This window comes from Euprymna scolopes, chromosome 2 (genome assembly GCF_053919585.1).
Source record: "Euprymna scolopes isolate OS-2025 chromosome 2, ASM5391958v1, whole genome shotgun sequence".
In the NCBI taxonomy this organism is placed as follows: Eukaryota; Metazoa; Mollusca; class Cephalopoda; order Sepiida; family Sepiolidae; genus Euprymna; species Euprymna scolopes.
Genome location: NC_136483.1, coordinates 120352757 through 120496935, shown reverse-complemented (window position 1 = coordinate 120496935; position 144179 = coordinate 120352757). Strand labels below are relative to the sequence as shown.

The following is a 144179-nucleotide window of genomic DNA, read 5'->3' as shown; positions in this document are numbered from 1 at the left end:
GGATGTTTCGTTATTAGTTTTAGACTTTTAGGTAGATGTACAAACACAGACAACTGCCTTTTATATAATCAAGTATAATAATATATAAAGAGTTTGGTTATTTTGTTAATCATAGATTAACCTTTCAGGTCATTTAATACTGGAAACCTTTTTCTACTTTACAACAGTAAATAAATGAGCACTGATGGGCAGAATTCATATTTTTCCTAAGGTTTAATTCAATGTATTTAATACCTAGGAAACTTTTGGGAAATCTTCATGTGAAATATTAATATTACCATTCATGTTTAAACATTCATAAAACTGATGTTCACCTTTGAAATTTTCAGAATAAGCAAACCAATTTCTTGACATTATTTTTATTAATAGATTATCCAACATACACTACACATTTTGGGTAAGTCAATTTTATTATGGCATAATTCATGTTGACACACTGGTTCTTGCTAGATCACCAAAGTTAAGCAATGTTGTCAGTACTAAAATGGGTGACCATTTGGGAATTCCAGGTGCTGTATGTGCTCTCTGCTTATCTTGGCATTGTTTCCAGTTGTCTAGTACTTCTTGCCACTGGGCTCAAGAAGTGTCAATTCAGAATTACATGTGCAGCTACTCTTACAAGGGGTATCTATTGTCTCTGGAAATTGAATCATTGCAAATTTATTTGTATTTTTAGAACTATGAATGAAAAGGTCACCATGACTGAATGGATTGGTTCAATTCTAGAATAGAAACAGCTAGAATTTCTCCCCTATTTCAGTTTGTTATCACACAAATTCGGGATAAAATTGATTCACCTTAAATTGTATTTTTGTCTTGAAATAAAATTCTAATTTATTTTTTATATCTATAAATTTGAACTTTGATTAAAAAATTTTTTTTGCTGACTGTTTTGATTTATTTATTGGTTTTTGCTTTGCAACTTGTAGTTTTGTGTTCAATGTTATTTTATTAATGTCAAAAGGTTTGAGATTCTTTTGTGTATTTTCTGGTCTAAAGTAAAAAGGGGAGGGGATAATTTCCTAGCTTGAGGACATAAAAGCAAGTTTTATTATTCAATTGAAATAGAATTAAAATTATATTTTCAAGACTTTGGAAAGTAAATTAAAATTTTATTTCCGATCAAAAAATATAATTTCAATATGAAAATACAATCGAAGTAAGTCTATTTTGAATTAAGTTACAATTAAAGTTAAAGTCTTAAAAAGATATTTTTGTATCTCAATGAAATATTATCGTAATGATGCTTTTGAACAAAGAAGAAACAGAAAATTGTACAAAGTTTTCCAGAATACATAAATTAGAAATTAATATTGGTTCTTTAATTTATATTTTATTTCACAAACAAAAAGTTTCAGAAAACAAAATTAGGCACAAAGCCAATTGGTTTTCTGATACAATAAGGACGCGTAAGGAAATACACGTTTGCTTTCGGTTTCAGCGCACAGAATAAACCATAGTACTTTTGTTTCTAAGTTATAAGGACAGAAATTACTTTCAAAGGCTTCAAAATTCATTTTGATATACAAGCAAGTAAACAAATCGGAGTGATTTTCCAAAATAGCCAACAAAGCAAAAAGAGGTGAAAAAATAGCACAACAAATAAATGTTACCAAAGACAAGCTAAGTTATTCCTCTATCTACCTGGATAAATTTTTTTTTTTTTTCGTTTTTTTTTTTTTTTTAAACTTAAAAATGAAGGTAGTGTAAAGGCTGTCGAGTTAGGATGAAAAACAAAATGCTGGTCTCAGTCGAACTTCGATAATTGCTAAAAAATTCAAGCAAAATACTGATAGCAAATCAATCCAATGCCACCAATCATGCGGAAATCTAATATTCTGTCAGCATTTTGTTTTATTTTCGATTTTTGAGCGATTATTGAGACTCAACTATGATCTGAATGAGACTTCCATTTTGTTTTTCGTTCTAACAGTCTTTACCCTCACTTTTAAGGAAAAAAAAAATTTAAACACTCAAAAACTTATCCAGCAGACTAACTTAGCTTGGATTTAGGGCACTTTTGCAGTGTATGGACGGCAGCCATCTTTTGGGGGTGAAAACTCTAATTTCTTCTTGGTCAGGTAACACGGCAATTAAGTAACAAACAAGGTTTTTTTTCCGAACACATAAATATTTTAAAAGCAAAACATTTTATTGAATGTATCAATATATAATTGTAAAAACATTTATTGAAAAGTCTGTGTAAAGAAAATATAAATTTTAATAATTTTGTAATTAAAGCAACATTGGATTTTTATAAAATAATTTTTTTTTATTTGGTACTTTAGGTACCTCGAACGCGCGCGCCACAGTTTTAACCCCCATGTATGTAACACGATGTAACTGTAATTAATTTATTATTATCATCCTAAATTTTTTTACTATTTAAAAGAAGAAGCTTCAAATAAACTGCTAATATTTTTTTTTTTTTTTCGTGTTTACATTATCAATGCATTATAGCGACTTCTTAATAGGATGCTATAAAAAAGGTATAATCAAGGACCAAGGTCTGAGGCTAAGAAATTTATCCTGACACATCAATGACAACTGGCTGAGAGAGAAAGAGAAAAAAAACGTCTTACCTCTTGCAACAGATGCCATCGGTTGCGACCTCAGGTATTAGTCCTTGTGGTCCCGTAATAATTCTTATCAATACAATAATTGATTGAGAAAAGAAAAAACAAAGGAACTACCAAGACGGTGTCCCAATTGTAAATAAGAGAAGAAAAAAGAAAAGGAAAAAGAAGAAAAGGAACAACTACAGACATGGTGTGAACCGATTGTAAAGATGGGGGTAAAAAATAATATACAAGCTAGTCAACCCATACAATTTTATAGAAGGTCTAGGGTCACATGATTTATCCATTAGTATAAAAAACAATCACAAAGGGAAAGACGCTTTCGCACCCATCTCCCAAAACCCGAGGCCATTGAAGGTAGGAAAGATTTTCTTATACACTCCCGTCTCAAGAGAAAAAAAAAAATAAAATAAAATTAATAAATAAATAAGTAAACAGTGAAGTTGTCTGAGTACATTTCAATACAAAATAACTGTTAATTTTGGGTCCAACACTTAAAATTCTAAATTTAGATTCCCGGGACATGGATCCAACTTGATAAATTGAACAAATCCAAGAAAAATAAGTTTTAAGGGGTCGAAGCAAAAAAAAGACAAAAAAAAAACTGAACTTTCAGCCAATCCCCGGTCCAAACATTCCAAACCAACATAAAGTGTATTCAGACATAGGGCAAGCTTCGTGGTTTTGGTCAAAATTTGACTGCCCAGCAAAGCCGGCTGAACTGCTAGTAAATAAATAAAAATAAAGGACAAAGAGAAAAGGAAGAAAAAAATGGGAGAGGTAAATAAATAATTACCTATTTTCTGAGAGTGGACTGTTAGTGAATTGAATGTAGGCAATTCCAACAGTACCAATTCTCACCCTCTGGGGGAACTTGCTGAATACCTACGCAGTTGAAATGGTACCATTGATTGCATTCATCACAGCATATCATTGGACTACCATTATCCGGTAGAACACATCCTGGGCAAATACATGCATGTTCAGCATCATTTAATAAATTATTCACCATCATATCATGGGATAATGAAGGATCCTGGTTGAGGCAACTTTCACACCGCCAACTCTCCTCTTCTGGTGGAGGCCGATATAGACCAACACAGGAAAAATGGTACCAGTCATCACAGAAGTCACAACATATTATGGCACAGCCATTGTCTGGTTCACCACAATCAGGGCAAATCCAACAAAGCTATGTGCCCTCTTCAATAGGGTCTTCAAGTACAGATGTACAGCCATTCAGATTGTCATCAGCATTCCCCATCAAGGAATCAAGTCCATCAATGGGTTCTTGAATAGACGACTCCAAGGGATAGAGGTGTTCAGGGAATGAACTTGCAAGGAGCCATCTCCTCGTTTTATCTGAGCAGATCTCACCAATCCGTCATCTCCTGTAAATAGACGTGTGACCCTACCCAATGCCCAAAATGGTCGAGGTTTATTAGGGAGTTTGATTGTGACTGCATCTCCCACACAAACAACTGGTGAAGTCCCTCTTTGTTGTCTTTGGGCATGCTCTCTTATACTAAGCAGATAATCTTCGTACCAAATTTTCTTAAATCTTTTTAATGCATCATTCCTGCAATTTAAGGACTCTAAGAGTTGTTTCCGAGAGGGAGGTTCTAGTTGATAAATACCTTCCCCATCCATTCTCAAAATCAAACGAGGGTTTACTACAGGGTGTAAAAAGTGATTTGGACTTATTATTTCCAAACTTGAGTCAGATGAACTTCTGTAAGTCAAGGGACGTCATTTATAGCATTTTGTACATCAGAAATAATTGTCAGGAGATCGAAATAATCATGACTAGCTCGTCCAATTAATTTATACAAACGAGACTTGATGATTTTAATCAGTCATTCCCATACACTTCCATACCAAGGAGAGTGTACAGGGATCTTAACATGCTTGATTTGGCATGTCCCCAATTTCTCCCTGAATTCACTGGAAGCAATCACTTCATGAATCATGTCACATCCAGCCACAAATGACTTAGCATTGTCACTATAAATATGCGAAGGAATCCCATAAATATTTGAAAATCGAATCAAGGCCATTAGGAATGAGTGAACAGACATATCCTCAATCAGTTCTAGATGAACTGACCGTACCTCCAAACAAGTAAAGACCAGGATATACATCTTCACCCTTTCCCCACCTCTCAGAACCCACAGATGACCCATATAGTCTACCCCTGTGTGCAAAAATGGTCTTATCATATTCACCCGATGTTTAGGTAAATCAGTCATTTTGGGGTAGGTAAATGGGATAGAGTTAAATTTCTGGCACAAGGAGCATCCTGATAAAATTCTCTTTACTGCCTGCCTACCCTGGGGTATCCAGTACCCAGATAACCTGACCTTATTCAAGGTAGCAGGAACACCCAGATGCTTACACTGGTGGTGACAGTCCAATATTATGAGATTAGTAAGATGGTGATCCTTAGCAATAAGCAAGGGATTAACTATCTCGTATTCATATACAGAGACCTTCCCAATTCTTCCCTTGGATCGAATTAATCCTTCCTTATCCAAAAAAAGGTTTAGACTTCCCACTCTCGGTGGTATTGACCTACCTGAAGGATTTTGTAAGTATTCTAATTCCTCCCAGAAGGATTGTCTCTGCATCACCTTAATCAAGTGTGTCCGAGCCATCTTACCAAAGTCGGAGTCTCTTTGCCTCAACCTATTAATAAACTTGAACACACATGTGGTGACATTTAATAGTTTAGACAATGAAGAATATCTATCATATTGCACAACTGGCTCCTCCTGGCTGTGGGAAACAGCACAAACCATCGAGGATACAATCTTTTTGCTTTCTGGGCTCAAACAATTCAAACTATTTTCAGGCCAAGAAATCGGTTGGTCTTTTAGCCAAGATGGTCCAGAAACCCAATATTCCAAATTGGCCCTCAGTTTAGAGGTAGGAATACCCCTGGTGATAAGGTCAGCAGGATTCTGTGCAGTTGGCACATATTTAAACTGAATGGCCACACCAAATTTAGACATCAATTCAGCCTCCCATTGACTAATGTCCTTCAATCTATTCATGGCAAAAACACTTTTGCTATTAGTCCGCCTTGTGACCAACCAGGATAACACTATTTGTGAATCAACTGCAAGAAATACCTTTTTGAAACTTACATTTGAATAGGCTTTCAACAAAGTCGGGAGGCACTTGATGGCCAAGAAGGCCGATAAAAGCTCCAGAGTTGGTAAACTCTTCGATTTAAGAGGCGCCACCTTTGCCTTGGAAAAAACCAGAGATGAAACTTTCCCCTGGACTGCATATGCTGCAAATCCATATGCCCTTTTGGATGCATCACAAAATAGAAATAATTCAGCTTCCCTTCCTTCATCAAGGGTTTTTCTAGGGAAGGTAACAGAACTAAGTTCTGACAATTCATGGGCGATGACAGCCCATTTGGATTGAAGTTCACTTGGTACAATTTCATCCCACTCAAAACCTAATTTCCACAACTCACTAACAAGAATACGTGCCTGTATAGATACCGGCAAACATAATGAGAGTGGATCGAATATCCTTGATGCTTCAGATAGTATATGCCTTTTAGTTGCTGCCTCAGGGTTACAATTATAGGAAGCAATATTGATGGTATCAGTAAGAGGATCGCAACGATAACCTAATACCTTCTCCCAAGGACAGCTGTGACTCACAAGAGTACCATCTCTCCTCATTAAATCGTGTAATTCTGTATTATTAGTTGCAAAATTGGAGTATGAATCCTCCTTCTTGCAATCTTTCTACTGCTCGTGTATACAAGCCCGTTAACTCATCCAAGGAATTGCTTGTTCTAATCAGATTATCTACATAAAAATTAGATTGTAACATCCTAGTGCAATCATCCAAAGGATAACGCCCAGCACGAAATTTTAGTATGCAATTCAAGATGAATGGGCTTGAACTAAACCCAAATAAGATTGTTGTATAACGGTAACACATTAGTTTATTATTTTTTCGCAGAAAGAAACAAAATTTATTCTTATCAGATTCACTAGCTAATTGAATCATCAAGAATGCCTTCTTGATGTCTGCCAAAAATAAATACCTATTTGTTCGGAAAAGCAGAGTTAAATCAAGCATGTCCCCTGTTAAGTTGATCCCAGGATAAGCAACATCATTTAGAGAGACAGAGTTCTTAGTTTTAAAAGAACAGTTAAAAACTGGTCGAATTTTAGTTGTAGTTGTATGCTCGTCTTTGAACACGGGTCTATGTGGAACCCACACATAATGCTTGTATTCCTGAGGGAAGCATTCTAGGGGTTCAATTATCCCTTCTCTTTCTTGGTCTTCAAAAACCTTGATATACTCCTCATATAAGTCCTTCTTCCTTAAATTAAATACTACTCTGTCCAGCACCTTAAGTGCTATATGATGGTTAGATTGAACCTGAGATAACCTGTCCTTATGCCAAGGCAATTTAACCAAATAATGACCATCTTTATAAACTATGTTTTGCATGAATTCTTCCATCTTTTGACTGTCATAGTCAGAAACCGATTCTATGTCAGGCAGTCCCAAGGATTCTAGACTAAACATCCATTCCAAGCCTCGATCCACAGTGCTTCCCTCAAAAATGTCGGCAAATGGATCTACATAGGTCGGAACAGGATTCACAATACTATTAACAAAAGAATCGTTACAATAGTACTGCCTGTCAATTTCATAGCTCAAGGCACCCGGAGTTATAGCAATCTTACTGATTTGGTTCTCATGCAAAAAAATGTTTTGTATTTCCTATGGGGATAATGCCAGCGGATGTCTGCCAAGCATCACTATTCATGCATCGTGTTATCTTCATGGGACGCATATATTGAATCAAATCAATTCCCATGAGACCCCACAATTGTACACTGCCACTCTCTATCTCTGCAGCAAAGGTATAATTCAGTTTTCTTAGGTTTTCCCAAACCAGAGGAAGGTCTGGTACTTTGTGAGACAGATTCAATTCGCAATCAATTAATATAGATAGTTGGGGGGCTACTCCCGGCAAGACCTCTACAACTGCTGTTAACTGCTTGAAAACGCAGCGTTTTCTCCCCACAAAGGTCACAACGTCCATGGCCACTTCCTCCCATGAGTCTGGATCGCACTTCAGGTGCTGAAGGACCCTTTCAGAGAAATATGACCTCTGACTGCCCGAGTCAATAAGGCAATTCAGAGAAACTGAGGAGGCTCCCCTTTTAATTGTGATGTTGACCATTGGCAGTATGTTTTGAATGTCCCCAAGTTTTGTACTTATGCTAGTATTTATTTCAGTTTCCTCTAGTACAAATTGAGGACACATAGAAGCATGATGCCTCCGAGATTTACAATACCTGCAAGGGAATCTAAATCCCTTGACTCCTGGACAGGTTTTCTGACCATGGCTGGCAACTGTGCAGAATTCACACAATCCAAGTTGCCTACAGCGTTGCAGGCGCTCATTGTATGAGGGATAGGTAATACATTGAGAACTAGTGTGTCCATTTCTTGCACAAAAATTGCAATAAGGAATCTTGTCTTCCAAGTCTAGGTCTGCGTGAAAACTTTGTAATGTAGAATTTTTAGGTGGGCTTCTCGTCCAAACAGCATTTGACCTTGGCTTAAACCGTGGAATCAGTTCTGTCTTAGGAGTTAAAATAGGTTTAATCCAGAGTAATGCTTTAATAACTTTGTGACTATACTGCAGTATGCAGTTCAAGCCAGGATATGGTGTGCTAGAGCCTCTAATGAGCTCTGCCTTTATCTCATCAAATAGGATATGAGCCACCAGACATCCACTTCCGGAGTCCTCAACTAAAAAATCATAACCATAGTCTGAATCTAACTCACCAAGTTCATACTGAACCTGGGAAAGATATTCCTTTAGTTGTTCGTAAGACTTGTCCACCTTAGGTGTAGACTGCACTATTCTTTTAAAAATTTCTTCCCTAATGGCTTCTCTGTCCCAGTATTCCTCCTTTAAAATATTTATGGCCACATCATAATTATGGTCATTTTCTGACAGGTGATGGATCAGACGAAATGGCCGACCTATCACATATGCCTTAAAGCATATGAGTTTTTCCTTCTTTGAGCTCACTCTAGATGTGCAAAACTCAAAACGGGTTAGGAAATCCCGCAGGGCAAATTTATTGGTTTTATCAATGCCAGTAAATGTTGGACATGTTATTTTAGGCTTCGCTAATTCAATGCCAGATTGAGCTGGGGAAGGTAGAGTGGGAGGAGTTGAGGTTAGTAAAGGTGAATGGATCTCTGGAACCGGTGAGGAAGCATCTAACTGCGACAATAATTTATTCACCCTGGTTTTGTAAGTGAAACTGTCTGTCAAACAGCTCCTCATCTCAATCGATGGTGTCTCCTTCATTATTTCCTTGTCAATATGCAATAACTCTTGGAGCCACTGGAGAATGTCTCGTTTATGAAGTTCTAATACATCTCTCTCAAGAGGTTCAAGTCCACTAAGATTTTCTAGTGTTAAGTCTATCATCGTACGAGTGACTCTCTGATCTTCCAATAAGGATGACCGTGATGATTGTTCAACTTGTTGTAAAGAATTCATTCTAATACAAAAACCAGTATCTGTTGCAATGTATAGCGACTTCTTAATAGGATGCTATAAAAAAGGTATAATCAAGGACCAAGGTCTGAGGCTAAGAAATTTATCCTGACACATCAATGACAACTGGCTGAGAGAGAAAGAGAAAAAAAACGTCTTACCTCTTGCAACAGATGCCATCGGTTGCGACCTCAGGTATTAGTCCTTGTCGTCCCGTAATAATTCTTATCAATACAATAATTGATTGAGAAAAGAAAAAACGAAGGAACTACGAAGACGGTGTCCCAATTGTAAATAAGAGAAGAAAAAAGAAAAGGAAAAAGAAGAAAAGGAACAACTACAGACACGGTGTGAACCGATTGTAAAGATGGGGGTAAAAAATAATATACAAGCTAGTCAACCCATACAATTTTATAGAAGGTCTAGGGTCACATGATTTATCCATTAGTATAAAAAACAATCACAAAGGGAAAGACGCTTTCGCATCCATCTCCCAAAACCCGAGGCCATTGAAGGTAGGAAAGATTTTCTTATAAAAACCACGTATTTTAAGCCGTTGACACACACACCTATGCAAAAATCAAATAGTAGTCATATTTACCTGAAATTTTCGATATTTATTCATTATTAAATAAACTTACATACTAAAAGGAGGTTTCTCCTTATTTATATTAGGGGATTGTTTTTTTTTTTTTAGGTGTTCTACCCCCCCCCCCTTATTTCATGTTACGAAAACTGAAAAAAATAAATGTAGGTCGATAAAAATTTCAACATTTTTTAAAGCTGGAAAGATCAAATAAACAAAAAATAGTTATATTTATATATATATATATATAAATATATATATATATATATATATATATATATATATATATATATATAAAATCCCATAATTTTTTTCACTTACCTCAAAATTGTAAATAAAATTATACATAAAATCATTAATATATTAAAAAAATAAAATGAACAATTTTTCTTGATTTTTTTTTCTCAGTAACATAATTATTTGAATTACAAAAAAAAAAAAAAAAAACGAATTCTAAAAAATAATTATTTTTAAAGCTTTAAATAATATTAAATTCAAATATTACGCGATATGAAGTTTAAACCGATTTTTTATATAACAGGCTTCCCACATTAAAAAATATATTCATATAATATATGACTCTTGAGATAATAAAAATTGCAAAAGAAAAATCGACCAAAAAAAAAAAAATTCGTATCGATTTGACTATTTAAAATGACAGAGGTTGAAATCAAAATTTTGCGCGTTTTTTTTTTTTCAAAAATATACGGAAGCCTGTAAGGACAAGCATTTGTAGATACATGTATCAACAGAACAAGTTAAATTAAGTTTATCGTCTGTCTAGTTCGCTATTAAAAATCTATTTGCTTTACAAACGGTAAGTCTTATATTATTTTTCATACATTTTTATTGTTCATTTTTTAATTTTATATTTTATTTATTCAGAAATTTCTGATAAATTTATCGTTTAATGTATAAATTTTGAATTCTTTGCGGGCTTTTTTTCTTATATCTCCAAATCATTAACACGGACTAGTTGTTTTTCGTAATATATGAGAAATTACTTTTTTGTGAACTTATGCACTTATTTTACCGTTCTAAAATAGCGATAGTAAAATAACGTTATTTGCAAATAAATTTTATAGTGCTAATGCTCTTCCATAGAAATTACAATAAACACACGAACTGATGATGTCGTGTTTTTTGTTTAGAATGATGACGTAGTACACAACAGTTTGGAGGTACCTACGGTACTTTAGTTTAATCAAGACATTAAGAAATGAATATATTGAAAAAAAAAAAAAAAGTTATATTGTATGCACCCGTTATGGAATCAAATTTTCAACAAAAAAAAAATCATTTAATTTGATCAAATAGTTTTTTTTTTTTTTAAGCGGAAAAACAATTTGCTATAATAGCAAGCGAAAGGTAGCCATATTTGGATTTTTAGACCACGAGAAAGGGAGAGAGGCGCACTAGGGAGATAACTCCGTCTAAAGCGCTGGCATCCCCCTCCTCATGTTAAATAATAGCTTCTCTCCCTTCCTCGTAGTCTAAAAATCCAAATCTTTGCTCACTAAAATAATTTTTTATTTTCACTAAAAAAAAAAAAAAAAAAAAAAAAAAAAAAAAAAAAATCTACTCCATCAAATTAAGTAAAAATTTTTTCGGATAACTTAATTAAATAACGGGTACGTACAATATAACTTTTTTTTTTTTTTTCAAGATTTTCATTTTTGTATGTCTTGATCAAACTAAACAAGTAAGATCAAATTGATAATGACTATATTATACATCGACACCGCTCTGTGACCGACAACAAGCTTGAAAAAATTCAATTGTTTCCCGGGTGTCCGACATCAACAATGAAATATCGCGCATATTTAAGGAATTTACATTCATTTTTAGATAAAGTTTCTAGACAATTTCCCCAACTTGTTTTGTTATTTTTAATGGCCGGCAATCGGCATGTATTTACTTTGTGGTCTTCGACGTTCAAAAGTGTTCTGTTTTTGTTAAAACACAAAAAAAAATACCGGGTTTGTTTTACTATACAGATTCGAAAAAAATAGTGGTAGAAACCCACCCAATAAATGTCACGGTAACATTTATTGGGTGGGTTTCTATTATCATTTTGTTTTATTTCTTACTTTGAAGTGATTATCGAGTCTTCAAAGGCATTGTGGGCCATCTTTTCTTGTTCTCTGGCAGCGTTCAACATTACTCGTTTTTCGAATCGGATAAACATTTTACATTAAAAAAAAAACACTAAAAACTTATACAGTTAGGTAGAAAAGTAATTTGATAACATTTGTTATATATTTGTCTTTTGAGAACTTTTTTTCGTACCTTTGTGTATAGTAATACAAACCCAAATTTTGTTTTCGAGCTCTTGTTAAAATTGCCCAAGTAAATGCTTTTTTACTTCCGGTTTCTACTATCTACTTTGCTGGATAATTAAACATGGTCAAGAAGCGGACAAAAAAAGCCATTCTTAAACTGTTTTTTGCGTTATCTGAGAGGAACAGTCATTACTGAGAAAAGACCATATCTTGCTTGTCACCGTCCCATTTGTGAAGGAGAAACCGGAAGTCAAAATGAGCAGACAATCTTGGCTATCACACACGTGTGTGTATGAGAGAGAGAGAGAGAGAGAGAGAGATGTCCCCTTCAGTGTTTGTTGAAGGCATGCATCTAGAAGAAAAACCTGTCATAACACCTGCGGTGACTGTTGCATCCAATGATGTAGACTTGCTCTGCTTCTGGGGGCAGGATTGGTAGTCACCCAATGAGTGGGTTGGATCCATGGCGAAGCTTTTTTTTTTTTTTTTTTTTTTCACTTAAAAAAAAAAAAGCTTCACGCACAGACATTGAAGTGCGAAGCTTCGCAGTCAAAGCAATTGATAATACTCAAACACGAGTTTGCAGCCATCTTTATATAAAAGTTTCGTTCGACTCCATTGTGTTCTGTGCTTAATACAATTTTTTTTTTTTACTTTCCTCCCACCACCTTAATAGAGAATTATTACCCAGTCTCCTCACACCACTCCATTTTGTCTCTCCTCCCACCACAATCTAAACGCATACAGCGAACTTGTCAATACTCCTTCACTTTCATACCACCCCTCCCTAATCGGAGCTTCTTCTCTCACTTCTCCTCTTTATTAGTTTTTCTTACTATTGCTACTAAATAAGCCAAATATATATGTGGAACCTGGAAGACAGGGTTTCCCCCGTTTGTTAGTGATAATGAAAATATATACAATAAAATTATAAACAATGTATGAAGAACATCTAAAAATATTTGCGATGTTTCGAATTTTTGGTCAGGAATGTGAGATTGTTAAAAAATAAATAAATAAACAGTAAATACAAAAGGCGGAACGTGAATACTGTTAAATCATCGTAACTGACAACCAAATTAAATAATAGTAGTCACTTCGTTTTTATCCTTATAGATCAGATTCAAATATATTATAAATATTTAGGCAAAATAATTATCCATATGAGAGACTGAAAAATATGTTATGGTTTCTTTTTTTATCTAAAAAAAAAAAAAAATGTACATTACATAGTGTTTTGCTAGTTGGTGGTATTAAAAAAGCGGATTTCGGCTTTTGATACAATGAAACGAATCTAAATTATCTAGACCTAAAATAATCAAATAGGTAGATTAATAAATGTTAGGTAATATAATTATCAATAGAAGAGTCTGAAAATTTTGATATAATGAATCTATTACAAGACTTTTTTTCTTTTTTTTTTTTTTTTTGTTAATAAATTATGCATTAGTGTCACTGGTGGTGGTGTACAAAAACCGGATTTTGAATTCATATGACAAAATCAATCTTAGAAGATATGGCTCCCAAAAAGAAACAGTTAGAGGTCTATATATTTATAAATCAAAGTGTCTGTGAGGCCTACCTCGAGTCTTGCATCGCGATCATTGTCATAATCGTCGTCATCTTCGATTGTCGTAGTGTCCCCGAATTTGGTTATATCACCATTCTGGACTGTTGGTTCAGGTAGCGCCATGTTACCTACTTTAAAAGAGCGAGCAGCTAGTCACGTGACGACCAAACATCACTCTCTTTTTCTCTGTCTTTTTTCCCCCTATACGAATTGTTCTTTTTCTCTTTCTTCTTATTTCTTTTCATTCCCTTTTGCTTTTTGCCTTTCTCTCTTTCCTTATTTTAAATTGTTGACAATTATTATTTATCCTTCATTTTTCCTCAGATTCCTGAATGAATTAGTTGTTCAATGTGCATACCGTAACTCGCATGTAATGAAATAATAAAGTTCTAATTTACTTTTTAAAGTTTTCAAAATATAACTTTAATTCAATATTATAATCACTAGCAGCCATGTTTTTTTTTTCATTTCTTGCATAAATTTCTTTTTAATCAAAACGAAAAACTGAACAAAAACAAACTATCTGACACAAAACTAAACTTTGAATATGCTTTTCAAACGCACACACGCAAAAATGAAATGGTTAAAAATACTATTAAGTATTTTAATAATAATAATAAAATAACAAATGGTCGCAACGAACGCGTAAAAACTTTCTTTAAAATTTTAAATTTGTACACGTTTAAATATAAATTAGAATTTTATTTCAAAGCAAGAAATAGTTTAAACACAAAAATTGGACACAAACCAAGGGAAATAGATGAGGTATTACAACAGCCCTTACAATTAAACCACTATGATGACGATTAGATTTATGATAAGTAATATGGACTTTGTTAATGTTACGCAACGATGATTCGTTTTCTAATATTTTCGCATGTCTACTGCTACTAAAAGTAAACTATTATAACTACTACTACTCGTTCATCATTATTAATATGTTGTTTCAACATCAGCTGCCATCATAAACTATTACTACTACTACTCTTATTACTACTAACTATTATTGTTACTTCAATCACAATGTTCCCCGTTTTCTTTCTCCTTCTCCCAAATTTCCTACCCTTTTCTACTTGTTTTATGTTATTTATTTGAACTCCTCCATAACCCCTCTCTTTCTATCTCCCTTAGTGATACTTCGCTCCTTTCTTGCTCCGCTCATTAAACCCAATAAAGTTTTCTTTAACTCATCTTTTCTCGGCCCAAGATTACAGTGTAGTAACTGTTCATATGCTACAGTACACTTCATCTTTTCTGTCCTTGGTCAGGGGAGGAGAAATTCTTCATGACCGAGACGGTTTTTATTTTTGTTCTTATCCAGAGTGCCCCTTTGGGGGGAGCTGGACTTTCCTCACATTAAAAACCGACCTTGTGTCTAACTGCCCTCATGGGGAGGAAAGTAAATAGGAACTTATAATCTTTTTCCTAATTATGAAATCCTTCTTAAATTTATCTCTGGTTGGAAACAGTGACTTTGGCTTTCACACTATTTTGTTCTGCAAGCCATGCTGTTCATTACCGTGAAGGACGTGTGTGGCTCACAGTCACCACCACCATACTTTAAGTTCCTGATCTGTACAAGGTATTTATTTATTTCCCACGGTGAAAAATGTGACACAAGGTTCGGAAAGTATGGCTGAAAAGCTAGTGCCTCCTGAGAAGAGGCACTTTGACCCTCAAAAAATGAATGAGATAAAATATTTATTTTCCTTCATAATTACTTAAAGGGGTGGGTTCTAATGTACCAACGTTGACTCAACAGGGACACGGATCATATATAGTTATGAGAAAAACCAAGTAAAATGGTAAAAATGTTGCAACTGCTATCTCTTTTTCTCAGAAGGAACATCACAAGTCTATCTCTGCTCTATTTTCATGGCAGGTGTTCAACTGAGCTTTAATCTATGGTACCCCTGTAAAATATTCATGGCAAACACTCGTCTAGCTACAACCACTGGCAATAATTTCTCTTACTCTCAATCTATGCCTAAAACTAAATGAAAATTAGATGAGCAAAGCTTCATTTCAAGTGCTGCCCATCTGTGGAACACAATACCATCAGGCTGCTTCCCAGCTGACTATAATATGGTCGTTTTCAAGTCCATCATAAACAAGTTCTTGTTGAGCCATCCTCATAAATAATCAATTTCTCCCCAATTTCCACCATTACTGATTAACAGTGTTCACTTGTTAACCCTTATCCACGATTGGCTTTTAGGCCCTGATAAACAATGATTTGTTATTTAAAAAAAACTCTTTCTGGGTATTTTTAGCAACCTTCCCTTCCCCAATCAGAGAATTTAGAGAAAAGTCATGTTAGTTTGGCTAATGACACAAAACTTTGAAAAAAAAAAAAAAAAATAAATAAATATATAACTTGAAAAAAAACAAAAAAAAAAAAACTTACTACAAGAAAATAGTGAATATTTGCAATATGGTGTTTGACCCACAAACTTGGCCATTGGTAGTTTTTACTTTACTTTAAGCTGATCAGATGAAAGGAAAACATCTGTTACATAAGCGGAAACACAACAGATCTTAATTCTCAAAAATTTGGTAATTTATATTGTTTGGGTGCTAATAATATTGGTTGACTTAAGTTGAAACCTAATAAGGAGGTCAAGACATATGTAAAAAGCAATAAGTTATGTTGAGGAGATCAGACTAGATGACAAAATAATAGCATTTAAAATATGCTTCTATGAAATTCAGTAGGTAGTAACAATCTTAGTTCAAATTATAGTGTAGTATCTATGTTCAGATGTGGTACCATTTCGTCTGAACAGAGGGAATTTTAAAATGATAATTAAAAGCCTTGTGGTGTGGCCATTTTGGATGACGATAAGCATCTTTGGGTATGATCAATATTAACATTTAATATAAATTGGGGTATAAATGTTGTTTTAGCGAAGGAATAAAATGAAGGATATAAATGAGCATACACATTAAAAATGGAATTAAAGCAAACATTAAAAGAATAGAAGGGTCACCAGTTAGCAAATGCTAACTCAAACATAAACAGAGTTTTATGAATGAAAAATTGAGAAAAACTAAATTTTATAACAAAACATTTTCATACAAGAGATAAGAATATAAAAGTTATTTTTAATCATTTATGCAAACCCGTTTCGGTAAAGAAAGTTGAGTAAATAGTCATAAGTCAAAATGTTCATAGTGTGAATAATATGCATATGTAAGTAATATATGTATGTGAATATTTGGCAGTATGGCATTGTGTATGTGTGTTGGTTTACCTTGTTCTTCTTAGTGTATGTGTAGCTGTGAATAGCAATTTGTGTATGCAAGATGAAGAAAGCTGGTATGGGAGTCATTGAGTCCTTTCTTTTGCAACTTGCCTCCTCTGGCCAAAGACATCAAAGGTTGTTGAGCAGACATTCTGGGGGCCCTTTGAGGTGCAGTTAATAGGTGTCATCTGTATTTCTAGCTTTTGAGCGGTTTTATAAGAGTTTCCAACTTTGTGTCGGTTTACTATTTTGAGATACTTTTTGGGCTTGAAACGATTTTCATGTGTTATAAATACTTAATACGTTCATGTGAAAAATTACTAGTTTTAGGAAGTGATGAAGAGAGTGAGCTATTTGCTTTTCCGGCATCAATTGTTTTGTGATTCACTACAGTCTTGAAGTCCAATATTAAGGAGAAACAGATGAGTGATCACAATAATATTAGCAAGTGTCCAGAAGACGATATCACCAAACTAGAACAAGGCAAAACAATATTGTTGAGGTTTGGTGACAGATTGTTCAGTTTATAGCATTGCAAACCTTGTTAAGCAACTTTTGCCCAAACCATTCATATGTTTTGTATATAAATTGTTTTCTGTAGCAATTTCGCATGTTTTTTCCGTCTCGACACGTTAAGAATATTTTGCTCTGTGGAACTGTCTACTGCAAACCAGTCACCTCTCAAGGCTTGTTTAGAACAACGAACCATCAGAAACTGTTTTGAAACTAAATATAACTTAAACTTCTAGAGGTTACGGGCCCAGCGTGCATCTTTATTTCGATGGATCCGAATCAAAATTCGAATTGTGGCAAGTTAAATTTCTAGGATATCTACGAATCAAAAAGCTACACAAAGTACTTCAAACACAACCTGAAAACAGAAACGACCCTGACTTCATTGAAAAGAACGCAACTGTCTTTGCGGAATTAATACAGTGTTTAGATGACCGAAGTCTATCACTGGTAATGAGAGAGGCCCTGGACGATGGCTGCAAAGCATTGAACATATTGAGAGAGCATTATTTATCGAAAGGAAAACCCAAAATTATTTCTTTATACACTGAACTGACCTCTCTTAAACGAATGGAAGCCGAAACTATTACTGATTATAAGAGCCGAAACGACTGCAAATTCTTTAAAAATGTCTGGTGAAGTTATAAGTGACAGTCTATTAATTTCCATGGTCCTTAACGGATTAGCGAGTGATTTCAAGCCATTTACCACCGTGATAACCCAGAAAGAAAAACCCATGACTTTTAACCAATTCAAGGTAGCACTCAGAAGTTATGAAGAAACTGAAAAAATGATCACAGAAAAAAAACGAATCCACAAATATGAAATTTAAAAATACACACATAAAAACACCAAAATCGAATTATACCCATGCCAGGTATAAATAATAATAAATAATAATAAAAACCGCAACTTTGCCAAAAACAATTTTTCTCCTAAGAAAAGTACAAAAATTATTTGCTATAATTGTGGACGACCTAGTCACAAGAGTTTCCAATGTAGATACAGGACTCAAAATAGCGACTCCATTAAAAATGTTGAGAGCTCTGTTAGCGAACATAAATTTTTATTTTCATGTATGTTTAATGCTTCAACAAACAATAATAATTTTCTTGTCGATTGTGGGGCCACGGCACATGTGATTACAAAGGAATCTGATTTTATCAATTTTGATCCCAACTTTAAGCCACAAAATCATTTTGTAGAACTAGCTGATGGGAGTTGAGTAAATGATATCATTTTGAAAAGAGGCAATGCAAAAATCTCGCTAAAGAACAATGAAGGTGAACTATGTTTCTGTATTCTAGAAAACGCTCTTCTAATCCCAAAATGTAAACAAAATATATTTTCTGTACAAGCTGCCACAAAACAAGGTGCAAATATAAACTTGTGTAACATGATGATGATGATGATGATGATAAAGTCGAAAGATATCCCAAAAGAAATAGAAGGCGACCTGATTTTTTTGTGGTCGACAATATAAGAGATTATCAAATCGACTATTGCTATTCAAAAAAATATGCCAAAAAGCTTTAACGAAGCAATTAATTCAGAACATTGTGATGAATAGAAAATTGCCATGAAAAAAGAAATAGATGCCTTAACCGAAAATGATACCTATACGGTAGTGCCTCTCCCAAAACATAAACATGTTATTTCTACAAGATGGGTCTTTACAAAAAAGACTACAGCATCAGGCGTAGAACAGTACAAAGCAAGATTTGTTGCTAAAGGCTGCTCTCAGATTTATGGTAGAGAATATTTTTCTATGTTTTCACCAACCACAAACCTAACCAAAATCAGAATTTTACTGCAAATTGCATTGCAATATGACCTAAACATCCATCAAATTGACGTAAAAAATGCTTATTTGAATGCCCCAATAGACTGTGAAATTTATATTACCCCTACAGAGGGATTTATAATGAAAAATAAAAATAGTGTGTGGCGACTTAACCAGTCATTATATGGTCTAAAGCAGAGTGCTCAGTGTTGGAATACAGTATTTCATGGTTATATTATTAAACAACAATTTAGACAATGCGCTGTAGACCCCTGTTTATATACCCAACACAAAGACGATAAACTATTGATTTTGGTTTTGTGGGTCGATGATATTTTAATCGCATCAAATTGTGACAATGTTAACTGATGTTAAGAATAAATTAAGTAAAAGATTCAAAATGATCAATCTTGGCAAAATATCCTGGTTTCTGGGGACAGAATTTACTCAAAGCAAAGGACTTGTTACGATGAATCAATCGAGATACATTGACAAGATACTATTAAAATTTGGAATGGGAGAGTGCAAGAAACGCTCTACACCAGTCGAAAATGATATTAATAAAAATATACACACAGAATCTGAAATAATAAATGACACACAATATCGCGAAATTATAGGTAGTCTTATATATTTAATGACTGAAACCAGGCCCGACATACAGTAACAAAACTGTCACAAAAATTATCACGACCGACAATGAAGGATTTAAACAGAGCTAAACAAGTTCTACGTTATTTAAAAGGAACTAAAGAACAGAAGTTAGTATTTAGAAAATCAAGAAATCCCCTAAAATTAGAAGGGTTTTCGGATTCAGACTGGGGAAACGACGAAGATCGCAAGAGTATATCTGGATATTGTTTCAGACTCTCAGAAAATGGGCCTATTATTTCATGGAAATCTAAAAAGCAACAGATTGTATCTCTATGTGTGAAGCAGAATTTATCGATCACACACAGGACCCAGGAAGCACTCTACCTTAAAAATATCCTAAAGACTATTTTAGAGGCAGAATTAACTAAAAGCCCCGTAGTAATTAATTGTGATAATCAAGCCAGTATAGTCTTAGCACAGAACATGATAATCAACCAAAGATCTAAGCATATAGATATAAAATACCATTTCATAAAAAACGAGGTGAAAAAGAAATCCATTATTTTGAATTACATATCAGAACAAAATATCACTGATGTATTCACGAAACCTGCAACAAGAATAAAGTTAAAGCGTTTTTTCTCAAAACTTGTTGGGGGATTCGACTGAATAATTTTTTTTTTTTTCTTCACGGCCCTGTATGTATATAAATTTCTATATATAAAAAAAAAAAAAAATAGTCCTGGACAAGACGTTAAACTGTATCCATTTTATTTGTATTAACACTTTAACCTACTAATGCGTAACTAATACTTTTGCTGAAATAAAAATAAATAAATAAATAAAAAAGTCACTTTCTTTTAAAAACCTCTTTGTAATTTTCCTTTTCGGCAAAATATTTTTGCATGCTTATTTTAAGGCGCGCAGAAATTACAATTGACTTTTATTTATTTTTTTTTGTGCACATTAGTTTTCTTTCTTATTTTTCAAAAATGTCCTATCTTTTTTTTGCATTGTTTTAATTAAAAAAAAAAATCTCTTTAAACGGGTACATATTGCATGTATGTTTATTTTTATGTATATTTATTTATATGCATGCACTTTTTTTTCTTTTTTTTTTTACAAAACTGCATAATCAAATTTAAGAAATAGATTCTTTTTCACATACCCACCCCTTTTTAAGGTTAAAATACCTTCGATTTCTTATTTCTCTTCTCTGTACATATATATCTGTTTTGACATTTGAGCACAATTAAAAATGGTGTCTTTTTACATGCTAAAATTCTAAGATCCAAATGATTTCTAATTTTTGTTATGTATAATTGAATATAAAAATATATATTTATTTTTAAGCAGACCGAACACAAGGGACTTCCTCATTATAAAAAATAGGGAGGATGTTGCAATATTTTGGATGTGTAATGGGGTATGATCCCACACAGTCGGACGATTCTATTTATAAACGATGCTGCTAGGAACTGACGAATCGAATTAATTCACGTTCTGCTACCAACCAATCAGAAACAAGAATTGCTCCATAAATATTAAACCTTTTCTGTAGCAATTTCACATGTTTTTCCAGTCTCGACACGGTAAGAATATTTGGCTTGGTGGAAACTGTCTACTGCAAACCAGTCACCTTTCAGGACTTGTGTGTAACAACGAACCATCGGAAACTGTTCTGTCTACTGCAAACCAGTCACCTCTCAAGACTTGTTTAGAACAACGAACCATCGGAAACTGTTCTGAAACTAAACATGGCTTACACTTCTAGATTGTATATTATGTAAATACTCTCAATTAAATTCTAGATAATCTGTACATGAATTCTAACAGATGCTCCCACTCCAAGTCATAGTGGATGTAGAAGTAACGATAACTAAGAAGTGAATCGATAACCCAGGAAGTTTCCAAGTTTGGACCTCACCATCGGATGTAATTTCATACTAAGAGAACACAGTGTTATGGAAGGACACATAATAATATGTAATTCAGTAATTGACAAGATATCTTCACATGTGCATGAGATAATATCATGAGACAAGAGAAGTGGAATTATATGTGGTGTAAGTGTCATCTTGATTTTAATAAATTTAATTGCATGTCTGCGTGTGGTCAGATGTTAATTGCTATTAATCAAATATTTATTGAAATCGAAGATGCAATAATGTAAAATACAACTAAATTTTTAAATCCTATTTTTAAAAAGATTAATTACAAAATTAAATCCATCAGAATGCATTTCTTATGAAAAGAAACTGGAATCTTAGGGAGATATTAATCTTACTAGTTATTATAGGTGCCACTGGGCTTATGAAGAAGAACCTGAACTGCTACCTAACTAATATTCCTGGTGAACCAAGTGCAAAAGAGATCCAGACAATTGCACTTAAGGGAACAGCAAGGATACTAAAAAGGTCTCTCGGTTGGTTTCAATAAAAAGCTGGGCAATGTTGGCAGCTGGTTTATTTATTTCATCATTACAATCTTCAAAGAAAGAAAATGAAAAAAAAAAATTTTTTTTAAAGCAAACTTACATTATAGCAAATTATACTACCCATACTAATTATGGACAATAATACATCATTAGGTAGGGGGGGGTGATAAAATTAATAAATTATTAATTAAAAATAACATTATTTTCGTTCTAGAAACAAATTTGCGAAATATGTTCATCTCTGGTAGCTTTCCTAATTAATAGCATTTCGCCAAATGGGATTCCTTATTTTCAGCTTTTTATGTAGGCAAAATAACAAGCGTTTACAACTGATTTTTATTTAAAACTTCATTTCACTTTAAATGAGACCAATTTCCACCGAGACATAAGGGGCCACTGTGAATTAGGGATACCCTAAGCAAAAAGTATAGCAGCAAGATGTCTGTTCACATTACATTTAAATTTCTACATGTTAGTATTGTCAGAAGCTGGGAGCAGGAAGGGAATTCCAAATGTAAGTAGTAAGAGAGAAGAAAAAATCAGTATAAAGCTTTCAGGCATTTGAAGACTTCTACAGTGAAGAGGTGGGATTTTGCTGCTAATCGAGTTGGTCAGAAGTATTTACATCAAGGGTGCTCAAGTACTGAGAGTTCGTCGAAGCACATTTCACTAAAATACTTGTAAAACATGCACAGAGATGCAACATTGTGGTGATGCGGGTTGGAGTTTGATTGAGAGTGTGGATATATTAGTTTACAGACTCTTTTTTGATCCTGTCTAATAAGGAAAGACTAGTGGTTGATGCTCCAGCCCACATGTGGCACCAATACTCCATGCATAGGTAAATGAGTAGATTTTTAGGGATGAAGAATACTGGCAGATGAGAGAAATTTTCTGTAAGGAGTTTAAATAACAACTCACATATACGATGCTATTAGCTATGGTAATCAAGGATTGGAAAGTTTTCTTGTAATTGTTAAAGGAAAGGAGTTTTGCCTTATTAGCATTAAATGTTACCATCCATTTATGTTCCCATTTCACTACAGACTGAAGTTTCTTTTCTAAGAATTTCGACATTGTATTGGGTATGTGTGCATTCATTCTGCCAAGATATCTAGAATAGAGTGTGTTGTAACGTGGCTACCGAGAGTAAGAAGAAGGTCAATGCACAGAACAGCATAACGTCACTTCCTGATTAAGTTGTAGGTATAGACAGTTTCTGGTATTCAACCACGTGGTCACACTAACAGGCATAAAAAAATATGGCTACCAATATGTGTTACTGATTGTCCATGAATGTTCTAAAGAGAAAGAACAATTCTCCATTCGGATAATAATTATTATAATTGCACATTTGGGATAATTTTAATCAAAATATCATAAGTGAACTCATGTTTGAACTTTTATCTTCATTGGAGAAAGCTGAATATTTCATTTTATTCATTTTTTACTACTGCAAAACAAACAATTTTTATATAATATTTTTCAGTCTGTTCTTTTAATAATAAATAAAACTTTTCACTGAGTATTTCCAAATATTTTAAAGTTAGCATTTTTCACCGCAGTTTTTTTTTTTTATGATCGGTGAATTTTAATATTTTAGCCCCCGGCATAATTTATTTCTTGGAAATATATTTAAAACTTCAAGTTTTTGTTTTTTTTATAAAATTTTAACTGTAAATAATTTACATGATGGGATTGTTTTACTATACACATAGATTCGAAAAAGTTGTCAAAAAACAAATATATAACAAATAAATGTTATCAAAGGCAAGATAAGTTACTTTTCTACCAAACATGCCGACATTTTTCTTTTTAAAATATATTGATAAACATTGTATGATTTTTTGTAAGCAATTACACGTTTTAAAGGGAGTAAAATCACTAAAAACTTTTGCAGATAGGTAGAAGAGTAACTTATTGATAACATTTATTTGTTATATATTTGTTTTTTGACAACTTTTTCGAATCTATGTATGATAATACAAACCCAAAATTTAATTTAACTTGAAAATAATATTTAAAATACACGTGCGTACACTGTACAAGCACCCTTATTATTATCATAATAATAGTAATAATAATAAAAAACTGGTGTAGATGACATCGACTGGCGCCACACCACACCAACTAGTTGTGAAGGGTCAGGGAGGATGGAAAGACCGAGGTGGGAGAGTACTAACCAAATCTCCACTGGAAGTGTGCAGTTCAAATCTGGTACCTTGGGGAGGCATTTTGTCACCCAAACCCCAGGAAACACCAATGACCGATGCCAACGAGAAATCAGTGACAACGGCTGTTGCGATAACATGCAATCATCTGCACAATTGGTCAAGAGGTGGAGAACACTGGAAATCTGGGGAGATTTATCACTTGGTCTCCAGGGAACACCACAGGTTACTGCCAGGGAGCAATCACTGATGATGGCCTGTGAGACAACTAATACGCCACACATTTTGATGAAAAACATGGACATAGAAGAACAGAAAACCAAAACTTTAAATATAATTTCTGTATTTAAAGTAATAGTTATTTAAATATTTCAACATATAATCTTGTGGGCAAAATCCAACTTCCCAATAAGAGGCACTCTGGATAGGAACAAAAATAATCTCAGTCATGAAAGATTTCTCCTACACCGATCGAAGACAGAAATGGTAAAGTGTAGCATCAAAACAGATACTACACTGATCTTGTTCCGAAGGCCAAAAGATATTTGTGTTTAATGTTTACTTTAATTGTTTGCTCCCTAAATTCATAATTCAGGTTTATCAGTATTAAATTGTATATTGCTTTAAAATTACTTTTTTACATAGATAATATTTATATTTTATAAAAACTAGCAGCGAAAAATGGAGTAAATAACCCTGTTTAAAATTTAAAAAATCGAAAAAATCGAAAAAAAAAAAAAGAAAGACATCTTACACCACGATTCGAAACCAAAAAGAATAAGCGAAGTAAATAAAAAACTAAACTAAAAAAACAAGAAAAAAGAAAACAGAAAAACGAATGTTAAAACTTCTTTAAAAAAAAACAAAAAAAAAAACAAACAAAAAAACACGTGAAAAATGGCTTCCCGGGTGTTTGGAGGTGTGTGTGGTTTTGGATAAATCAAAACTCTGCTTGGGTAAAATTTAAAAAAAAAAGTTTTGGTATGAGGATCGAACCCAAACCCTTGAGGCAAAATTGGAAATTAAAGTGTGAAAAAGAATTGTGCGACGTTGACCACCGAGCCACCGCAACATACTAACGGAGACACGTTTGAATTTAAGTAATAAAAATAGAATTGACACATGGCCGCAATAAAAGTTAACTCTACTGCTTCTATTTGACGTCATTAATGAGGTCATAGAAGTAGCGGACTTAACTTTTGCTGTGGGGGTAGCTTTTGGGTTTGCTTACCCAACTTTGACTGTTTTTTTTCCCCAAGATGTTGGGGAGGGGGAAACCAGCGCCCCATTGTCCATATTGAATAGCAATTGTCTGATATATGGAGTTTGGCCCCACATCGATCAAAGGTGATTGCTTCTGGACGTTTCCCGGTGCGATTGCCGAGAACATACCTTAGCTTTGAATTAGTTTTGCTTTTTATACGAAAAAGCTGAACAAACACAAGACAGGCTGAAATAGCAATAATTTTGTAAAAATCAACGTAAATAAATCTAGATGCTACACGCATTTCCAAATGCTAGATATTATTATCTAGGGGCTATATATACAGTTGCAAACGATCGTAACCCCCCCCCCGGGAGCGTGTGCGAAAGAAGCCTTTGCGAGACATGCACGAAATGGTCACACACATTTTGCCTTATATATATATATATATATATATAGATAGATAGATAGATAAAGTTCAGTTTAAGTATTAATCGAACTGTGTTCCTTTTTCTTTTTAAAAATGTTTTATTTCTCTTTTTCAAATGGCCCTCATATAGTATTGACAGTGTGACAAAATTTACCTACATTGCAGATATTTTTCAGTTAACAGGCGTTCTTACTCTCGGTGGCCGTGGTTGTAATCAGTAAATATACCTATCTTGGGCACAGTTTCATCATGGAAGTTATTTATGAATATCAGGAATAATAAAGGTCTAGGATAGACTTGTGGGGCACACATGCATTAATGTCATGTTGTTTGGGTGTTTGGGTGTACAACCATCGAGGACAACCTGGATTTTTCTTTTAGCTAAGATGGATCATTAGGGTATTCACAATTGAATGGGCTTGCCTAAATCCATACTGCCAGTCAGAAAAAAGAATATTATTTTGGAATTTATTTAAATAATTTTCAATTTGATTAGGCAATTTGTTCCCCCCAAATATATTACACTATTAAAATTTTGTTTTAATTGTATGGTAGATTTAGATTTTTAAATATTTCTGACAATAAATGAAGAGATATTAAAAATGTTTCTTATACAGAAATCCTATTAATTATTTTGACTATTCTAACTTCCCATGCTCTACTATTGCTTAGGGTATAGAATACATTGACTGCACCTCTACGCATATAGAAAGACCTTCCCCCTCCTGACACACCTTCAATCAGACCATCTGTATAATGCTTTCTGATAGAATCTTTGTGGCTAAATTTAAAAATTGGACAAGATCTATTCTTTGGTTCCAACACATCCAAAATTTTGGTGTAGTTTTGTGATTTTTAAATTAGTATCATTTTTTTTTTCTTTTTTTTTTTACTTCAATTCATCCCAAGAAAAGCACATTGTTACTGAGAGAAAATTTAAATTAGGGGCATCCCAAGTGGGGGGTTGTGCAGTGAAATGCTTGTTCACATTACATTTAAATTTTTATATGTTGGTACAGTCAAGGAAACAGGGAGGGATTCCTAAAAGAAAAATGTTTTGTAGAAAAAGGACAAAGGCTAATCTAACAATTTTATTGGCCATCGTGGTTCAACATGTAATATCAATAATGAGAAGGTGTTGGTAATAGAGGATAAGTTTGGACTGAGAAAAAGGTTGGAGAGTCCATAATTGAAAGGATAAATGTCCTGGCAGTAGAGAACAGAGAAGAGTTCCTAATAGGACAATGTTCTTACGAGAAAGTACATACATATCTAGGTATAAGTTAAATACAGGCCGAGCTGTTGGTGTGTGTTGCAATGGATTTATAGCCCATGTGTGTGCGGCAGATCGCCAGGTTTGATGTTGAAGTCTTCTTGTCTTGTGACTCAATGGGTTTTGGTTTGCTGTGGAATTACTTGCAAAACAAGCATAAGAATGCATCTTGCAGTGATCTTGCCTGGTAGACAGTGTGGTATCTATTAGGTGAGAAACTCTTTTCTGAACTCTAAGAGGGAGAGATTAGTGTTTAGTGTATCAGTCTAGATGTGGCAACAATACTCCATGCATGACCGAATGGTGGCTTTGTATAGATATAATATATTGAAAGATTTGAGAAGTTTCTTGCCTGGTAGAGGGAGCTCACCTTCTTTGCAGCAGACTTGGCAGTATATGAGTAGATTTAATTTGCCCACATGTCAAAAATAAATTGTTGGATTATCAGTAAATATACCTATCTCAGATGTGATTGCATCAAATATTTATAAAAATTAGGAGTAATAAAGGTTCAAAGATCAACTGTTTGGCTCACCTGCAGGAACGTGATATTGTTTAAGACGACCTGGATATATTTTTTTTTTTTAGTTAAAACGGATCCGACTTACTAAATACTCGTCCAGTAATACCACACAGATTTCTTTTAGAAGATCGTGTTAGAACTTGTCAAAGGATATATCAATCACTATCACCCTAGTTTCATCTGTTTTATCCAGTGTATGGTATGCTCAGAAATGATTTAGGATATCTGCAGTAGAACATGATCGCCTAAATTCATACTGTGGTCAGAGGGAAGTTTAGCATTTTCAAAGTGGCCAACTATTGCTAGATTGATTAAAAGTGAGACGAGACTGATGAGGCAATAATTTTTCAGGTTAGTTTTTTTTCATCAGAGTTCTTGAAAACTGGTACCAGAGACAATTTTCCAGCTATCAGGGAAACAGGATTCAGCAAGGCATTTGTTGTAGAACATTTTTTTTTATATTACTATTATAGGGATAAGATCAGGTTCACATGCTTTGGAAGTGTCAAGGGTCAAGGTTTTTACGATATCCAAGACATGTAAAGGGGTGATAATCAGATCATGGTTTCTGTTCGTAGTGAGAAATTTGACCAACAGTATGAATTTAGGCAATCATGTTCTACTGCAGATATCCTAATGGTTATCTCTGAGCATGGTCATCTCTGAGCACTGGATAAAACAGATAAGGCTAGGGCAGTTGTGAAGTCCAAAGTAGAGTTTAAGATGAATTTCTGAGCAAAAAGTTCAACTTTATTAGTTGTGTAATTAACGTCATGCTGGTTGAATAGTGGGACAGTTGCTGATTTTTTTTTTTTTTTTTTTTTTAACAAAGGAGTCACCACTAATCAAGGTCCATAGGCCACTCAATGATAAGAGTTAATGAGTATACAGTAGTCACTGGGACAATATCGAAGAAATTGTTACTAGTGGAAATTTGGTAAATTGAATTGGAGAACAGCTCAAGAACTTGTTTTATTGGACTTGAAGACAGCCATATTGTAGTCAGCTGGAAAGCAGGGAAACGGAGAGTTCCAAGGCAGAGAATTGCATCAGCAGCGAGATATCTGCTGGAATGGTAGAATGATACCATTTTTCCAGTGACCTTGGTAATGGATTTGATGTAAGTGTTCCATCTCAGATTAGGAGTAAAGGTCACACCCAGAAACTTGTTAAAACATGAAGTCTCCAAGATGAGATCCATTCATTTTAGTTGATACCAGATAGAGATCAGAGCATTAATGATGTAAAGCTTGGTTTTAGATGCATTAACATTAACCAACCAGCTCTTTCCCCATTGTACCACATGCTCAAGATCAGAGGAAAGAGAATCAGAGAGAACTTGGTCATTTACAGCCTTTGAAGTCTTGCCATAGATGGTAATGTCATCAGCAGAAATGTCTACAAATCATTTTTTTTTTTTTTTTTTTTTTTTACAAAAGAGTTACAACATATAGGCCCGAAGGCCACTCAAGAATGAGGGTTAATGAGTGTACAGTGGTCAAAGGGAACATGTAGGAAAATGAAACAGAGTTCCATGAACGTGCAGTTCTAAGAAAGAAACTTTGTTCATGGAATCTACGTTTAGGTTTAGGCACAGATAAAGAGTGGGGGAAATTATTTATAGTGGTGTCAACTAGACGAGTGTTTATCATGAAAGCCAGGACATGGGAGACCATAGATTAAAGCTCAGATGAGCACTTGCCATGAAAATAGTAAACCAGAGACAAGCTCGCAACATCTTTTTTGTGGAAAAGAGGTTGCAGGGAAGAGAAGAAGGCATCCTCCACTAGGCTACAAAGTCTATTTTGAATTCTGTCATGGCAGTATAAGCTGCTTCTAGCAGTGGCAACAGTACTCCATCCTGGGACGTACTTGGCTCTTATACACGTAGAGAATTGTATCAGCAGTGAGATATCTACTGGAGCGATAGAATGATCTCACCATCTTTCCAGCAGCCTTAGCAACGGATTTGATGTACATGTTCCATCTCAGATCAGGAGTAAAGTTCAAACCTAGAAGCTTGTCAAAACATGGAGCCTCTCCAAGATGAGAGCCATTCATTTCAATTGATGCCAGATGGGGATCAGAGCATTGATGATTATTAATGTAGATCAGGAAGAGTTGGGTCCAGGATGGATGTCTGAGGGACTCCAGCATTAATACTGTGAGCTTCTGATTTATGCCCATCAACCACTATTCTTATGAACCTATCAGAGAGGAGGGATTTAATAATTGAGAATACATTTCCAGCTATACTATAGCTGGAGATCTTGTGGAATAGACTTTTATACCATACCCTATCAAGGGCCTTTGATTTGTCCAGAGCAATTGCCCGAGAAAGGAAGCCTCTGTCAAGAGAATCATTAATCCTATGAGATATAGCTGTTAGCATTTCTGAGTGTACTATGGAGATCTGTCACACCAGCCTCAAGCAGTGTTGTCAATAATAAGTCAGGAAGTGAGGTTTGTTGATCTTTATGATTTGGGAAGCGGGTAGGAAAATCACAATGAGCAATAGAGAAACTGCATCTATATAGTCTGATAAACCAAGTCAATCTTGGAACATTAAAATCCCTAATTACATGGATCTGAGCATTCAGACTAAGGAAAGTGCTACATCTACACTATCAGAGACATAATTAAGTAGGATACAGTCGAAGGAGAATGGTATAGGAAATATAGATTTTATATTATCTATAATATAAATCTCACCTGTCTGTTTAAATGTATGCCTAAAACCTGTGTTTAAATGTCTGCCTAAAACTTTCGACAGAGGTGACGGATTTTCACGAGATCAGTATCGTTTTGAAGCTCAACCCTTCAGATGACAAATATCGAAAAATTGGCTAAAAACATTAATTCTTTCACCCTCAACCAGGCACTTTTCTACAGGGAGGGGGTCAGGTTTTTTTTGCCAATATTTTCAAAAGTCATCCCCTCTTTTCAATTGTCTAGCCTTAATTTAAACTTACATCACTTCCAGTTTGGTGATAGGCACAACAGCAAAGATGTCATTTTTTTTCACATTCTTTTCCTCCTTTGCAATACAGGTTCGAGCCTGCCTGCTACAACTTTTTTTTTTTTTTTTTGCTCAACAAACACCCCCAAACACTAGGACAATGCCAGGCACCCAGGCTAGTCTCCAATATAAATCTCACCTGTCTGTTTAAATGTATCTATGTATGTACATCTGCCTAAAACTTTTGACAGAGGCGACAGATTTTCAAGGGATCAGTATCATTTTGAAGCTCGACCCTTCGGACAACAAATATTGAAATATTGGCTAAAAACATTAATTCCTTCACCCTCAACTGGGCACTTTTCTACAGGGAGGGGGTCGCTTTTTTAGCCGATATTTTCAAAAGTCATCCCCTCTTTTTGATTGACTAGCCTTAATTTAAACATTCGTCACTTCCGGTTTGGTGATCAGTGCAACAGCTAAGATGTCACATTTTTTCTTTCACATACTTTCCTCCTTCGTGGTACAGATTCGAGTCTGCCTGCCTACTACATCTTTTTTTTTTGCTCAACACGCCGGGCACCCAGGCTAGTATTAATCTAAAATACATGCACACCTGATCATCTGATTCTAGGCTAAGTTCTCTAATCAAGAGAAAGGTGTTACAGATCTAGACTTTAAACTCATGCTATGCTTGTCAAAGTTTTTATGGGAGAGTGGCAGGAATCCTGGCATGTCAAAATGATTAAAGATTGAAGGAGTGTAGATTAGTTTCACTAGTACTAGGATACACCTCTAAGGTTAGTCCTAAATCCTTTCTGTGAAATAGAATCTCAAGGGAAAAAGCAATACAATTGTTTTTTTTATTTGGGGGAGTTTGCTGTGTTCATTTTTTGGGTGGGGGCATAGTCATTTATATTATTAATAGACAGAGTTGGTTGGAAAAAGTGGATGTTTGTTGAATATCAGAAAACAAACTTCATACAAGAAGATTATAGGCAAGTCTTTATCTGGTTGTGGCCTCAGAAAAGCTCACTAGAGATAAGTGCAAGGTTTCATTTCATGCACAGCATGGCACTACAATTGTCCTGATATTATACAACTGTTGATAGAGCAGTTGCTCCTAGCACTACCAGTCAAAAAGTGCAGCCAGACAGATTGCACTCTCAACCTGTCAGAACAAGAGTGACCCAACATAGCTGTGTGAAACTAAGTGACAAGCAACTAGTAAGAAAGAGAGATGATGGCTTATATTTCATTGTCCTAGTTAGGAAACAAACCAAGCACTTTTTATATTTGAGGAGTCCCTATGATGGCACCTTCACACCTAATAGACAAAAGAGGAGTTAACAAGCTGAGCCATAGACAGAGCCAATCTAATACTTAAGCAATTGCAGTTTTGAAAACCGAATATTTTTGTTTGAGTCTCCAGCTCTAGGAAGATTGTCAACCAAAACTAATGAAATTTCCCTACCCAATTAGTTCAGTGCCAAGACTTTAAAAGTCAGTACACAGGTCTTACATTAGAGTTTTTCTTTTCCTATATGCATGATTTAACAAGATCCATGAATCAATCTCACCAAAAGTGGAAATCACATAACTGGGTTCTATGCCCTCACTTGGAAAGATATATACATTAAGTAACTACTTCAATATCGTTTTTATAAATTATCCTAAAAATTAAAAATAAGTTGCCCTACTAATATGTCGGTAAGTACAAACTATATATAAAATCCTCGTAAAAAAGGACAATTAGCAATGACACTGTAAGAGAAATTAATGTATGTATCTAAGACCCCCCCCTTCACTATTTCTCATATATAAACGTGCATTTAAATGCTTGTTCGATAGGAATGGGTTTGAGGAAATTTGCGAAAAGATATTCAAGATTCTAATCTGTAAGGCAGCTAGAGTTATGCTTTAACTTGGGTTAAACAGATATTTTGCAGGTGCTCAAAGCTTCTTTCAGTCTAAGTATACAGTTCATGAATAGGGTTTCTCTCCTTGAGATGTCCTAATGTTGAATAAGAAATATGAAGAATGAAAAAAAAAAAAAAAAAAAAATGAAAATACTAAGCAAATAAATGATGAAGACCATGCAAGGAAATTATATACAAAATTTATAGTTCTAGACCTATTCAGTGTCTTACTTTCTCAATGAGAAATTGACAAAGTAATTTCTAGAAGAATATAATGAAAAGCAGTAATAAAGAAAAAGTAAATAAACCAAGCAAAAACTAAAAATACATTTCATAACATGAAGATAAAAGTGTAACCACATTAGAAATTGAATATTGAAAGGAATGATTAGAAGAGTAAAAAAGTGAAGATATTCAGAGTAATCATCAAAACTAAGATAAAAAAAACCCCCAAAAAACCCAAACATTATATACAAATTTTAAAAAAGATTGAGTCTACCAAGGAAAAACCTGCTTTTCAGCTTAAAAAAAAATGTATATTTATACTAGACATATAAAAATAATTTATCATTCAAACACAGTAGTGTTTGAATATATGGCTAAGTGGCAGTTTTAGTCATTTAGAACTGCTTTAAAGCTTCACCGCTCACTCATTTTTTGACCAAATTTCAAACTATTATTACAGTTTATACAACACGTTCTCAGTTATATGGTGAAAAAAAATTTTCAATTTTCATTCAATAAAACAAAGGTTATAATGAATTTACTGTTGTTAAAAAACATAAGGAGGTGAGCGCCGTTTTTTATGACTGGTTTCAATAGCAACCACGTCGCTTCAGCGACTACTGTTGCTACCAATTCACTGCTCTTGTAAAAAGAGAAGTAACAAGTGAAACAGAGAGAATGAAAGAATGAAAGGGAGGTAATTGGGGGGGGGATTTTATTGAAAGCAGACGAGTGCCGTACATTGTTATTGCATATGTATGTTATGTTTATGGGGGCAAAAAATAAGACTGAAATTAAACAAAGAACAAGTGAATTTGCTGGAAGCCTGGAAAAATCATTGATTACAATAGAAAAATGAGAGCATGAAAAGTAATATGGTTAAGCTTAAACATGGAAAAGTAAAGGACTAGTTGTTAAAACTGGAAAAGAAAAGGACAAGATATTCTAGTAAAAAAATATAATAAATTTATAACTTAAAATATTGCAGCATTCAGAATTGAGTATATAATATTATAAATTGAATCCAAAAAAATTCTTAATGCTGCAATATTTTAAGTTATAAATTTATTATATTTTTTACTAGAATATCTTGTCCTTTTCTTTTTCAGTTTTAACTAGTCCTTTACTTTTCCATATTTAAGCTTAACCATTATTACTTTTCATGCTCACATTTTTCTATTGTAATATAAATATTTGTTTGCAAATCATTCTACTTTATACTACCAACTTTTTCATATGGCAGAAAGTGCACAGAAACATTATTCAAATTGTACAAATCTCTAGTCCAGTCAAAATTGGACTATGGTAGTAGTATATAAGAGTTCAAGAAGAAAATCATACCAAAATATACTTGCCTGTACAATTTCTGGAAGTTTAAGATTGGGATTTAGAGCTGTGAAAGTATCACCAGTAAAAAGTGGTAGAAGTTGGAGAAACGTTATTTAAGATAAGAAAAATTAGTGTTCCCATAGAAAACTCAAATCCTGTCTAATCCCACTGTTATATCGCATATCCCTCCATATTTACATGAATAAACCAGAAACCACCAGCAGCTGCGACAGTGATAATAATGGCGACGCTAAGACAAATCCGTTCATCGATACAATGCAAATGAACTCACTAAATACACACATCAATAGAATAGCTTGCACATCACTTCAACCAAATAAGCCGCCAGAGAAGGCTGCACAACAAAAGAAGAACCAAAATACAAAACACAAACATCGCAGTAAATGCAACTCCTGCAGCATATAAACACGAATATCTATTTCATGAAACACTGCAACAATACAACACTGACTAGATTACATTCACAACTTTCTTAACTTTAAATCGATATAATACATGCATACATACACCAAACAGATGATTCTCCACAACACATTAAAGCACAAAAAACAAACAATTAAAAATCAAAATACAAGCCAGTGATCAAAAATTCTCTTTGCCTTCACCTACATCCACGTCAGTCTTCTCGACAAACTGGCAGTTAGGCCAATGTGAGCCGCGCTGTGAACTTCGCTCCGTTCAGCAGCTAGTAGCAGCTAACCCCTTGCCGCCGCCATCTCACCTGTGATTCTAATTCAAGCCCCGAAGATCACCCTTCTTCCCACCGGCGGATTATCACCGCTTATCAACCTCTCGCTAATGACCCCAGCTATTAAGGATCGCTGCATTTCTGCCATCACTGCCCCTCACCCAGCTGGACCAACTTAGATCGCCGCCAAGTCATATCAGCACCGATCAGCATTCCTACCGACGCGCCATGAAGACTATCCTGACACGCCAACAGTTTCGTTTCACGATTGTTTTAAACTTTAAATAAACGTTTGAACTTAATCCCATTCGTTTGTCAATTTCTTGCTTTCCATACGCTCAGTTTTGTTTATAACACCACCCACAAAATGACATTCTATTGACAACAAAAAGTCCTCTACTGGTAAAACTTTCGACTTGAAGTGTAATCCTAAAGCAACAAAAACAAATATACAACTGAACACAATACATGATTCAATCACATTAAGCACTCTTTCCTGAACCAGATGAACACCAACTACAAAAGACTGTGACAAATAACCAAATAGAACTATTATTAAGAGGATTTGGATAAAATTAAACATGTACAGTAGAACCCCAGGATATGGTGGCCCATGGATAGTTTTTCAGATTACGATGTGGAATACAATGTTTTCCCAGACCCTGGTTACGGTATTTGCCTTGTCTTACGGTGTTATTTATGTTATTTGATTATATACATATGTATTATATACTGTACTGTATTTTGTTACTAATTTTTAATGCTGTTTCCTGGGGTTCTATTCTACATAAAATGACATTCCAATCTTCACAGATTGATCTAAACAAGAAAAGATAAGAGGAAGTGCAGCAACATATAAAAATAAAGGTAAGCAAGAAACACCTCCCAGATGAAACCTACATATCCAGTGGCAAAACTTGTGCCATAGACTTGAGGTTCTTATTGAGCCATCCTTGTAAATAATCTTATGCCAAATTACTTCTACAAATGATTATTACACAACTGTCCCAATGACTACACTACACACATTAACCCTTATATTTGAGTGGCCTCTGAACCTTGATATGTGGTGACCCCTTTGTCAAAAAAAAAAAAAAAAAAAAATTATGCTAACTTGTTCACCAAATTTCAGTCATGCATGTCAAAAGGTCTTTGCCTTATCACAATTCAGTTATGTGGGGGACACTCAGATGATTGTCTCATCAGTAGGAGGTGTGATCTTGAATAGGTTTCACATTCATCAAACCTTAAACTCATAATTTTATTGCTGAACTCATCTTAAAGATAATTTCTATCATAATCTCCAGATCGCTCTTGAACAGAAGAAGGCCCCAAATCAAAGTTATTGACAATTTTGCACATCATAAGTAAATGTGCTTATCATTAAACAATTCAATAAAACAAAGATTGTTGGACATTAATAACTGAAACTTAGAGAACAAGTTGAACATAGACTTAAGTTTATTTATATGAATTATTTGATTGTAGGAAGGATTGTGAATTTTATTAACGATTCCATGACTGGCATGTTAGAGTGCGGGATCAAGTAATTTGTACGTGTTGTTCAATGCTCAGCAGCTAACAGCACCACAATTGGATCCACTATCACGATCATCAAGAGGAACCAGTTCACTGTTTCAGCCCTTATTTCTCTACTGCATCTCTGAATGGCAATTCTCCTTCAGCTAAAAGTTGTATTGATATAAGCTACTTTTTTCTCCAACACTCGTTTCTTTTTAATCAAATCCTGTATGACGCCTTCTTTGCTGCTTTCTGCATGTCTGTCACAAAGCTTTTTTTATTTCTGTTTGTACAACAAACACGATGTCTCAGTATGTTGATTGGCTTTCATTCAACATATTCTCAAGCTCCCACAGTCAAATGATAATATCCATATTTCATCCCTTTTCCTGGCACTTAGTAGATCACTATATCACTCATATTTTCTGTCTTCTGCAGTTGTAAAATTATCCTCCCGGGGTTCAGTTAACGCCAACATTACTCCAACTTTCTTTTCCTTACTCCACATAAGGTTTGGTCTTTGCTGTGTAAGAACCAGTTTTTTTTTTTTTTACATGGTAGTCACCACTTACAAAGACCCGGAAGCCACTCGGGGATAAGGGTTATTGCATGTACAGTAATCAATGAGACAATATCATAGCAATCGTTACTTAAGGGTGCGGTTTATCAGGAATTTGTTTATGTTGGACTTGAAGACATCCAAATTGTAGTTAGGTGGGAAACAGGCAAACGGAACAGAGTTCCACAGGCGTACACTTCTAAGAAAGAAGCTTTCTTCATGGAATCTACATTTTGATTTAGGCACAGATAAAGAGTTGGGAAAATTATTGACACTGGTTTCAGCTAGATGGGTGTTTTTCGTAAAAGACTGACGAGGAGAGACCATAGATTGGAGCTCAGATGATCACTTTCCATGGAAATAACGATAAAACAAAGACAGGCTTCTGTGAGAGAGAGGTTGCAGGGAAGAGAAAAGGGCATCCCCCACTAAGCCATGAAGTCTATTTTGTACTCTGTGAAGGCAGGATAGACTGTTTTTAGCAACTCCTACTCAGATGTGGCAGCAGTACTCCATCCTTGGACGTACTTGGCTTTTATATAGATAGAGAATTGCATCAGCAGTGAGATATCTTCTGGTGTGGTAGAAGGATCCTACCATTTTTCCAGCGACCTTGGCAACAGACTTGATGTACGTGTCTCATTTCAGATCAGGAGTAAAGGTCAATTCCAGAAGCTTGTCAAAACATGGTACCTCCCCAAGACGAGAGCCATCCATTTCAATTGATGCCAGATAGGGATCAGAGCATTGATGATGTAAAGATAGGAGCTTGGTTTTAGATGCATTAAAAGTAACCAGCCACCTCTTCCCCCACTGTACGTGCTCAAGATCAGAGGAGAGAGAATCAGAGAGAACTTTGTCATTTACGGCCTTTGATGTGTTGCCATAGATGGTCGTGCCATCAGCATAGATGTCAACGAATGATTTAAGTATGTGTTTTGGGAGATCATTGATGTAGATCAGGAAGAGAGTTGGGCCCAGGATAGACCACTGAGGGACTCCAGCATTTATACTGTGGGCTTCTGATTTCTGCCCATCAACTACTACTCTTATGAGCCTATCAGAGAGAAACAATTTAATAATTGAGAAAACATTTCCAGTAATACCGTAGTTAGAAATCTTGTGAAGCAGGCCTTTATGCCATACCTTATCGAAGACCTTTGATATGTGAAGAGCAATTGCCCTAGAAAGGAAGCCTTTGTCAAGAGATTCACTAATTTTATGAGATATAACCGTGAGCACATCTGATGTAGATCTAGCAGAATGGAAACCATATTGCATGTCACTAAGAAGGTTATTTCTGCTGAGGTGGTTTCTTTATTTAATATGGATTCCAGCAACTTACTCATGACACAGGAAACTTATTGGTCTGTACTGAGAGTGAGATGACTTATCACCTGAATTCTTAAATACAGGGCATACTGATAAGGTTTTCCAGGGTGTTGGGAAACACTTCTCCTTAAGGCAATGCTTAAACAGTTTTGTAAGTATGGAGGCAAGTTCTGGTTGAAGTTTTTCAACACTATAAGGGTTGCAATACCAATGCATTCTGGAGGTTTGTTGCCAAATTCCATTTTCCTTGCTATCTTCTATTGGTTAACTGTATCCTTGAGTGACTTTTCACCACACATGTTCTAGCTCTATGATAGTTCATCTTCTTGATTGGCTCTATCAAGACTTGGTCATGCCTTCATGTGTATTGATTTGATATCAAGTTACAATTGGACAAAATATGTTTGAGAGTTCCTCTTTTCCCACATCTACATTTATCATCATTATCTACTTTCCATCATACACGATTCACCAGGAAAGGCATTGCATCATAAGTCGATTTCATTAGGAACAAAATTCTTGCTTGTTCCCAAGCCTAGATCTTTTTCCATCCAATCTTCTGATTCACCACACACTCTTCCCAGCGAATACACTGATCTTGTTGACGACTCTGCACTAAGTGTAGATATCTTTTTCCTTGTTCTTCGTTCCTTATGATACTTACAACAAAATCTCTTCTTTGTCTAAGGAAAAAGGTCTAAAATTCTGCATACCTAGTCATTCACTTGTATCTAGTACAGCACTAACAGTATCCGCATGCTCTAAGATGTTAGCTGTCTCAGTCACTTCTGCTGCCTTCCAATTCTTCTCGCTTCTTACTTTATACAAATAAAATACTTTCAATGATACTTGCTCATTTTGAGCTCAATCAGACATCATTGACTAGAATCTTCCAGATTTCATGGTTTTCCATCAAGTTCTTCAGTTGAATCATACAATGCACCAATTTGAGTTCATCTTTTCTTTTTGTTAGTAAAGAGTTTCCTGTTTCGAAAAATACAATTAATGCATTTTTAGAAGAAAAAAAAAGAATCCTTACAATTTCTATAGTTTTAATTAAAAATGTAATAATTTTTCTTTATTTTACAAAAATTAAAAATTTTGTTAAAATATTGAAAATTAAATTCAAGATCAAAAATAAAACAAATCAACTCATGAATGCACAGTATTTTTTCCATTCAGCCATCTTCATCACTTTCGACATTAATATGTTGATAACTGAAAGAAAAAAAAAATTTGGTTCTTGACATAACAATCCTAGCTAAAAAAAAAAAAAAAATTAAAAAAATGTAAAATTTCAGTTTTATGCCATGCAGTAGACTTTTTGATTAGGTAGAAAAGTTGGCGCTTCTACACTATCAGAACAAAATTACAGAAATCATAATACAGAAGTTCACATGAAGAGAATGGTATTTACATATTCCCTGTATTTTTAAGATGATTATATCCAAAAATTACGAAGAATCGATCAGGTAGAAAATTATTTATTAAAAAAAAATAGAAAATAGAATTTGAAGAAAGCACTCATATTTGCTTATGCAAGACACATGAAAGTTCAAAAAGAAGGTAATTTTCTGTTTCGATTTATTTTATACAAACAAGATGGCTACAATTTTTCACCTGCTAACACAAAGTTGTTTTTTTTAATAATTCAGTAATATGCAGGTAATTTTGACTGCATAATTTGGAAGTTAACATTGTAATTTATTAGAATTGAGAAAAAGAATCAGTAGAAACCATTGTTTTTTTTTATCTGAAAAATCCATCAATCGACTACAAAATTTCGTTCTAATAGTGTAGAAGCGCTGAAAAGTCTTAATCTAATATGTACATTGATTCACAAATGCCTCAAACCACAAACAAATTGTATGGCAAACATTCATTTCACAACTTTCACAAACATACAGAGCATCAGTTGTAACTAAATTTGTATACTTTGAACATTTGTGTTGTTCTTGAGATGGTGATAAACATGAGAATAGTATTTCTAATCCTGCTAAGCAGTGACTATTAATGAAGCAATGGTTTTAAGTTTACATTTAGTTTAAAAAGAAAAAATTATTGATAATATAGATTAATTAAAAACAGTTTCTAGAGCAAATGATTACATTCATTGGATTTCAATGGGGAAAATTGTTTTAGTTCATGAACGTTGTCAAAGAACAATTAAAGTTGTGAGCCGTGATATCACTACAGTTAAAATCAAAATAATTTTTAAGTTTTTCAAATTTTATTATGAATTGAAGTAACCAAATAACGACTTTAAAGACTAAAATGCAAGAAAAGATAACTCGTGATTTGATGAAATGATTAATCCTGTACAGAGTTATATTCCAAGGACAACATTTTTACATGGTATTAATTCGACGTATGATCCAATGTATAAATAAACAAGAAAAGAAAATTTTCATTTATCCATCATACTTGCCCACCCAATCAAAAAATGTACAAGATATAGATTAGATTAGTATTTATACTTTTCAGCAAGAATAATGTCTAACAACACTGAAAACTTTCTGACATTTCTTATTTTTATTATTATCAATGTATTTTTAAACTAAAATTTGACTACTGTGCTCGCTAACCTTCTTCAGGCAAATTGTTGAGATTTCTCCATTAAATATTTGTGTATGTTGATATTTGTTATACACTAAAGCATATCAGATTTAAATATGTTAGAAATATCAATGTGCACAATTAACACATATTTAACTGTGGGGGAAAGATGTCATTGCTCTGCATAAATGTATCAAATCCAAACAAGATTAGCATCTACAGACGAAATATAGAAATATAAATGCCAAGCTTGATGAGGACAAATGTAGAAATAAAATAAAAACCCAACAAAAATTAAATAAAAACAGTTTAAACAAATAATGTTGACTTTATAGCCAATCTAACTGCTTTCAATAATAAATGACCCAAGATGGTTTAATATGTTGATAAAAACTATATAAATATGCGAAACATAGAAAATATAAAAGTAGGATCAACTTTCATATTTTGAAGGTTAAATCAAAAATGAGATAGGGAAAAAATACAAACCAAAATGTAGCAAAGAATTTTTAGCTTTTTTCTCACTGTCAAAATCTTCAACATATAAAGGCAAAATGTTGATGCCACTTTTTTTTTTTAGGCTCTGTATTTTTCACATTGTGATGGATTTATTTCCAAATATTTGCTCATTAGATATTATATATATATATATATATATATATAACTGTATACATTCCCACTTATGTCGTTTTTCATACAGTGTTCAATACACAAGGTAGAGTTATCACAGTGTACTAAGTTTGGTTTTGAAATGATTTTAAAAAAGGTAAAATATCTAAAGGGCAGTATTTAAGATTAATTTCCGCACATTTAAAAGTCAATTTTAGTGTATTCTAAACAATGTACATAGATCATATATACACTGCAGTACAATTCAATAACTAAAAAAATTAAGATAACTTATTAATCTTATATAGTTAAGTTTAGAAACAGTTCATGGTGATTGTCAGTTTTTTGCCTTGTGTTCTTCAGAACATAATTATCTATGTATATATAATTTGCAAAAAAACTAAAAAACAAAACAAAAACAGAGTCAAACAGGATTCAAATATGCCTAGCAAGAGGAGGCCATCTTTAGCTAATGAGCCTTATAAGAGAGTGAAAGGTGATCAGATCACTCATTTTGTTTTATTTAATAGCTTTTCACTTTCATTGTTAACATCGGATTATGTGTTAAACAGTTAAATATGGAAAACTTATTAAGTTATATTATTTGCTACATTCATTTAGAAGGAAAGTGCTTAATATTAGAGAAAGAGGGCGCATGTAGTTTTAATTTTAGAGACAGTCAACAATGCAAGTCTTTGCGTTCCTCAGAGATGAAAACTGGCAGTAGTCATGCACTGTTGACTATATTGCTAAAATATATAAGGTTATGAGTTCATTTTGTTAAATTCATAAATATTAGTTCTCTACAGTATGATATATGATTAAATTAACTAAGCTACAGCTTCATGCTCAAAGTGATCAATTTTTGCTCTGCTGGCAATTGCTGATAATCATGAACCTAAACACAAAATTTATCACAAAGATATTTCTTAGTACTTCTAGACATAACACTTCCTGGTTAATATGCTAAATAGAATTATATTTTAAACAAACTTTTATGGTAATTAAAAATGGTAATCGAATTTTCCATAAAACAATGCAGTATTTTTTTTATTTTTTTAATGCAAATTTCTTATCACTAATTCACTACCACAATCAATGGGCGATCAGGGATAGTAATTGCAAATATACTATTTTGTGTAACTAAGGGTTAATGATTAACTCTTTTGGTACTCAGTGAGATTCCAAATTTATCAATTTAATAAAAACTAAAAACTACTGGATTGTTTTCCCTAAGGTTTGGTTACTGATTCACCATAACAAGTATGTATTTCCTAAAATTAGAATTTGCTAAGCATATTTACCGGGAAGTAAAAGCACCAATTTTTTTGTCTTACCAGGACATTTTTTATATATATATATATATATATATATATATATATATATATATATATATATATATATAATAGTATGTAAATATATTTATGGCAAGTATGCTACACAAGAACATTCATATTTTGACATAAAAATATTTTCATATTACTATTAAGATCTACTCACGTATTGAGCACTGTTAAAGTAAATACTGAAAAAAAATATATATGCAATATATTATATTACTTTATAATGTACATGTGTATATACATGAAATAGTAATAAATTATATTTAAGTCTTGTAATCTAAATTTTTTCACTTGTGATGCGATTTTGCTCCAGGATATGTGTTGTGTGTGTGTGTGTGTTGTGTGTCATGCTGTAAAGATCAAGGATTTGTGTTGTGAGGAGTTCATGCAAATCGAACATGGTACGGATATGTAAGCATTGTCCGATGAAAGGCTGTTATAGAAATTAGAGTTATGATGCTGTGAATCACAGTAACAGCTACCATCGTCAACAGATTTTAGCATGACTGTCTTTCGAAGTTCTTCACGCGCTTTTCTTACAACAAACATCATGAGGCAGGCCATCAGGCAAAGCTGGGGAAAAAACAAAAAAAATAAAAACAATAGAATCATATATGCATATTTTTGCATCATTTGCTAACATGTTAAAATCATGAAGACACATGGAAGATGTTTTATATAATAATTACAAGACTTGTACAATTGCCATGATGAGTCATTTACATAAAAAATTTAAAAACTGTTATTCAGTTTTTATTTTCTTGTAACATTTTACTTTATATAAACAATAGTTTCATGAATATAAGAAAGTAATTGGAAACAAAAGAATAGCAAAAATCTCTTTAATATTTTTACTTTTGCATTTAAAGGTTTCAAATGACAACTTATACATCAACATACACACCTAAAATGGTTTCATTCTAGCATTCTTGTTAATTGAATAAAAGATGATTTCAAGTGTTTTCTTCATTTATACAAATATGTATTTATTCAAACAAAATTTATTAAAAACTTTTAAAATGAAAATTAATAATATGAAAATATATTAATATCTGTGCATACAATATTAATGCTAACATCGAAACACCTTTTAAATCATTAAGAAACTGACGTAATGAAATACTTGAAAGACAATAAAATTCATGGTTTTTAACCTTTTCCATTTTTAAACTAGTGTGTTAGTGTTGTAAAAAATATGATGGCATACATTGTTAATTGCTTTCTAACAAGGAAAAACAACTGTTGTCTTATTTACAAACAATAATACTTCAAGCTAGATGCTGCTGCTGTTTGGTATGATAATGCTAAGTGATCAAATAGATACACATGAACATATTTTACCACTACAAATTGCATATATTTAAATAGAGAATACACTCTACATGCACAAAAAATATCTTTTTAAACATTAGGTGAAAATAAACAAAAAGAACAGTTTCCTAAAAATGTTTATTTCCAACTTATCCCAAAACTTTTATAATCAAAGTCACTTAGAAACAGTACAAACTTCGTTTAGCTACTACTTAGGTTTGCTTGAATATATACCGAATTACCTCCCTTAGTGTTACATGCATAAAAATAGCTATTTATACATACATATATATATATATTGAAATAGACATTATTAAAATCTGATTATTGCTTTTTATAATCATGCCATATTCACATCAGATGTTTCTATGTTTTAGTGAATTCAAAGTGTAATGCCATGAGATCTCATGTTATAGGTAAGTATCACATTGCAATAATTACATGAAAAGAATGCATTGGTGTGGATTGCAACTGTCACCATATGTATAAATGGTATAACAAGTAAATCTTGATACCCCCTCCCCCCATAAATATGTAAAACCAATATGTATCCGTTACATTGTTAAAAATGTCAAATTTCTGGGTGATTATATCTGGAGAAAGTTTTATAGGATGTTTTTCATGAAAAACATTTTTTCCAAGTTGTGATAAATTCTAGGCCTATGAATTTGAAATATTTAAAAGGAAATTGCAAATCAAGCTTTGGGTATTTTTTCCTCCAAATTACCAAAATAATAATTACTATTGTGTATCAGTTGTAATATTTGTAGAAATAGCTGTGTGTAACTCTGAAAACGTTTATTACCTTTTATCATAAAATAAAAAAGTCAATTAGAAAAAGGTAAATTTGACAAAACATTGGGCAGACAAAGTTTCATAATCTGAATTTCAATCCCTGTACTCAGCAGTTTATTTTCATTTTGTCACACCCAAAAATAAATTCCTTAAAATATTAGGAGAAATGTAAATAGTTAATTTTTTTAATGTAAATAAATTTTATTCTGATATCAAAAGTTTGCTTATTTCTTTAGAATATAGTTTCCTTATTGAGGTCACTCTGAGGAAATAAAGCAGCCTTATAAGATGACCTTCAGTGTAGCACTCCATTTCATCTAGGGACATAATCTACCTGCTATTTAAAAAATATACTCTCCTATGGTAAGTGACCTTGTTCAATCAATCATAGCCTCTACTATTTCTGTCACTCCCTCAATCCCATTTATTATGTAATAGAAACAAGAGCGAAAGCAAAACTTCCATTGTGGATGTATTCAAATACAAAACACGGGCAGCAAAGATCTGTCACTAAAATAACGATAACCCAACAAGTTTTAAAATAACAAAATGATAAAATAGTGATAACAATGATAAGTTCTTTTTTAAACAATGAACAGGAAAGGTTTAAAGGTCAATTGAAATAAAATGAAAATTAAGTCAGTAAGTAATAAAAAAAGTTGAAAATTACCTGTGCAATGAAAATAAAATAGCCTGTGACATGTGAGGAATTATCAGTCCACACCTCCTCCATAGAACGGAATGTTGAGCCAACATAGCAGTTGACAAGAGTGAGGGGTGTCATTCCTATCACTGATGAAATTGTATAGACTGGCACAGAGACATGTGTCAGCTGAAAAGAGAGAATGACAGACCATAGGTTAGATTAGCAATGATAAGTAGTTGAAGTCAGAGCCTACAATTTTCACAAGAGCGGAATTATTTTTTTTTTTTAATCATTCATGACAATCATTTCAATGAAAAATGCTTAACCATACAAGATTTTGTCATCTATAAATATAACTATAAAGATTTAAAAAAAAAAAAAAAAAGAAAAAAAAAAAAGCATTTTTTTTCTTTTATTCCAAATACATTTTCTCCTTATTCCAACAGATATTCCTTTTTATTTTCTGATTTCCACCAATTTTACCCGATTAATTTATAATATTGTCTAGGATGTCTTCTGCCTTTTACATTTGTGAAAGTCATGAATTGAAGAAAGCCTAGTTCATATGAAAAGATACAGTTGACAAGCTTACAAATTCCTTCAAAAATGATGCTCTATGGAAGATTCTGCATGCAGATATTGTTATCTGTGCAATCAGTGTGATACAAGTACATCATTTATCAGGTGAAAATCTAAACTTGGAAGAGGCAGGTTCAAGATTAATATGACAAAGACGAAGCATATGATATCTGATGCTAAAGAGATAATACCTGTTCCACAAGATGCATGCAACATCTGTAGGATTGAAACTGGCATGAAATCCATCAAATGCAGAACATGCAATAAGTGCTGTCACAAAAAGTTCACCAAACTGCAGCTAATTTCACTTGCAGCACATGTCGGAATCTATCTTCCCTAGAAATAGAAGTTGCTGCAGATGTTGAATGAGTCAATAAATTAATTTATTTCCAGAAAGAAAAATGATGCAACGATAAAAGAAAGTATATTTGCCACATGCAGAGTCTTAAGGTTTTAAAAAGAATGCAAGAATCCCATAACATGCAAGAGTGGCAGCATACAACACGTTTAATTTGTACTCAAATGGATGGTCAATGGTAAAATGTCAGAATAATACGATCCTGGTTGCAACACGTGGATGGAGAAAATTGCTAGTCTCACTCTACTGATCTCCATGAGAAAGCATGTTGCACGATGTCTCAACTACATGGCCATGTTGGCCATTGTCAGTTATTTGAAATGCTTTAAAGTGTGACTTAAAGCCATGTAGTAGGTCACTTGTAGGACACAAAGGGGATCAGATGATGACCTGATTCTGGTAGGCAGCACAAGTGAAATGTAAACAGAAAGGAAAATTTTGAAATCATTCACGAAATGTCTAACTTCAAGTATGAAATTAGATGAAAAATGAAGATAAATAATTATGTGTGTGTGTATATATATATATATATATATATATATATACATACATACATACATACATACACACACACACACACACTTCCTAATGCATATATTAGCGTTACAAATGTATGCTGTATTTTCGTGAACATTGGCAATATTACATACCTAATGTGCTTCAACAAATCATATCTTTTTATTTGTGGGTCAATTTTTAAAAGAATTACATTGCTGGATAGAGAATAGGATAGGCTTTTCAATGATGTTAATTTATATTTTATGCATGCAATGTTTTTATGCACGAAGTTAAAAATGAAAAAAATGGTAAAAAATGATGACAGCAAAAAGGGAAACTGTTTTTTCAATGTTTACATTTCATACGTTAAGTTTGGATACATATGCGCAGGTCAAATTTGATTGGATATGGCTAAGATTTTACAGGCTATATAAGATAAGCATAGAAGTCCATCTCTACTGGTCTTTGATTTTCTTTTTTTACAACCACAGGAAGCAAAGTTATGAACAAGCAAAGTTGACAAAGAATATTTCAAAATTGATGCGATAAATCGGTATATATCTTCCATTTTCATGTATAATATGTAAATATTTGATAATTATTAATTGTATGGAAATTTCTTTAAAATGTTATTTCTTATAGAAATTCAAATCCGCTTAACGAGGAATCGCTATCGAGGCCACTTCATTTTTATTCTCTTAAAAATAAAAAAAACTTTTTCTGCTTTCAAAACGAAAGCAGAAAAATCAATTTAATTTTTTATTCTGATTTTGTCAATTTAAAAAAAAATTATTTTTAAGTTTTTCAAATTTGATTTCCAAACAATACTATGTTTTTAACGGTTTTAGTACACATGTACTGAAAGCGTTAAAAAACAACAAAATGTACTAAGTACATGTGTTTCTCTTTTCATTGTGTTTACACTTCTTACTTGTACTCAAGGTAGAATTGTGTTTTTTAGTGGTAAAAAAAAAAAAAAAAAAAAAAAAAAAATATATATAACAAATAAAAGATACTTGTGCACATGCTACCATGCTGAAATAATAACATTATTTAGAAACCCATTCTTAACATGAGGAAGGTTGAGTGTTTTGTTAACTATTCTATACTTTCATCTAACAATTAAATAAACTATATTGTGAAACTTGAATTTATTTTTAACTCATTGTCAAGACCATTTTTTTGAATCTGTAAAACAACCGTTTTTTTTATTTTTTTTATACTGATATCTAAATAATAATAATTAGGCGGTTCGATATTTCATTGTGATGCATTTTGTAAATTTTTACCTCGTTTCCACCTTAACATTTTTCTTTAAAATGACTACCTTTTAAAGTTTTTGGGTATGCTGAAAACGAATATCGCATTTAAATTTTACGCAAATAAGTAGCTTTCCGGATATTAAGCAATGTTATTGCTGGTGGCCATCTTGGTACGTGCATTTGTGCATAGTTTCTCAGGGTTATGCTTGCGTGCTCACGCATACCAAAATGGCCACCAGCGATAACATAAGAAATGACATTGCTTAATATCCGGAAAACTACTTACTTGCAAAAGATTTAAAAGCGATATTTGCTTTCAGCATACCCTAAAACCTCACAAAAGTAATCATTTTAAATGTTAAGGTGGAAACAAGGTAAAAAAAATTACCGTTTCATTTCTTTGTTTACATAATTGAATTTTCAGTAAAACAGAATAGAAATGACAAAATTACCATCAACTGGTGCATATATAGTTGCTGCTTATCAGGATTTCTGGTATCCTGGTACTGTGAAAGCAGAGTAAGATTTATGGCTGCATCTCAGAAAAAAGGGGTATATTTTGGGCCAGATAGAGAGGATTTACAAAATTGAAAATTGGACTGGTCCTAAAATGCATAAGGTCTGGTCGACTATGGAAATTTCCATCTTTTACAGGAATCCAAAATCATATGAGAAATTTTCTTTGATTTATTTCTGAGATTAATTCATATCTACTCAATTTTTTTTCTTTGAAGGGAGTAGTAAATACTGACCATAAACGCTCTTTAGGCATTCAATGACTACACCCCAGATTAAGCTCTCCTTTGGTGAGGAGGCAGGAAAATGCCTGCTCTCAATAAAGCTATATTTAAATATCACTATAATATTTAGTTTTGTTCATGAATAGACACCCACTGTATGATACCATGCGCCAGTTAAAAAAAAAAAAAAAAAAAAAAAAAATGAAATTTGTACATCTGAATTTATAATTCATGGCTTATGGTAAAGAGATACATCAAATTTGATTGCATAATCAGAAACAGCAAACAATTTTACACAAGAGTGCCAAGTTTCATGAAAATAGCTCGAAAAATATATAAATGGTGGCGAAATTACTGAATTTCTTGAAATGTTGAGGTTCGTAATTTAGCCGACTTTTTCCAGAGAAAAATGTCCATGGAAAAGCCTAAATTTTGGCACTTAAAATTCTCATAACTTCTGAACTATTGATGGTATTTTCATAATTCAAACGGTTTCAAGCATCTTTTACATAACTCTTTTCATGCAAGTTTATCTAAAAAAAAAAAAAAAAAAAAAAAAAAAAAAAAAAAAAAAAAAAAAAAAAAAAAAAAAACAATATAAGGTATAGACGATATTTGTTTGAAAGAATTCTGACAAAAAGTACAACACGGTAGTTACATTTTATGAGATTTATTCATCAAACTTGGGTCAGACTTGTTTTATTGATTTCACTTGATTAATCCATTTTTAGCTTTGATGAAAATCTTGAGATGACACTGGAATCAGTCACAAGCCTCTGTTACAGTCTTCTGACTTTCCTACCTTTTTGCTAATTCTTCATGCTGTAGCTGAATCTGTTGATATGTCATGCCACTGCACACCACATAAAGATGTCAAGGAGGTTACAGTCAAGTGAGTTGGAAGGTAAAATGTCATCCAGACCTATTATGGCAGAGCACTTAGTCTTGCTGCCACACATATGGCCTTTCTGGTTTATCCAGAGTTTCACTAGATCCATCAAAGTACAGATGTAGTCATTGGTGTTCAACCTGAGGTTCTCAAAGAAGTGAGGTGATATGATGTTACCTTCGTTGCTGGCGGCATCATCCTGATTGTGTCAAATAATTGATCATGCATTTTTTTTTTCCTGATGTCGCCTTGTAGTTGAATCCTGAATCTTTCAATTTGTTTCCAACCTTTGCTACCATGCTACTGCTAAGGAAGTCTGAAATCTTTGGGTTTTTTTTTTGTATGAATTTCAAGAAAAGAGAGAATGTTGTATTTTTGGGCCAGCTGTGACTACAAACATCAGGAGACATTTTGATTTGGTTGGTCTCAGATTTCTAGTTGCAAGTTTGCAAATTGCAAGTCAAGTTTTTTCTATGTCTTCTCCAAATATGGACATTCAAAACTGTTGATAATCAATTATTCTAGAGAAAAAAATGAAAATATAGTTGTTAGAAATCACATGGAGCAAGATCAAGTGAATAGGAAGGTTGTACCAGTACAGCAATGTTTTCAGTCAGGAACTTCTAAATGATGATAGAGTGTAAACAAAAGCATGTGAAAAATAAATACAAAAACATTTAATGGCTTCAAAAAGTTAAGACTACAATTATATACTGTTCTCCAGATAAGACAATCCTTTTATTATTCTTTCATCTACAGGTCACATAGCACATCTAGTCTCATTTCTTTTCAGACAGACTTTGCATAAAACCAAGTACGAAAAAATTACTAGTTGACCTAATTCCACTGCATATCACACATGTTAAACATAAATTTATTTTCATATGATGGCAGTCAACACGTTAAGCAAACATGATCATCGATGACAAATCAAAATATTAAGATGTCAGAATGCTTACACTAAGTTTGTACAAAACTGCAGCAACAGTATTAAGAAATGAAGAGAATCGTAAATACTAGAGATGCATATTGGTATTAATGTTGCAAGGGCCTATTTATGGATATCGATTTCAAATTTTCTTAAATAAAAAAAAACACAGCAAAGAAAGATGACAAACACATGAAGTTTATAAAATTAGTTGGTTTATTTGACCATTAAAAAGGTACAATTTTGAATGGTTGGATCCAGTTATTAATGTTGCAAATCTACCGTTTATAGCAAGCATCTATACATCCCAACATGTATTGTGCAAGTTTACAAAAATAAGTAAAACTACTTTAAATGATACAAGCCAAGTATGAAATTACCCAGTGTATTTTCCTTTATGGCCACATGAAGAAAAATTTATTTTATATATGAAATTTAAAATTGAGGTGGAGCAACCTAGAGGCTCGACGTTTTGCCTGTCTTATGTGGGCTTTCTGAAGAGGGATGGTTGATGACGAGAGGATTGAATGTTTAGGGCTATATGTACTAATAGGGAGGGAGCCTTTATGTAAATTAAACATTTATACACGTATATACAGTTTATGGTTGTTGTAAAAAAAAAAAAAAAATATATATATATATATAAAAGAAATTAAGACAGGAGTATTTAGGTTTATCCTGTATCTAATTGTTTTCATTGATAATGATTTTTGACAGATAAAGTGAAATATTGAAAAACCCTTTTCTTTGATTATTTCTATTGAGTATTAGTAGATTGGCAAATGAGAGCAGATTCAATTACATGAAAGTTATATCTCCCTTCTTTGGTTTTCATATATATAAAGTAAATTCCAGTGTATAAGAATTATTTGATACTGGAGATATTCATAATTGTACCCTATTTCCAAAAGAGGCAAGATATAACATATGAGAAATATTTGGAATCAGGTCTCCCCTTGATGTTATTTCAGATCATTTGAAACCATAGCAGCAAGTTTTAGTCTCCCCTCCATCAAGGCCAGAGGTTTTGAGAAAAATATAAAAATATTCAGGATGAATGTAAGCAATATAGGTATAATATTAGTTTTTTTTTCTGGGCATAAGGGAAGAAGAGCAATAGGGTACATTCTCTAAATCCTACAGTTTATATAGAAAGAAAAATAATGTGCCCACATTGCTCATAATGTTGGCTAAAATACATATCCTATGATTAGTTTAGGAGCTTACTCTACACATACGTATTGACGTCCATCTGTCCAATTAAAATTTTATTATATGACTGTGTAATGATGAAAGTGAAACCAGCCCAATGAGGTTGAGGACATTCGTTGCATGGAAAGAAATGGTATAAAAATGATATGATAGATGTGTAAGGTGAGTCTTTAAGACTGGTTTAGATCTGGAGAGTTCAGAGGAAGATTAAATATCAACAGAATAGGGAGATGCATGGAAAAGAGTAAACTTCAATGATATGGCTACATTGAAAGAATGAATGGGAGTTCTTGGGCCAGTAAATGTATAACAGTTGAAATAGCAGGTTCAGTTTTCAACTTGAAAATGAGATTATAAAAATTTGTCAGTGAATCTGATGCAGGTGTTGAAAATCCCAAATAAATGAAGTGTATATCAGCAATAGGGCTGATGTGTATTCTTTGTTTACTTAACATTTTAAAATTTCAGATAAGATAAAGATTGTTTCAAAAATTATTTTTATAATATATATATATATATATATATATATATATATATATATATATACACACACACACACATTTGAAAAAACTAACTATTAAATTAAGCCATAAAGTAAATTTAGTAATTTTAATAATAAATCAAGATTTTATTTAAAAACAGAACTTATTTTTCCTGTAAAAATGAATTATCTCCCTTACTTGATTGGTTATAAAGCTAAAGACTGCTGTTTAGATTGAAAATCGACTAATAACCCAGGAGAAACAAGTGAATCCTGCTTTTTGATGTTGTAAATAATCTTCAGAGTATGATGCTTTATAAGTGATATGGGTTTTAAGTCTGCATTGAATGGAGAAAGAGGATAAAATAGATGGACCAGGCTGATCTGCATACATGCCTGTGTTTCTCAATTTAACAATGTTTATCAATTGCAATCAAACAAAATAGGATAGTGACATCTGATTCAGAGATGGTGGTAGATACACATAATGTATCCCTGACACATGAACATTTAAAGCAAACAGTAAACTATCATTGAGTTTATTCCAAGGACACATCACAATTTTCCTAATTAAAAACAATACATTATACAGACACAATCATTAATTAAGAAATATCAACAAACAACAAATTCTTTTGACTAAGTAAACAAGGATATCAATCAAATAATGGTTCCTGGTCTCATTTAAAAAATGAAACTACTTTTTAATGTCTCTTCCAATTGTCATAATGATAGTCAAATAAGTAGAAACATGTTAAACTAACAACATTTCCTGGTTTTAAAACCAGCTACCAGCCAAGTGTGCAAATACAAGGTCTGTCTCAAAAGTAACAGAACTGATTGTGCTATGTAAGCTATAGGAGAAATAAGTTGTGTTATTATCTTACATAAAATCTTGGCAATAGTAGTCACCCATACTAGTAAGCCACCGAGCATTGTCTGGTCATAAAATATGCATAAATATTATATTTTAATTCATGCAGATAAAGCTAATTCTCTATTGATTATTATCCAATGTATAATAATGATTTAAAATGTTATATAATCTACATATATATATAAAAATGTAATTCTTGGTTCGTTCAACATTGATAAAACCATATTTCTACATTACCAATTTAATTGAAATTTTCAGAAAACCTATCTGTAAAGTCAATGCATGTTATTAAAATAATTTAACATTGCGAATTATAAAAATATTAATTAAAATATAAATATTTTTTGTAAGTCGTTTCTGCGAGATTGCCCGGTTTTATTTCCGGTAACTTCTGTTTCAACTACTCTCGAATTACAAGCAAAAAAAAAAGAAAAAAAAAGATACTCATGTAGAGAGTGATCAGTGCTGAAATAATAACATTTAAAAAGCCATTCTTAACATGAGGAAGGGAGGGTGTTTTGTACCTATTCTGTACTTTAACCTTACAATTGAATAAAAAAACATTATCATAAAACTTTAATTAAACGTGGAAATACGATTTAAAAAATAGTGCGGATCACTCTCTGCATTAGCACAAAAAACTCCCATATTTTTTTTAATTTAAATTCATTTATGTATCTTACCAATTTTTTAATTTTAAATATCTTAAGGCTTTTCACTCATGAAACATTACGTTTTAATTGTTTAGTTTCTTTCACAGCATTGTTTACATAAAAAGTTTGTTTTAACCTTTTCTAAATCGTTTCACTTTTACGACATTCCTCAGCGTATTATAAACACTAACCTCCCCCATGTTAAAACGGCTTTCAAATTAAACACGCCCTTCCACAAACCTCGAAAGTCGTTCTTAACATGGGGAGGTTGGGAGGTGTTCATTCCGAAAGACGTTTTAACATGGGGAGGTTAGGGTGTTTATAATATGTTGGGGCGAGTCGTAAAATTAACGAAGTTGCTATTATTTATTGCAAAAATTGCTCGAAATTTATTTATTTGACAAAAAAATCTTGACAATTCAAAAGGATGCTTAAAATTATTTATTTGTTCGAAAAAAAAAAAAAAAAAAAAAAAAAAAAAACTATTTTATAAAGTCCAATGTTGCTTTCATTTCAAAATTGTTTTCTTAAAATTATATTTTTTTTTACAAACTTTTCAATCAATGTTTTTACAATTATATTTCTATTCCCAGTAAAAAAAAAATAAAATAAAAATAAAAAACAACCCACTTCTGTTAAAAAAACAAAACAATCATTTAAATTAATTTGTTGTTGGCCTTTCAAAGTTGCTTTAATTAAAAAAAAAATGCTAGTTTAAACTATTATGAATATGTCATTTCAATTTTCTGTTTTTAATAAAAAAAAAAAAAAGAAAAGTTCCATGAAAAACTTTCCCATTCTCATTAATTAAATCGAAACATTTCCAATTAAACAATTATGGATATATGTTCTTTTTCACTTTCTTTATTTACTTTTTTCCGGAAGTTTAATTTTTTTGTTATTTTTCGAACAAATAAATAATTTTAAACATCCTTTTGAATTGTCAAAATTCATTTTCTCCAGTAATATCTGTTTACCAAGTTTCTGGAAGTAATAAATGATAATTTTGATAAATTTATTCTTTCCCTTTCCGGAAGCAATCGTTCGGCCATATAATGATGTCTCCCCTAGATTTGGATAGCAAGTGCATGAAAAAAAAAATGGCGTCTCCAATTTCGGTCAAGGCTAATGCATGTGCACATAACATTTATCATTTATTTACTTACGTTGCCTTTCGCACTTTCAAACATTATTTATTTACGTTGGCTTAACTCTTCATGAATAAAAAAAGTAACTAAACCTGAATTTGTCACTTTTACAAACATTTATTTATTTATGTTGGTTTAACTCTTTATGAATATTGGAAAAAAAGTTTTACTCTTTATGAATATTAAAAGAAAAAAGTTACTAAACATTTATTAATAATTTCTCACTTTTACAAACATTTGTAATTCATGTATTTACTTACGTTGGCTTAACTTTTTTCATGAATATTAAAAAAAAATTTTTTTAAAATAACTAAACCATGTAATGATAATTTCTCACTTTTACAGACATTTTTAATTTACATGAGTGGATAATTTTTTGGGTAAATATTTACATTTAGGTCCACCTCCACAATTTTCTTTTTTAAATGACTACTTTTATTGATAAATAAATCTACTTCTCTGCAACTTTTATTGATAAATAAATCTACTTCTCTGCAACGGGCACTGAACCCCTCTTTTTTTTTTTTTCTTTTTAAATAGTATTTTTGTTTCACCCCCCCCCCTCCAAAAATAGTGTTTATTCCGGAAGTTGTTCTTAAGATAAGGAGATTGGGGGTGATTATAAGGTGGACCTAATTAAAAAAAAAGAAAAAAAAAATATCAAGTTTTTTAAATGATTAAAATAATTTCTCACTTTTACAAACATTTTTACATGCGCACATAAGCAACTATTTTTTTATTAACTTTTTTTTACTTTTTTATTTAAAAATTAGTAAATTTCAATGAATAGAATAATAAATCATTTATCATTAATGTGTGTTTTTGGTTTTGTGTTGAATGAAACTTTTTTCATTACAACAATAATGAACCAATTCAAATCTTCCGGCATGTGTTTAAGGGTTACAAAATTATCAATAAATCGTTTAGTTACTAAGCCAACGTCAGTAAATAAAAAAATGTTACGTGCGCATGCATTAGCTTTGACTAGGGGGAGGGATAAGGGATCGACCATTAAATAATTATGCGTGTCACCATGGAACTCAACGCCATGGAATACCTAAAGTGGCACTTATGCACTTACGTTGTGCTATTTTTTAAAATAGTATTTTCACACTAAATTCAAATTTCACAATATATTTTTCTTTTATTAATTTGTTAGGTGAAAGTACAGATAACCCGGTCGGTTTCTAATGTGTGGAAAATCTAGCTCCCGGAAAAAAAAAAAAAAAAAAGGGTACTCTGGATAGCAATAAAAAATTAAAATTGCCTCAGTCTCTAAAGATTTCTTTTCTACTGAACGAGGAAAAAAAAAACGGTGAAGTGTAGTTCACCTTCTGTTTCTCTCCCCCCTCTCTTAATATCTCTCTCTATCCATCTCTCAATCTATCTTTCTCTTTATATCACCCTCTCCATCTCTTTGAGCCCCTTTCTCTCTCTAACTCCCTCTATCTCTCTCTCTCCTCTGTCTCGCCCTGTTTCTAACTCTCCCCCTCTCTGTCTATCTATCAATCCCTTTATCTCTATCTCCTTTCTCTATTTTCCTCTCACTTTCTCTTTTCTATCTATCTTCCTCTCTATCTGTCAATCTCTAATCCCTCATCCTATTTTAGTCTCCTAAATTAATTACAGTGAATAAGGCATTGTCAAAACATGGATAAATCCTATTTTAGTCACATAATTTACTGACTGTGAGAATAGAAGTTATTTGGAAATTACTGCTACCTTGAACAGCACCAGAAGTAACTGGTAAAACCTTTCTAATTAAATTGATTTTGGCAGCCATTCGGTAACAAAATGACGTAGCCTTAGCCCTTGCTGCATGAGGAATACCTGCGACCTTGCTGCCAAGTAGAAGAATTATTTATTCTACTTTGAAACAAACAATTTTTTAAAAATCTCATGTTTGACATCTCCAAAACATCCAATATGGGGGAAAATATTGCAGAAATGCAAACTTATTGTTTAGGATGAATGCACAATGGTATGCAAAAAATCACTTGAGGCTCTTGGTCAATCCTTGCAAGATTTCCGTGGCAATGTCAGACCATTTGGGAATGCAGTAATATTGCTTGCAGGAGATTTCAGACAAATGTTACCTGTTATTCTTCAATCAACACCAGCAGATGAAATAAGTGCTTGCCTCAAATACTCTACTTTTTGTGCCATGTGAAGACATTAAACTTAACTCAAAATATGCATGTTCAGTTACAGAGCACAGGGAACAATCTTTACAATTGTGTGGCTTACAGTTACACACTGACCGTTTTTCACATGGACAATTTTTGTCACGTATTCAAGAGTCACCAAACCAGAAAATCTCTACATCAGCTAAGAAAATGGAACAACAAAAACTGTGTACCCATGCAAAATGAAAAATTAAACCTATAAGAAACATGCTTTTTCTCATTTTGGAACTTTTTCCATTGCGCCAATTTGAGCCACAGCAACACGTGGCAGGGTACAGCTAGTATATATATATATATAAAATAAAATTTTTTATTTAAAAAAAAAAAAGTCCAAGCGTCTTTAATACTTATCAGTTGGATTTATTTGTAAAATAATATGTGAATTTGTCAGCATCATTATCTACTGCAGAAGTGTGTCTCAAACTTTATTTTAAAAAAATAGTCCAAGCATCTTTAATACATATCAGTTGCATTGTTGTTTTCGTTCGTTTCGTACGTTGATTCATTTGTAAAATAATGTGTGAATTTGTCAGCATCATCATCATCTACTGCAGAAGTGTGAGACTTATATACAAACTTTTTATTTAAAAAAAAAAAAAGAACAAGAAGGAAAAAGGACAAAAAAAGTCGCTTTAATCGCTGATTGTTTGGATTTTATTTTTGTCTAATTGTGATGTCTATTCATTTGTAAAGTTGCACAAGCACTTCAACGAGTGACTATCTCTTCTACAAATTGTTTGTATTGGATTTTTTTTTTTTAATCATGTCAAACTCATTTAATCATACCCATCACCATCACCGTCATCCTGATCATTGAGTATGACTTTTGGAATGTTCCTTCATGTGTATTTTACATGTGTACGTATGTATATGCGTATATGTGTGCCTCTACGTGTGTATGTTTGCATGTGTGTGCACATGCATATGTACCTTGGCGTATATCTGTATGTATGCATGTGTTTATTTCCATGTGTATATGGGCGGGGGGGAGAGGGCTCCTGTAAGCCGTGGTGAAGGCAACCCCTCTAGGAAAAGCAAATCTCTGATTTAAAGAATCATAAAGCGGGAGACCAGTACCCGCATTAAGCTGGTTTGCAGTTTGACTTATTGCTGGCTATTTTGCTCTTGCTTGTCGCTGGATGTCAACATTTTGAACTGAGAGAGAGATTTAGTTGTCGTACAAAGCTAAAACTGTAACATCGTCTTTGTATAGATACTCCCTCAGGCATTTGTCTATAAAAAAATAGTCCTGTAGCGATTAAAAAGTTGTGACGCATGTAGGCCTGAAATGCTGGAAGCATGTAATAATTAATCTGCCATCATTATATGTATCTATGTATATATGTTTATATATGTACATGTGTATGTATGTATATATATGTTTGTGTGTGCATGTATATATGTATATATATATGTTTGTATGTATGTATGTGTATATATGTGTGTATGTATGCATATATATATGTCTGTGTATGTGTATGAATGCATATATATGTATGTAGGTAAGTGTATGTATGTATATATATATGTGTGTGTGTGTATATGTATGTATGTATTTGTATGTGTGTGTGTGCATATGTAAATGTATGTATGTGTATTATGCATTGTGTATGTATATATGTGCGTATGTTTATAGATATATATGCGTGTATATATGTATATGTATGTATGCCAATGACCGTCTTGTGTATGTTTGCACGTGTGTATGTATAATGTATGTATATATGTGTGATATACATGTATGTATGTATACCAATGACCATCTTCAGTGTCATGTCTGCTTGAGTGTGTGAATTCGCCGGCAGGACTAAAGTCATTTTTGGGCTCATGGACTACAGTCTCTGAGGGAGTGGTACTCGTCTGACAAGACATTGCAATCATCATATGTATGTCTTGGGTACTATCCACTAGAATCGAAATCACTCTCCAACATCGTTACTGTCTGAGCTACCGACAGATGGATACAAAAAAGTGAAAAATTAAGCAATTTTGAACTGTGAATGTTTCATTTTGTGCATGCTCAAAAGTGACAGCAAGAGCAATGTTTTATTCGGCTTAACCTGCCAAGGTCAACTATTTTGCTTTCAATTTTGACCTCTTAGCAGTAATATTTCTTGGCTAAAAACCAAATCAAAAGTGTACTACAGATTCAAATACTCTATATATCAAAGTTCAACTCTGTAGACCAAATATTCTGAGAAGAGTTTAGTAGAAGCATTTTGCATACACACAAGGCCACTTTCTATATATATATATTTTTTTTTTTCACCACTATTCTGCTACCATACTTATAACTATATTTTATTTTCATTATTTTTGTATTTTACATATATTGTTTATTATTACTTTTCAATTTTTATTAATTTTCACTATTATTTTATTATTCACCATTCTTAATTTTTTTTTTTACACTGATTATCATGGAGGGAGGGGCAAAAAGTGGTAGTAGCAGAAGGAGGGGGAATCAAAACAACAGTAAACAGTTTGGGTGAAGAGGTGTTTAAAAAAAAAAAAATTGGTATTAGGCAGGCAGGCAGGCTCGAATCCATAATGCAAAGAAGGGAAAAAAAAAAAAAAAAAAAAAAAAAAAAAATTGCAACATCTTAGCCAATGTCTCCATCGTGCAACTGCGTTAAAATTAAGCGTGGTCAATCCAATGGTGATGATGACTTGCTAAAATGTTGGCAAAAAATGCGATCCCTCCTTATACAAAACTGGCCAGTTAAGAGTGAAGGAGTGAATGTTTTTGGCCAATTTTTGGATATTTGTCGTCCGAAGGATCAAGCTTGAAAATGATACCAATCTTGTGAGGATTTGTCGTGCGTGTCGAAAGTTTTTGCTAACATACAAACACACACGTTTTGCTCTTTATATATATCGACTAACGGGGGTAACTAATGTTGCCCGGGTTTGGAGACGTTTTATGGTAAGGGTATTGAGCAACAGAGCCATTAAAAAAAAATTAAAAAAATATCAGTGTGTACCCATGCGAGCACAAAAAAATAGCAACAGAAGGCAGGCTTAAACCTGTAATGCTAAGAGGAAAAGGTGAAAAAAAGGAAACGCTTTAGTTGTTGCACCCACTGTGACTTATGAGGTTGTGGACGTTCAAAATAAGCTTAGACATTGCAAGACATGAATGACTGCAAAAATGTCAATGCAAAAACTGACCCCATCTTGCAAAAAACGGCTCAGTTGACTAGCACAGAATTAATGTTTTGGGCCACTTTAAGGATATTTGTCGTCCGAGAGTCCAAGCTTTTAAATGAAAGTTTTTGGCAGACATACACACACACATTTTGCCTTTTATATCATAGAAGACTAGCGAGAGTACCCAGCGTTGCCCAGGTGTGAAGAGGTTTTATGATAAGGATATTGAGCAACAGAGCCCTAAAAAAATGTTTAAGAAAATGTTTAAAAAAAAAAAAAAAAAAAAAAAAAAAAAAAAAAAAAAAAAAAATTAGTAAATAACCAACCCCCTAAAATAAATGAAAATAGCAACAAGTACCTGTGCGAGCGCAAAAAAAAAAAAAAAAAAAGTAGTAGGTAAGCAGGCCTGAACCTGTAACGTTAAGAGGAAAAGGAAATGAAAAAAAAATGCAAACAGTTTAGTTGCCACACTCATCGCGACAAACAACGTTAGCGATGTTCGAAATAAAGCTAGTCATTGCAAGGCGTATGATGTCTTTGCAAAAATGTCGATGAAAAACGTGACCCCCCCCCCTTGTAAAAAAATGGCCCAGTCAAAAGTGAAAGAATGAATGTCTTTAGCTAATTTTTGGATATTTGTCGTCTGATCTTTCTAATGATACGGATTTTGGCAGTGTTAGTCGCAGGTGTCGAAAGTTTTAGCAAGCCATATAAGTATACACACACACACACACACACACACTAACAGACATTTGAAATTAATATTATAGACTAGCTGGGGTACTCGGCGTTGTGAAAGTGGTGTAGTAAGGAACCCCAGTAGGCAGCCCGAGAGCTGTTAAAAATGAAAATGGAGAAATCAAAACAGTAGGCAGCCCGGGCGGAGAGAGGTGTTAAAAAAAAGTAGTAGCAAGCAGGCTCGATACTGTAATGCGAAGGAGAAAAAGGTTAAAAAAAACCTAACATCTTAGCCGATGCCTTCATGACGAAACCGGAAGTTGTGAACATTGGAATTAAGATTAGTCGATCCAAAGGAGATGATGACTTACAAAAATGTTGACGAAAAAAGCGACTATTTGTACAAAACCATCCAGTTGATGGCGAAGGAATTAATGTTTATTGTCAATTTTTCCACATTTGTCGTCAGAGATGTCGGGCTTCAAAACGATACCAATCTCATCAGGATCTGTCGCGTGTGTCAAAAGTTTTTCGCACACATACACACATTTGTGCCTTTTGTATTATAGATGTCATTAATATTATACCCATATTTATTATTATGTCACTATTACTATTATTATAATTAATATTATTCTTAGTACTATTATTTCTATTATTTTTTATCATTAATATTATTTTTACCTTATTTTTATTACAATTTCTGTTATTTTTATCTTTTCTATTACTATTACTATTATTATTATTTTATTGGATCAAGTAAAGATTAGATACCCCGTAGCAGAAGACAAAGATTGGCGAATATTTCAAGTGACACCGGTTGTTTGACCTTGACATTGCCGTTGGTTGCTTGTAAGCACGTCAAATAGCAGACATGGTCGATTATTCACGAGCAAGATTTTTAAAAATATATTAACAAAGCTTTTAAAGATTTAAAAGAAAGATATATATTTACAAAACATTTTCTTTAATATTAAATATTTACAAAACTTTTAAGGATTAAAAAAAAAAACAACTTTTTACTATTTACGCAAAACTTATTAAGTAATAAAACGAATGCATTTAAACAAAATATATTTAAATAAATGGGTGTCTTTCTCAGTGCGTTCGTTTTATATATTTAAAGAACTTTTTAATAAAACTAATAATAATAATATAAATAAATAAATGGTAAATTTTATGACGTGCCCCAGCGTATTATAAACACTCCAACCTCCCTATGTTAAGAACAGCTTTCAGAATAAACACCCCCAACCTCAAAAACTTAACATGAAGAGGTTGGGAGGTGTTTATTCCGAAAGCCGTTCTTAACATGGGGTGATTGGGGGTGTTTATACTACGCTGGGGCAGGTTGTAAAATAATACCAAATAAATAAATAAACCGACGTTATATAACTGAGAATTTCGGATGATGTCAATTAAAAAATACATAATTTAAAAAATTTTTAATGAAATAACCAAACTTTTTAATGGGAGAAACAAAAAAAAAAAAGTGACTTGTTCGGATTTTTGCGACCAACATTAATTTTTATGTACTGTAAGAAATTCTTCAGAAATAAGCAAGCCTTTTATTGGACGGTTTCTCCGCCCACGGATTTGTTTTACCCAATCAGATTGCATGTTATAACTGGCTGCTGAGAATTCAGATCAGAATCGAGAAAGATGTCAAGTTGGTCACACGTGGAATTCTCACTTGATTCCAGGAAGACATTGAGTTGGCCACACGTGGATTTCGAATCCAAGAAGAACAGACTGGATTTCTCACTCGTATCGAGGCAATGAAAGTACTTGTTGCTTCGAGACGTTTTAAATGCCCAAATGTGGAGCGGAACTTTATTATTGCAATTACCAATGCTCTTAAGGAGAATGAATTTTTATTTGCACAGTTGTGCTTCAATTTAATGTCTGTCAAGACAAATTTAGGGTCTACTGTTTGACCCGCTATTGGAGAGTTTTCTACATGGACTCCTTGTGTATGCCCTGCTAGCAGCCCAACTTGGGAGGTCAACACATCTAATCCAATTTTCGCATTACTTCGTCAGCAGGAATTCTACCCAGCCTTTATCAAAGACAAACATTTTTACTTTAATAAAATTTACATTGAAGTTTCAAGGTGAGCTTGTAATTTCTGTATGGTTTTCTTCCATTCTGCCAGGGGCAAAAACCTTGTGAGAGAAATCTCACTGTACAGTGTGTGTGTGTGTGTGTGTTTAATACAAGGTAATATTTATTTAAAGTGCGATGTATGTAGGTGGTCAGTGAAAGAGAAATCCTTCTAGACCGAGGCAATTTTTATGCATGAGAAAATCACAAGTATAAGCAAAACAATTGAGATTTTAAAAAATATATTGTATTCGCATATCTTTTATAACTTTTATTTTTATAAAGATGAAGTATAGTATCACAAGATACAAATTGTTTTATAACTTTCATTTTTATTTAAAAAAAAAAAAAAAAAAAAAAAAAAATACTTGCTATTTGCTTACTTCTCCATAAAGGCAAATGAAATACAAGTAAGTTTAGCATCCGAAATTTTCAGTTCCTAATGTTTTGTAATTAATACAGTTCATTTGTTTTATTTTTTTTTTTAATTTTTATTATAATTATTATTATTAGTTTTATTAAGGTTCTGTAAATACATTAAAAAAAAAAAAAACGCACTGAGAATGACACCCATTTATTTAAATATATTTTGTTAAATTTACGTTCGTTTTGTTACTTACACTAAAAAGTTGTATGTAAATAGAAAAACATTTTTTTTTTTTTTTTAATCCTTAAGTTTTGTAAATATTTAATATTAGAGAAAATGTTTTGTAAATATAAAGTTTTTCTTTTAAATCTTAAAAAGTTTTGTAAATATATTTTTAAAAAAATCTTGCTCGCAAACATTCGACCATGTCTGCTATTTGATGTGTTTACAAACAACCACCGGCAATGTCAAGGTCGAACAACCGGTGTCACTTGAAATGTTCGCCAATCTTTGTCTTCTGCTACGGGATATCTAATCTTTACTTGGTTCATTTTATTTTACTATTCTTTTTTTTTTTATTCAATTTCCACCCAAAACAAGGCACAGTGCCACTTTGAAGCATGGGGCTACTATTAAGGACTTAATTAGCGGGGTCATTATGAAGGGAGATGAGTAGAAAGATGTTTGTTAACATTACACTTGAACTTCTGCATATCAGTGCAGTTGGGAAAGCAGAATCCTGGAAGGGAGTTCCAAAGACCCGCAGTTCTGAGGAAGAAACTATTGGAGTTAAAGGCTTTCTTGCACCTAGGGATCTCTACTGTAAAGGGATGAGACTTAGTAGCTTGTCGGGTTTGTCGGGGGGTAGTTACGTCGGGGAGGTACAAGTGTTTGCAGTTCGTCAGAGCATTCACCATTAAAGTATTTGTAGAACAGGCAGAGGGATGCAACATCTTGTCGATGGGACAGAGGCTGAAACCTAGATGACAGTTCAGGAACTATCAGGTTGGCGACTCTTTTGAACCCTGTCCATGAGCGAGAGACAAGCAGCAGATGCACCAGCCCAGATATGACAACAGTACTCCATACATGGGCGAATGGTGGCCTTATAGAAGTATAGGATACTGTCAGGCGTAAGTAGTTTTCTAGCACGGTAGAGGGAGCCAACCTTCCTTGTAGCAGCCTTGGCAATGCTCTCAATGTATCTATTCCAGTTCATATTCCCTGTAAACGTTAGGCCGAGGAGTTTAAAAGAAGTACTTTCAGGCAATGTGTTCTTGGCCATTGCTATTGGTGGTAGAGAAGGTTTCTTGTAGTTATTGAAGGAAACAAGCTTAGTCTTAGCAGCATTGAATGTGACCAACCATTTTTGTCCCCATTTAATATCAATGTCAAAGAGAAAAAAAAAAAACTCAACTTTATAGATAAGATAACTCTTCAACGATTGCAGTTTTGTTTTTCTACACACGTTTATTTACACATTTCTTCTTTAGCATGAAAATGCACCTGCTCACAACGGCCTGCTTATCAGGCATTTCCAGGTTGAAAAGATCATTATTGCATTGAAACGTCTTCATTTCTATAATCTTGTTTCATGTGATTTTCTTTTCTCCACGCTCACAGGTATCATCATCAAGGTTGCCAGCTTTGAAGGCATTTAAACTATTAAGAGGATAGCATAACTGAGGGGCATCTAAGTAGAACCATTTCAATAGCGAGTAAAAGCATGGCAGAAAAAAAGACGAGCAAAAGGGATTATTTTGTTGGTTATTTTGAATTTTCGCCAATTCTGTTACATTTCAGGCACACCTCATCAATACACATTTTAATGTAATTGTCTTTACTTGGAGAAACCAAGAAAATTTTCCTTGTGAATATATTAATATAAAAAATATTCTTGGTGGATGAAACAAAAGTCATGTGCAGAAATAAACATGGGCACACCTAAAAAGATTGTCAAGATAGTAAGAAAATTGTCAGATAAAAAAAAAAAAAAAATTAAGTTTCATAAAAAAAATTATTCCCTCTCCATCCTAAATTTGCTTATTCAGTGACCATCATAATTTGTAAATTTTCATCCAAGTTTTAATCAAAATAAATAATGAAAATAAAAACACTAAAACATGTGCACCGATAAGGGGTAATTTCTATTTTTAAAATCAAAAAATATTTTTTAAGTTAAATCTTTTTTAACAGAAAAAAAATGGGCTTTCTTACATTCTAAACTACACATTTTCAATGAAATTTCTTTGAATTACATTTGTGATGCTCATATTGAGTAAAACAAGTTAAAAAAAAAAACAAAAAAAAACTGACTACGAAATCATTTTTAAAGAGTTTATTCTCAAATGATTCCTCATCTCTGATGTTGGGAGTCAGATACTTTCTCGAAAGTCAGGTTTTTCAAAATCTGAAACGCCAAAGTATCAAGTTAAACTATTTTCCAGCTGAATCTCCACCTGATAATAAAAACCAAACAAAAGATCAGACCCCCACCCCCAACACCATTGAGGCTTCACAATACTAAGCAAACTGATTTGCCATCTCAATTTTTCTTGATTAAAACCCAATAATATTGATCCGTTATGATAATCGATTGTTTATCTTTAGACACATTTGATTTTCTTTCATTCAATCAATCAAAACACAAATCACTTAAGCATAACATATCAGAGCCATTTAATACACACAACTTTACAGTTGTTATTATTCAAATGACTTGATAACTTTCAAAGTTTGTTTGGCCAAGCTAAAATCAACAACTGACATCATTACCCATTGCCCAACTAATCACACAGTGGACCTGGCAAATGGCTCTCATCGATTGCTCTCTGTCCTTTGCCTTACCCCGAGTGTCATACAGCTAGAGGCATAATCATGCCACATACCTATACTACTTCAGTTTGAGTTTTATACTGTGGTCAAGAGATCTTCATAGGACCTAATTGTTTATTGCATTCGGTTCTGCACTTCCTTGTTATTGATCATGATCTCTGTAGTTGAGGAATATATCTGTACAGCCTGTGTCTGTCTTTTTAGGTCTGTCAGAGACACTTTATTTTATTTTTTTTTTTTGAACACAAAAATATGCAGGGAAAAATATTGAGATAAAAATCAAAATGTCCAATATTCAATGATTATAATGATAATTCTATTTTTCTTCCTAGTCAAAAATTCTTTTTTTATATGGAAGTGAAAGGAATTTATTTTTGTAATAAAAAGAACTGGAAAAAAAAAGAACTGAAAAAAAGAACTGAAAAACAACACTGAAAAAGTGAAAAAAAACTAAAGGAACTGAAAAAGACACAAAGAAAAAAAAGACACAAAGAAAAAAAGACACAAAGAAAAAAAGACACAAAGAAAAAAAGACACAAAGAAAAAAAGACACAAAGAAAAAAAGACACAAAGGAAAAAGACACAAAGGAAAAAGACACAAAGGAAAAAGACAAAGAAAAAAGACACAAAGAAAAAAGACACAGAAAAAAGACACAGAAAAAAGACACAGAAAAAAGACACGAAAAAGAAATGAAAGAAATGAAAAAGAAATGAAAGAAATGAAAAAGAAATGAAAAAAATGAAATAAAGTAATAACAGAAATGAAATAAAAAGAAATGAAAAAAGAAATGATAAAAGAAATGAAAGAAATGAAATAAAGTAATAACAGAAATGAAATAAAAAAGAAATGAAAAAAAGAAATGATAAAAGAAACGAAAGAAATGAAATAAAGTAATAACAGAAATGAAATAAAAAAGAAATGAAAAAAAGAAATGATAAAAGAAATGAAAGAAATGATAAAATGAAAAAAAAAAGAAATGATAAAAATGAAAAAAAAGAAATGATAAAAATGCAATAAAAAAGAAATGCAATAAAAAGAAATGAAATAAAAAAGAAATGAAATAAAAAAGAAATGAAATAAAAAAAAAATGAAATAAAAAAGAAATGAAAAAAAGAAATAAAAGAAATGAAAAAAAAGAAATAAAAGAAATGAAAAAAAGAAATGATAAAAGAAATGAAAAAAAAAAATGATAAAAGAAATGAAATAAAAAAGAAATGATAAAAGAAATGAAAAAAAAGAGAAAACAATTCCCAATTGAAAAATATCCACTAAAATCTGTAATGAAATTCATATTTAAATTAATTTATTAAATCAATATTGATAGTAGCAGGTATGAAAAAACAAAATCAGTGGTATTCTATCTTTTGTTTAAAAAAAAATCCATTTTCTATGCACACTAATACATTAATATGAATGAATTTTAATTAAATGAATATCGTGAGTCAGCATCAATCAAGACGTCATATAAAGCTGTTCTGTGATGAACAAACATCATCACTCTCCCCCTAAAGTCCAATTCTCACTATCCAGTAGTATGTCAGAGTTACTCAATTAACAGAGCTCAGGAGGAGTCTGTCATTGTTTGGTCATCTTGCCTTTGTATAAATCTATAAAGTGAACACCACATTTGTGTATTCTGAGCCAAACCTTCCGACTTTGTATGCAACCACTGAACCTTGATGTTCTGAATGTTAGGAGTAAAAAAATTGCAATATTGGTGGCATCCAACAAATATTTATGATAAATGAATGAAAAGGACTTCATGCAGACCAGACAAACCTGAAGAATGATCTTTGAGGGGTGGGGGTGCTCTGATTCAACAAGAGCAACATCATTTGCATTTTACAGTTTATAGCAAAAGTCACACATGATATTTTGACTCATTTTAATTCAGTTTGAGTGTGTATCCACTTCACAACAACAAAAATTTCACAGTTGGTGGCCATTGAAATATGTTTTTCCTGTATTTTAAAATAAATTATTATTGATTAATATTATATTAATGTATGCTAATGTGGACATATTTCTTTATTTGCTACAGGAAAGCAAACCCTTAAGTTAAAAATGTCAAATTTATTTTATAAGACTCTAAAATAAGAAAATGGTCAAGAAACTAAGCGATCAAATCTGCAACAAACTTATTTCTTCAAATTAGTTTTTGTTTTGTAAATAAATGCTTCCCATTTTGAATACTAAAATTACTTGTTTTTGCATTTGCTGTTGATTATTCTGAAATATATGGTGATGTTTCATACATATTTGAATCTGATGAATTGCATGTAGATATGGGAAACAGAAACTCATTGTAAATGAAGAAATTGTAAGCCCGTCTCTGCTCTATTGTTATTTTCATGGAAAATGCTCTTCTAATAATGGTCCTGCCTTGCAAAATTTTCACAAAAACACTTATGTAGCTGAAACCACTATCAATAATTTCCCCTACTATCTGTGCGTAAACCTAAAATGTAGATTCCATGAACAAAGCTTCTTTCCTGTGGAACTCTTCCATTTCTCTGCTTTCCAGCCGACAACAATAGGGTCGTTTTCAAGTCCAATGAAAACAAGTTCTTGATGAGCCGCCCCCTTAAGTAATCTAATTTACTAAATTTCCACTGCTAACGATTAATACGATATTGTCCCATTGACTATCATACACTCATTAACCTTTATTCTTGAGTCGCCATCAGGCCTTGATAAGTGGTGACTCCTTTGTAAAAAAAAAAAAAAAAAAAAAAAAAAAAAAAAAATACCTGAAAAGGAAACTCAATGGCAAATCAGTCAAAATGTAGTTAAAAAATAGTGATGTTAAAAGAATAAGAGAATTATCAAAGTAAATAATGATTCCCTGCCGCCTAATGGTTTTCATTTTCAAAAATGCATAAAATACTGAATGGCCTTGTGCCTCATCTGTTTATTATTCATTCAGTATTTCTTTATATTGATTTATATTTTGCTTGAATTTGTATGAATGCGATTGCATTGTATCATGTTATATTGACAATAAAATCTATAATAGAAATGTGTTGCCTAAGGATGAAATTGAAAACAAATCTCTAGACCAAAATGAAACAACTTAAAATGTTGCCATCAGTTCAAGGGTATCAGGATTTTCTCTAATAATATTGTAATAAATAGCAAAAACAACATTTTACTTGCTATAGTCTATCTTAAAAAAAACAAAAAAACAAAAAACAAAATGGTCATATACATGCAAAGCTGAGAGTGAAAAACACTGGGAACCCCATTCATTTCAGAGTTATATTGGGTGTACATGCTAGTCTATCATAAAAATGTAATGCCTCCATCTTTCTAGTAATGCATCTGAAAATAATACCCTATACCAAGATCAAAGAACTTTCAGAGTAAAATTTTGGAAGGATGGTATTAATTTTGAATGAATAGTTTATGAACAGATTCTTATATGAAATATTACCAGTTTTCTTCCTAAAAACTTTAGTAAAAAAAAAAAAAAAAAATTAATATGTATATATCTAGAAAAGATAATGTGTGTATGTGTGTGTGTACATTTCCCTATGCAATAACTGTCAATTTTTAGTCTACAGACTCGAAAGTTGATATACAGTGTACTGAGATTTGGGAAAATCGATCTGATCGGTTTTCGGTCAGAAATTGGCGATTAAGAGGTCAAAGTTCAACAATTTGACCGTTGAGAACTCTACCAAACTCCTCCAACAAATTTGGGTCTACACACTTGAAATTTTAGATATAGGGTCCTTGGATCTAACTTAATAACTTGATTTGAGCCCAAAACAATAAATGTTAACGGGCCATAATAGGGTCAAAGTTAAAAAAATTGACCTCTGCGGTCTCTTCCAAATTACTCAGACAATTTCTGGTCTAAATATTTGAAATTTTACATAAAGGGTATTCAGAGATAGGGCAAGCTTTTTCATCAGTTTGGGTTGAAAATTTTTAGTTACTAATATATAAATGTATGTGTATGCATGTCTGTTTGCATGTCTGCCTTAAACTTTCAATAGAGGCGACGGATTTTACCAAGATCAGTATCGTTTTAAAGTTCGACCTTACATACGACAAATATCGAAAAATTGGCTAAAAACATTAATATCTTCTCCTTCAACTAGGCACTTTTCTCACCGATATTTTTTAAAGTTATCCTCTCCTTTAGATTGTCTAGCCTTAATTTAAAAAAAATGTCGCTTCCGGTTTGACGGTGGTCGTAACAGCATAAATGTTACGTTTTACCCTGTTCTTTTCCTCCTTTGTGGTACGGGTTTGAGCCTGCCTTCCTACTACCACTTTTTTTTTTTTGCTCAACATACACATCCAAACACCCGGGCAACGCCGGGCTGAAATGCTAGTATATCTATAAAAGTGAACGTGTGTGTGTGTGTGTGTGTACATTTCCCTACGCAATAACTGTCAATTTTCAGTCTACAGACTCGAAATTTGATATACAGAGTACTGAGATTTGGGAAAATCTATGTGATCGGTTTTTGGCCAGAAGTTTGGCTGTTAAGGGGTCAAAGTTGAACGATTTGACCTTTGAGAACTCTACCAAACTCCTCCGACAATTTTGGGTCTAAACACTTGAAATTTTAGATATAGGTTCCTTAATAACTTGATTTGAGCCCAAAACAATAAATTTTAAGGGGTCATAATAAAGGTCAAAGTTAAAAAAACTGACCGTTTTTTTTTTTTTTTTTTTTTTGCTCAGCATTAGCAGTGTCAGAAATTTCGTGAAAATAGTGAATAATTCCACCCCATCTTTCCAAGCTTATAACTCCTCGAAAAATGAATTCAAGCCCTAATTTTTTTTTTCAATTAAAGGAGTAAGGACCAAGGTTTTATTTAAAAAAAAAAACAAAACAAAACAATGTGTTTTTTTTTTTAAAAAAAGGTTTTAAACTTCGGACTTTACAGGTAAATTTCTAAAAAACTGATTTTTTTTTTTTTGTTTTAAATTTGAATATATTATTTATTGACCTTTTCTCTTCAATTTGTGATATATAAAACTATTAAACATAAATTAATTATTTACTTTTTAATAGACATTTCAAAATGAGAGGCGTAAATTATTCGACCCCCTATCTTTCTAAGCTTATAACTCCTCGAAAAATGTAATTCAAGCCCTAATTTTTTTTTCAATTAAAGGAGCAAGGACCAAGGTTTCATTAAAAAAAAAAAAAAAAGACAAAAAGAAAAAATGTGTTCTTATAAAATAAGGTTTTAAACTTCGGACTTTACAGGTAAATTTCTAAAAAACTGTTTTTTTTTTTTGTTTTAAATTTGAATATATTATTTATTGACCTTTTCTCTTCAATTTGTGATATATAAAACTATTAAACATAAATTAATTATTTACTTTTTAAGAGAAAGTTGAAAATGGGGGGGCGTGAAAATGGGGGGCGTGAAAATGGGGGGGCGTGAATTTAAAAAAAACGTTTGTCTAAAATATTATATTCGGTTTATTGGAAAGAACATAAAATTTCACATTGACCCTGAAAATATCGTAAAAATAGAATCAATAGAAAAATTTTGATAGATTTTTAAAATTTAAAAATATTGAGTTTAAAAATTGAAAAATATTGAGTTCGGAAAATTCATTACTGTTTTAAAAAAAAAATAAAAATATTTTTATTACTTTTAAAACAACTGTAATAGTTTATTTTAGAAGTATAATCCATAAAGAAAATAAATAACCCACTTTTAACAGAGAAATTACGAGATTTTTATATTGTATTCGCAGTTTCGTGTTAGGGGTGTCAAAAATTCCTACAAAAATTCTGATACTGCTAGCTCAGCATATACCTCCGAACACCCGGCTAACGCCAGGCACCCATGCTAGTATATAAATAAAAATATAAAATAAATTTTTTAGGTGTGCATATCTTTTAGATACATGCATGCATGTGTGAGTATAAGATATATGGTAGGTGAAAATAAAAGGATAATAAGGAGTTGGGCAGCAAGATATCTGTTCACATTAATTTTTGCATGTCAGTACAGTCATGGAGGTAGGGGCCCGGGATTTTTTATACATTAAAAATATATTAACCCCGTTCAGTAAATCTAATCATGTGTGTATAGCAATAAAAGTAAAATTGAAACTGGATTAACAGGATGCTGAAAAATGGACTTACTTACAAAAGAGGTAATTTTACACAAGGGAGATAATATTGATTGTTCTTGGAGCTTAAATGTGAATAATATGTGGGACAAAAGATATTAAAACACAAGCGATAATATATGGCATATCTGACGTGACAAATTTTCTAGACAAGGTGATTGATTTGAAAAATTGCCTGGAGACAGTAATAGATTAATGCAGAAAAAAGGATAAAACCTGGATTTTTTTCAGATCCAAGTATGTATGGAAAGATTTTATATATCATATATATATAACAAACAAAAAAATATGAAAAAGTGAAATAAAAACTTGAAGCATAAGAATAAGAGTGTTAGAAAAAGCAGATATATAAATTCAAAGAAATAGACCATGGCAATAATTTGAGTGCATAAAAAAGAAAAAGAAAAAAAAGAAAAAAAAAAGAAAAAGGAAAAAAATGAAAAAGGAAAAAAAAACAGAAAAGAAAAAAAAACAAAAGAAATAAAAAAAGAAAAAAGGGAGACAATTTAACAGATTACCCACCCTCCCCATTGAAACAGCTGTTATTGACAAGTGTTTTCAATCTGTCCATACCTTTGAGGGATTAGACCCACTACCCGAGGACTGTTAAGTTAAAAATAGAATATTCTTGTTGGAGATTTTAGCAAAACTATCAGACATGATGAGATGCAAAACATTGACATTTTTGTCTGCCAAGTTGTAATTCCAATACAAGCCTCTGTACATTTTCCTGGTAACTATACATCAGTTTCTCTGACATGTATTTTAGAAAAGGTTTTTAAGAAATTAAGAAATCATAAAATGATATAAACCTTCAAGAACGTAAATTTATTCAACATTTTAGAAAATACTGATAAATGATTAGAGAAAATGCAAACATTTTTACTTTGCCAAAACTTTTGATAGCGTATAAAAATTATTCCGAATCTGAATTACCATACTGAAAATAGATTTGAAACATTTTAGAAAGGAAGGAAAAATGTCATATTGTTTTATTACTTAGGGTGTGGAAAGTGTCTTATGGCTAACAATACTAAACTACATCTCATGTCAGCTTTCAGTGCAGCCTAATCAAGAGGGTTGATGTCAGTCAGGTTGTATGCAGTTATATCACTTTTTATACGCTTGACCCAAGTCTACTTTGTTCTACCATGCTCTTTAGTACCCGGAATATGCAGACATGTTATAAAGCTGATGCAAGAGCTGGCACACTGTACATAATAAAACAACTTGAGTCTCAAAGCTCATAAGCAATCTATCATCCAACAATACCAAATTTTTAATACAGCATGATTAGTGGGATTCTTGTTTTCAGTTTGCAACCACACAATTAATTATGATGAAACCACTGCAAGTTCAAAGTGTTTGGGGTTCCATGCTAACTGCCATACAAGATGGCAGAGCAAACAAGCTGAAAACACTTTGCTGTAATCTTTAAAGAAATGTGTCTAGATGTAAGGATTAGCAGCAGTATCTTGAACTTTTCCTATGAAATCTATATATCTATAAAAGTGAACATGTCTGTGTGTGTGTGTGTGTACATTTCCCTACACAATAACTCTGTTAATTTTAAGTCTACAGACTCGAAATTTGATATACAGGGTACTGAGGTTTGGGAAAATCTTTATGATCGATTTTTGGATAGAAATTTGGCTGGTAAGGGGTCAAAGTTCAACGATTTGACCTTTGATAACTATCAACCTCCTCTGCCAATTTTGGGTCTAAACACTTGAACGTGGACCTAACTTAACTTGATTTAAGCCCAAAACAATAAATGTTAAGGGGTCATAATAGGGATCAAAGTTAAAAAAAAATTGACCTCTGCAGTCTCTACCAAATTACACAGACAATTTCTGGTCTAAACATTTGAAATTTTACATGAAGGGTATTCAGAGATAGGGCAAGCTTTTTAATCGGTTTGGGTTGAAAATTTTTAGTTACCAATATATAAATGTATGTATGTATGTTTGCATGTCTGCCTAAAACTTTCGACAGAGGCGACGGATTTTACCAAGATCAGTATCGTTTTGAAGTTCGACCTTTCAGACGACAAATATCGAAAAATTGGCTAAAAACATTGTCTTCACCTTCAACTGGGCATTTTTCTATGGGGAGAGGATCGCTTTTTCACCAATATTTTTAAAAGTCATCCTCTCCTTTCGATTGTCTAGCCTTAATTTAAACATAAGTCACTTCCGGTTTGGCGGTGGTCGTAACAGCAAAGACGTCAAGGTTTTTTTCCCCGTTCTTTTCCTCCTTCGTGGTACGGGTTCGAGCCTGCCTTCCACTTTTTTTTTTTTTCCAACAGTCACATCCAAACACCCGGGCAACGCCGGGCTGAAATGCAATACAACAAAGCGTTTTTAGGAAGCTAATGATAAAGTTAACCAAAAAAAATAATGTTCCCAGGCTGTTCACTGTGTTACCTAGTGTTGCTTAGGACTGAATGAGCAACCTCAGGTTCATTTGAGCCTAAGCCATAACACCATATAATTGTTTTTATTTTCTTAGATTTTATAACACTGAAATTTTAGAATGGAGTCAGAGGTTGTACTGATCCAGTGAAAATCGAGTGACATTGATTGAACTAATTTTTGATAAATTTATAGTCTATAATAATCCCTCTTTAGCACATAGTGGGTTTCCCAGGAATGAAGACCCCCATCTACCCTATGTATTCTGTTCCAAGCCATGAACCCCATATTAGCAAGTGAGATGGGGAGTAAGATAGAGATAGACAGAAAAGGAGAGAGAGAGAGAGAAACGAAAAAAGAAAAGAAATAAAAAGTAGACACTCATCAAGTTATGGTAAGTAGACAAATCATTGAGAATGTGCTATCGGCAGCTCCTGTAACTCTCGCTTCTCCTAATTTGTCCCTCAGTTCCCATTTAGAATGAATGATTTTTCTAACAAAAGGATAAGAAAAAATGTATTCTTAGTTGGCAGAATTTTTGAGGGAGTAGTTGCCTGAAATGTCGAAAAATTTCTGGTTCTTAGTGGTTAATCCAAGGTTCGGGTCCTTGACTATCAGGCAGATATAGTCAGCCCAGTTAAAATGTTTACCTCCAGCACCCTTATCGCCGTGTCACTAATAAGGGTGCTGGAGGTAAACATTTTAACTGGGCTGACTTCAATTTTCACAATGTGGAATGGTTAGCTCACTCAAACAAGACAGATGATGAAAGGAGGTTCTGTCATGATCTCTCCATTGCTTATGACCTAACTCAAATTGTTCACAAACCCACTCATGTGCCCGGGACTGATGGTCAGTATGCAAGTCTCCTAGACCTTTTTCTCACAACTTGCCCTGAGCCATGTTCATTCTCTGTTCTGTCTCCACTAGGATCTTCCAACCACTTGGTTGTATCAGTTAAGATAAAAATGAAATGTAATGTCCTCAGATGTACCTCTCCATCATACAGTATATAGATACTCTATGGTTGACTGGGATAGCTTCTGTACATTTTTATCAGATCTACCTCTGTGTTCCATGCTTGAAAAGAATGTGTCCTAGTATCAGACTTGACGAAATGATTAATTGTAAGTATAGACCACTTCCTACCCTTCAAAAAATTCCAGCAAAAACCTAACAGCCAGCCATGGTTCTCTTCAGAATGTGCTGCTGCCATTGTGCACAGAAATCACTTTTTCCATTGCTTCCAACTAGGGGTGTGATTAATCGGCAGCTGATTGGCCTAATCGGCCTATTTACTGATTAATCGGTTGATCAATTACTTTTGTCTTTCCTATTAAATTTAAATAATTTCATCACTGCCAAGTGACTCATCAGATAGCTTTGATACATTAACATAGTAACTGCTAATTTAACATTTAAGTGTCTGACCAGTATTATGGCTTTTTGCCCTTATTAAATATAATTACAAAATACAATTTCCAATTCTTAAATGAATATAATTGAACAATTAGATAAAAAAAAGAAATTACAAACCAATTACATAGTACAAATTGTAATTCTTCAAGTAAATAACTATAAGCTGAAGTTCTGCTGAAGTTATAGGAAAACAAAATCGGTAAAGAACACAAAACGAGGAATAATGGAATATTCTTAACGTACCTCATGGCTGTGAGCAGGGGCAGCCCAGTTCGATAGTCGAGAAAGGCCATGCATTTCATTTCAAATTCCGCGGTGGAAAAGACAGAATCGAAAACGAGACTGACAACATCACATGAGAACGTGAGTTCTCGAAAGATGGCATGTGGTACGAGGGCAGTAAGAACAATTTTTTTTTTTTTCATTTGATAATGCTTCAAAAATTGTCCATCAGTGCAATTTTGCTATTATGATGCAACATTCACTTTTCACATCTCAAAAATGAAGGCTGAAATGGAATTAGAAGTAATTGTACTTTTACTTTCTATTTTCTTTTTATACTAGGAGTGATGAAAGCATCTTTTGTGACATTTTTACTGGTTACTTTTTTGTCAGTTGGTTTTAAAGTTGCCATGTTGTAATTTACATGTTTGTGCTTCCTGACCCTTAGCAGGGTAGTGTGTCCTGCTGATTCTGCTTCATTATCATGAGTGGAAAATAGATGTGGAATCCAATTCTTAATGTTTTCTATGTCACCATTTTAAAATTAATATTTGAACCATGGGTCTAGGAAAATAGACACACACAAGTTTTTATCATTTAGATTGGATAAAAATCTTGTTTCAATTGATAACCTGAATTGTTCAATAATGGTAAAATGAATTCCACTAAAGTTGAAAATACTAGAATTACATTGGACAGCTTTTGGCAGAAATAACCTCACAGCAAAATTTGTAAGTATGGTTGATTTTCTGTGACTTATTTCTTTGGTGATTTCTTTAAATGGACTCAGAAACTGGATATTTTTTTGAACAAGTCCCCATTGGTAAGTTGTGATGGTAAAAATTTTAACAGCACACATTACAAGAGCTTTTCGTTGTTCTTAATCTATTTTCAGCATATAATATGTTGAATTCTGCCATGTGGTCACATCCTAAATGAGTTTGTTTTTCCAAATTAAGCTGATCCTGTATTTCAGTTAATTTGCAAATTGCTAACAGAAAGCGATGAAAGTGAAAAACTATTTCTGTTAGATGTAATGGTTGTTTTCACAACCCGAGTATGATAGCTATTTTTAATCACATTTCCTGACATCAGCAACCATATTTACCCTGAATCCTGAAAGACTAAGAAAACTTTATTGAAAATTTTATACTCATTCAGAACATTGTGCAATTCTTCACTTATTCTTGCACCTGTGTGTGCACCAAAGAATAGAACCACTCTAAGCACAGCTCTGCACTGTTCAAAGTCATTTGAGAGACAATGACCTTGAGGTTTTAAATTGGCGAATACCGATTTGTATGCAAAAAAAAAAAAAAAAAAAAATATCCGTCATTCTTTTTCTTCCCACTGATGCATACAAAAAATAACTGAGTGAGCAAAGCAATCTTCTTTTCCCTTTTCTTCTTCAGAAAATCACATTACATCTCGTCACCCTTGCAAAGAAAAAATCCTTATATGCAGACCTTTAATCTGACAGTACGACAATTTTCATATCTCTTCTTTGTACTGGACAGAATCCGGGTTTGAATGATGGTGGTTCTTGTACACATCCTATTTTGTAACCTCAGTAGAACCAACGGAGTATTGTTCAGTTCTGCTACATCCCCCGGTGATCTGATGATCACAGACTGTATCACGGCGGTGGTCGTCTTTGTCGGGGGCTTCTTTGCAATTGTAGGGCCTCTTCAGAATCGTGGGCTTCCTCAGAAGCATGCACGTCTTCTACTCCTATGACCATCTTCAGGGTCTGTTTCGTCATCGGATATCAGACTTTCCGACATGCTCTCCAAGGATATTGTGCTGTTGGAATTTTCTGATGAGAGTACATGGTATCAGGGGTGCAGGTCTTTAACGTGTCTGGGCATCCCATTCACCAAGACAGATTGTAGACTGATTATCTCAGTTACCTGCCCCTGGCCAAATCTCATGGTACAACAATTCTCTGGTGCTTTCACCCACAGTCTCCAATTAGCATTACAAGCATATGCTGCATTTGCGTAGACATCGGCAATTTTACATACCTAATGTGCTCCAATAAGTCATATCTTTATTTGTTGGTCGATTTCTAAAAGAATTATATTGATGAAAAGAGAAGAGAATAAGCATTCCAATGATGTTAATTTATTTTTCTTTTATGCGTTCAATATTTTTATGCTCCAAGTTAAAAATGAAAAAAAAAATGGTAAAAAATGACAACAAAAAGGAAAACTATTCTTTCAATGTTTACATTTTATATGTTACGTTTGGAGACATATGCGCAGGGTTAAATTTGATTGGATATGGCTGAAATTTTACAGGCTATATAAGCATAGAAGTCCATCTCTATTGTGTTTGATTTTTATTTTTACTACCACAGGAAGCAAAGTTACGACCGAGCAAAGTCGACAAAGAATATTTTAAAATTGATAAGATAAATCAGTATATATATCATCCATTTTCATATAGATAATAGTTTCAGAATTATTTTCATGTATAATGTGTAAATATTTGATAATTATTAATTATCGGAAATTTCTTTAAAATGTTATCTTTTATAGAAATTCAAATCCGTTTAAAGAGAAATGGCTTGCTTTTCGCTAACCATCGCTGTCAGCGTTATCAACGAGTTTGGATTCTCTTAAAAATAGAAAATTGTTCTTTCTGCTTTCAAAAGCAGAAAAAAGTTTTATTCTGAGTTTGTTAATTTAAAAAAAATTAATAAGTTTTTCAAATTTGATTTCCAAACAATACTATTTTGTTGTTTTTAACGCTTTTAGTACACATGCACTAAAAGTGTTAAAAAACAAAATGTACTAAGTACATGTGTTTGTTTTTTTAGTTGTTAAAAATAAATACCAAAAAACAAATGTATAACAAATAACAGGTACTTGTGCACTTATGCTACCATGCTGAAATAACATTATTTAGAAACCCATTCTTAACATGAGGAAGATTGGGTGTTTTGTTAACTATTCTATACTTTCACCTAACAATTAAATAAAATATATTCTGAAACTTTAATTCATTTTTAACTCATTGTCCATTTTTCCGAATCTGTAAAACTCGTTTTTCCTTTTTAACTGAAGATATCTAAATAATAATAATAATTAGGTGGTTCAATAAAGAATTTCATTGTGATGCACTTTGTAAATTTTTACCTTGTTTCCACCTTAACATTTTTCTTTAAAATGACTACCTTTAAAGGTTTTCAGGTATGTTGAAAACGAATGTCGCATTTGAATTTTCTGCAAATAAGTAGCTTTCTGGATATTAAACAATGCCATTTCTTATGTTATTGCTGGTGGCCATCTTGGTACATGCGTTTGCACATAGTTTCTTGGGGTTATGTTTGCGCGCTTGCGCATACCTAGATGACCACCAGCAATAACATAAAAAATGACATTGCTTAATATCTGGAAAACTACATATTTGCAGAAAATTTTATTGCGATATTCGTTTTCAGCATACCCTAAAACATAAAAGTAATCATTTTCAATGTTAAGTGGAAACAAGGTAAAAATATCACCGTTTTATTTCTTTGTTTACATAGTTGAATTTTCAGTAAAACAGCAGAATAGAAATGACAAAAATTACCATCAACTGATGAATATATAGTTGTTGCTTTTCAGGATTCCTGGTATCCTGGTACTGTGAAAGCTACATCAAGGATTTATGTAGAGTACAATTTATGGTTGCATCTCAGAAAATAGGGGTATATTTTGGGCCAGATAGAGAGTTAAGTTCTGGTCGACTATGGGAATTTCCATCTTTTACAGAAATCCAAAATCTATATGCAAAATTTTCTTCAATTTATTTCTGAGATTAATTCATAGTTACTCTTTTTTTTTCTTTTTTTTTTTTCTGTGAGGGGAGTAGTAAATACCGGCCAGTACCAGTAGACCACCTTTGGTATTGAGCAGTGCTCTTTAGGCATTCAATGGCTACACCCAACAATGAATGATGAGGAGGCAGGAAAATGCCTATTCTCAATAAGGCTATATTTAAATACCACTATAATACTTAGTTTTGTTCATGAATAGACACCCACTGTATGATACCATGCACTAGTTAAAAAAAAAAAAATTGAAATTTGTACATCTGAATTTATAATCCATGGCTTATGGTAAAGAGATATATCAAATTTGACTGCATAATCAGAAAGAGCACACAATTGGTACGCATGAACGCGCAAACCTAACCCCAAGAAACTAAGCACAAACACACGTACCAAGACGGCCACCAGCAATAACATAAGAAATGACATTGCTTAATATCCGGAAAGCTACTTATTTGCGGAAAATTTAAATGCAATATTCGTTTTTAGCATACCCTAAAACCTTAAGAGGTAGTCATTTTAAGGAAAAATGTTAAGGTGGAAACAAGGTAAAAATTTACATAATGCATCACAAAGAAATTCTTTATCGAACCGCCTATTATTTAGATATCAGTAAAAAACGGGTTTGTTTTACAGATTCGAAAAAATGGTCTTGAGAAGGAGTTAAAAATAAATTCAAGTTTCACAATATATTTTATTTAATTGTTAGGTGAAAGTACAGAATAGTTAACAAAACATCCTTCCTTGCCCATGTTTAGAATGGGTTTCTAAATAACGTTATTATTTCAGCATGGTAGCATAAATGCACAAGTACCTTTTATATTTGTTTTTTGTTTGTTTTTTTATCACTAAAAAACAAACGCATGTACTTAGTACATTTTGTTGTTTTTTTTTAAGCCTTTAGTACATGTGTACTACAAACGTTAAAAACAACAAAGTAGTATTGTTTGGAAATCAAATTTGAAAAACTTGATAATTTTTTTAAATTGACAAACCCAGAATAAAAAATGAAACTTTTTTTCTGCTTTCAATAATTTCCTCTACTCTTTATTTGTGTCTAAACCCAAATGTAAATTTGTGCCTAAACCTAAACGTAAATTCCATGAACAAAGCTTCTTTCTTAGAACTGCAGGCCTGTAGAACACTCTTCCGTTTGCCTGCTTTCCGACTGACTACAATACGGTCGTCTTCAAATCCAATGTAAATAAGTTTTTGAGTCATCCCCTTAAATAATCCAATTTACCAAATTTCCACTACTAACGATTACTACGCTATTGTCCTATTGACTATTGTACACCGATTAAAGTGGTGATTCCTTTGTAAAAAAAAAAAAAAAAACTCCAATCTTGACAAGCTGTTACAAAATCGACTTGAAATTGTTTTACGCAAAATTATTGCTAATTTAATCACGTGACCAATCACTTGAACTCTGGTAGTCTCATGTTAATGACCAAACTGATAAGATTTGTCCTGTCTGCAGCATATTAACCTGTTTCTGGTTATCTAATACCAAAAAATAATCTATATTATAAACGTTTAATTGAAGTCATTTTGAAAAAATTAATGTTAAAACTTTTAAATTGGGGATTAATCTTCACAAAATTCAACATTTGCAAAAACACAAAGCTCTGATTTACAGTTTTTACTGTAGCAACTGTTTTATTTTAAGACATTTAAATGTGAACCCATTGATGTTGGTTTTAACTCATCATTCACGATAGAAATGTATATGTACAGTAGTAGATAATGTTTCATGTTGGACTCAAGACTGATTACATTTAATCCATGGATGGAATCCTGATAACTTTGAATCAGAGTGGATCTAGGAGCAACACACTCACCATAAGTCCCAAAAAAGATTCAAGAATATGTGAACATGAGGAAGCCAATCATCGTCATAATATTCAGTTTAATTGACATGTGTTAAACAGCTTTTAGAAATTAACTTCCTATCAGGTTTTTATTTTTTCCGCTTTCTCCCAAATCCTTTCTTATCTCTCCCATTGACCTTCCACTGCCAACTTAGTTTGTCTTTAAGGCTTGCATTACACACTTCCTTCCATGTTTTCCTTGGCCTTCCTCCATTAACCAACTCAACTGTTCTACATCTACCAACCTAAGAACTCTCATCCATTCTTTCAATGTAACCATACTATCAAAGTCTCCTTTCTGCACATCCCTCTATACTGGCCAAATTTAATCTTCCTCCAAGATCATCAGACCCAAGCCTGTCTTTAAAACTCACATTACATATCATTCTTATCATTTCCCTCTTTGCAATGTATGTCCTCAACTAAGTGATGTATATTCTTTATAGCCAAAACCTTGGTTTATGACGTTTAACGAAAATGATTAAAAACAAAATGCAGATTGTTTTTAGGTCAGTTACTTTGATTCAACCTTCTTCCATGTCATTTATGAGTGTTCCACATCTGTAGGCGATATTCTTTTTTTTTTTTTTTATACATATAAAGACAACATTTAAAAGGTTTAAATAAAATTTTTTGAAAGTTATGCAGATAAATAACAATCAAAATTTGAAAATTACAAAAAAATATTCAAAGCTTTTTATGCTGTGGTTTTTATTCAAAACTATTTTTTTTTTAATTACCAGCAAATATATGCTCCCTTCAGTCCCTAGGCTGGGAGATTAATATAATTGTAAAAAAACAAAAACAAAAAAAAACTACATACAATATGTAGTTAAAGTGAATTGTTTTGGATTATTGAAATAATTTCCAATGCTATTTATGTTTATTCATTCTTTTTTTTTTTTTTTTAATGTTTGAATTCATATTTTGAATCATAAGCGATTAAGTCATGTCAAAGCTTTAATTATTTTGTTAAAGTAATGTTTTAAGTTCTGTTTAAAAGAAAGTTCAAATAGACTAGTTGATAGAACATTAGACTGAAGATCACAAGGTTTTGGTTTCATTTCTGGTCATGGTATCCACTTTATATGTTAGGAATTTATTATTTACTATTAATGCAAGTTTCCATTCTAAAAATAATTAAGATTTGATATTTCTAAATAAGACAAATTCTGCAATGTATTTTTTATGTTGAAAAAATCATGACTGAGACAAAATCTTTATTTATAAAATAAGTTGTATATCAAATATTTTTAGTCGCGTGCAAGCGACTAAGTCGGTCGGTCTGTCCGTAACACTTTTGCGCTTGGCCTTTTTGGTTAAGATCAAAGGTTTGTTATTAATAGATGCTGTTCTTAGGTTTTTAAGCTTTTCTTGGCCTTTTGGCTAGCAAATCGGTAGGACTACGGTTGGGTGCCTGGAGTGGCAACGCCAACCTCCCAGCGCCCTTCAGCTGGACGGATGGCCCGGTTCGGTTCTCGGCGTGTGGTTCGGACCAGGTCTCCAGCTTGACAAAAATTGGTTGGAGGTACGGTCAAAGGTTGAGGCTGCAGTCAATTCGTGGCTTCCTAGGAAACTTTCCTTAAAGGATAGAGCTGAGGCGTGCGCCACTTCTTTCCTCTCACCCTTTACCGACTGGTTGTACTTCCCCTGCCTGCACAACACCTAACAGCTCTCGTTGAACTCTTGTCCTCGCTTCTTTGGGACAGAGGAAGACACTGGGTGAGCAAACAGGTCTGTATTCAACGTCCGTGCGAGGGAGGCTTGGGAATGCCAGACTTAAATGTCTTCGAGATGCTGAGAGGTTGGCCTTCCTGGCCACTATATGCAAGATGACCAACCGTGGCACCCCGTGGTTACTGCCGCCTTCCCTGACCTCGTTCTCAACCCTTCTATCGAGAGCCGGAGCAGGCCGTGAGGAGAATCTGCCTATATGAAAGAGTGCCGAGCCACGCTAAAACGACTACCAAGGTTCAGCGACTGCTACCCGTAGGGAACTCCACGGGGATTTAGTGAAGGGGGCCACCAACGACCCGCTATGCGCGCGTTTGGGTTGACAGCAGAGCGCGATCTGCTCCACATGGAGCTAGGCGCCAGGTTCGAGTCATCTGAACAATTCGAAGTTCTGACCTGGTGATTGACCCGAAATGCACTTCCACTCAACAACGTACAATGCAGTTCCGGGTTTTTGGAGTCGCCTGATTGTCCCCGTTGTGGGACAATGGCCGTAGAAACGACTGATCACGCTTTTTTCGATTTCCGTGAACTCCGCCGGTACTGGTCGTATGTCAGCGAAGTGACGGCTCGCATCGATCCTGAGCACCCTCGCCCAATTATCGCACCCAATGTCGTGGACAATGTGAGGCTGCCGTACAACCGGGAAAGACAAATGGTCTATGTTACGATCCTGGCCGTGGCGAGAATGGTGATTTGGAAGTCCCGTCTGCAAGGTTGCTGGGCGGGGGGTGTCTTTTTCTGATCAGGATCTGATCGCTTTCTTTAAATACCAACTACGGGTGAAGATCAGATGTGATAGAAGAAGGCTGCATCACGCGGCATTTGACAGAAGATGGATACATGTAACAAGTCTGTGTGTACGAAGAGGAGCCAAATTTGAATATGTGTTCCCCACCTAGGTGTGGAACGTGCAGTTCCGTAAAATAAAATTAAACAAGTAGCCTCTCAGCTAGCTGAGTGTGTGTTCCATCCCTCCCCGATTAGGAAGCCTCCAAGATCCTCACCCCCTCCTACTTGCAATTTTTGTTTTCACTCCTTCCTCTAAATTTCACCCATCTTGGAGAGAAAGAAATACAAACTAACCCCCATTCCTTACCCACAAATTTTCTTTTCTCCATTCACCTGCATCTAGAGTGCATCCCCACTTAGAGACTAACCTGCAGAAGTGAGGTTCCTTTTACAAACCTAGTGGAACGGGCAGTCTATCAACTAGACGGGGTTGGGAGGGTCCTACTAATCACCTTTTGTTTTTTCTTCCCCCGCCCTCGACACAATTAATTATTGTACCATTTTTATTGTTATTGGGAGTTAAGTAGGACGTCCCCCAGTATGAAAGGATGAATGCGGTATTATGGTGAAAGATACTAGCTGGGAGAAACTTTATTTTGTTTAGTTCTGGAGTGACAAGGATGACCAACGACCCTCACAATCCCCCCTTTTGAGTTGGCTATGTGCCTAAGTTTTTTTGTTCAGTGTTGATTTCCACTGTATTTTTAACATGAATAAAGGATTTAATATCTCAAAGTGTAGTATCTGTTCTTACTACATGCTGTACTTATTGTGATATAAAGTGGAAGATCACTTTTCTGTATTAATTTAATGTAAAATGATCACCCACTTTACAACCAGTCAGTCTCAAAGTTATTCAAGCCATTCTCCAGATCATTCAAGTTGTTTTTGAAGCATTCTTAAGGTCATTCTTTTTTAAGCATTCTTAAGGTCAGTTATTTTTTAAGCATTCTTAAGGTCAGTTATTTTTTTAAGCATTCTTAAGGTCAGTTATTTTTTTAAGCATTCTTAAGGTCATTCAATTCATCCTTAAGTTCATTAAAGTCATTCTAATTCATTTACTTTTTATTTATTTAATCATTTCAGCCCATTTTTCGGTCATTTTAGTTTATCTTTAAGAATTTCATGTCAATCCTATATTCATGCATTCATTCATTACACAAGAGCACGCAACTAATGGCTATTGGCCTTGTTTCTACTTAAAATAACATGTCATAACTTAAAGCAAAACTTCCTTCATAACTGGTTTCTGCATTTAAAATAGCATAAGAAAAAGAATATTTTTACAAAACCAAAATATAACTTGAGATATGAGATATTCTAAGACTTATTTTTATTTTTAATTACATGAAACAATAAATGATATTTCAGAATTGTAATTCTCATGAAATAATATATTAAAATGTAACACTGCATTATTAATATTTTTAATTGACTTAATTGTACATCAACAACATTAGCTAACTTATTTTCCATTTTTATGCTAAAAAACCAACAATAAAAGTTAAAAATCTGCCAGAAAACTGAATGTGAATTCAGTAAATCAGTTTGTTTTTACAAAGGGGTCAAGGCCCGGAGGCCACTCAAAGATAAGAGTTATCAAGGCCCGGAGGCCACTCAAAGATAAGAGTTATTGAGTGTACAGTAGTCAATGGGATAATTTCTTAGTAATCGTTAGTAGAAAGTAAATTGGATTATTTAATGGGCGGTTTATCAAGAATTTGTTCACGTTGAACTTGAAGACAACCAAATTGTAGTCAGCTGGAAAACAGACTAATGGAAGAGAGTTCCACAGGTGTGCAGTTTTGAGAAAGAAGCTTTGTTCATGGAGTCTACGTTTCGGTTGAGGCACAGATAAAGAGTGGGGAAAATTATTGACAGTGGTTTCAGCTAGACAAGTGTTTTTCGTGAAAGATTGGCGAGGGGGGACCATAGATTGGAGCTCAGATGAGCATTTGCCATGGAAATAACGATAAAGCAGAGATAGGCTTGCAACATCTCTTCTGTGGGAAAGAGGTTGCAGGGAAGAGAAAAGGACATCTCCCACTAAGCTACAAAGTCTATTTTGAACTCTTGGCTCTTATATAGATAGAGAATTGCATCAGGAGTGAGATATTTACTAGAGTGGTAGAAGGATCCCACCATTTTTCCAGCAACCTTGGCAACAGATTTGATGTACATGTTCCATTTCAGATCAGAATTAAAGGTCAAGCCCAGAAGCTTGTCGAAACATGGAGCCTCCCCAAGACAAGAGTCATTCATTTCAATTGATGCCATATGAGGATCAGAGCGTTGATGATGTAAAGATAGAAGCTTGGTTTTAGATGCATTAAAAGTAACCAGCCACCTCTTTCCCCATTGTACTACATGCTCAAGATCAGAGGACAGAGAATCAGAGAGAACTTGGTCATTTATTGCCTTTAATGTGTTGCCATAGATGGTAGTGTCATCAGCATAAATGTCTACGAATAAACTAAGTATGTGTTTTGGGAGATCATTGATTTAGATCAAGAAGAGAGTTGGGCCAAGGATGGACCTCTGAGGAACTCCAGCATTAATACGGAGAGTTTTCGAGTTCTGCCCACCAACCACTACTCTTATGAGCCTATCAGAGAGAAATGATTTACTAATTAAGAGATTTCCAGCTATATCGTAGCTTGAAATCTTGTGAAGTAGGCCTTTATGCCATACCCTATCTAAGGTCTTTGATATGTCAAGAGCAATTGCCCTAGAAAGGAAGCCTTTGTCTAGAGATTCACTAATCCTATGAGATATAACCATTAGCACATCTACTGTAAATCTAGCAGAACGGAAACCATATTGCGTGTCACTAAGAAGGTTATTTCTGCTGAGGTGGTTGACTACTTTATTTAACATGGATTCAAGCAACTTACTCATGACGCACAGGAGACTTATTGGTCTATACTGAGAGGGAGATGACCGATCACCTGAAATCTTGAATACAGAGCATACTGATGAAGATTTCCAGGGTATTGGGAAGCAATTCTCCTTAAGACAACACTTAAACAGCTTTGTAAGTATGGGGGCTGGTTCTGGTTGAAGCTTTTTCAACACTATAACTGGAATGCTGTCAGGGCCAGTTGCTTTACTGGAAGCAAGGTTTTTGATTAGCTTGGCAACATCATGCACAGATATTTGTATGTTGCATAGCATGTTTTCGGTTACAGGAGGAAATATGGGGGGGGGTAATGACCTTGATCGCATGGGGTAAAATTACCTGCAAAGTTCTTGGCAAAGAGTTTGGTTTTGTTTAATACTGATGAGATTATCTCAGGTCCATTGATGATGGTTGGGATAGAGCACACACTTCTGTTCAGGACTGTTTGCTATTTGCCAAAACTGGTGAGAACCTAGCCACTGCTCAGCTACTTTAGATTTAACAGACTGAGTATACAACTCTTGCATTTTTTATTACTCTTTTATAGTGGTTCCTGGCAGTCCTGAAGAAGGCTTTAGTCTCAGTATTAACTTATCTATTACGTTGGAAGGAACGGAAAAAGTGATTTCTGCGCGCAATAGCAGCAGCACATTCTGGAGAGAACCATGGCTGGCTGTTAGGTTTTTGCTGGAATTTTTTTGAGGGTATGAAGCTGTCTATACCTACAAGTAACTGTTCCGTCAAGTCTGATACTATAGAGGACACATCCTTTTTAAACATGGAGTGCAGAGGTAGATCAGATGTACGGAAGCTATCCCAGTCAGTCATAGAGTATCGATATACTGTATGATGGAAAGGCACGTCTGAGGACTTGTTACATTTCATTTTTAACTTCACTGATACAACCGAGTGGTCGGAGTATCCCAGTGGAGACAGAACAGAAGATAATCACTAGCCCTAAGTGTAAGAGGACATATTACCATAAGAAACTTAATGTTTGTCTGCATCTGGTTTCATGGTGGCTTTAATAAACTACTACAGGTGTAATCGATTAAAGTGGTTTGGCCTATCTGTGCATCCATAGTCAAAACGACTGTACTGTTTAATTTGATAAGTAACATGTTAACGTCACATGAACTATTGTTTGGAATTTTTTTAAATACTTGACATTGGCTGAATATAATTTTACTAAGCGGCTTGTTAATGTGTTTAATTGCTAATCTCAGTTTTTGTTTTTAAGTTGAAAACTTTTCGGAAAATGTATTAAAAATTAATTAGAAATGTAATTCTAGTTGCCCTTTTATTTATTGATGATAAATAAGTTATTCTTCAAATAGAATTAAAACTGAACCTTAATGCATTTAATTAGCTTTTTTTTTTATGTTAATGGAAAAGTGCAATTTCGGCTATAGCTACTTTAATGAGTTTCAAACAGTTTTTTTTTTCAAAATACAAATTTGATGCATATCTATAAAACTGGGTTTGCCCATTGAATCATTCAGATCAAAGTTTTACAAACTTTTTCATGCTGGCTTTTTCATTTGGACTTCCAATTCTTAATATCTCCCCCTCTCTTCATACATACACTAAAGTCTTTTTTTAATGGAAACAAAAATATTAAACTCAAAATATGTATTTCCAAAAATAATTCAATAAACCATTTTCTTTGGTTTTCGCAATTACCTCCAATATGTGCATGCAAGTAGTTTTTGGTTTGTTACAAATTGAAAACAATATTCAATACAAAATATATGTTCAAAACATACTAATTAATTTAATAAATTTTTTTTTAGTTTTCACAATTACTTTTAATTATAATGTGCTTTATGATATTTCAAGATTTTAACTAAAATAGTCATATTTTAAAAACCAAAGCATGTTAAGCCTTCAAAATACTACCAGTTTGTTTGGAAATGAATATTCTTTCACATGCTTTAATAAATATGAATGTACATGATATATCCGAAGAGTTTTTAGGAAAGTAATGATAAAAATGTTATGAAACGGCCATTGTGTGTCAGATTTTTTTTTTTACCCTTGCAGTGCTTAATTGCTTATTACCACTACCCTGAGGAAGTTTGCTATGAAATTTGGAAAACAATCAGAAAAAACATCAATCTCACTTATTGTCAGGGTACTAAATAAACAAGTTCATTCCTTTTGCTTGTTTTCTTAAAAACAAAACTTCAACATGATGTACGTCTAATATTTTTCTTAACATTTTTAAAACCCCAACTAATAGGTAAAATAATGTTTTTATCATTTTTATGCATTAAAATGAATAATTCTATATTGATTTCTCTTTTGGTACCGGCAATTTTTAATTAGGCTCCCTCCAACATGTTAACCCATTTTCAACAAAGTAAACAATTTGAATAGTAATGCTCATAATTATAAACTAGTCAGCAGTTGACAGCAGCAGCTGCTGTCTGCTGTTTAATTTGAAAACCAGTTTTGTAAACATAGTTTACAAGTTTTTTTTCTTTTCCAAATATATAAAAAAAAACTTTTTTGCTTAAAATTAATGCGGTTTGTGATTCTTTTATAAAATTTTAAGAAATATTATTTTTTTTTAAATATATTTAACTCTTGAACTTTAAATGACTTTATAGCTGCTAATTAAAAAACACAAATAAAATTCTACTCGCTTAGGAGATTGTGTGAATACCCTTAAAAAAAAATTGAAATTTAGAGTAAGGGGGGGGATCATTTTTGCATATAAATTTAATGCATAATGATCCATTTCCTTGCCATTCTTGCCTTTTAGCAGTTATACACCACATTCTTTTAATATTTTTTTCAATTTGAGAAATTAGTATATATATATAAAAAAAAAAAAAAAATCATGCTACCATTAAATCTAGGCCCAAGTGACAAGCCCACCTTCTAAAAGTGCCTCCTTCAAACTTGTTAATCTTAAATCTGAGTGATAAGTCACCTTGAAAAAAATTCTCCTTCAACCCTACCACTAACCCTAAGTCTGAATGTCATCCACTTCAAAATAAAAACCCTTCTATAACTATCATTAAACCGTATCAAAATCATATATGATTGTCTAAAAAACAAAAAGGAGACCCCCTCCCAGTGCACAGGATTTGTCTCAGAAAAATAAATTATGATTTCATTTTATCCTGATGCATTTGGATAATCAGGTGCCATCATTCTTTTCTCAGGTAGTTGAAACATTTTATGTACCTGGCCTTAAACTCATGTACTTTCCTCGCATAAGTTCAAATTTTGTCATAATGCTTCTTAAACAGCCGACAAAATCAACAGAGCATAGGGAGTCGAGTCCACAAGTGATGGAAGGTGGTTTCAGAAACTCCAGTTGTTATGAAGACAAAGGCAAAGGAACACCATGCACTCTTGGCAATGGCAATTGATAGTAATTGTTGAACAAAATTCATGTTACAGTGCCAGAGAAATGTCACTTGATTTCAATAGCATCCGAGTACGTGAAGCAAATTGATAAATGTTGGCTTCTGAAATCGTTATTTTAGAAACAATCTAAAGAAATAGAATTGTGGCATGCTAATACACACAAAAATGTTTTTGACAATGATGAAAAAAAAAAAAAAAAAAAAAAAAAAATAGAACAATATTTTTGCATGATTGATTAATCTATTTCTTGCTCTCTCTCATATATATATATATATATATATATATATATATATATATATATATACATTGCATTTTGTTCGTTTATTTACTTTTATTATTTTTTGCAATTTTTTTTAATCAATAAAAGTTGTTATTTTTTTCCCCAAAAAAAGATTAATTTTTTACCATAAATTGTTAGGTGAAAGTTTTTTTTCAGGAAAACTTGCACTTTTTTTAAAGAAATTTGGCAGTAAACGTTTCTCTTTGAAAACGGAATTTTTATTATAAAAAGAACAGATGAATGCTTTACATGAACACTGTAAATAGTTATGTGAATGTAGAGAAACGTTTTTTTTTCAAGAGAATGAACAAATTATTTTTTTTTTAACACATGTTCAGAAATAAACAGAAAAATACTTCTATCATTAATTATGCAGAAAAAATAAATAAAATGTTGATTTAGTGTTTCAACATTATGCTGATAAATTACAATAAAACTTGCTGAATATGCACTGTTTTACGGTTGTTGTAAAAATGGAATGGAAACTTAAATTTCGCTCCGTTTTAATCTTTCTTAATTTTTTAATTGTGCCCCCCCCCCCCCCAATGAATATAATCAAAACAGTAACATTCAACAATTGTACTTTATGTATATAAAACACAAAATATTTAAAAAAAAAAAAAAAAGTTAATAACAAAAGGGAAATAATTCCATTTTTAAACGAAAAAGTCAGTTTGGTATATCTTTTTGTTATTTTTACGTAAATTCAGCTTACCATTCACATTGGAAATGTTGACATTTATAGGTTGTCGCGTACGTTTACAACGAATAAACACTCCAACCTAGTAGATGTATCAGAATTTTTGTAGAAATTTTTGACACCCCTACCACGAAACTGCGAATAAAATATAAAAAACTCGTAATTGCTCTTTTAAAAGTGGGTTGTTTATTTTCTTATGGATTATACTTCCAAAATAAACTATTAAAGTTGTTTTAAAAGTAATAGAAATATTTTTTTTATTTTTTAAAAAACAGTAATGAATTTTACAAGTTAACTATTTTTCAATTTTTAAACTTTAAAAATCTATCAAAATTTTTCTACTGATTCTATTTTTACGATATTTTCAGGATCAATGTGAAATTTTATGCTCTTTCCAATAAACCGAATATAATATTTTAGACAAACGTTTTTTTTTTAAATTCACGCCCCCCCATTTTCAAGTGTCTATTAAAAAGTAAATAATTAATTTACTCACCAAAGTTTTATATATCACAAATTGAAGAGAAAAGGTCAATAAATAATATATTCAAATTTAAAACAAAAAAAAAGTAGTGTTTTTAGAAATTTACCTGTAAAGTTCGAAGTTTTTTTTTTTTTTTAAACCACGTTGTTTGTTTTTTCTTTTGTGTTTTTTTTTAATGAAACCTTGGTCCTTGCTCCTTTAATTGAAAAAAATTAGGGCTTGAATTACATTTTCGAGTAGTTATAAGCTTGGAAAGACAGGGGGTCGAATAATTCACGCCTCCCATTTTGAAATGTCTATTAAAACGTAAATAATTAATTTACTCACCAAAGTGTTATATATCACAAATTGAAGAGAAAAGGTCAATAAATAATATATTCAAATTTAAAACAAAAAAAAAAGTAGTGTTTTTAGAAATTTACCTGTAAAGTCCGAAGTTTAAAACTTAAAAAAGTTTTTTGGATTTTTTTTTTTTTTAATGAAACCTTGGTCCTTGCTCCTTTAATTTAAAAAAAAAAAAAATTAGGGCTTGAGTTACATTTTTCGAGGAGTTATAAGCTTGGAAAGACGGGGTGGAAGTATTCACTATTTTTCACAAAATTTCTGACACACCTACCAATCTACCCATGTTAGAATGGCTTTCGGAATAGACACCCCTAACCTTGCCAGCATACCCGAAAAGCTATAAAAGTTGACGTGTTGAATGTGAACGATGAGCTGGATGTAATGTAAAAATGTACCGAATCTAAAAGGGAACGAAATTCAAATTTCCGTTCCATTTTTACAACAACCGTAAAGCAGAGCATTCTATGCAAATTTTACCTAACTTACTGTATTAATGCTATTTTTTAAGCAAAAAAAAAAAAAAAAATTTAGGTTTCGTTATAAATTCCTAAACTCATTTCACCCTAAATAATTTAGGTGACTGAAATAGGAATCTAATTGATTTAATTTCCTGAATAGTACGCGAGAAATTCATTTTTCTTCGAGTTATATCGATTTCATTAATACGGACTTTAGGGGCTTTTTTTCGGAATGTTCCTGTAAAAATTATTTTTTATTGTTACAAATTACGATGCTTTATTTATATAAAAAAAAGCAAAAATAAATTCTTGCGTTTTTTATTTACTACTGAAAACCATAACTTTAGTAAAGGTATTTTTTGTTTAAACAAAATAAAACATTTTCACTAAGAGTTAAGTAAAAATAATTAGTTTATTATATTCTGCGATCATCATTGGTTAATTTCCTGATTTTTGGTGAATTTTTAAGTAAAGGGAGGGGTCAAAATGTTTATACACTTTGAGCGTCGGCATTCATTTTGTCTGTAGCTACCATTTTTCGATGAATATTTGATAGGAAAGCGACCACGTGTGGTTAATTTAAATCAAATTTCAATCACATGGTTACATTATCAATAATCATGTGATTAAACCCATTCAAAATTTACCGATATTGTAAACACATTCTGTTTACATTAAGCCTGTAGTGGTGAGACCAAAATATCCTTTTAGTGATGCAGTGTTGGCAACTGAGATGTAAAAAAACCAGCGAGATCAGGAGAAAGAAATGTCCAGAAAATTGCTAGATTTTTAACTTTTATCATCTGAAATTTTCAAAAATCGCTAATTCACCCCCCCCTAAAAAACTCCATATTTTAACTTCCTACAATAAAAAAATTATAAATAGAGTATATTCAATATATAAAATGTTCCATGTTTCTCACTATATGTTTCTGGAATTATATTTAAGCGGTTAGCTCCCCAGAAGGCTTACATATTTTATCAGCTAGTTTTACTTGTTTTTTCAGAGAGGGTATTTTTTTTTTTTTTTTTGCAAGAAACAAATCATAAACTCAAACTTTTTATAATAAAAGTTAAATTGAAACATACTGCAAATTAAACATCACAATAATGGTGCAACATATTTTGAAATTAGAAAAATAAAAAAACAAAAAAAACTTTGTTTTAGCATGTAAAAAATATTTAGGTTGGTAGATAATTAAATTCTACTGTATTGGTATAAGTTTTTTTTTGTTTTTTTTGCTGTCGTTTCTTGCTTTTTACAATTTTCGACTAAATACTTCTAAATTAAGCGGGGTTGCTTAGATCGTATTGTAAAATAAACTTCGGAGGTTGGAATGCCCCCCCCCTCACCTAAAGTGTACTTGGAAAAATCGATTGTATAGCGAGATTTAAGAATGGTTAACCAAAAAAAAAAGGTGAAAAACAAAACAAATAATCAATAAATAATTGTTACCAAAGGCAATAAATGCTACTTCTTTTACTTACATGAATGAGTTTATTTTATGTTTTAAAGTATTTTCAAGCACTTTTCTTTATTTTTTTAATCTAAAATTGCGGGTGTGTGGGTGCCAAATATTTCCAGATTTTCTAGAATTCTCTGCTAGATTGCAAACGAAATCTCCAGATCTAGCAGGAAAACCGCTAAATTGTAACACTGGTCACGTGACAGGAAGCGGTAATAAATAATTGTCCCTAAATAAAAAAAATGTATCGATACAAAGAAAAACACCTATTTATCATAGAAAAATTAAGTATGTTATAATTAAAAAGAAATATATAAAAACACACATGGATATAGTAAACATATTATACCAAAACGTGGAAGCCATCCGTCCAGTGGTTTTTTAGACTATTAATTGCGAACGAACAAAGAGTTACATTTATATGTGTGTATATATATATATATATATATATATATATATATATATAAAAAGTAGTAACGTTTGTCTGTGTGTACAACTCTCCTCCAGCCCACACCACTGGACCAATCATGACCAAAATTGACATGATAGTCAATGACTTAGGGATGGTGCATCCCATTTTTTAAGGTCAAATTGTTAGTGCAGCTTTTCATAAATTCCCCACCTAAGGATGGTGTACACCAAATTAGGGTTCGTCACCATCCCAAGGGCCACCACCATGGTGCCGACCAACTTCTTTGTGAATTTGAATCAGATCATGCTCCTCCACTCTCATCTTCTCAACCAATTAAACAAATGTTAACCATTGTAATTCTTTGTAATTGTTTCCATTTTTATGTGTAAAAATATAAGTGTCAACTTTGATATAATCTATGTGTGTTAATGTTCATTGTTGGATTTCAGTCACTTCAGGAGGAAGTTAAATTTTAAATACCTTAAGAAATAGTTGCTATTACAACGCACATTTACTGCAAGTGCCCACGAAGTGGGTACTCAAGTGTACAACAAAGTCCCGCATGAAGCGTGGGCAGCTTTGCTAATTATATACATATATATTTGTTAGAAATTTTTTTGAATTAGTCATATCTAACTATTTTTTGGTTTGTTTATAGAAAAGAACAACCTTTTGTTCTGTTTTTTTGGATGAAGGCAATTAAAAACCAAAAAGCTATTGCATTCAAAAACATTTTCACAATTAATATTACAAATACAATAAAGAGTAATACTTATGTCATTTTGAAGTTTGGTTGTTTCCAAAAAGGTTGTTCTGGAGAATGTTCTTTTTCTTTGTAGAAAATTAGGTAGCAGAGGTGAGGAGAAGCGTTTTCGTTCCTTTGAGTAAATATTTTTTTTCTTTTTTTTAGTTCTTCTCATCTAAGGTGTTTGTTTTAGTATTTATATATAGCCTCTCCTCAAGTGATAGTGGGTAATTTGAATAAAGTCACTTATGCAAATTGCCCTAAAAGTTTTGATAAGAATATTTCTAACAATATAGTAACCATGTTTGTCTGAGGAACGGTCTCTGCCAAACTCCTCTAGCAATTTTTGGTCTACAGATATCTACTTTATATATAGGAGATTTTTTTTTTTTTAATTAACCGTTAAAAGAAAAGCGTGATTTTATTCTGAACTTTAGCTAGTCACGTTTTAAGAAACTTACGTTTTAAAAGAAAAGCGGATGGGGGGGGGGGTTCCTTCGAAGCTAGTTGGTGACGTTATAAGTAATTGCGAGATAAGATGGAAGCCGGAATTAAGGGGTGGAGACTGAAAAGGAATATAATGGATTGAGTATACAATATTTAAGATCAACTCGGTAGATAAATAAACATTTATGGACGAGAAAAAAAGCTAGCATTTAATAAAACAGAAATACATAAATTAAATACTGTGAAATAAATTGAATTTGGTCTTTAGCCAGTAAAGATAGCTGCTAAGAGATCAAAATTGAAAAAAAATTGGAACTTGATAGGTCAACTTCTATGCATGCACAAATATTCATTTGTTTTTAACAACATTTTTTTTTCAGTGTTTTTATGTATATGGATTTAGGTCAGATAATTAATAAGGCTGAAGAGCTATATGTTTTGGTTTTAATTCTAGCTGATGGCACCCAAGTCACACACACTATATGTATATATATTAACTTTTCAAGTCACTACTTTATATTGAGTATGATATAATAATCAATAAAGTATTGGCTTTATAATAAATACGAAATCTGCATAAATTAAAATTTCACAATAAGTGTATTTTATGACTGCTAGTATATATAAGTGACCTTGTCAATGTGTACGGAATGGTATCAACCAAACTACTGTCAATTTTTGGTCTACAGACTTGAAACTTGATATATAAGGGATTTGGATCAATGGAACAAGTTCAATTTGGTTTTTAGCCAGTAAAAATAGCTTCTAAGGATTTAAAATTAGAAAATGGGAAAATTCATGAACTGGGAGGAGGAGAGACTCTTGTGACATGAGAGTTAGAGATGTAATGCAAATGAATCGAAAGTTATTAGCTTGTACAAGTTTTTTTTTCTCCATTTGTTTAGCTTACTCTTTCCGTCTTGCTATCCACAAAAAGTAAGATTTCAAATAAAGGTGCCAAACTCAAGGTTTTCGATAAATGAAAATGATTTCCGCTCGTTAGTAACAATAGTTAATGAGCCTGTGTAAAATCCTAAATCAAAACATAGCACCAAAAATCTAAACGGCAAATAGGGTCCAATAAAGCCTGAATGAAAACCAGTTAGCTAGGGGCAATAATGACGGAAAAAAAAGATAGGGGGACATAATTATTATAAATCGGCTTTCAAAACTATTTTGTAAGTTTTCAACTACTTTTTGATTGTATTTGAAAGATTAAAGCCTAAAATTAATTTCCAAAAGGAAAAAAAGAAATTTGTGCACGTAAAAAAACAAAAACAAACAAAAAAAAAACGTTATAATGAAAAATGCTTTCACGGCGACGTTCGGAAGCTGACAAATTCAGCTAAATTTTGAAGATTTTTACAATGAATTTATTCATTGTAAAAATCCTTTGAAAGATAAATATTAGTTTTCTGGGTCTATTTCAAAGATAATTAGTCAAATCCTAAGATAATGAATTAAATAAATAAATTAAAAAAAACAAAATAAACAAACAAACACCTTATTTGTAAAAACAAATGAAAACAAAGTCGTCTAAGTGTGGTTTCTACGAAATGTCAAAGTCAAAGAAAATGACGTCAGCTGGAGAGAGGCAGGGAGTACGGGTTTTCTTCTCCTCCACCATCCGTTCATTCTTATCGTGAACGTTTGTATAATTTTTACCATTTTTTAATTAAATTATTTTTTGTGCTCCTGCTTTTAAATTAAATTTTTATTTTTTTTATTTTTCAAGATTATATAAAAATGTTACATCGAAAGTTTCACGCAAGAAACATACATATAAAAATTATGCGAAACAGGTCATCTAAAAAATAGAAGTATTTTTTTCCATTATCATTTTTTCATGTGAAAATATGAAACAATGCTTAATTCAATGATAATATTGGGAGTTTGAGAAATTAATTGGTCCCCCGACAAAAGGAGGGTGGACCTGTAAATTCACCCTTGTCCGTTCGTCTGTCTGCACTTTTCTCAATAACGACGTCTTGGAATTTTTTGAAATTTTACACAAACATTAAACATGATAGGAGTAAAAAAGTAACAAAACGGATTTTCCAGGAAAACTCTTAGTTTTGGCCTTTTTTTTTTTTTTTTTTGCCTCAAATAGTACCTTCAAAAAAGTTTCTGCATGTGCTTTCCAGGGAGCAGCCATTAAAAAAAAACGTTTACGCAGAGTCTACGTTCTCCGGAAAGTACCAAAATGTTTATACATTTTGAGAATCGGCTATACATTTTGCATGTACCTACATGGTAATCGGCTTCCCCTCCTCCTATGATTTCAACCAGGATAAGTGAAGTAAATACTCAATTACTGCATCATGAATTCTGAATTTACACATGCATATATATGCTAAAAACAGCCACATAGGCAAATGATTAATCACTCAAGTCCTCAAATATACATGCGCTAGCAAAACAAAGGCCAACCAAAATGACGCTCAACTATGCATAGATGCTTATGCATTTGTGTACTGAGCTATTTTTAAATAGTATTTTGAAGTTAAATTAAAGTTTTACGATATTTTTTAAATTAAAAAGATTTATTATTATTATTTTATTAAATTGTTAGTTGAAAGTACAGAATAGTTACAAAATACCCTCCTGGTAAATTTTTACATTAGGTCCACCTCCAAAATTTTCTTTAAAATGACGACTTTAAAAAGTTTTTGACTATGCTGAATACGAAAATCACATTTAAATTTTGCAGAGACAAGTAGTTATCGAGATATAAAGACCTGTATTATGCACTGTAATTCTCAGCTATGATTTTATGCGATGAACAAATCTACGGCTGACGTACACAAGTGCTACCCTACTAGCAAAATGCGTATCGGTTCCGATGTTGAACGTTGTTCGATTGAGGGAGACATCATTATTTTTACAAGGAAAGAATTTTTGTGTGCGTGTGTTTTTTTTTGCCGGAGTTTATGTAATTATTAACAGGAAAATTGGTGAATATTATTTTCAAGTTTAATTAAAGTTTTATGATACCTGCGGTATTTTTTTTTTTTTTGTTTAACTTTACTGAGATTTTTTGGCCAGATTTAACAAATAAACAAAATGAAAGCAAAGCAAAGCAAAACAAAAATTTGGTGCTTATGCACTTATGTTACCGTTATTTTATTTTTTATTTTTTTAATGGTTTAAGTGCTTCCCCCAATGTTTGAATTGTTTTTTTAAAGGAAAATTGGTGAAAGTCAAAATTAGCACTTGTGGCAATAAACAAAAAGCTTTAGCGTGTACGTGTCGTAGATCGAAAGACAGTGAAATGTTATTTGGTGCAGTGCCCTTATTGATCCAAGCTATTTTTAAATAGTACTTTCAAGTTTAATTAAAGTTTTACGATACCTGTTCTTATTAAATTGTTAGGTGAAAGTACAGAATAGGTACACAACAACCTCTCGTCCTCATGTTAAGAATGGCTTTCTAAATAACGTCATTATTTCAGCACGGCTCACTTGAATAAAATAAAACTGCTCGACGAGAACATTACTGTTTTTGTTTTAATAATCATTTTTTACTCAAAAATAAAAATTTCAATTGTTCAAAACATTTTTTTCCCAAAGCTTATTGAAATTTTTTTTTTAATTAGCATATTTTTCATGAACATGTGCTAAAAATGTTTCAAAATTACATAAACTCCGCCCCCCCCCAACAGAAAACTGCAAATAAAATATAAAAAACACGTAATTTCTCTTTTTAAAGTGGGTTATTTTCTGTATGGAATATACTTCCAAAATAAACTATTAAAGTTGTTTAAAAAATAATAGAAATATTATTTTTTATTATTTAAAAAACAGTGTTTACAAAGTGCCGGTGCGCGTTCAACCAGCCATTTTTTTTTTTACATATGAAATCAATTGAATTTTACGAGTGAAATTTTTTTCAATTTTTGAACTTTAAAAATCTATCGAAATTTTGTATTGGTTCAATTTTTACGATATTTTCAGGGTCAATGTGAAATTTTATGCTCTTTCCAATAAATCGAATATAATATTTTAGACAAACGTTTTTTTTTTTTAAATCCCCCCCCCCATTATGAAATGTCTATTAAAATTTGAATAATTTATGTACCAAAGTTTTATATATCACAAATTGAAGATAAAAGATCAATAAATAAAATAATTTAAAACAAAAAATGTTTTTTGGAAATTTACCTGTAAAGTCCAAAGTGTAAAACCTATTTTTTTTTTTAAACCAGGTTTTTACTTGACTATATAAGCATAATATGAGCTTTCATTGAAAGCTCATGTTATGCTTATATCGTCAAGTAAATACCGGACGCTGATGGCAATTTTTTCTATTTCATTCAATGTTTTCTTTTTTTAGATATTTAAAAAAACAAAAATCCAGTCGATAAAGTAGAAATAAGATATAATAATCAAAAACTTGTGTATTTCATTAAGAGATCTAAAAAATCGATCGACTGGATTTTTTGTTTAACGGGAAAAACTTATAAGTGAATGTGTGCTTTTTTTTTTTTTTTTTAACTACAGAGGACCAAAAATACTAATTTTGGTTAACAGCACCCAATAAAAAAGACATTAATTATGTGCCTTTCACGAATCTGTATTTAATAAATTGCAAATTAGCAGCAGCAGCAGCACTTTAAGCTTATGGCGCAAAACGCCTTATGAAAATGCGATTTTCTATGACCCTCACTTTAAAAAATCCTTTTACTTAAAAAACATGGAATATAAAATATAAATATGGACAATTCTTATAAATTAAGAATGTATCCAGCCATTGCTTAGTTATTTTTTACAGGTAAGTGATTTTTTGGCATTTATATATACTTATGGTTTTTCCTCATTTTATTGAAAAAAAAATTACGTTTTTTTTTTTTTTTTTTTTTTACACAGTGATCACCACTTATCAAGGCCCGGAAGCCACTCAGGGATAAGGGTTATTGCAAGTACATCACGTTAGTGAGGAGATTTTATGAAGTGTTTAATTAGGGGGGCGGTTCATTAGGAATTTGTTAACATTAGACTTGAAGACATCCAAGTTGTAGTCCGGAGGGAAGCAGGCAGACGGAACAGAGTTCCACAGGCGTGCAGTTCTAAGAAAGAAGCTTTGCTCATGAAATCCGCGTTTTGATTTAGGCACAGATATAGAGTGGGGGAAATTTTTCACAGTGGATTCAGCTAGACGGGTGTTTCTCGTGAAAGTTTGGCGAGGGGAGGACCAGGGATTGGAGCTCAGACGAGCACCTGCCATGAAAATAACGATAAAACAAGGACAGGCTCGCAACGTCTCTTCTGTGGGAGAGGGGTTGCAGGGTAGAGAAAAGGGCATCCCCCACTAAACCACGAAGTCTATTTTGTACTCTGTCAAGGCATGATAGGCTGTTTTTGGCAGCTCCTGCCCAGATATGGCAACAGTATTCCATCCTTGGCCGTACTTGGCTTTTATATAGATAGAGAATTGCATCAGTAGTGAGATATCTTCTGGAGCGGTAGAAGGATCCCACCATCTTTCCTGCGACCTTGGCAACAGACTTGATGTACGTGTTCCATTTCAGATCAGGAGTAAAGGTCAAACCCAGAAGCTTGTCAAAACATGGGGCCTCACCCAGACGAGAGCCATCCATCACAATTGATGCCAGCTGGGGATCAGAGCGTTGATGATGTAAGGATAGGAGTTTGGTTTTAGATGCATTAAAGGTAACTAGCCACATCTTCCCCCACTGAACCACGCGCTCGAGATCAGAGGAGAGAGAATCCGAGAGAACTTCGTCATTTACAGCCTTTGATGTGTTGCCGTAGATGGTAGTGTCATCAGCATAGATGTCAACGAATGATTTAAGTATGTGTTTAGGGAGGTCATTGAGGTAGATCAGGAAGAGAGTTGGGCCGAGGATTGACCCCTGAGGGACTCCAGCATTTATATTGCAGGCCTCCGACTTTTGTCCATCTACCACTACTCTTATGAGCCTATCGGAGAGAAATGATTTAATGATTGAGAAAACATTTCCAGTTATACCGTAGCTGGAAATCTTGTGAAGTAGACCCTTATGCCATACTTTGTCAAAGGCCTTTGATATGTCAAGAGCAATTGCCCTAGAAAGGAAGCCTTTGTCAAGAGATTCACTAATCCTGTGGGATATAACCGTCAGCACATCTGCGGTAGATCTTGCAGAGCGGAAACCATATTGTGTGTCACTAAGAAGGTTGTTTCTGCTGAGGTGGTTGACTATTTCTCTATTTAATATTGATTCCAGTAACTTACTCATAACACAGAGAAGACTTATTGGTCTGTATTGAGAGGGAGATGACTTATCACCTGAATTCTTAAATACAGGGCAAACTGATGAGGTCTTCCAGGGGGTCGGAAAGCACTTCTCCTTAAGGCAGCGCTTAAATAGTTTCGTAAGTATGGGAGCAAGTTCTGGTTGAAGCTTTTTTAACACTATAATTGGGATGCCATCAGGGCCAGTTGCTTTACTGGAATCTAGGTTTTTTATTAGCTTGGCGACCTCATGCACGGATATTTGTATATTACCTAGCTTGTTCTGTGTTATAGGAGGAAATATGGGGAGTTGATGGCCTTCGTCGCATAGGGTAGAATTAGCTGCAAAGTTCTTTGCAAATAGTTTGGCCTTGTCTGACGCTAACGAGATAACCTCTGGTCCATTGATAATGGTTGGGATAGAACGCACACTTCTGTTCAGGATCCTATTTGTTATTTGCCAAAACTGGTGGGAACCAAGCCGCTGATCAGCTACCTTGGATTTAACAGACTGGGCATATAGCTCTCTTGCATTTTTTATTACTCTTTTACAGTGGTTGCTGGCAGTCCTGAAAGCAGCTTTAGTCTCAGTGCATCTATTACGTTGGTAGTTATGGAAAAAGTGATTTCTGTGCGCGATAGCAGCAGCACATTCTGGGGAGAACCATGGCTGGCTGTTAGGTTTTTGTTGGAATTTTTTTGATGGTATGAATTGGTCTATGCCTTCCATTAACCATTCGGTCAGATCTGATACTATAGAGGACACTTCCTTTTTAAACATGGAGTGCAGAGGTAAATCAGATATGAATGTACGGAAGCTATCCCAGTCAGCCATAGAGTATCGGTATACAGTACGGTGGAGGGGTACGTCTGATGGCTTCTTACATTTTGTTTTTATCTTAACTGATACGACGGAGTGGTCGGAGGATCCTAAAGGAGAATGAACGGTACATGAACATAGCTCAGGGGAAGTTGAAAGAAAAAGGTCTAAGAGGCTTGCATATTGATTGGGTGTATCGGGCACACGGGTGGGTTCGCGAACAATTTGAGTGAGGTCATAAGCAATGGCAAAATCATGACAAAACCTCCCCTCATCATCTGTCTTATTTGAATGGGTCAGCCATTCCACGTTATGGACGTTGAAGTCACCACAGATGTGGATGTTAGCCGAAGGATGTGAAGACAGTATGTGGTCTATTTTCTCAGATATGCTCTTAAAGATAGTAACTCCGCTGTTGTGGGGCCTATAGAGGGCAAATATAAATGCAGTGGTGTTAGCAAGTGCAACCCTGAAGCACATATAGGGTAAATTAGGATCTTCTCTAGAGATATCCCTGCCACATGGGAAGCCATCCTTAATGTAGGCACATATTCCATGCCCATGGCGATCTTGGGAGTCAGATTTAGCTGTTAAATTGGAGTATCCATTAATTATGAACTCATCTAGGGAAGTGGTCGGCCCTATTCCAGTTTCACATAGAAATAATATGTCCGGTTTCGTCTCCTGTAATTGGGTTTCAACCTCTGGAAGGTTGGAACGTAGACCCCTGATATTGGAGAAGGAGACCTGGTAGTAGGGGTCTACGCTGGAAGATGGGGTTCTAGGTTTAATCGAGTTTTTATTCTGGAGATATTTCATGTTGAGGTTTGGGGATTTGTGGAATAGGTCGGCATACTTGGTTAGAGCAGTACAGAGAGGGAAAGTAAGAGATAAAAAGACAGGAAATTTTTTTTTTTATTTGTAGCACACGAAAAGGTAAAGCCGTAACAATTACCCACTAGTATGGCATCGAGAGGCCCCACCAGAGACTACTGCATGGTCCAGATCCACTCACCAAATGGCAATACAGCAGTCCCAGTACTTTGCGCCTGCTGATAGGACAGCCTCCTTAGTGGTTAATCCAAGGTTCGGGTCCCTGACTATCAGGCGGATAACGTCAGCCCAGACAAAACGTTTACCTCCAGCACCCTTACTAGTGACATGGCAACAAGGACAGACAAAGACAGAAAAAATATCCGACATCTCAGACTACTGGTCACCAAGTAGTACCGACCTTTAAGCAGCTTTTTCTTCACCCTTTGTCAGAAACATCACTCATTGAATGAGGACTGAATGACAAAATAGGAGAAGCGAGAGTTACTGGAGCTGCCGATAACACATCCACTGTATTATCTACTCTCCATTAAAAAAAAAAAAAAAAAAAAGGGGGGGAGAAAGGGGAATGGATACAAGTGACTTACATCTAAGTAGTAAGTCCGGTGCGAACTTAATAATTCATGGAATTTTGGTGATAATCTCCCCTCCCATATTAATGGGTGGAAGTTTGTCGTTATCTATCTAGTTTGAATCATAAAAGTTTCATCTTATAATTAATTAAAATCCAATAATTAACTATTATCAATTTGTAAAGACTGCTTAATATTAATTTACATTAGAGTTTAAATAATTTTTCAAGGTTTTAATTTAGGAGGTCCGTTTTCATGAGTGACTTTCTTTGCGCTGTATTATATTTCGAATGTACTTGAACATAAGGCTAACTATATAAGGTAGGATTCGAAAACTAAAAGAAAATATTTTCAATACAGGCAAGCTTGCAGTAATAGTACATATTAAGTATACTACTTAAATAAAGTCCTAAGTTTATCTACTCTAGAGAATAATTTCCGGCATTTTTTTTTTTTTTGGTTTGAAATTACATTTTCATATTGATTATAAGCTTCGAAACAGAGACAGTTTATATGATCAGATGTTTATTCAAGTTTTCAATAGCAGCTACTGATACCCCCCCCCCCAAAAAAAAACAACAAAATATGGGACGGGAGGGTGTACTTTCACCTAACAATTTAATAAAAACAGATATCGTAAAACTGTAATTAAACTTGAAAATACTATTTAAAAATATTGCGGGTACTTTCACCTAACAATTTAATAAGAACAGGTATTTTTTAACATTGGAGGAGGCACTTAAACCATTAAAAAAAAAAAATAACGGTAACATAAGTGCATAAGCACCAATTTTTGTTTTGTTTTCATTTTATTTGTTTATTAAATCCGGTCAAAAAAAAAAAAAAAAATAAAAAAAACTTTTTTTTCACCAATTTTCCTGTTAATAATTACATAAATTCAAAAAAAAAATAAATAAATAAAAAAATAAATCCATCCCAAAATACAAAAAAAAAAAACAAAAAAAAAAACAGTTAAAAATCATAAAAATCATGCGCGAATTTCAAGCCAAAATAAATAAATAAAAAAAGCTAGGTAACACATGCAAAAATTCTTTCCTTGTAAAAAGTAATCAATCGAACAATGTTCAACATCGGAGCCGATGTGTATTTCGCTAGTGGGGTAGCACTTGTGTACGTCAGCCAAATCTACTTCCCTGCGAATTTTATGTTTATTGTTTATTGTGCGTGCTAGCACGTACAAACATGGCCGCCAGAGAATTAAAAAGCATAATACTGGTCTTTATATCTCGATAACTACTTGTCTCTGCAAAATTTAAATGTGATTTTTGTAATCAGCATTGTTGAAAACCTAGAAACATCATTTTAGAGAAAATTGTGGAGGTAGACCTAATTAAAAGCGTAGTTGTCTAGAGGCACCTCCAAAAGTCACCACTGATTACCCCCCTCCTATATGTAACACGATGTAACTTTATTATAAATTAATATTATCAATATAACTTTTGTACCATTTAAAAGAAGGGCAAAATAAACTAGTAATTATTTTTGAAATTTTTTTTCATTATACGAAAATAATGAAATTGCGAGATGAAATCGTGTTTACATAATTGGCATTTTAAAATAATGTTCCCATGTAGTAGACATTTCGAACATGAAAACATACCAGTGTTAAATAAATCTAGCAAAAATCAATTAATAGTCAGATTTTCGTGGAATTTTTGATATTTATCCATTTTAGAATGAAATTACATATAAAATGCAGTTTCCCTAAAATATACGAGGGGAAGTATTTTTTTTTTTTTAGTGGGTGTTACCCCCCCTTCCCATATTTATTTTTTTCGAAATTTGAACAAAATATATTTAAATCTATCAAAATTTCGGTGCTAATGCACTTACTGATCCGCGCTATTTTTTAAATTGTATTTCCAAGTTTGGTACTCATGCACTTATTGATCCGTGCTAAAATAACGTTATTTAAAAAGCCATTCTTAACATGGGGAGGGTGTTTTGTACCTATTCTGTACTTTAACCTTACAATTGAATAAAAAAAAACATAAAACTTTAATTAAACGTGGAAATACGATTTTTAAAAAAAATAGCGCGGATCACTCTGCATTAGCACCATTTTTTAAAAATTTAAATACACATATTGAACAAAAACTTACCTTGAAGTTGCAATTAAAAAAATGATTTTTTTTTTTTTTAAATAGCGTTTGCTAAGAAAAAGAAACTTCCTAAAAATTAATTAATTTTAAAAAGATTAAAATTCCATTATTTCAAAATGTTCCGTTACAACATAGATTTTTAGATTTTTAATTGTTTAAACTTTTTTTTTTAAATATTAAGTTTTTTATATAAACATAGCTCTTGTCTAGGTGTATCAGAAAGTGGCCATTAAAAATAATGATCAGAACTTTAATAATTCAACTTACTATTTTTCGAAGCTTATAACTACTTGAAAAATGTAATTCAAACTCTAATTTTTTTTCAATTAAAGGAGCAAAGACTAAATTTTTAAACGAATAACAGGGTTAATAACAAATTATGCAATGTTTTTTTTAAGCGGTTTTCTTTAAAAAAAATAAAGAAAATCAGCATATTTTGACTTGCTTATAAATATATGTATATATATAAATGCCAAAAAATCACTTAAAAAAATATACTATTAAATGGGTAGTTCCATCCTTCATTGTTATGAATTTATCCATATTTATATTTTAAATTCCATGTATTTTTTAAATAAAAGGATTTTTTAAAGCGAGGGGCATAGAAAATCGCATTTTCGCAACATGTTTTGCGGGAAGCTAAAGAGCTGCTGCTGCTAAAATGAAATTTATGAAATACGGATTCGTCCAAGGGATATAAATAATGTCTCTTTTTTATTGCGCGTGTTAACCAAAATTAGTATTTTTCATCCTCCGTAGATAAAAAGGAAACATACATTCACTTATAAGTTTTTCCCCTAGAACAAAAAAAAACGCTTCATCGTTTTTTTTTTTTTTTTTTTTTTTTTTTTAATTCTTTTAATGAAATACACGAGTTTTTGATTGATATATTTTAATACTTCTTTATCGACTAAATTTTTTTTTTTTAAATATCTATAAAAAAAAAACAAAAAAAAAAAACATTCAATGAAATAAAAATATTTGCCGTCAGCATCTGGCGTCAGCATACTTGACGATGTAAGCATCACCTGAGCTTTCATTTAAAAAAAAAAAACAATCAACGTGGTTTTTTTAAAAAAAGGTTTTACACTTTGGACTTTACAGGTAAATTTCAAAAAAACTATTTTTTTGTTTTAAATTAGAATATTTTCTTTATTGATCTTTTATCTTCAATTCGTGATATAGAAAACTTTGGTACATAAATTAATTATTAAAATTTTAATAGACATTTAATAATGGGGGAGGGTGAATTTGAAAAAAAAAAACGTTCCTCTAAAATATTATATTTGGTTTATTGGAAAGAGCATAAAATTTCACATTGACCCTGAAAATATCATAAAAATTGAACCAATAGAAAAATTTTGATAGATTTTTAAAGTTTAAAACTTGAAAAATATTTAACTTGTAAAATTCTATTGATTTTATTATGTAAAAAAATGGCTGCATGAAGGCACGCCGGCATTTTGTAAACACTATTTTTTTTTAAATAAATAATATTTCTATTATTTTTTTAAACTACTTCATTAGTTTATTTTGGAATACAGAAAATAAACAACCACTTTAAAAAGGGAAATTATGAGTTTTTTATATTTTATTTGCAGTTTTCTGTTAGGGGTGTAAAAAATTCCTTCAAATTTCTGATACACCTAGCTCTTGCCTCTTGTCAACTATTTTATCGCCAGATTAAAATCGATTTGAAAATATCATTGCACAAATATTAAGTATTTTGTAGCCCCCCCCCCCTCATATTTTGTTTGTCTCTTTTTACTAAACAAAAGTATGGAAACCGAACATGAACATTCAGTAAAACCGTATTTAATATACAAATGTTTATAATATTATTACTCATTAAACTGTAAATCTTAAAACCTAACAAAATTATAACAAAGTGTAGCAGCAGAAACCAATGGAACTTTTTTCTTTCACGAATCAATGTCTCTCCCCTGTGCTATTTGGCCACATATTGACCAATCAAGGGTGCGGACTGCGGCGCATTATTGATCCTTTCTATCCCCTAAGGAAATCGGCCAGCATCCGCTTTGAAGAATAAGAGCTCTTCCTTACTGAGAGAGACACCAAACAGAACGGACTCCTTTTCTTCGCTCTCTCCACCTCGGTGTTATTTCTACCGGTATCGACGATTCCACTGGAATAACTACCGTGATAGCACAAGCATCGCACCACGCACCACTGCACCCGATAGCCGGAGTCCAGCTTTGGACCAGGAACATATTACCCGGTGAACATTCTCCTTAATAAACCTTTTCTGTTACCTTTTATGAAGTTGTAGCGTTCGTCATTTTAGAAGCTTTTATTGAATTATTTATTTTATTAGGTTGTGCCCTAAAAGCATTAAAATGGGATAGCTTCCGTACATTTATATCTGATCTACCTCTGCAATCCATGTTTAAAAAGGATGTGTCCTCTATAGTATTAGACCTGACGGAATGGTTAATTGTAGGTATTGACCATTTCATACCCTCAAAAAAGTTTCAGCAAAAACCTAACAGTCAGCCATGGTTCTCTCCAGAATGTGCCGCTGCCATTGCGCACAGAAATAACTTTTTTCCACTGCTTCAAACGTAATAGATGTATGGAAACTAAAACCGTTTTCAGGACTGCCAGCAACCATTGTAAGAAAGTAATAAGGAACGCAAGAGAGTTGTATGCTCAATCTGTTAAGTCCAAAGTAGCTGAGCAGCGGCTTGGTTCCCACCAGTTTTGGCAAATAGCAAACAGAATCCTGAATAGAAGCGTGTGCTCCATCCCAACTATTATCAATGGACCTGAGGTAATCTCGTCAGCATCAAACAAAGCTAAACTCTTTGTCAAGAACTTTGCAGCTAATTCTACCCTTTGCGACCAAGGCCGCCAACCCCCAATATTTCCTCCTGTATCAGAAAACACGCTATGTGATATACGTATATCTGTACGTGATGTTGCCAAGCTTATCAAAAACCTTGATTCCAGTAAAGCAACTGGCCCTGACGGTATTCCAATTATAGTACTCAAAAAACTTCAACCTGAACTAGCACCCATACTTACAAAACTGTTTAAACGTTGTCTTAAGGAGAATAGTTTCCCATCTACCTGGAAAATCTCATCAGTATGCCCTGTATTTAAGAATTCAGGTGATCGCTCATCCCCCTCTCAGTACAGGCCAATAAGTCTCCTGTGCGTCATGAGTAAGTTGCTAGAATCTGTGTTAAATACAGAAGTAATCAACCATCTCAACAAAAATAACCTTCTTAGTGACACTCAATATGGTTTCCGTTCTGCTAGATCTACAGCAGATGTGCTTACAGTTATATCACATAGGATTAGCAAATCTCTCGACGGTGGCAATCTTTCTAGGGCAATTGCTCTTGACATATCTAAAGCCTTTGATAGGGTATGGCATAAAGGTTTACTTCATAAGATCGCGAGCTATGGTATAGCTGGAAAAGTCTTCTCAATTATTAAATCATTTCTCTCTGATAGGTTCATAAGAGTAGTAGTTGAGGGGCAAAAATCAGAAGCTCACAGTATTAATGCCGGTGTCCCTCAGGGGTCCATCCTGGGCCCAACTCTTTTCCTGATCTACATTAATGATCTTCCAAATCACATCCTTACATCATTTGTAGACATTTATGCTGACGACACTACCATTTATGGTAGCACATCTAAGACAGTAAACGACCAAGTTCTCTCCAATTCTCTCTCCTCTGATCTTGAGCACGTAGTACAATGGGGAAAGGAGTGGCTGGTTACTTTTAATGCATCTAAAACCAAGCTTCTCTCCTTACATCATCAACATTCTAATCCGCATCAATTGAAATGAATGGCTCTCGTCTTCTGGAGGCCTCAAGTTTTGACAAGCTTCTTGGCTTGACCATTACTCCTGATCTTAAATGGAACACGTACATCAAATCTGTTGCCAAGGCCGCTGGGAAAATGGTGGGATCTTTCTATCGATCCGGTAAATATCTCACTGCTGATGCTATTCTCTATCTATATAAGAGCCAGGTACGTCCAAGGATGGAATACTGTTGCCACATCTTGGCAGGAGCTGCTAGAAAGGACTTGTCCTGCCTTGATAGAGTTCAAAATAGACTTCGTAGCCTCGTAGGAGATGTCCTTTTCTCCTTGCAACCTCTATCTCACAGAAGAGATGTTGCGAGTTTGTCTCTGATGTATCGTTATTTTCATGGAAAGTGTTCGACTGAGCTTAAATCTATGGTCCCCCCTCGCCAAACTTTCACAAGAAACACTCGTCTAGCTGTAAACACTATCAATAATTCCCCCCACTCTTTATCTGTGCCTAAACCTAAACGTAGATTCCATGAACAAAGCTTCTTTCTTAGAACTGCACGCCTGTGGAATTGTCTTCCGTTTTCCTGCTTTTCGGCTGACTACAATATGGTTGTGTTCAAGTCTAAAGTAAATAAGTTCTTGATGAGCCGTTCCATATAAGTTATCAAATTTACCAAATTTTCATTACTAATGATTACTATATTGTCCAATTTCTACTGTACACTCTTTAACCCTTATCCTTGAGTGGCCTCTGGGCCTTGATAATGTGGTGATGCCTTTGTAAAAAAAAAAAAAACTCCTAAAAGATTAATTGGTAAATGTTTACTTTAATTACAACAGAACACCGACCAATAAAATTTGTTTTTTTTATAGGTTTTCGGGGTCGCTGACAACGAATCTGATATTCAAACCCGTTGCAAATTTACCGGTTGCATGGTATTAACCCCTGAACCCTCGCAGTATTTTATGCCAAATCACCGCCATCGTTTATGCTATTCTTACATGATGCGTTCGCGTATGAACGCGCGTAGTAAGGTGACTTGTCACATCGCGGAAGAATTTTTTAGCAGACATTTAAAATAACAAGAAAGTTTTCAAAAACCACAAAATGTGGTTCATTTTTCTGTGTTACGTGGTTTTTGATGCTTTTTAATTGATCTAAAAAATTAAGTTTTCACGAGCGGTTGACAAAAGCATTTTCATTTTTCATTTTTTTTTTTGGAGGGGGGGGTATTCAATTATAACAACATTTAAGAGGTGCTTCTGCAGTTTAATTTACAGTTTTTCCTTAAGTAACGCGCCGACATACACCGAGCAGAAGAACGGTTTAATTTTTCACAAAAATTCTGTTTACATTGGGGAATTTTTTAGATCAATTAAAAAGCATCAAAAATTACGTAACACAGCAAAATGAACCACATTTTATGGTTTTTGAAAACTTTCTTGTTAATGTCTGCTAAAAAATTCTTCCGCAATGTGACAAGTCACCTTACTACGCGCGTCCATACGCGAACGCATCACGTAAGAATAGCATACACGATGGCGGTGAGTTGGCACAAAATAGTGCGAGGGTTCAGGGGTTAATACCATGCAAACAGTAAATTTGCGATGGGTTTGAATATCAGATTCGTTGTCAGTGGGGGGGGGGGGGTAAGGGCAAAGGGGGGGACGGATGTTTTCGCGCGACACCACCCGTCCCCTGCCCCTTCCCGCCCTACCCCCCAATGTAAACAGAATTTTTGTGAAAAATTAAACAGTTCTTCTGCTCGGTGTGTCGGCTCGTTACTTACGGTAAATTAAACTGCAGAAGCACCTCTTAAATGTTGTACAAGTTCTATTATTGAATACCCCCCCCCTCAAATAAAAAAAAAATAAATAAAAATGCTTTTGTAAACCGCTCGTGAAAACTTAATTTTTTGGTATTATTATACAAACACCGTGACAGCGTTAGGGTTAGGGTTAGGATTAGGGTTAGGGTTTAGGGTTAGGGTTAGGGTTAGTGTTAGGGTTAGGGTTAATTCGCTGTCACGGTGTTTGTATAATAATACCGAAAAATGAACCACGTTGTGGTTTTTGAAAACTTTCATTTACCAAAAAAGATAAATGTTTAAAAAAAAAAATCAAGTCGCTTCTGCTTTTCCATAGTTCGTATAGTTAACAGAAGTCCGCCGTCACGGAATTCATGCGTTCCTTTTTTCACAATTCTTGACATTCGGTTGGCAGTGCCTATGTGTCATGCAACGATTAGCCCCTTCCCCCTTGAAGACAAGTTTACCAATGTGTGGGCGGGGGGATATAAAAATGAAATACGTAATAAATACAATTTGTAAAAGGTAAATAATAAAATACTTACTCCAAACATTCCATTCTGTAGTCCAAAAGGAATCGGTGTTAGTCTGGCCAAGGCTATCACTTTATATCCTTGCGGTCCTTCCACAACCTTAATAACAGCTTCGAGTCGTTTACTGTAAAATCGCAGAGTTATGCATCTACAACAGTTTCGCAAGGCTAGGTAAGCTACCGTAACTCCAACGGCCGCACACGACAGGACGACAAGAACCCCCCGGAAGAATCCATACACATATCCAGTGGTCAAGAGTAGCAAGAAGTAACCCCAGGCCACCGGGAAAGACACAATGGTAAACATACAAAGAAAGGCTACATAGCTGACCGTGGCGTCCGTCGTCTCCAACCAAAGCAGGAAATCTTTCACATAATTTCTGAAGAAGATTAATAAGAGGCAAATTATGGAGATGGCGGTCAGGGAGACGATGGACATTTGACCGCAACCGGCTGCCGTGGAAGAGGAAGAAGGGTCACTGTAGAAACCAGCCTCCAGGGTTGAAGAGTGGCCACCGGCCATGTGGACTTCTTCGTTATCAGATACGATTGTCCCGGATGATGGCGATGAGGAGGACAAGATAGGAGAATTATTGATTTGAAATTGGTTCTTCTGCATTTGAAGTTTGGGGAGACAATTTTAATTTTGTACCGGTATTTCAATTACTTCTATAACTATGTGGATAGTGCTTGATATTTGGTTTATAACCGTGCACGTTGGTTGATGTCACAAAAGACGAATGAGCTATGATTTTTTTTTTTTTTCAAAAAGAAAAAGTTAATACTTAAAAGATATTAATGATTTGGTATGTACAGAGGAGCTGAAAATTTTAAAAGTATTATTTTTTTTTAATTTTACAGAATTAAATTTATCGCAATATAGAAAAAAATGTGTTGTATTTTTCCTTGATTGTTTGTTAATAGCAATTATTGAAATAAACGCAGGTAACTACAAAAATATTTATTTCTCGCTATATTAATAAAATTGTCACCTTGTTTTTCGATTATACGTAACTTTGATAAATATACATTGAATTATTTTTATTCGTATATTTAATGGAAAAAAATGAGAAAACTAAAACGATTTTTTTAAAATCCTATTTTTAAAAAGTGTCAACAGAACTAACTTTGGAATTATTTTTCGCTCCAGTCTCCACCACCTCCAGTCTCCACCCAGGCAATGCTCAGTAAATACAGATAGTTTTAAATAGTCTTTACTTAATTTCTTTTACTTTTCAAAACTTCATAATAATAATAATAATAAATGTTAATTTCTTCACGTAATAACGAATATTGTAGAATTTACAAGCACTTGTGAAATTTGGAGTTCATTGTTTGTTACTCCTTAAAATTCTTTAAAATAACGAAGAACTATGTTTGCTTAGTCACAAAGTGTATATTGCACAATGCACCATTAAAAAAATAAAATGTTTATGTCGCAAAATGCCAGGAATTTCAATTTATGTGGAAGTGAATGTATTGTTCCAACTATATTTTTGTTTTGTTGTTTTTTTTCTTTCTTTTAACTTTGACATTTCGAAGCAACATCGTAATTTCGTCAGTTCAATGAAAGTTTTTTTCTTTTTCTTTTCAATTTTTTGCTTTGTTGAAACTTATTTTCATGATTTTTTTCGGAAACATTTTTTCTACTTTTTTCTTCTTACCAACACACTAACTCCGAAGACTTCATATCAGGTTTCTAGTCAACCATTTCCAGAAGTAAAATTAGAAATATTATTCCCGAGGTTCCAGTTTGGTATAGCAAATTAATTAGTACAGACTGTTTCGCTCCCAAAATAAGGTCATCCTCACAGGCATTATCCCCTTCTTTAAAACAGGGAATGGGTTATTTATTGCCTGTCGCCCTCATACATGGGGAAGCGCGGAAGCGCTGACAGGCTAGTTACCAGCCTAGATTATCCCCTAGAGAGGGGAGGAGGGGCGATCTCGATTTTCTGCACATTAAAAAAAAACCGGCCTTGTGTCTCACTTTGCCCTCGTGGGGAGGCAACTAAGTAGAAACAGTATTTTGAACGAAATAATAGAAAGTAGTTTGAATTAGAGAAATTATATAAAGTTCTTATTTACAGAACCAACGTACCCCGTTTGTTGTTGAAAGTGATGGGTGGATATTTAAGGAAAAAACTCTGGTGGACCTCCGCAGAAAACAGCCCGTTGCGTTCTAAGTACACCATTTACTGTTAGCTTCAGTAGAGCAGCAACATGTTATGTCCTGAGAGTTCACAATTAGGTAAAATATATAAAAATAACAAATACTGTAATGTTTTGCTGGCTGTAGCTTTAAAGCGAGCACTGAAAAAAAAAAGAGGAAAAAAAAAAAAAAAAAGGAATAACACGAGTGGCTGATGTTGACTGTTGAGACTTTGCTTTCACTCGATTAGTTTTTACTTCCGTCGTTGACCTGACAGACGAAACCGACCGCGACCAGACTTAACTAATCGATAATTGCATTTCTATTTACCTTACTTGTGCAACTATATGCCTAAAACAAATATGTTTGAAACTAATTTATCAAATTTACTGATAACAAAAAAAAAAAAACAACAAAAAAACAAAAAACAAAACCGTAATTGCAATCAAATAAAAAGTTTCCATAAAAAGTGAATCTTGAGTTTGATTTATTTATTTTTAACTAGCGGGGCTACCTGGCGTTGCTCGGGACCGTATAAACAATGAGAAAATTGAAGTTGATTTTGAATATAATTGTTATTCTTTGAAAGAGGGATTTTTAATGCCTATGTATCATTTGCTATTTCGAGCAAAAGAATATTTTACTTACCCTAGGACGACTATTACATGTATAAAATAATTGTACTTTCCCTAGAACAGTTAATTTACAGAATGTATGTAAACTAATTTTACCTTTTTGGGACGGGTAATTTACAACACATATTTAGACTATGTACATATATGAAACAATTTAACATACTCTCGATAGGTATTGTACAGCATATATGAAACAATATCTCTTCCCACCAAGGTTACCATAATTTTAAGAAAAATGAAAAAAAATTTTAGAGGATGGATCATTAGGATTACAAATTAATACATAAATACATTGTGTTGGTTTATGAGTTTGCAACCCTTGCTTTACCATAAATTTCAACATTACTGCGTTTCTTTCCTTGTTCACTTATTGTAAGAAAATTATGTCATTTTTGGAAGATGTCTCAGCAGGATTTTAAAATTAATGCATAAATACACTGACACAGTTAAGTGATTAGACAACCCTTGCTTCATTATCAAATTCCACATTACTCTGTTTCATTTTTTCCCCAGTACCGACAACAAAATTTTTGGGAAAAAAGACGTCATTTTCGCAAGATTACTCAGCAGGCTTTACAAACAAATAAACAAATATGTTGAGACGCTTTGTCATTAGGCAACTCTTGCTTCACTACAAAATTCCACATTACTGTGTTCTTTCCCTCCCGATATCTATTATTATATATAATGATATCATTTCTTGACCATAACTCAACAGGTTTTCCAAATAATTACATAAGTGCATTGACGCAAATGATCATTAGGCAACTTTTACTTTACCACAATTTTCAATATTGATATAGTTCTCCCCTCTTACTAACACAACCACCAACAACACATTAGTAAGAAACGATGTCATTTCCGGAATATGATTCCATAGTTATTCCATATTTTGGAATATGACATTGTGGGAGATTGCAATGTGACCCCAAAAATGGACATTATGCTCTCCAGCCCCACCCCAAAAGTGAAGGTTTGTTAATTCATAGAGAACTCCAGAGCACGTTAAAAAGCAACATAATCATGTGTCTTTCTACCCACCACTACAACTGAGACGTCATTCCCTGAAGTTAACATTGAAAATTCAGAAAAATATTGTTAACCACCCACTGATAAATTGTCTGGGCTTATTATTTAATTCCAAACACACCAATCAATTAACTCACATTTCATTACTTTTGGATATGTTATTAATTTTGACAATCATTTTTCATAATCGTAACCCACATTATTGCCCGCTGCCCTTACAAAAATAATAACTTTGATATATTGTTTGGTTTGATGATTTCATTTAAAAAACAGCAATAAATTAACTCACATTTCATCATTTTTCATAATTCTTGGATATGTTACTAATTTCGACAATCATTTTGCATAATATTAACCATATTATCGCCGCCCCCGCTTACGAAAATAATAACTCCAATATATTGCATGGGTTTATTATTTCATTACAAACACACCTATCAATTAACTCACATTTCATCATTTTTCAAAATTCTTGGATATGTTACTGATTTCGACAATCATTTTTCATAATTGTAACCCACATTATCGCCCGCTGCCCTTACGAAAATAATAACTTTGATATATTGTTTGGTTTGATGATTTCATTGAAAAAACATTAATAAATTAACTCACATTTAATCATTTTTCATAATTCTTGGATATATGTATATGGAGAGTAGAAAACACTTTGTGGATGCGTTATCGGCAGCTTCCATTACTCTCGCTTCTCTTTATTTGTCCCTCAGTCCTCATTTTTTTAATGAGTGATTTTTCTGACAAAGAGAGAAGAAACAGCTGTATTCTAGGTTGGCAATATTTTGCGTGAACAGTCGGCAGAGATGGCAGAAATTTTCTGTTTCTATGTCTATCCTTGTAGCCATGTCACTTGTAACGGTGCTGGAAGTAAACGTTTTATCTGGGCTGATGTTATCCGCCTGATAGTCAGAGATCCGGACCTTGGATTAACCATTAAGGAGGCTGTCCTATCAGCAGGTGAAAAGTACTGAGGTTGCTGTATTGCCATTTGGTGAATGGATTCTGGACCATGGAGTAGCTTCTGGTGAGGCCTCTCGATACCATATTAGTGGGTAATTGTTACAGCTTTACCTTATCATGTTCTACAAAAAAAAAAATTCTCCGTCTCTTTTTCTCTTTTAGTTTCCCCTCTCTGTCCTGCTCTAAGCAAGTCTGACGACCTAGTCCACAAATTCCAAAATTTCATCATGACAAGTTTCAAGAAAAAATACACGATTAAACCCGGATCTCCAACTTCCAACGTAGACCCCCACTAACATGTCTCTTTCTCCAACATCAGGGGTCTACGTTCTAACCTTCCAGAGTTTGAAGCCCAATTACAGGAGAGTAAACCAGACCTTTTATTTTTAAGTGAAACTGGCATTGGACAGACTACTTCCCTAAATGAATTCATAATTAAAGGATACTCTAACTTAACTTCCAAATCTGACCCCAAGTTCGCCATGGGCATGGAATATGTGCCTATATTAAAGATGGCTTTCCATGTGGTAGGGACATCTCCAGAGAAGATTCTAACTTACCTATATGTGCTTCCGGGTTGCACTAGCTCAAACTACTGCATGTATATTTACTATCTATCGCCCCCACAACAGCGGAGTTACTATCTTTAAAAGCATATCTGAGAAAATTGACCAAGTCCTATCTGCTTATCCTTCAGCTAACATTCACATATGTGGAAACTTCAATATTTGCAATGTGGAATGGTTGACCCACTCAAATAAGACCGATGATGAGGGGAGGTTCTGTCATGATTTCTCGATTACTTATGACCTCGCTCAGATTGCTCACGAACCCACCCGTGTGCCCGACAATGACGGCCAGTATGCGAGTCTCCTAGATCTCTCTCTCACAACTTGCCCTGAACTATGTTCAGTTTCTGTTCTGTCTCCTCTTGCATCTTACGACCACTCAGTTGTATCAATTTAGATAAAAATGAAATGTAATAAGTCCTCAGACGTACCTCTTCATCTACAGTATATCAATACACTATAGCTGACTGGGATAGCTTCTGTACATTTATATCGGATCTACCTCTGCGTTCCATGTTTAAAAAGGATGTGTCCTCTATAGTATCAGAACTGACAGAATGGTTAATTGTAGATATAGACCGTTTTATACCCTCAAAAAAGTTCCAGTAAAAACCTAACAACCAGCCATGGTTCTCTCCAGAAAGTGCTGCTGCCATTGCGCACAGAAATAACTTTTTCCCACTGCTTCTAACGTAATAGATGTATGGAAACTAAATCCACTTTCACGACTGCCAGCAACCATTGTAATAAAGTAATAAAGAATGCAAGAGAGTTGTATTCTCAGTCCATCAAGTCCAACGTAGCTTAGCAGCAGCTTGGTTCCCACCAGTTTTGACAAATAGCAAACAGAATCCTAAACAGAAGCGTGTGCTCTATCCCAACTATCATCAATGGACCTGAGGTAATCTCGTCAGCATCAGACAAAGCCAAACTCTTTGCCAAGAATTTTGCAGCTAATTCTACCCTTTGCGACCAAGGCCGCCAACCCCCAATATTTCCTCCTGTATCAGAAAACACGCTATATGATATACAAATATCTGTATGTGATGTTGCCAAGCTTATCAAAAACCTTGATTCCAGTAAAGCAACCGGCCCTGACGGTATTCCAATTATAGTACTCAAAAAACTTCAACCAGAACTAGCGCCCATACTTACAAAACTGTTTAAATGTTGTCTTAAGGAGAATTGCTTCGCAACACCCTGGAAAATCTCATCAGTATGCCCTGTATTTAAGAATTCAAGTGATCGCTCACCCCCCTCTCAGTACAGGCCAATAAGTCTCCTGTGCGTCATGAGTAAGTTGCTGGAATCTGTGTTAAATAGAGAAGTAATCAACCATCTCAGCAAAAATAACCTTCTTAGTGACACACAATATGGTTTCCGTTCTGCTAGATCTACAGCAGATGTGCTTACAGTTATATCACATAGGATTAGCAAATCTCTCGACGGTGGCAATCTTTCTAGGACAATTGCTCTTGACATATCAAAGACCTTTGATAGGGTATGGCATAAAGGTTTACTTCACAAGATCTCCAGCTATGGTATAGCTGGAAATGTCTTCTCAATTATTAAATCATTTCTCTCTGATAGGTTCATAAGAGTAGTAGTTGAGGGGCAAAAATCAGAAGCTCACAGTATTAATGCTGGAGTCCCTCAGGGGTCCATACTGGGCCCAACTCTTTTCCTGATCTACATTAATGATCTTCCAAATCACATCCTTACATCATTCGTAGACATTTTTGCTGATGACACTACCATCTATGGTAGCACATCTAAGACAGTAAATGACCAAGTTCTCTCCAATTCTCTCTCCTCTGATCTTGATCACGTTGTACAATGGGGAAAGGAGTGGCTGGTTACTTTTAATGCATCTAAAGCCAAGGTTTTATCTTTACATCATCAACATTCTGATCCCCATCTGGCATCAATTAAAATGAATGGCTCTCGTCTTGGGGAGGCCTTAAGTTTTGACAAGCTTCTGGGCTTGACCTTTACTCCTGATCTTAAATGGAACACGTACATCAAATCTGTTGCCAAGGCCACTGTAAAAATGGTGGGATCCTTCTATCGATCCAGTAGGTATCTCACTGCTGATGCAATTCTCTATCTATATAAGAGCCAGGTACATCCAAAGATGGAATACTGTTTCTACATCTGGGCAGGAGTTGCTAGAAAGGACTTGTCCTGCTTTGATAGAGTTCAAAATAGACTTCGTAGCCTCATAGAAGATGTCCTTTTCTCTTCGCTGCAACCTCTATCTCACAGAAGAAATGTAAGTTTGTCTCTGATGTATCGTTATTTTCATGGAAAGTGTTTGACTGAGCTTCAATCTATGTTCCCCTCTCGCCAAACTTTCACAAGAAACACTCGTCTAGCTGAAAACACTATCAATAATTACCCCCACACTTTATCTGTGCCTAAACCTAAACGTAGATTCCATGAACAAAGCTTCTTTCTTAGAACTGCACGCCTGTGGAATTGTCTTCCATTTTCCTGCTTTCCAGCTGACTACAATATGGTTGTCTTCAAGTCCAACATAAACAAGTTCTTGATGAGCCATTCCACTTGTTAACAAATTTATCGAATTCCCATTACTAACGATTATTTATTGTACACTGACTACTGTATACTCTTTACCCTTATCCTCGAGTGGTCTCTCGGCCTTGATAAGTGGTTATGCCTATGTAAAAAAAAAATATGTTACTCATTTCGACAATCATTTTTCATAATTTTGATACATTTTCTAGGTTGTTTATTTCATCACAAACACACCAATCGATTCATTCACATTTCATCATTTTTCATAATTCTTGGATATGTTACTAATTTCGACAATCATTTTTCATAATTTTAACCCACATTATTGCTTACTCCTTTACTAAAATAATAACTTTGATATATTGTCTGGGCCGATTATTTCATTACAAACACACCAATCAATTAACTCACATTTCATCATTTTTTATAATTCTTAGATATGTTACTAATTTTGACAATAATTTTTCATAATTTTAACCCCTATTATCTTAAAATATATTTTGTTTTGTATTTTTTTTTTAGAAGATGGTAATGCTTGGTAGAAAACTATATAACGCTTAATTGGCCTTTTGGCTAAGATCAAAGTGTAGTATCTGTCTGACACAAAATCATCTACTGCCCCCATCTCCATAAACAGAAAAAGTGGTGGTAATGCTTGGGAGAATGAACAGGCACTAATTCACCACACCATAACCTCACCTAACAAAAGAAGGTTTGGTAATAGCTGGTGGCCTACAGAGTACTTTTTAAAGCAACATAATCGTGCTTCCCCCCTATGATCAACATATGACGTCACTTTCAGAGAATGACTCAGTAGTTTTTTTTGTTAGCAGTTTTATAGATTGTTTGTATTTTTTAAATATGTGTACTACACTGTAGAAGCACCTTATCTAAAATTCATGCTACTCAAAAAATAAATATTTCAAAATGCTGTTAGTGATTAGGCAACACTTGCTTTACAATAAACTATTCAATAAATTGGATTGAGAAACAGATACTTAATACTAAACCGAACAGGAATAATACATGTCAGTTTTTTATATAATAAATTGTTAGGTGAAAGACCAGAATAATCTAAATAATACCTTCCCCTCCCTATATTAAGAATGGCTTTCTAAATAATAACGTTATTATTTTAGCACTGTCCATATTCCGTGTGTCATCTCTCCCTTCTCCGTCGTAAAAAAATGTATGAAATTAAGTAAATATGAGATCGTAAAACAGATTTATAGTTTTTTTTCATATTTACAAATTTCAAAACACAAGTAAAATGTACGTATGATTTCGTTTTTTGTTTTTTGTTTTTTTAATGCAAAAACATAATAAAATGAGCTGGTGTCATTAGTTAGAATTGAAATTAAAAAGAACCGAGCATTCCAGCCTGAGAAAAAAACCAAAAACAAATGTACACGCATGTGCACAAAAAACAAAATGTTACCTAATGCTTAATGAACATTTTACATGTAAATTTGCCGATGTCAGTATGCAATATGCATGCATTTACATGCTGTACAAAGATATTATTCGCTATAAATCACCCTTGGTGCATGAATATTATTTCTTGAGAATTTCAGCGCTATGTGACCAGTAGTTTAATAGTTTACCTGTTAGATATTTACACACACACATACGTCTACTGTTTTATTTATATAGATCCAAAAAAATCTGAATCGCCGGTTGGAATTGGATGCCAAAAAACACTTGTTGGAATATATTGGCAACGCTACCATCCATACAGCTAAATCTTTTATTTTTAAAATTTAAAATAAAACTACTTTTGATAGAGATAGATTAAGTCCTAAGCTACAAGATTCTTAAAAAAAAAAACGAAATAGAAAGGGGGAGGGTTAATATAAGCATTCAGCAACCTCAAATTCTCACTTCCACCCTAAAACACAAAATTATACTTTGTTAGGTGATTATGTGTGAGGATCGGGAAAAATAACGAGGGGGGGGGGGAAGCAAACAACAGCCCCCCTCCCCCCCAAAAAAACAAACCCTGTTTACCTGTACAGTATACACTGCACACTCCTATTATATACATATTTTTTTTGTTTCAATTTGTTTTTTAGCATATTATTTTGCAAATGGGCACCAATCTACTAAATTGTAAAAAAAAATATGCAAAAATTCAATATTTAAAAATGTTTAGAGAATGCTCAGTTTCTAACATAACGTTCTAGTAAATGATTCCTCATATTAGAACCACTTGATGAAAACACAAAACTGAATTATTGTCCGTATAGTTGGGACAGATAAAGTCTTTTTTAAATTTTTTTTTTTTAATTTGGTGGAAGTTAATGAAAAATTATTTTCTTATTTAAAACGGACAACCTGTACAATAGTTTTGGGTACAGTATTTTTTGTTTATTTAATTATTAATTGAATATTTTTAAACTCGCCCTTCCCCGAAAAAAACACACAAAATTTATTTCCCATACATATGTATACTAGCAGGGAAACCCGACGTTGCCCAGGATTGAATGATGATTAAGGCTGTGACAACAGCATATTCTTTTCATTGTTTTAACTCTCGGGTATATATCCGACAGTTAGATAGTTAATCAACCAAGAACCACATCACTCTATATAAAATCATATAAGATATCAACAGATACACACTCGAGAGTCAAAACAATTAAAAGAACATGCTGTTGTTCTAGCCCTAATGATGATCAGTGAATATTTCACACTCCTATATTGTCATTGAAATCCGTGAAATTTCCCGGGAGGAAGCTTTACATGCCTTCATGCAGTAACTTGGTTCAAAATATATGTTATCATTGCACTCTAGAGAACCTACTGTTTCTTTTATAAAATTATTTTATATAAACTTCTTTCTAGTTAACGAAAAAAAAAGACATTAAGACAGGGTTTGAACCTATGGACCACGCCATGCAAAAAAAAAAACATGTTATCAACTTACCCACAGTAGATTTTTCACAGCCCATTGTTCTATCATTGTTGCTAAGCAATGACATAGAAAAAATGGCTTTATCGATGATAGATAAATTAAAATAATGGTTTCGATTATCAATTAACAGTAATTATTGGGGTTATTCTATATAAAACTTAACTAAGATACCTCCCAACTTATACACTAAAGTTCTGTAAATTTTAAAGAAAATCTGTTTAGCCATTTTGGAGTCTATAAGGAACAAACTCACACACACACAGAGACAAAGTTGCATTTATATAATTGTATATATATATATATATATATATATATATATATATATATATATATATATATGTGATGAAATAAGAATTACAATTAAGTTTACCAAGATAATCCAAAATAGCAAACTTAAAGTACATTATGAATATTAAAGATTTAATATTTATAAAGAAATCCTAACCAGATGTAAAAGCTCAATAAAATCAAATAGGAAATAGAGCTTATAATAAGAACAAATCTATATATCTATAAAAGTAACTGTCTGTCTGTGTGTGTACATTTCCATACGCAATAACTCTGTCATTTTCAGTCTAAAGATTCGAAATTTGATATACAGGGTACTGAGATTTGGGAAAATCGATGTGATCGGTTTTCGGCCAGAAATTTGGCGATTAAGGGGTCAAAGTTCAACGATTTGTCCTTTGAGAACTCTACCAAACTTCTCCGACAATTTTGGGTCTAAACACTTGAAATTTTAGATATAGGTTCCTTGAACATGGATCTAACAATAACTTGACTTGAGCCCAAAACAATAAATTTTAAGGGGTCATAATAGGGGTCAAAGTTAAAAAAATTGACCGCTTTTTTTATTTTTTTGCTCAACATACACCTTCAAATACCCGGGCAACGCCGGGCACCCATGCTAGTATATCTATAAAAGTGAAAGTGTGTGTGTGTGTGTGTGTGTGTGTGTGTGTGTGTGTGTGTGTGTGTGTGTGTGTGTGTACATTTTCCTACACAATAACTCTGTCAATTTTCGGTCTACAGACTCGAAATTTGATATACAGGATATAAAGATTTGGGAAAATGTTTGTAATCCGTTTTCGGTCGGAAATTTGTCTGTTTAGTTCAAAGTTCAACGATTTGACCTTTGAGATCTCTACCAAACTCCTCCGTCAATTTTGGGTACAAACAATTGAGATTTTAGATATAGGTTCCTTGAACATGGATCTAACTTAATAACTTCAGTTGAGCCCAAAACAGTAAATGTTAAGGGGTTATAATATGGGAAAAAGTTTTTAAAAAATTGACCTCTGCAGTCTCTACCAAATTACTCAGAAAATTTCTGGTCTAAACATTTGAAATTTTACATAAAGGGTATTCAGAGATAGGGCAAGCTTTTTAATCGGTTTGGGTCGAAAATTTGAGCTACCAATATATAAATGTATGCATGTATCTTTGCATGTCTGCCTAAACCATTTGACAGAGGCGATGGATTTTCACAAAATCAGTATCGTTTTGAAGCTCGACCCATCAGACGACAAATACCAAAAAATTTCTTCACCCTCAACTGGCCACTTTTCTACAGGGAGGGGTCGCTTTTTCCACCAATATTTTCGAAAGTCATCACCTCTTTCGATTGTCTAGCCTTAATTAAAACAAAAGTCACTTCCAGTTTGACGGTGGTTGTAACAGCAAAGACGCCACATTTTTTCCGTTCTTTTCCTCCTTCGTGGTACGGGTTTGAGCCTGCCTTCCTACTAACAATTTTTTTTTCTGAACACACCCAGGCAACACCAGGCACCCATGCTAGTAATTAATAAAACATGTTAAAAACACTGTAAGAAGAGTTAAAAGCATATTTAATTTTCAAAAAGTAAACACAAATTAAAGTGGATTGTCCTTAATCTGCAGAGTTTTGAAAGAAATACTTTCCTTCTCATCAGAGGGTAGGAATTAGCAAAATGCCGAATCGGATTTTGCTTGCAAAGTATTTAATGAAACTACGAGTAAGCCATAGATCTTACTTGGTAAAAGTAAAAAAATAATGAAGCAGAGGGAATGGGGTAAAAAAAGAAAAATGATTTCGCGTGAATGGATGGTCAGGGGAAGAGTAGAATATCCAATAATGGTAAAATCCAAGAAAAGTTGGTAAAAGTTTGGTATCCACAAGTAAAAATCCACAGGAATCGCGTTACTGTACTGGAAGATATTTCCATGTCATCCAAAAGGCAAAATTCCATGAAATAATTCACAAATGGTTACAAGAAAAAAAGAGTGACTTCAAAATATTATTATTAAAAGAAAGATAAATTGTGCATAGAATGAAGAAATGGAGAGATTTTCAGGCACTGCTGACTGATGAATAAAGAAACAGAAAAGATGAGCAGTGATTGAGTTATTTTTAGAATAGAAAAGGCAATGTCACAATGAAATAGACAAATAATGACTTTAAAATGAAATTATCAGCAGGACTCACAAGAATGAAGCAAATCAATGGCGTGGAATGATAAGTTATAAATTATAGATTGTTTCTAAGTTAAGGGCTATCAGTTCAATGTGGAAAAGTCTATATCTAATAGATTAGGGAGGGTATTTAAAGTTGTGATATATAATAAATAAAGATTTAAAGGGGATAAAACAACAGTTATGGGAAAGAAATTGGCCGGCATCCTCAGGCTCTGCTATAAAGCAAAAACTGAAAATTGTACAAAAATAAATATATATTTACGCAAGTGTGTATGTAAATGCATGTATCACAGTATAAGTAAACATACATACAAAATATAAATGTATAGGTAGATGGACATATTTAATTAATTATAATGCTTATTGAAATAAGTATTATTTATTCATTTTATTTATTGTTAAACAATATCCTCAAGCTAAAAAGATGAGGAAAATAGTTTGCAAAAAACAAAATTAAGATTAGATGAATATGATAACATGTGCGCATGGATACACTCAAACAGAGACTGTAGATGTAAAGCCGGCCAAACATAAAAGAAATAAAGAATTACAATTAAAATTATAAAGTTATAAAGTGCTAAAAAAGTATGTAGAAAAGATCAATAATATTATGGGATTATGTATTTGAAGGGTTAATATAAGAGCTATGTAATTTCAAATTTGCCATATTTAAATTTGGTCTTATGTTTGCAGTAGCAGATCAGTTCGTTTTTAAAGTTTATTATATTGCTACTTTCATGGGAAGTAATTATTGTTATAGCTTCGGCTGTGCAGAGGTGACATGACTTAGAGCTGAAGTATAAAATTTAACCTTTTTTTAGGATAGTCCATTTAATTGAGAAGGGAGTATTATTAGACGTAAGTTTTTTAATTAGAGAAGTTAATGAAAGAAGTTTTTAGTTAGAGAAGTTCCTTGGTTATTATTAGAATTTTGGTTGTTAAAAGATGTATAGTTTGATATTCTTTTCTTTATTAAAGTTGAAGTAGCACCGATATATATATGTGTGCTTTATTAATAGCTCGAGGTCTTATATTAATTTGTTGATTTGTACTGGGGAGATAGTTCAAATTTTGTTCATTGTGGTGAACATAGGGTGGGACAATGATTGTTGGAGTATTGTTTTGGAGGAGATCATGAGTGTTATTAGTATTAGGATGACTATTGGGAGGTGGCCTTCAGACCTCTGCAATTATAGGTACCACCAACATCCTTAGGAAAACCCTTGATCTTTGAAGCTCCTGGTTTGGAGCCGGGATTAAGGGAAATCCTCTGGAAATGAATCCCATCCCTTTCCAGAGAGATGTTGATAAACGAAATCAGAATTATTATTATTATTATTATTATTATTGCTAGTTGTATGATTGTTAATAGAAGGGTTGCTTGATTTGTTTATTGAATCAGTAATTTTATCAGATGGTCGGTGGGAAGGGAGAGAACTTTATGACAGAATATCAGTGTCTGTTATGGGAGAGTTACGTGGGAGCTTTTTAATCGTGCATGAATATATAACATCTCTATCGATGCAGTCATTATTGAGTGAGCAAAGTTGCTTATTGTTACAACTGCAGTTATTTTTGGGTTTGATTGGGAAAAAGATTTTTGGGGCTGATTTAATTATTTTATTATTAGATGCTAAGATTCTTTCTGCTAAATTAGGCATAATTGAATAAAAATGCTTGAGTTTTTATTAAAAATAGAACTATATCTGTGTGAGTATTTGAAAGAGTTTTGTACAATATTAAATACTTCTTTAGGTATATTGGTTTTGACATTTATGCTAAATGGAGGATTAAACCAAATATTTTTCTTTCTCCTAAGGCGATTGGGTGGGTTAGAGATGTTACGATTAATATGTTGATTCAGATTATAGTTGTAGAGTGGTTCATTGCTATTAATAGCGGCAGATCTTATTATTTGAACTGTTTTGTTGTGAGTCATATTGTGTGTGATTACAAATTTAAGATGACCAACAGGGGGGAATAATGGTTGTATTTAATCTTTTCATTGTATCCTGAATTCCTTAAGGCATTGTTGAAGAAAGTAGCATTTTGATTAAAGGTTTATTTATCGGCAGAAAAAGTAGAAATTCTTCTAGAGAAGGATAGTACTATAGACTTTATAATTGAATTGGGGTGATTAGAGGACTTATGAATGTATAAAAGTGTAAGGTTGGGTTTATGATAGGGGCTATATGTCTCAGTGCTAAGATTAAGTGTAATGTCTAGAAAATTTGAAGTTTTTTTGTTTGGTTCGATAACTATAGAAAGGCCAAAGTTATCAAAAAATATGTAATTTTTTAATTGTTTGTTGTACTCTCTTGGCCTGGCTGTTGTAGTGAATAAGGCATCGTCTCTATAAAGGCCCCCTTGGATATGTCTAAATTGGTATTTAAGTTCTTTCTGTAAGAAGAGCCCCACTAAAGCTGTAACCTCTGCAGAGTCAGTAGCATCTATTAAAATATCAAAATTATTGAGGGTGTCTTTTCTAGCCCAATATTTATTGTTAAATTCTATAAGGGATTTCCTGGCTAAGAGAATTCATTTAATTTCTAAATTAGTTAAGTCAGAATTTCTTTTAGCAAAGATTAGAGTCTTATTTAAAAGGATTGGAGAAATTGATTGATTATAGTTGTTGATGTCAAAGATTATAAAGTTAAGGAGGTGTTTATTTTTTAGGGAAAGAAACCAATTAATTACAGAATCTGAATTTTGCCTAAGAGGGAAGCTAACTTTTTCTTTAATAGAGGGGATAATTTTATCAAAGATATTTTTGCTTACTGCACCTAAGTCAGAGCTAGATAGGCAGATCAATTTGATGGAGGGGTTGTCATTAAAATTATTTATGGCCCTTGAAGGTGAATCTAGGGGTACCCGGAGAAAGTATTTCAGTGAAGTGATGAATCCTTATAAAAGTCAGTAAAGATTTAGCTTCAGAATTAATAGAATCTAATGTGTTACAAGGGACTATTTTGTAAGATTTATTAAGCTCTGTATAAATAAATCTTTTATATGTAGAATAGTCAATTTTATAGTAATTTTTAGTTTTGTTAGCAGGGACGAATATATGTTTATTCCTTTTAACTTTCTCAGCAAAATTGTTTATTTTTCGGGTAACCAGATTATAATGGTGTTTTTGTTTTTTAAATTTAATTTTTTTGACTAAATTTAACATGGAATTCTCGAACTCCTCAAGGTAAGGATTATATTTGGGGTGGGCAGTGGTTTTTGTTCATAAAATTTGGCAGCAAATCTTTCAATTTTCTTTTGTTCTCTTTGAGAATTGATAGGGAGTTCATTTATTAAGAGTTCTGAGTGAGGTTGGGCTTCAGCAGAAATAGGTGCTTTAAGTTTATTATTAATGTTCAAGTCATAGTGATAAGCTTTTCATCTCATATTTTTTAGAAAAATATTCAATGCTTGAACAAATTTGTGGATATATTCTTGCTGGGTGGGGATAAAGATATTTTCAACAGGCAGGGAGAATGTGTTCCTTTTCAAATATATCTGGAAAGGATAAAAAAGCTCAATCAGGCGGGAGTTTCAAATGAAATAAGAATTACAATTAAGTTTACCAAGATAATCCAAAATAGAAAACTTAAAGTATATTATAAATATTAAAGACTTAATATTTATAAAGTAATCCTAACCAGATGTAAAAGCTCAATAAAACCAAATAGGAAATAGAGCTTATAATGAAAACAAATAATTAATAAAACATGTTAAAAACACTTTAAGAAGAGTTAAACACATATTTAATTTTCAAAATGGAAACACAAATTAAGTGGATTGTCCTTAACCTGTGGAGTTTCAAAAGAAATACTTTCCTTCTCATCAGAGGGTAGGAATTAGCAAAATGCGGAATCGGATTTTACTTGCAAAATATTGAAAATACAAGTAAGACGTAGAGCTTACTTGGTAAAAGTAAAAAAATAATGAAGCAGGAGGGAATAGTGAAAAAAAGAACAATTATTTCACGTGAATGAATGATCGGGTGAAGAGTAGAATATTCAATAACGGTAAAATCCAGGAAAATTTGGTTAAAGTTCCGTATCCACAAGTAAAAATCCAAAGAAAGATATTTCGATGTGATCCATCTCTCGAAACTCCGCGGATTAAGGACAATCCACCACTTAATTTCTGTTTCCTTTTTGAAAATTAAATGTTTTTAACTGTTCTTAAAGTATTTTTAACATGTTTTATTAATTATTTAATTATTTGTTCTTATATATATATATATATATATATATATATATATATATATATATATATATATATATATATATAATCACATTACTAAATATATATATATATATATATTGTTAGTTGCCCTGTTTTTCAGAAAAAGTTTTTTATTTTTTTTTTAAATTTTTGTCCCAATCCTGCCGTGGGGCAGGGGCTGGATATCATTATATTAAAAAATTTACCACGTGTGTAACTTTGCCCTTGTTGAGAGGCAAATAAATAGGAATTGGTGTACTTAATTCAAATATAATGAAAGATATAGAAACGTTCTAATGTCTTAGTTAAAGCAGAGATTATAAACTTGAGTTATCGTTCTTTCTTAGCTAGCCAGTTTCTAGACTTGTTTATAAAACTGTCAGCTATATATCTCCAGCCTAGTTTTCATTTCAGCATTTCACAATGAAAAAAAAGTTGTTTGGATATAAATACCAAAACCCATTTCACTCTAAATAATTTAGGTGACTGAAATAGGAATTAACCACAATTAGTAAAATTGTCCACAGACCATAACAAAACAATTAAACAGACAAGGTAAATAAATTTAAATTAATAGTTTTCTTTTTCTTTTTTTCTTTTTTTTTTTTTTTTACTATTCCTTTAATCATTCTTTTAAGAATTAGCTAAGCCGTTCCCAATGAGATTCTACTTTTTTAGACAATTGCAACACCTTGAAAAAATTAGAATTTAAATTTGGGGGAAATCGGTTTCACATATAACTTTAACATAAAATGATCCCCCATTTCCGGGCAATTATAATGTTTTAGGGCAGCTAACCAAATATATCTAATATATAAAAAGCTATATATCTGTTTGTCTGTCTCCATATTTTCAAACTATCTCTTCCAAAACTAAAAGAGTGGCGCTAGGGGCCTCAAATGATTGGATTTTGTTTATGGACTGTTATTTTATAGGTCTTTAGCCGGTTAAAATAGTTTTAAGGGGCCAAAAAAGAGTCAACATTGAAAAAATCGTTATACATTTTGTACATTCATCTTAGTTTATTTTTAATTTTTAATAAGTTCATATGAGTGTCATGTGTGTACAGTGGTAACGTCACTAGCTTTGAATGCTACAGTTCTGCTTTCGGTTTGAATTTTAGCTGATATCACCCAAATCCTTTAATACTTTTAAAATCACGACTCTATAATAATATATACAAAATCTGGACAAATTAAAATATCATATTTAAGTGTATTTTATGTCCCCCTTATATATATATATATATATATATATATATATATATATATATATATATATATATATATATGGTGATTGTCACTTCTTGACAGAAGAAGACCATCTCTGACACTTACGTCACCCGCGCGTCGTCCAGTGGTGGAATGCCCCCGGTTGTCGGTTCTGGTGTTTTCTCGGCGATGATGACTTGTCATGCAAAACAATTGAAGGGACCAAGTCAATAAGCGTTTCTTTTTGTTTAAACTTCTTTGTATTCAATCAGGGTACAATCGCAGTTAGCTGTTTAGTTAGGGACTGGCCACTTGTTAACTGCGAGGTTTTCTCTTCTCTCTCCGACAGACAACTCAATTATCTACATGACAGGGTCAATCGATGGGGGAATCTTCGTTCGTCGGACCCAAGGAAGCAAAGTTCTCTCTCTAACTCTGACTGTCAATCTCTCAAGGCTCGCTGCTTATATTGTGGGGGCGTGGACTGGGTCTCTTCCCGTTTCAGGTCGTTGGCCAATCAGAATTAAGGGATCACTTCGCCAGGCGGCCTATACCCAAAAAAGGAGCTGTCTTTCTTTCTCTGTTGGCATTCGGGTGTTCTCTAATGGAACTTGACAGGTCGTAAAAACAGAGATGCCCAACTTAATTATTTTTGAGAGGACATAAAAACAGCTGAATCCGATTCCACAAAGGCCACGTGTCTTTTCAATAGGGTCACTTATCGCCCAGCTGTTGGTCGACACTGTTTGCCTTGTACATTGGAATTTCATTGGTATCCTCGCCATCCACGGGCTGTCATGGCCAATTTAACGTCATCACGTTCTCCCACCATAAGTTATGATCTTATCTTTTTTCTCTGTCTTTCTTTCTCTTCCTTTCATCGTTTACAGCTGCCTTTTATCCCTTTCTTTTTCCACGGGTTCACCGCTAGGCGCTACTTTTGGTCAGTATCAAAGTGCAGCATCTGTTCTTCGGATGCCGCACTTCCATTTCTTGTTCTCTTTCGGTGGAGGAGAAATCCTTCACGATTGGGACAACTCCTATTTTTGTACCCTTGAGCGTCTCTCATTCCACTCCCCTCCCATCGACATGTCTTTTACATCGTAAAATACACCTTTTGCCAGGTGAATTGTTTCTCAGATGGCTGGATTGCCAACTGCACTGACCGTTTCAATGAGAGAGAGAGAAGAAAAGGGGGAAAAAAATCGCAAATCGTGAGCCAGCCCCTCTTTCCAGAATATATTAATCGCATGCCAAAAGAAAAGTGATAAAGTCTCTGGAGTTTTAATTGTTCGCATTAGTTGTAAGAAACCAAAAAAAAAAAAACAGAGAAAAAAAAAAAGACAAAATAAAGTAAAAAAAACAAAAACAAAAAAACAACAAAAAAAAAAACAAGAAACAAGCGGAATGAAAGGGGGGGAAGAAAAAAAACGTCTTGTTTGTTAGGTGAGTGTGGGTGGGTGCGTTCCCTTTTCTTCTGTCTCTGTTTGTCTTAGGTTTACAGGTGTAAGATGGAAGTGTCATGAAAAAAAAAATTTTTTTTTTTTTTTTTTTTGTGTGCGCGTTTTCACCTTTGTTTATCTTTGGTCTGCAGGTGTAAGATGAAAGTGTCATGGAAAATTATTATTTATTTTTTTTTTTTGTTTTGCTTGCCGTGTGCGTGTGTGTGTGTGTTTTCTCTTCTGTTTGTCTCTTGTCTACAGGTGTAAGATGGAAGTGTCATGCAAAATTATTTAATTATTTTTTTTTGTTTGTTTTGCTTGCTGTGTGAGTGTATGTGTTTCCTCTCCTCTTCTGTCTTTGGTTTACATTCCTACAATTTTAAGAGTCATTTTGGGCGGCATCTTTCCATCGCGTCTGTTAGAACCGGGTGCTGCCCCCCCCCCCCCCCCCGCCGGTGCCCTTTTTTTCGCTTAGCTGCCCGGCCGTCTGCGTTTGCGCCCCCCCCCCAGTGCAACATAGCACTGCAGTGCCTGTCTAACGAGGTCCACAGGCTACCTTAAATCATGCAGTCGCTCAACCCGTATTTTCAATAACACGTCTCTCAACCTTCCCGGGGCCACTATGCTGGGGGTACAGGTTTCCCGATGACAACACACCCAACTGCGCACATACACGTACACTTTTCTTTTTCTCTGGCCGCTACGCGTGGCTGGCCGTTGGTATTCTCATCTTCATCATCTCCCCCCTCACATCCTTATCCAGCTATCTGCAAATTAAAAACACTCTCCAGATTTTCTTTTCTCACACCTCATTGAACAAATCCTATCCACATATCCATCTTTCTTTCTTTTTCTTTTTCTTCCCCCACCTTTTTTTTTTTTTTTTTTTTTTTTTAACTTCACTTGTCCCATAAGCACACTCGGAACAAGGTACAGCATCTGCCCTAACGCCACACCCAACATGCACTATTCTCATCCAGTGAAGGAGAGATCCTCCCCGACCGAGGCAATCCTGCCCTTCAGTCCCATAATTTGTCCCAGCAGCGCCATTTTGGTCAGAGACCAAGTGCAACAACTGTTTCAATGCTACACTAACAATATTCAATTCCCGTCCCGTGAAGGAGAAATCCTTCTCGACTGAGCATTTCTAAATTTCTTCTTTTTTTTTTTTTCCAAAACAGAACAATATCAGCACCGTTTGTTTCTTTAAGATATTCTACTCGACAGTTTAAATTCCCCCCTCACCCTCGCTCAATACGCGACTTTCTTGTGTTAAGTTACTCTCCCCGTTGGCCAATTTACTCACTGCGAGATACTTCTCAATTACTTATAGTTCTTTCCTGCTATTTACGGCGCCCCTCCCCCTGAAGCCTTCCGTTTTAGTCCCTAGCTACCTCCAAGGTCAGTCCGCGACACAATCTGCCAACAGTGCGAACACATGGGGGCCCTCCATGCATCCACAGAGAAAACAGCTGCACCACATTTAAACCTGGAGATGTCGCTCCAACCTCCCGTCTCTGTCCTACTGACCCCCACTGGTCCTTGGTGGAAGGACGTCACACTACTCCTGGGACAGGGAGTCCCTTGCTCCCCTCAACGGCAGCCTCGGTTCCCCTCTCCCCATTTGCTGGAGCCAGGAGATGGGTATTGGACACTCTTCATCCCCTTCGTTCGACTCCTCAGCTGACTCTGCGGTCAACTGCCATTCCACTCTCTTTTCTTCACGAGCCGCGCCTACTCTTCGTGACCTCCTATAGCTGGTGGAGTGGAACCCTGAAATTTCCCGTTCCAACCTTCTGTCCGTCTCTATATTTCTAGGCTCTATGGAGGTCGTCTCTCTTGTCTTAAACCGTCGCTCGGTGTCGTCCCTATAGTCGTCAGGAACTCTGTCCTCATCTCGCGTTTGACTACCCCCGGGATTCTTTATCTTTTTACCCGTCTCCCTCATCCAAACTTGGTCACCCTGTCTTAACTGTCCAGTAAACGCTGCCTTTTTTTTCTTCTTGACCTTCCTGGTCCTATTAGTCCTATCGGCCGTCGCCTTAAGGACCGTCCCTAATTCTCGGACTACTGGATCTGTAGGAGTTACTCCCTTCTTATTAACCTTATACGTCGCTACCCGTTTGACTTGGGACAATTTTCCTCCCTGTTCCTTGGTGCTATCCACCTTGCCCATACAGGCCCCGACCGTTCTTGGGGAAAGCTTCCTGTTGCTGTTAGCTCCCATAGGGAGAGGGACAGACCTTGTGTCACCTAGTGGTATCTTCACCCCTCTCACCATTAGCGCGTCTGGATTAAAACTCAGAGTGGCATCCCTCGCTCGGAGCCAATCCTCTCCCAGAATCATTTCGTTGCATAGCCCGGGTACCACATACAGGGGGAAATTCTCTTTCTTTCCGGCCACTCGTACGGGTAGCCATACCTTCCCTGTCACCGACATCCAGCTACCGTCGGCCTGACTGAGCCCCACATCCGACGGGTACAGCCTTCTCCTCCCTGCCACAGTCCGACAGACGTCCGCGTCTATTAGGGATATTATCGCTCCGGTGTCAACCAGAGCCTTCACCTGCGTGGCTCCTATCGTCACATTACAGGTGAGTTCTCCCTTTTTTTTTGTGAGCGGAGGGAACACCTGGGCTCTCCTCTTTTCCTGTTTCAGGGTTCTCTCCTGGTACCCCGCTCCCGTGAGCATCGCAACTTGTGACAGTGGTTTCTTTCCAACCCTACCTGTCTGCCCTACCTCTCTTTCTCTACAGATTCGCCGAGGGGGTGGGGTTTGGTTCTGATTCCCTCTCTCCAGAGGATCTTTCGCCCTCGGGTGGCTTTTTCCTCGGTCAGGACAGTCCCTCCTAATATGTCTCAGGTCTCCACACCGCCAACACCTGTGGGACTGGTGGCTGTAGGAGAAACGGTCAATTTTACCTCCTCTCTGACACGCGTTCAGTTCGGTCTTTACGATGCACACTCTTACTCCCCCATTCTGTCGGGGTGTCTTCTCGTGGACAGTGGGGCACTCTCTCGACCGGTGGCCCTCGCCACCACAGTTCCAGCACACAAATCCAGGCTGGCCCCGGGCGAGTCCTCCGGCCCCATATCTCATTCTGTTCCCCAGTTCCCGGCTCCTATTTCGCGACTCCTCCCCCATTATTCTTTTCTGCAACCACGCATAGTTCTTAGCTATTTTGCGTGCTTCTTCTAGAGTGTCTGGGCAACTCTTTAGCACCTCTATCTTGGTCGCCTCGTCCCGCAATGCATCCACCATCATGTCCACTAGCATTGCTTGGGTCGTGGGCATATCGCGGTGTTCGGTCACCGGATACGCCAGGACCGCCAGTTCTTGCATGCGGTCGACCAGTCTATCCACGTCTTCCCCATCGGCCATCTCTATTCGAGACAGCTCGCGCACCGCTTGCACTGTGGTCTTTTCGCCGGCGAATTTCCTCTTCACCTGATCGCGAAAATCAGACGGGTTACTTTCCAGGCATTTGCATATATATTCTGAGGCCGCTGCGACTGCTCCGTCACAGGCAAGCAGCACCATTTCTCTATCGGTCAACCCATATACTAATCTTTTTTTTTCTATTATCGCCAACCACTCCTTGACTCCCCTTGGGTCTCCCTATATGCGGGTACGCTAATTCCCCACAGTGGCCGCTCCATGGTCATCTGCAGCTCAACAGTCTGCTCTGACCCTTCCCCCATCGACTGACCCGCCCCGAGTCCTCCCTGAGAATACATTATGTTATTATCTATTTTTTTTCACTCCTACCACTCCTCGCCCCCTACAAGGTGTAACAGCGCCCAACACAAAACACAGACAGCCGCTGAAAGCAAAGCATACAAAAGAGGGAACCAGCAAAAAAAATGGACTTACCCGGTCTGATGCACTTGTGTTCTTCTGCGACTGGTGGATGAGAATGACTAACGAGCTGTTCAGACTTTATAATCAGTTGATTAAAGTTCGTCGTCTGGCTTCACTCGTGGCGTTTTTTTTTTTTTTTTTCTTTTTTTTTTTTTACAAGATGCGCTTTGGTTTCGAATTTACTTTCTTTCCTTTTTTTGTTTTTTTTTCAATTTTGGCTTTCTCTCTTTTTCTCCCTCCTTGTTTTGTTCGTTTTCTTTTTCTTTTTTTTCAACTTTCCCTTCCCACTCTCACAGGGAGATCTTGTGCCTTCGAGAGAGAAAAGAAAAAAAATTGTGTGCCCGTGGAAATTCGTTCGCACGTTTCCTACCGAAACGAGGTATCACAGGTCATCGACACCAGTTATGTGACACTTACGTCACCCGCACGTCGTCCAGTGGTGGAATGCCCCCGGTTGTCGGTTCTGGTGTTTTCTCGGCGATGATGTCAACGGCCGGTTTCCTGAAACAGACTTGTCATGCAAAACAATTGAAGGGACCAAGTCAATAAGCGTTTCTTTTTGTTTAAACTTCTTTGCATTCAATCAGGGTACAATCGCAGTTAGCTGTTTAGTTAGGGACTGGCCACTTGTTAACTGCGAGGTTTTCTCTTCTCTCTCCGACAGACAACTCAATTATCTACGTGACAGGGTCAATCGATGGGGGAATCTTCGTTCGTCGGACCCAAGGAAGCAAAGCTCTCTCTCTAACTCTGACTGTCAATCTCTCAAGGCTCGCTGCTTATATTGTGGGGGCGTGGACTGGGTCTCTTCCCGTTTCAGGTCGTTGGCCAATCAGAATTAAGGGATCACTGTCCGTCAAATCTTCGCCAGGCGGCCTATACCCAAAAAAGGAGCTGTCTTTCTTTCTCTGTTGGCATTCGGGTGTTCTCTAATGGAACTTGACAGGTCGTAAAAACAGAGATGCCCAACTTAATTATTTTTGAGAGGACATAAAAACAGCTGAATCCGATTCCACAAAGGCCACGTGTCTTTTCAATAGGGTCACTTATCGCCCAGCTGTTGGTCGACACTGTTTGCCTTGTACATTGGAATTTCATTGGTATCCTCGCCACCCACGGGCTGTCATGGCCAATTTAACGTCATCACGTTCTCCCACCATAAGTTATGATCTTATCTTTTTTCTCTGTCTTTCTTTCTCTTCCTTTCATCGTTTACAGCTGCCTTTTATCCCTTTCTTTTTCCACGGGTTCACCGCTAGGCGCTACTCTTGGCCTTTTAGTCAGTATCAAAGTGCAGCATCTGTTCTTCGGATGCCGCACTTCCATTTCTTGTTCTCTTTCGGTAGAGGAGAAATCCTTCACGATTGGGACAACTCCTATTTTTGTACCCTTGAGCGTCTCTCACATCTTTCCCTTGCTTTATTGTTGATTACTCATTCATTTTCATGTATTTTTTAAATATCTTCTTTTTTTTTTATACACATATATACACTTATACACACATACATATACACATGTGGAGATGTGATCAAGATGCATCAATTCCTATTTTCTGTGAGAATGAAGGTCGCTCTTCAGACCAGCCCTGCTCTTACACAGTCTGTGACAAAGGTCACACTTAAGCTGAGATTGAGGGATACCAACTGGTGCTGCTCTACTGTGGACGCTCATATGACGCTTCAGGCTTCCACTCGATTTACAGACCACAGAGCAAACAGAACATCTGTGCCCTGCAATGTTTTCTCCATCAAAGAAAGATTGATCTCGATGTGAATGCTTGTGGCTAGCTAGGCCAGCTCCGGATAAAGTCATTTTACCGCATAAATCACAGGTGTGGTTCTGCATGAAATCCTCCGACAGACCTGATATATCTGACAGATTTTTCTTCCAGATATCACGCTAATTTTATATTTATATATATATATATATATATATATATATATATATATATATATATATATATATATATATATATCGTTGTCTGGGATTGAATAAGAATCAACAAATCCCATACTTTTATTGTCATCAAAATAGGTGAAATCGCCCATTTTTTTAATCTATTAGATTGATTAACTGCTCTAGTTAGAGACACCCCCACCCGTGCAGTATACTGGGAGGAAGCTTCACATGCCTTCTCGCTGTGACTTAGTTCACAATACATTGTAGTCTACATTGCACTGCAGAGAATCTACTGTTGGTTTTATAAAATTATTTTTAAATAATGGCTCCCCTTAAAGTTTAAAATACAAAAGTCAAGTATCATGCTTTAATTGTGCTCTAACAAGAAACATTCATTTCAAACATGCTCTTGTGTTATTAAAAAATCTACAGTTGATTTTATAGGCTTGGCCTTTCTGCTTTTCCGAGGATAAAACTCAAATGCACTTGTGATGTTAGGGTGTATAAAAATGGTCCAAATCGTATTCCTTCTTTAATCAGATTTTTTTCGATTATTGATACTTATCAGATGCATTCTGATACAAAACCTACATCAGAACTCTCCCAAGTACCTTCATGTGAAATTTTGAGGGGAGCTTCAATTAATCCCCAGTTGAGGAATCTATTGAAGAAAATAATGTTTCGACTTAATTTCTGTTATGAACTATATTGAACCTTTCAACTTTGGGGCGATATGTATAATCACTATTCTATTCAGTTTGCAAAAAATAGTCTGGGGTCAAAATATCTAGACTATTTTCAGAAGAAGCAATATAAGTGAGTAGTCTGTCTTAATATCTTTCTCAATATCTTAAATGATTGTTAGGAAATCAAAATATTCTAATTTCTTTCTTCCAATTAACTTGTTAAAACACTGTTTAACTGTTTGGATCATTCAATTCCACTCATGGCGGAATAAAGAGGAATGGTGACGTGAGTACCAAACATAGATTTGAAATGTTCCTTGAACTCATTAGAAACAAATGCTTCTGATAATACTATTCCTGTTGCTAAGAAAGTCTTAGCATTATCCAAATAAACATTTGTAGGTACACCAAACAAATTTGTAAACCTAACAAATGCCAGCAAAACGGGCTGAGTATTGGGCAGCAATTACATCTTGGAAACTTATAAAAGTAAACAAAAAATGTACATTTTGGCTTCTTTTCCATTAGTCTTTATCCAATAATGTCCAGTAAAATTTACCCCAAAGAAAGGGAGGAACAAACTTAATTCTCTGTACAGGCAACAGCGTCTGTTGTGGCCTTAAATAGTAATGAATTTATCCTTTTACATTCAGGACAAGGTTGGATTACAACCCCATTAATCTCAATTTGGTCAAAGTAGAGTTGATACAACACAGATGCTCTTTATTAATGATTAGTTTCATCAGATGATGATGCTTTTCCAACAGGACTAGGTGTTTCACTTGATAAGGATGGATATCCAAGCCCTGTATACGACCCGGAGATAGAATCAAATCTTCGTCATCCAAGAACAAACCAAGGCTAGTGACTCTTGACAGCACATTTTTTACAGACGTTTTATTTAAATATTGAAGCTCCTCCGAGAACTTTTCTCTTTGAATATTTGCCAATAGTAACAATTTAGCCTTCTTGGAGGCGTCTGTTTTTCAAAGCTTCAATTTGTCAATGAATTCCAAAACTTTCTTTAAAACACTAATCACCTTAGTTAATGATGAAAATTTAGATACCTCCAACAGCAAGCTTCTGTCAGTAGAGGTATCATTAAACAGATAATTTTCTTATTAGTGTCATTAAGACATGGAGGGGAGGGCAGTCAGCCATTCAATGCTGGCCCATCTTACCTAATCAGGGCCATACACCTATAATTCATGAGACTGGCAGGAAATACCTTTAGTAAGTAGGTTTGCAGGATTCTCAGATGTAGGAACATATTTGTAAAGGATTGGAGTGTTAAATTCATTTTTCAACTCTTCTACAATTTTTTTAACATCCTTAATATGGTTTTTGACAAATATATTACCCTTAGATGATTTTCTATTAAGGACTCAAGGTAAAACAACCTGAGCATCAGTAATGACATACAGTAACTCAATGTCAACTGGAGTTATAGATCTCAAAACATTGGGAATTAAATTACAAGCCAAGAATATAGCTAAAAGTTCTAGAATGGGTAGGAATTTTTTTCTTGATAGTAGCCCCCTTGGCCTTCGCAAAAATCAAAAAACATTCCTTCCTCAGTTTATCATAGAGAAAAAAGCATAAGCTTCCTTGGGAGCATCACAGAAACATAAGAATTCAGTAGGAATACTTTTCCTTAAGGCTCTTCTGAGGAACTTCACTTCACTCAATCGACTTAACTCCCCTGCCGATAACCCTCAGTCATCATGGAGTCTCCCTGAATTTTCTGATCCTAAAACAACTCCATTTTCCATAGGTTACTGATAAGAATTTTTCTCTGGATAGGGAGACACAAGGACAAAGATCATAGATCTTGGAAAACTGCTAAAATACAGCACTTAGTATCAACATTAAGATTAACTACTGTGGGCACAAACTTTACTAAATCTTGCTGAGAGAAATAAATATCCCAGAACTTTTTCTGACATAAGATAGGGGAAAGGAAGTACTCCCATTCTCAAACATTTACTCCTGCAAACTCTCATTATTGGAGTTACAAGATTGTAATTCAAATCTAGGTTCTTTTAGCTGGTGATAAACAGAATGATAAGTAGACCTGAGTGACTCCAAATCACTACTGGTCTTGATCAGGTTGTCAACGTAAAAATTATTGGATAGAAAAGTAGATGCCTCATCATAAGTGAACTGTTCAGCATGATATTTGAGTATGAAACTCAAGATGAATAAACTGGCATTAAAGCCAAAGATAATAGATTTGTAACTTGAAGGTACACAGATGATCACCATCTTTCAGGAAAAGACAAAATCGATTTTTGTCCCTTCGAGTTTTTAGATGGGCTTGCAAAAAAGCCTTCCTGAGATCTTCCAGGAGCGCATAATCGTTTTTCCTAAATGCTACTAACAAGCCAACAATTTGGCAGTCAAATTGACTCCGGAATATGCAATATCATTCAGAGAAACATCACTTCTTCTCCTGCTTTTTAAACAAACAATTGAAGACTGGATGAATCTTTGTGGTGACCTCTGCATCTTGTTTGATTACTTTCCAGGATATATCTATGAGTTTTATGATACCTATTTTTTCATAATCCCGGAATTGATACAGTTTTCATATAGTCCCTGTTTTTCTTGGGAGTCCACCACTTTCTCCTGTCATGAGAGGACATTTTTCCTCATAAAAGTATTAAAGTATTCTAATTTCTTTTATTAATATTAAAAATGTATAATCATTACTATTAACAATATTACATTATTATAGATTATAAACATGTTTTTTTTTGAGAGATTCCATAACATTAAAAAATGTGAAATATATGTATTCTATTTTGAGCAATTCTAGAATGTTCCATTCACTAAAACTATAAAAGAATGCTGTTTGCATAAACTCTTTAGTTATGCAGCTAAGACGCTAACTACTGCTGACTCTGGCAAAATTCCTAGGATAATTTTCCAGCTGCAAGGAACTCATTTAAAAGAATCAATTACTTGCATCCCTCTAAGAAAAACTGGACTTTCAGTAAATATAAAGATTTCTATTTTTCTCTCTGACCAAAGAAATATTATTTCAATATTCTCTTTTAATCGATTTTTCTTCTAAATAAATGGCGATGACGATGAGACTGGTTGGAAAAAAATGGAACACTGGTCATCATCTGATGTTATAAATACAGCACTGGTCTCGGACTTGGGGGACTTTTAAGTACACTCTACATGGCGCTACAAACAAGATTTATTTTTACAGGATTTTTTTTCTAACTGAAATTTGAATAGTGATGATGGCATCAGGACAATGCGATGATGAAAATTACTTGCAACTAGTTCATCAGTTGATAAATTTACAGTAAGAAAACAACAAGCTTCACACTTGCAGAGAAAATATGTCGAACCTAAAAACTAAAAATATGCCCCACACTAAAAACTGGACCTGCAATCAAGCATAGTTACATTGACAGGGACTGGGCATTATTCATTGACACATGGACCCGGTACACACAAATGTGTAGTTTAACTAACCTCATGGAAATACAGAACAAGTTAAGAATGGCTTGCTCAAACGAGGTAAACAAACTTTTGTTTGACCTCGTAGGAAGATGGTGGTCACATCCAAGAATAAAGGATATCCAAGGTGGACCTACAAAGGTTGAATGCCACAATGATGATGGAAACCCATCACACTCTGCCACAATGATGATGGAAACCCATCACACTCTGCCACAATGATGATGGAAACCCATCACACTCTGTCCCCATTTAACCAAGTATTTGTTGTGGCCACCTGAACCAAGAAAACGGTTCTAGACGCACGGAATGGATATCACAGTTTACTGTCCTTCCCAATGACCTGAGATGCAACCGCATTCATAACAGAGTGGGGCCGTTATCGGTACCTTAGAACACCCCAAGGTTTCCATGCCCCTGGGGATTGGTGCACTCGCTGGTTCAGTAACATTATGATAGACATGCCCCGAAAGACTTGTTGCATTGATAATACACTTCTTTGGGATAAAACTATGGAATCTGTTTTCTGGTACACTAGACTATATCACCCATTGCAACAGAAATGGAATCGTTTTCAATCCTGATAAGTTTCAATTTGCAGGCGATAAAGTCGAATTTGCCGGCTGTTTAACAACTGCTGATGGTGTAAAGTCAACTAAGAAAATGAAGTTATTCTCAACTTTCCGATGCTGATGAACATCATGGCTTGGACTGGTTAACCAGGTATAATACGCATGTTCACAAGCCGATATCATGCCCTTCTTTTGTGCACAAAGAACCACAAATTCTATCAGGATGCTACCCTAAACACATTTTTCAAAGTGTTCCATCTCATAAAGACCACATGCTCCATTGCCTAGACTGTGTTTGAAGTCTTACGACAGAAAGTATA

At 33.8% G+C, this 144179-nt stretch overlaps 2 protein-coding genes across 10 annotated transcripts in view; both read right to left on the bottom strand.

Annotated features, from left to right (window-relative positions):
• The window catches only part of LOC145295484 (serine/threonine-protein kinase B-raf-like), a 235035-nt gene extending 221251 nt beyond the window's left edge, over positions 1-13784 (bottom strand). For 6 of the 8 annotated variants that reach the window (XM_080141469.1, XM_080141470.1, XM_080141471.1 and 3 more), the window contains exon 1: positions 13595-13774. In XM_080141469.1, coding sequence (XP_079997595.1) covers positions 13595-13705 — 111 coding nt within the window. In that variant the 5' untranslated portion in view covers positions 13706-13774. Of the gene's footprint in view, positions 1-13594 lie in introns of all 8 variants that reach the window. The other 2 variants (XM_080141478.1, XM_080141476.1) reach the window with 2 other exon arrangements.
• A 25559-nt stretch (positions 13785-39343) lies between these two features.
• LOC145295463 (transmembrane protein 64-like) lies at positions 39344-115659 on the bottom strand. Of its 2 annotated transcripts, none has more exons than XR_013869880.1 (4): positions 113240-115654; positions 45593-45754; positions 42974-43389; positions 39344-39526 (listed from the first exon to the last, which is right to left on the bottom strand). XR_013869880.1 is itself a non-coding variant. In XM_080141468.1 (4 exons), the coding sequence occupies exons 1-4, from the start codon at positions 113843-113845 to the stop codon at positions 39456-39458; spliced, it is 930 nt and encodes a 309-aa protein (XP_079997594.1). In that variant the 5' UTR covers positions 113846-115659; the 3' UTR covers positions 39344-39455. The 2 variants fall into 2 exon arrangements, 1 of the variants encoding a protein (XP_079997594.1); XM_080141468.1 differs by having other exon boundaries at positions 43299-43389; positions 113240-115659.
• Positions 115660-144179: the final 28520 nt, after the last annotated feature.

Bases quoted from the DNA above. Each gene is read 5' to 3' on its own strand.
- LOC145295463 (XM_080141468.1), bottom strand. From the start codon at position 113,845: ATGCAGAAGAACCAATTTCAAATCAATAATTCTCCTATCTTGTCCTCC. The intron at 43,390-45,592 runs GTAATTTTCAAC...TTTTTTCCCCAG, and splicing joins ATTTTATTTTCATTGCACAG to CTTTGCCTGATGGCCTGCCT. The intron at 39,527-43,298 runs GTAGCTGTTACT...TTTTTCTTTCAG, and splicing joins GCTAAAATCTGTTGACGATG to TTATCAACATATTAATGTCG.